The sequence below is a fragment of the Panthera tigris genome, chromosome B1 (genome assembly GCF_018350195.1).
Source record: "Panthera tigris isolate Pti1 chromosome B1, P.tigris_Pti1_mat1.1, whole genome shotgun sequence".
NCBI lineage: Eukaryota > Metazoa > Chordata > Mammalia > Carnivora > Felidae > Panthera > Panthera tigris.
Genome location: NC_056663.1, coordinates 102,698,846 through 102,802,227, shown reverse-complemented (window position 1 = coordinate 102,802,227; position 103,382 = coordinate 102,698,846). Strand labels below are relative to the sequence as shown.

General features: G+C 37.8%; 1 protein-coding gene across 1 annotated transcript; it reads right to left on the bottom strand.

Annotated features, from left to right (window-relative positions):
- Nucleotides 1–57,552: 57,552 nt before the first annotated feature.
- Nucleotides 57,553–98,046, bottom strand: NDNF (neuron derived neurotrophic factor). Its single transcript, XM_007087604.3, has 4 exons — nucleotides 97,631–98,046; nucleotides 72,304–72,492; nucleotides 63,566–63,690; nucleotides 57,553–61,872 (listed from the first exon to the last, which is right to left on the bottom strand). The coding sequence occupies exons 2-4, from the start codon at nucleotides 72,489–72,491 to the stop codon at nucleotides 60,479–60,481; spliced, it is 1,707 nt and encodes a 568-aa protein (XP_007087666.1). The 5' UTR covers nucleotide 72,492; nucleotides 97,631–98,046; the 3' UTR covers nucleotides 57,553–60,478.
- Between the last annotated feature and the right edge of the window lie 5,336 nt (nucleotides 98,047–103,382).

Here is a 103,382-nt window from a genome sequence, read left to right as displayed (position 1 = left end):
AAAAATTATTAGCAAATTAGAACTCAAAAGAAATATCCAGATCTGAAAATAGATATGATTTGAAAAAACGTCCAGAATAGGAAAACAGATATAAACCAGAATTTAAGAGCAAATATCATAACTGAGAAGTGAACATTAGCATAGTCTTTAGGAAGTTCAATGTTGAAGTCGGCCTGCCTGAATTTGAACCTGGCAACACCACTTCCTAGCTGTTGGATTTGTATCTGGCATCAGGGAGGGAAGAAATGGATGTGATCTTCTCCTTACTCTTCTCTTTTCTTTCTCTAGTTGAATAGGCCTCTCTTCTCCCCACCCCTACTATAAATTCTCACACGAGCTTTCTTTCTGTATAGCAAGTAACAGAGAGGAGGAAGCAGAAGTTGGGTCCATGTGTCTGTGCTCTGATTTGTTTGCTTTGAGGTTGATTCCCTTTTCTTTTCTTTTTTCTTTTCTTTTCTTTTCTTTTCTTTTCTTTTCTTTTCTTTTCTTTTCTTTTCTTTTCTTTTCTTTTTTTAGAGAAAGAACAGCAGAATTTAATCTCCTATTAAATTATGCTCACCAAAATGGGGGGAAACAAAGCTTGTGATATCCCAAAGTTCAGAATCCATTCATTTACTGTATTGCTATGCCTTGGTTCTGCAAGAACTGATCATTATATGAACACATTTGATGGAAACTTTGTAAAATAGGAAGAGGTCAAAAAGGAAATTGTATTCCTTGGAGTCCATTTGTTACCTTTTTAATATGTTTTCTTTTTTCTTATGTATTTTTAGATTTTAAAAAATTGGGAAATTACCATCTTAATTTTGTATTTTATTTTTGCTTAAAATTATGCTATGGATGTTTTCTCATGTTATTAAATATGCTTCCAAGTATTTCAATGACTAGAAAATAATTCATTTGTTTACTTTTTAATTTCTCATCATAAGTAATGCTGCAATGAACATCTTTGTGAATAGATATTTAAATATATGAATATTATGAATGTTATGTGTAACACCAAATTGCTTTCCAATGAAGCCATTCTAATTTATAATCTTACCAGCAGGGTATTTAATTTTACCCGTAGATTTAGATGTGTTAATAAATATTTCAGTTGTATCTGTGAAATCTCCATAACGCTCAGAAAAAGTCAAAACAAAATGTGAAAGACCCAAACAATAAGGTAGTTTTGGATATGTGGGAACATGCTTCTTCTTATTTTTATTAAAAAAGAGAAAAAGCATGAGTTTTTACTACGCACCAATACTGATCATTACTTTTGGTACATAATTTCATAAAATTTATTAAAGAAATGTAAATTAATCCCAATTATTTTTATTATTATGTTTGAGCATTAATTTGTAACCATAGGAATGATTTAAGGAAAAAGCTATTAATTTGTACACAAAATCCCTGAAGTCAAAGGCAGCAGTTACCTCAGGAAAAAAATTTAACCCAAATTCTTAACTGATATGGAAAATATAAGATGGTTTTGTGCTTTGTGGAAGTGCTTTTATATTATAGCAGAGCTACAGAAACTAAGTTGTCTGAGTTCTGCTCTTTTCTTGCTTGAAAAAAAATGTTTCTTTTTATATACTTATTTTTTTAAACGATTATTTATTTTTGAGAGACAAAGAACACAAGTGGGGGGAGGTGCAGAGAAACAGTGAGACAGAGGATCTGAAAGTAGGCTCCTGGCTGACAGTACAGAGCTCACTGTGGGGCTCAAAGTCACCAACCACAAGATTATGACCTGAGCGAAAGTCTGGTGCTTAACTGAGCCACCCAGATGCCCCAAAAATGTATGTGTTTATTTATTTTTAATTATTTTTAATTTATTTTTTTTAAATTTACATCCAAATTAGTTAGCATATAGTGCAACAATGATTTCAGGAGTAGATTCCTTAGTGCCCCTTACCCATTTAGCCCATCCCTCTTCTCACAACCCCTCCAGTAACCCTCTGTTTGTTCTCCATATTTATGTCTCTTCTGTTTTGTCCCCCTCCTGTTTTTATATTATTTTTGTTTCCCTTCTCTTATGTCCACCTGTCTTGTCTCTTAAAGTCCTCATATGAGTGAAATCATAGGATATTTGTCTTTCTCTGAGTAATTTCACTTAGCATAATACCCTCCAGTTCCATCCATGTAATCGCAAACGGCAAGATTGCATTCTTTTTGATTGCCGGGTAATACTCCAATATATATATATATTGGATATATATAGATAGATAGATAGATAGATAGCATCTCTTCTTTATTCATTCATTCATCGATGGACATTTGGGCTCTTTCCATACTTTGGCTATTGTTGATAGTGCTGCTATAAACATGGGGGTGCACGTGTCCCTTTGAAACAGCACACCTGTATCCCTTGGATAAATACCTAGTAGTGCAATTGCTGGGTTGTAGGGTAGTTCTATTTTTAGTTTTTTGAGGAACCTCCATACTGTTTTCCAGAGTGGCTGCACCAGCTTGCGTTCCCATTTGAGGTTGATTTTCTTAAGGACTGATTCTTCTTTACCTGAGTTGCCTCTCTGGCAGATGATCCCCTCCCTACTGAGGGACAACTTTACTCCCTGTAGCACTCACATAGGGTTCACCTGGCAATGGAGATGTCCACGTTGGGTGTATGACAGCTTGGCTGAGGGACCAGCTGGGCAGTCCTAAAGCCTGAGTCCTCCCTTTGCCACTTTTCATGTTCTTCCAGGTGAAGCCATAGGGAATCATTGGAGTTCTCTTCCAGATACTCAAAGGCTCACCAGGACCTTTCCAGAATATACCTTTGTATTCACACATACTACACTCTGGTCCCTGCATGACCAGCAAGGATGCGTTACCATAACTATCTCCTTTTCAGAAATCTTCAGACAAGAATCTGGCTCTAGTCTTTTTATGTTTAAGCACATCTTAAATTTCTATAGACCTACATTTCTTTCACTACCTCCAGCCTATAGGGATAAGAACAAAATGGTGTACTTCTAAGCATACAGAACACCTTCCAGCAAATACCCTTTCTTTCCAAATTTCCTCTTCCTCTCATTGATAAAGACTGTCAAAGCAGGTTAGCCTTACTGGCACTTGGGGTTAGACTGAAAATCTTATGCCGAGAACCAGGCTTTCTTTGAAAAAAAAAAATTTTTTTTAATGTTTTTTGTTTGTTTGTTTTTTGAGAGAGAGACAGAGACAGAGTGCGAGCAGGGGAGGGGCAGAGAGAGAGGGAGACACAGAATCTGAAGCAAGCTTCAGGCTCTGAACTGTCAGCACAGAGCCCAATGTGGTGTCCAAACTCGTGAACTGTGAGATCATGACCTGAGCCAAAGTTGGACGCTTAACTGAGTGAGGACCAAGCCCTTTCGGAACTCGACCTTGGAAAAATTAGTAACATTGCTCTCTGTAGAAATCTGTCTCCACTGTTAGTCTTACACTATTTGGAAACCTCAAGAGACAACAAAGATTTCAATCATCTAACATTACTACATATAAAATTGAAAACTTTAAAATTATAAGAGGAAAATATAGAAGAATATCTCCATGACTTTGGAGTGCAGAAAACTTCTTAAAGAATATTTTTAAATGTAAGATATTGATACAACAGAACACATCAAAATTCAAAACTTCTGAACTGTTCAAGAAATCATTATAATATTAAAAGACACACTGTGGACTAAGAAAAATATTTGCAACATGTGTAATGTAGCATACCAGTAGAAAAAGACAGATATCTAAAGAAAAGTAGAGAGTGGAGGAAAATGGAAAAGTCAATGAAAGTAAAAATTTAAACGGCCATTGAAAAGATGGTTAACTTCTGTAGTAACCAGGGAAAGAGAAACTGAAGCAACAGTGAGATCACATTTTTAATTCCATCAAGGAGGCAAAAATCTAAAAGGTGAACAAGGACCTAAAGTTCCTGAAGTGTGGGGAAATGGGTGCTCTCTCATTGTATAAACTGTGAGAGCCACTTTGGGGAGAAACTGAGCAATATGTGTTAAGCCTAAATATGTATATATTCTTTTACTTTGCAGTTCTATTTATAGGTTCCCACTGTTACAGAAACACTAGCACATATGCTCAGGGAGAATTGTAAAAGAATGTTGTCACAATATTCATTGTAATTGCAATTATAAATTCAAATATGATATAGTGGCAGATAGAGTAGTTAAAATGAATCAGCTAGATCTGTGCGTCTCAAGATGGGTAGGTCCCAAATACATAACATTGAGTGATAAAAGCAATTTGTACAATTTTTTGCACAATATTACTTATATAAAAATAACAAAATATACGAAACCACGCTATACATGTTTATGGATACATCTATGTAAGTAAAAGATACTAAAGTTCTGAAAAATATACATTATAAATGCATAAAACGGTTTGTCTCTGCAGAGGAAAGGGGGAGACTGGGATCAGAATTGGTTTTTAAAGGTATTTTAGCTTTAAACAGAGTGTTCTAGTTTTTTACAAAGAGAATGGATTTTTGGCATTACACAATTAGTTCAAAAAATAAAAATGAGGGAAAAATGAGATTAGACTCTGGAGATCAAAAGATTATGCTTTAGCTTTTGGGTCCACATAGAAAAAATCATCAAATGTCTGAAAATCAGTTTCCTCTTTTACTAACAGGGTATACTTATATATACATATACACATACATATGTATGTGTATATGTATATATGTATGTGTATGTATATGTGTGTGTGTGTACAATATATAGATAGATAGATAGATAGATAGATAGATATAGAGAGAGTATTGGATGATTTAATGTTGATAACACACAGAGCACTGTGGGTGCTCAGAAAAAACGCCAGTTTTCTTCCCTTTGCATTCAGTGAAAATGGAGTATACACAATTGTACTTAAAGTCTTTAGTGAGGGTGAACCTAATTTGTGGGTTCACAGTCCATATTCAGTCTATCTGGAAAACACTTGACCATGGGGGTGAGAGAGAACTCAAGCCCTAAATTCAGACTTGATTCATTAATCTGTATAGAGTCTTGACTTCTCTTTAAAACTAATTTGACAGCTTTGAAACACTTTATTTTCCCCCAAAGGAACTAAAACCTTATTACATTAATTACCTTAGAAAATGAGAGAAAAGAACCAAAGGTCTTTGAAAAAACATTTTTTCCCTTCTTTGACAAATATTTCTAGGTACAGTAAAATTAAATATCCCATTGTAAAAAGATAAAGTGCCCCCAATTGGGATATTACTTTCTGAATAATCCTGTGGATATTCCCAGTCTGAGCACCAAACCGTAACTCACTCTTAGAGGTTTGCTAGAATCATAAACTGCCAGAGTACAGTTTTATGAAGGTTCAGAAGGACAGTCTGAACTTGCCCAATTAAACAGATTAAATTTTAGTTGTGAATTCAGGCCAGGGCCATGCATTATTGTTTTTCTACAGAATAAACATAAATTTGCCAATGCAGTGAAGCTTGCAGCTGGTGAAAGTCCTTTTTCCCAATTTTCCCAATGGAAACGTTTATTTATTTAACTCCATTTATAAAGTTAAAAAGCAATCTAATGCCTGTAACATAGAAAAATGAAGAAAGAAAACATCTGTAACTTAGAAATAAACATTTGGGACTAAATTGTTTCTTAGTTATTTGTGAACTATTTTAATGTGAGTTACATGCAAGCATGGGGGTGCACAATTCCACAAACAATAAACTATACCTTTAAAATATAACGTTCCAGTGCCCAAGTAGCGATGGAGTTAATACGTCTAGAAAAATATTTGGCTGGGACCCCAGATGACTCAGTCGATTAAGCGTCCGACTCTTGATTTCAACTTAGGTCATGATCTCACAGATTTTGGGATCAAGCCCCACGTCAGGCTTTCTGCTGACAACGTGGAACCTGCTTGGGATTCTCCTCCCTCTCTCTCCCCTCCCCTCCCCTCCCCAGCTCCTTTTCTCTCTCTGTCTCTCAAAATAGATTAAAAAACATTAAAAAAAAAAGAAAAGAAAATATTTCACCTTAAGAACTATATGTCCAAATTTAATTACTAATGCAGGATAAAATTTTCTTTTGGTTTAGGTTGACCCATATATTTTCATTAAAAAAAAGATAATAGTCTGAAGAGAATGAGAATGTATTGATATTCATAAAATCTTTGACAATTTGGGGTCAGAGGCGGGAGGCAGAGCAGAGGCATTACTTATAAAGATTAAATGTTATTGTTTTACCTTGAGTTTGCTTTCTCCTTGATTAAAAATTGGTCATTTTCCTTATACAACCTAAGATATCATAAAGTCATTAACACTTCACCTGTGACAACCTATATAAATATGAAAAAATAAGGTACCATCTTTCTGCAGAACTGCCACATGATCTAAATAGCTTGTGAGCAGTGTTTGCAATAATAGTACACTAAATATAAAATTTGTACATTGACATTGCAAGATTTCTTAATGCACATGTAATAAAAATGGCTATTAATGAGTATTTGCACAATGTAAAACTTCTTTCAATATTTTTCCCCTCAGAGATGTACAGAGATAAATAGATTTAATACACTTCAAGAAACTCTTCTACTTCTTGGGAATATTGGAAGTTATAAACGTTCTACGTCAAAAAACATATGGCCTTAAGAACTATGGTTCGCTTTCTTGTGGGGATTTTCATGGCATTCTAATGCCCAGAGAAGCATGAGATCATCCTGAACAGACTGACGCTTTTTGAACCAACGTGTAATAACTTGGGGCTTCACTTGGGGGTCCCTCTCTTGTGCATATGCATATAAAGCACACATGCATTTACTCAAATAGCCAGGTTCGAGGAATCAAAAGCAGGAAGAAAATTATAGTCGTTTCCAGATGCTGTTATAATCAGATCTGAATTACCCATCGGCAAGCACCTCCTGGCAGGGAGCAGAGTAATGAATCCTGACAGATGGGACACCTGGGCCTCAAATCAAAGCAAATTCCCTCTTCCAGCAAGGCCCAATGTCGCTATCCATACAGAATGGCCTTCGTTCCCCATGCTGACTATGGCAATGTGGCTTCTGCCATCTTTCCCGTTTTATTTGCTACGAAACCTCCCCAGGAGCCTCATCCAGCAATCATACTGATCCCTCACCTTGTCCAAACACACCCACTGCATTCGTACTACACCCAGGGTGTGCCTACTCTCTTTAACTGAAATTTCTCCCTTCATCACTCTGCCTTCCAATTTTGCTTACCTTCAAACCTAAAAACTGAAACAAAACACAGGCAGAACCACTGACACATACACACACATATACCCCTTACCTCCTCTTTGATGTCCTCCTTGATTTCTCGGAAAAATGATCTTAGTCCAATCTAAACATCAGATGCACTCATCCATATTGTCTAGTTTACTTATAACCTTTTTGGGCTTTGGCTGTGGGTACTTTCTCTCCAAACCTGGCAGGCAATTATGAGAAGATGGAGGGGAATGGGAGTCTTGCCGAAGGGGTCTGTCCTATTCACACACCATGAGCTACAGAGTTCTCTCTATAGCGAAGTTTCTTCAGTTGCAAAACAAAGGAATTGGGCCCATTAATCTCTAAGATACATTTGAATTCTAAAATTTGATAACTCTAGCATGTTACCTGAATCTGTAAGTTTTCATTTCTTTTTTTTCAATGTTTTTTTTTTTTTTTTTTTTTTTTTTATTTATTTTTGGGACAGAGAGAGACAAAGCATGAACGGGGTAGGGGCAGAGAGAGAGGGAGACACAGAATCGGAATCATTTCTTGATTTCATATTCTTTACTCATTGTTTTAGTTTGCCAGGGCTAAAAAGTACCACTGTTTTCTGCTCCTCTTGCCTTCCATCACATAAGTATAATTGACAGTTGGTCATAATCTCCTGTCTCAAAAGAATGTCATGAAAACACTACAATAAGAAAGATTTTAAAGCACACTGGGGACTATTTATCAGGCCCTACCAATAAATAGGAGCTAAACTGTTCACATTTCAAAAACATATTGGCTCTTTCATACCATAATAATGTGGATGCAACATGTACTGGTTGTATGGATCCTGATATTAAGCTTAACCCTAACGATACTTAATAAAAAAATCCCTTTGAAAATCTGATCCTCTATGAAAAACAAGTGTCAAGTTATTGCATTTCTTTTTCCAAGTTGATTGCCCCTTCTTAATCTCTTGGAATTTGGAAAATGCAATATCTTTGTGGAGCTAATCTGGTGATGAAGATTAGAGAATGGATTTAAACCAAATGTGAAGTACATTTCTCATATAATAAATGTAACATTGATGGATTTTTAATAAACTTATTGTCAGAACACCATGGTTTCTGTCTTTCATCTCTTCCCTAAATCATTCAAACCCATCTCTGAGATTGTGGATTTAATAAATCCACATTATTTCTAAACCTAGAGAAACCTAGCCAAGACTCATACCGGTGTTTTCCAGTGTTCCTACAGCCCTCAATTTTTGTAACAACATAGGCAAATTCTGATGTCAAATTCAGGAAGTGGTGGGAAACTCTTACAGAAGCCTGGACAGATTGCCAGTGTTTCCTACATGAATAATAAAAATAATAGTAACAATAAATCTGCATTCTAAATCCAATAGTCCAATTCTGAGAATAAATTTCCCCAGGAATTCTAAGGTACCAGAGAAACCAGATGAAACTGGGAAGAGAGGTTGCTGAGCTCTACAAGTATGGAGTACCATCAGTCCAGACTCCCCTCCCCGCCCCTCATAGGTCTAACCTATGTCTCAAGGGTGCTCTTTCCTTGAATCCTGCCCTTCATCACACATCCCATCCCATCACCCACCCCTACTCTTTACTTTCCCAGAGGAAACAAGTGCTTTCTTGTCCAACTCCACCCAAGTAAAGTTCTGTCCTCTCAGCTTGTTGGCCAAGGTGCCAGTATTCCTTCAGGCTGTCTTTATTATATTATTCACCTTGGATTCAAAGACGTTCATAAAAAATAAAATATATACATTCGTGTGCACAAATATATAACTCAGCATTTCAGTTTTCCCAACCAAATAAATGTGTATTGGTCTTTTGAAATGGTGTAAAAGTCACCCATTACTTGAAGTACTAAAAATGTAAAAAAGCGTAGACTTCTATTCTAATTGCTTAATTTCCAATAAATAGATTTTATTTTAATATTGAATTATATAAATATTGAATTTAATATTGAATTATATATATAATAATATTGAATTGAAATATTTAATATTGAATTATAGATTTATTTTAATATTGAATTATTTAATATTGAATTAATATTGAATTATAGAATGCAGATTTATTGTTACTATTATTTTTATTATTCATGTAGGAAACACTGGCAATCTGTCCAGGCTTCTGGACAGATTGAATTATAGGACCTAGCTGGCTCAGTCGGGAAAGCATAGACTTTGGCTCAGGTCATGATCTCGTCATTCATGAGTTCAAGCCCCATGTCGGGCTCTGTGCTGACAGCTCAGAGCCTGGAGCCTGCTTCGGATTCTGTGTCTCCTTTTCTCTGCCCCTCCCCCCCATCTGTCAAAAATAAAAATTAAAAAATATATTGAATTAAAAAAATCACAGTATGCATGAAAGGTTTCTAAACTAGACTTGTAAAGTTCACTGTCTGCATCTATTTTCAAGTTCTTAATTCATGATATACTTAACTTGCTAAAGACAATTTTAAGGCTGATTTTCTTTACTAATTAAAACCTTGCAAAATACATAATGTGTAACAATTTAAAAATTCACTTCCATTCTGCATCGGGAAAGAGAAGACTTAAAAATGATTGCCAATTCTATTAATTGCATGTAAAGCTGCCCATAATTTTTCTTGCCTTCTCTTCTACTCATCTTCAAACCTTTTGTTGCTATTGTTACTTAAAGTGTTAAAACACAAAATTGTAACCTCCCCTTCTGGAACAACACAAAAGTCAACTATTTCTTACTGTTCAACTCGAGAAATTGCTCATCCCCAGCTGAGGTAGTACACTGTAGAAAGTAATGTTTATGGATATGTGTTGTTCTATATTTACTTCAGTCAAATAAATATCGCTTGGTAATGTGAAAAAGCAGTGACTAAGTTTTTGGTTATGTTTGACTTTACAGTGAGAACATATAAAAGGTCTTTTTTTTTTTTTTTTTTTAGAAGTAAATTATTCATTAGGTTAGGCCATTTAAACCAAATTTACACAGGAGTTTGTCACTTCACAACTAAATTCTTCCTCATGTTACGTTTAGGCAATGAGAAGCAATTTCAGTAAATACACAGCTTAATGAGTGTGTGTCTAAACAATACACCCCAAGGGTTCTCCTTACAGCTCACATCCCAGTGTACCAATCTACGGTATTTCCCCTAGAAAGCACAGGTCTTCTGGGGCTGCATGTTGCTTTCATGCTCAGTGATATTCAACAAACTTCCCAGAACCCGAAGAAAGCACAGCTTCTATATACTCGAGTGTGAGAATTTTGTGGGAAACTAACTGCAAAGGTAAAATCATCTGTTATATCACCCTTTTTATTCAGTAAATGGTAAGTACTCATTCAATCCATTCTTCAATTACACTATCATAAGCAGTAATTATAGATATGAAATATTAATAACTTTAAAGGATATGAACATTAATGTGATAGCAGGCATAGCCCTTGCATAATTGGTTCTAACCAATCCACTTGCCATTTCTTCTCCTGTTTTTCTTAAGGGCATGTAAGTCTTCATTCTTTTCTTCTAGTCCTTGCTCATTTAAATCCACCAATCTGGAACAGTCTGCCCATTTCTTTTTGCTAATGCAAACCTTGAAGTTTTCCTTGATTCATCAGACCACATCCCCTTCTTTATGCACAGGTGGTTCCAATATTAAAACAATTGCTGACATGTGGACATGGTGTGACTACTGTAGTTCTACTATTTTATTTCCGTGAACAAATAACATTTTGATTATAACTGTTTTTATATTTATATAGAAGTTGCACAATCTTTAACAAATAAGGAGAATTATAGAGGTCTCTGAGAAAAAGCTTACTCTAACCTAAAATTTGCAGCTTTAATTATTTTTTGACCCTGCTGTCTACATAGCCAGAGACTGATTTATTACTACAATATGATATTTATGTATGATATCTATTAACATTTAAGAAAATTATTTTAAAAGCCATTGATCCCATTAAATAATGTACTTCTCTAAATTATGGCTATTTTCATGGCTGAATTTTATAGTTACTCTTTCAACCATGAAAGTTCAAATTGAATTTAGTGTCTTAGTATAATAATATACACAATTTTATTACCCCTAAAAAGTTTAAGCAAAAGAAAAATGCTCCTCCAAGAACCAAAATGGATGAATAATTAATTTATCCAAAATCTTTCTTTCATGAGTTATCCATGTGGGGACAATCCTGTGTAGGTGTCACCCAGTGGGTCTGGCCCTTCACCACCAATCTCCACTTAATGCCCATCATGAAGTAGGTCTGTCTCTGCCCACTCCTTCCTCTCCTAGTCCTCCTTATAAGTTCTCCTTGCATCTAACACACCTTTTCCCCCACTTCAGGCTACAAATCCATAAATCAAGATATTTAGGCTCATCATCTTTGTCTAAATCTGTAAGATACCTTTTCTGAACTTTACTCCTTTAGCAACAGAAGAATGGGTGCAAGGGGCCTTGCTCAATGGTCCAAAAGAAGGCAACATCATGGATTATCTGGGAGTTCTACTTGACTCCTAACTCTTGGATGGACAAAGATCTGACCTATGCTACTATCCCACCCATGATAGGTAACAAGTGTGAAAAGCTGTCACTGTCTCTGTCTTTGGTTGTAAATGGTTGGTATTAACATTTTGGGTACTTCCCCCTGACTATTTCCCTTCAAATTGTGTTTATGCAAGATTTTTCTGTATTTAAGAATTGTAAATGCAAAATTTTAGCACTCTTCTGTGCTAAATGCCTCTTAGCTACCTTCTTAGAGGATTAGCTAGCTTATAGCAGGCACTCTATAAATATAGTCAGATGAATTTTTTTAAAGTAAAAATTTTAAAAGAACTGTCAAATTGGCTAAAATTAGACATCTCAATAGCTCTCAGAATGCCCAGGAATGGAATATAATAGTAAGAAATAAACACAAGCATTATTCACAAGTTGCTATTATTATCAAACTTGGTTCTAGCCTAGTCCTATCCTACAAAATTTCCCCTTGTTCATGGCCAGAAACAGGAATCTCTATTTATTTTACTAGCTATTTTATTCTTACTGCTTAGGATAATATTTGGTACACAGAAGGCACTCAATAAGTACTATTGAATAAATGAATGAATGAATAACAAAACAACAGCAACAAGAGAGGCTAACATTTATTAAGGACTTACTAGTAAAACACTGGTTGAATTCTCACATGGACTTTCTCATTTACCTGAACAAACACGAGAAACTTAGATCACTTAGAAAAACTATTCAGATACAGAAAATTGAACCAGAGAAATACCCAAATGATTCAAAATCTCCTAAAGTTGTGCACATACATCTACACAGCAAATAATTCATTTTACCTAGATTTACATAATTCAATAAAGTAAAAAATAAGTGTTTTGCCTAAATTACCATGTTATTGCTTGGAGTTTCCATATTCTTGTTTTACTTCATAGCAAACTCTTATTAACAGGTAGAAATTTAAAATATTTAACCTAAATTTTATTTATGAAGGCTGTGGTAGAAAGCATAGGCAATGATGAGTATGAAGTGTAGAATGAGAGCTTAGTATATACTAAATTTTCACTAAATGCTAGTTATTCATATTATTTCTTAAAATATTGTTACCCAAGGAGCACTTACAACTATGAAGCAAATCAGTGGTCAAGATTTGTATTTCAATCAAGAATATATCGGGGCGCCTGGGTGGCTCAGTCGGTTAAGCGTCCGACTTCAGCTCAGGTCACGATCTCGCGGTCCGTGAGTTCGAGCCCCATGTCGGGCTCTGGGCTGATGGCTCAGAGCCTGGAGCCTGTTTCCGATTCTGTGTCTCCCTCTCTCTCTGCCCCTCCCCCGTTCATGCTCTGTCTCTCTCTGTCTCAAAAATAAATAAAATGTTAAAAAAAAAAAAAAAGAAGAAGAATATATGACTGTGAGAGGCACGTGGGTGGCTCAGTTGGTTAAGTGTCCAAGTCTTGATTTCAGCTTAGGTCATGATTTCACTGCTGTGAGATCATGGCTCAAGGTTGTGAGCCCCATGTCGGGTTTTGCACTGACAGCACAGAGACTGCTTGGGATTCTCTCTCTCTCCCTTTCTCTCTGCCCCTTCCCTGCTCAAGCTCTTTCTTTCTCTATTTCTCTCAAAATAAATAAACATTAAAAAAAAGAATATATGACTGTGATAGTGTCATACTCTTTTCAAAAGTGGTTCATGTTATTTACTTGAGAAAAATCTCAAGGACTTTAAATCACAGTGGCCCATCATTTTACTCCTGGTGTCCACTACAAGTTACCCAGGGAAGGGGAGAGGAACTGGCTGGAACTCAATGAAAATACGGGCAAGCATTAATAACCCACATATGTAAATATGGAACTAAAATGAAAAATGTAAAACAATGTGCAATTTCCCCTTGGACAGCTCAGCTTTACTTAGGTGTGGATAAAAGTGTAATGGGCATATGCTGATCTCTCTTTTGCAGAAGAAAGTTAGAAGAAGCGTATGGCCTCCAAACTTATGATCAACACTTTAACAAGTGTGCTCAGATTCATAAGAAACAATACTTAATGTTTGGCTTTAAAAAATGTTTCTTAAAGCTGAATTAAATGAAAACCCCCAGAAGCTCAACTTTCTTATCTTTTTTAGGATCTATGGCCAATGCACTACGCTTATGTGAATATGTGATAATGACATTAAGGGAGTTAATAACGTGGAGAGAAGAGTCCGAAGATTGCATCTTTGAGCCAGTGAAAGTGAAATAGGGAAACTGAAGGGACTCCATTTTATTTTATTTTATTCTTATTTTTTTTAATGTTTATTTATTTTTGAGAGAGAGAGAGAGAAAATGCAAGCAGGGGAGGGACAGAGAGAGAGGGAGACACAGAATCCAAAGCAGGTTCCAGGCTCTGAGCTGTCAGCACAGAGCCCGATGCAGGGCTCAAACTCATGAACCATGAGATCATGACCTGAGCTGAAGTTGGACGTTTAACTGACTGAGCCACCCAGGCATCCCATAAGGGACTCCACTTTAGAAAGTCTCCATCTCTGCTGTTTTCCTCCTAGGCTTCATTTACTCATGTTTCATATTTTGATTCTGAGTAAGCCAAAGAAGCTATATTCCCACTTCAGGGGGGAAGAAAGAAAGTTAATCATTCTCTGGGTTTTCATTTAGGCCTCAAACACCTGATAACATCTAAGAAGAGTCACATTCTGAACATGTTCCAGGACATTAGCTTCAAACAGACCTCAGCAGATCCTGGCATCAATACCCCTGCCTTTGGTAATTTATGGAATAACACCTATTGTTCACCTGACACTCACCTCCAATTGGACCCTTCTGTCTCTCATGCTATTAAGCAAACTCTATTTTCACTTTCCAGCTCATGTTTGATTTCTAAGTTGCATGAAGCCAAAGACCCTCTTGGCCGGTCCTATGGGACCTTCCCCTGGGTTCTCAGACCTAACCTGCCTGCATCAAAAGCAAGCTTGCTCCTCTTAAACTGAGAGGGCTAATGTTAAAACCAAGAGCTGTTAATGCCCTCTCTTTCTGAATTCTATTCAGGCAGCTGAACCTTTCTACTACTTAACTTCCCAACCAAGCTCTTAGGGAGTCTATTAGTAAATGAAAATTAGTGATTAAAGAAAACTATGAAGAATTTCCAGAGTTCAGTTTAATTTTAAATTGCTATTCAAATTTATTTGTTTATGCAAAACACATAAGAAATACTGCAAAAAAGAGAGTACCAAAATCTCAGATGGGGAAGATCTTTAGTATAAATGCCAAACTGTGAAAGATGTTAGGTTATAAAAATACACATCATACTGTACTCTAAAATTATCTCACAACATTTAATCTTTTACTATTATTAATACTTATATAATAATGACTCTGTTGATTAACTAACCAAAAAATCTATACCCCGGATACAAGGCATTTAGTCGCAAGAACCATAAGAAATTTTGGAATCAAACTTTCACCCCATACTTACGTTTTCCTTTTATTTTAGTGATTGAGACATTACTGGCAGAAAATCAGGCAGGGAATGTTCTTGAAACAGAGATATGTGTGTTTCTTTCACAACACAACCAAAGTCCGTGACTTGTGCAAAACTGTGTTCTTTTCTCACCCACCTAAAAGAATAATGTAAATAGCATCTTCAGCAAATCTTTGAATAATACTTCCTGGCACTGAGTTATGTTTCCACTCACTCTTCTTTAGAATGGCAAAGCAAGTAAAATCAAGAAAATTATAAACCTGTAAGGAGCTCCTGGAAGGTTTTAGTATAACGTTCGAAAGAACAAAATTAGAGCCCGAACTTGCAAGACAAACCCTTGCTAAACTTTTATAATGGGCGGCAAGTTTCCCTGGGTGCTGGTGAGAGCAAGTGAGACTGCGGGGCCAGTTTTTGGCCGCATCTTAGGGTTTGGGCCTGGAAGGTGACACCTTACTTTACAGAAATTGCCTTTGACAGCTTTTGTACTTCCACAGCAAAGCTCAGCACGAGGGGAGTCCCCTTGAGACACTAGGAGGGATGAGGATTAAGGCGAGGATGTGGTATCACCGCAGGGCATGGGCAAGGTCATCTAATGTCTCATGTACTACATTCTGCTTCTGAAAGATCGAGCTTCGGGACTCTCTTTTTTTCCTTCACAGTCTGGCGTTGATAGGACTAGGACAGTCAGAGATATAAGACCTGGAACAAATCGCATTGACAGGAACTCAACGCAAACCACATGTTCACTACTGATTTCCGAACTTGTGTTCCTCAAAAGAAATCAAAGACATAATCTACTTTCTTAAACAATTAAACAGGCCTTTTGTCAGTATTTAAGAAGGCCTTCCCACCCTTAGGGAAAATGCAACCCCACCCCCTCCCCCAATTCCATAATGTTGTTTTCTTTGCATACACTTTTGATGATGTAAAAAAACATGTTTTTTTCTTCTCTAATATATTTTGACTTGCTATGAGCAAATGATTTATGAAGATAAAAATTGGTAACATTTGCTTCCAGAAGTTGTTTCAAAACCGTTCAACTTTAATCAGTATTTCAATCTATTTAATTAATTTCGTAAACCTCAGAGATAACAGAAGTACCATCACCCCTCACTAAGTTAAGTTTAGGTGCAATCAGGTGAGGAGAATTTTATTTTTGATCAGCAAAAACATGCTTATTAAAGTGACATGATGCTCTCAGTTTGCTACTGGGAAGAGGTTTTTCACTAAAATCATTTCTCAATTTGATAATGTTTTTCCTCCATTCTATTCATATTTTAAATAATATTGCCAAGAATGCTGTCTTTCCTCTCATCCCAGATTTCCTGACTACCACTCAGTTTCAAAAGCACATAAATTAATAAAATTTCAAAAAGAACCCAGTCTGTGGGTCCTGCAGAAAGGACACACACCTGACTTTTAGTGTCAAGACTGACTGCATTCATTCACCAAGCCATTTCCCCTCCAACCCAAGCTTTTACTCAATACATTATTAAAAAGTTCTGTTTTCTTTTACCATGGGAACATAGACACTTAAGATAATTAATTACGATCATCATTATTTCTTTAAATAATACCAAAAATTACAAAGCAATTTAATACAGAGACTCCTCTTTAAAACCCTTTACAAACCTAAGCTAATTTGCCATTGTAATTCGCCAAGAATGGCTATTATCCTCTCTTTATAAAGGGTAAACTAAAAGGTTAAGTGAAGAGCTTAAGGCCGCTGAATAAGTTAATACCATTTCTGGGAGTAGATCACAGGAATGCCAGGTTTCTGCCTTTAAGCTCCAATTAGAATACCACCCTTCAGGAGAATGGCCCATTGAAAAGTTTGAATAAAGGCACATTTTATTCAAGACACTTTCTCCTCTTCAAAAATAACTGAATAAAAGCTCTTTGCTTCACTTAATTTTAAGTATGTTTTTCTGAATAAACGTTTATTGGAAAACACTCAGCATATATAGAAATACATAAAGAATAAAATAATAACCATATACAATTCGGGATAGCCATTAGTATAATTGTGTGTAGATGTATGTTTTCTGTACATAAATTTACTACCATTTCACAAAGTTAAGAGCATGCTTGAGTTGAGATTTGTAAATTTTTAACTAAAATACACCATAGATACACAACATTTTCACATCAACTTAATTTTTTCCTAAATTACAGCAAAAACAAAGTGTCAGTAACGAACAGAAAATAGAATAGAACCAAGGATACAACTGGAAGACAATAGCAAACGTTTGCATAAGAGGTAGTCTTATGATCTCTTAGTGCATGATCTCACCCAAAGCTCAGAAGTATAAACCACGAAGGAGAGAAATAACAGTGAACATTGATTGAGAGCTTCCTATGTGTCAGGCACTCCCCAAAGTGCCAGGGCTGCGTCCAGGTTTTGGGGGATGTCATGCTTAGGCTGTGTGTGTGTGTGTGTGTGTGTGTGCGCGCGCGCGCGCGCGCGCGCGTGCACTCGAACGTGTGTTGCGAGGGGGAGGCGGGAGGGTGGTAACTGCAAGGAAAAGAATACAAAATTAGACACAAAATTGAGTATGAAAGTGAGAATTTACTTAGAATGATAAAAGACATAATAGATTATAAATTTTTAATGGCTGAGAAACAGATAAGCACATTATGCAGTATACAAATTATACCCCAAACAAATTTTGAAAGGCTAATGAAACCACAAACATTCCAAAATCCAGAGGAAAAAAAACATATATATATATGTTGGACATGCTTCTGTAATAACCTTTGTTAATAACCTTGTTGCCTTAATTTTGTTTTTTTCTTTTTGATTGCCATTTCCTAAGGTAAAGATGTAGTGATATTGTTTTCCACAGAGAAAGGAGGAAGCTAATTTAAACTTTCCTCTACTTAAAATTTATTTTTATTACTAAGGTTTACAAAAGCACTTTATAGCTTCACAGGTCATTATTTGTAAAGTTATAGAAACATACTTAGGATTTTTTGTCAAGTTCAGTAAAGGCTCCTACTTTTTTTTTTTTTTTAATTTATAAACTGTGAGACTTCAGGGTATTTCAAGTTATGTGTTTGTGTGTGTGTGGCAGGGGGTGGGTGTGGGTGCAGGGAGTGATCACACTTACTAAACTGATGATTAGTTGGTTTTTAATTGGTATCTTTGGTTTTAATGGTGGTTATGACTTGTTTTGTTTTGTTTTGTTTTGTTTTGTTTTGTTTTAAACTATTTCCACACCCAGCGTGGAGCCCAATGCAGGGCTTGAACTTCCAACCCTGAGATCAAGACCTGAACTGGAATCAAGAGTTGGATGCTTACTGACTGAGCCACAGGTGGTTTAAATTATCCTCCCAGTCTTCAAATTTATCACCCATTTAACATTTTTATTTGCTTCAATTGCATGAGGCACACGAGGTATGTGGGAAACATTTTTAATAGGTATGCTAAATATTAGGCTATCAGTGAGATGAACACAACCTTGGGTTCTTTGAGGGCAGGGACTATTTATTTTATCTTGGTATTTTCTGTGTCCAACACAAAACTTGGCACCTCCTTGGTGCCCAGTGAATGGTGAATAAATAAAATGTGCCTGGTCAGTAATAGAGTAGTTTATAATCATAGCTTTGATTTCTTGGTTTGCTATTTCTTGCACTTTATTTAGTATCGAGGACAGCTACCAAAGTTGAAACTGGCATTTAAATGTTCTATATACAGGGTTGCCTGGGTGGCTCAGTCGGTTGAGCTCAGATCATCAGATCATCATCTCACAGTTCGTGAGTTCTAGCCGTGTGTCAGGCTCTGTGCTGACAGCTCAGAGCCTGGAGTCTCCTTTGGATTCTGTGTCTCCCTCTCTCTCTGCCCCTACCCCACTCATGCTCTGTCTCTTTCTCTCAAAAAACAAATCAATATTAAAGAAATAAAAATAAATGTTTTATATACAGAGTACCAGAAAATAATATGAGGTTTGGGGATGAAAAAAGTTTATTAAACCACGTAATGAAACATATTAATAAGACTCTCTCCCCAATTTCTCCTCTATGTAGTACCTATTCGGTTTGGGTGGGCTTACCTCAAAACTCCAGCAGTGAAACCTAATTCATAAATAATGTAGGCTAATTCTATCTCTTTTGCCACAGAGAAGGTAAATCATGCTTAGCTCAGCTGAATGCAAGACCCTTGCCTGGCCATGGAGATGATTTCAAGGATGGTCTCATCCGCACAAAAGTCAGGAAAATTTCTGGGATTCTGACATCTCTCTTCGTTTTGGGATTGTGATTGATGTCATAAAGCAAAAAGCAGAAGATGTCCACTTCATGTTTCCTTTTGTGGCTTCATTTTTCTAAAGCCTGAGCCAACAGACAGTGTCCTGGGAAGTGGAGAGTAGAGAATGTGATCCTTCTAGATGGGGAAAAATGGAGATCTGTGGGGTGCAGGGGAACAGTACTTTCTCCCTGACAGTGCCCTTGAAGGTAATGCCTGTGTAGTACTAAAAAAGGCCAGTTTTGAGCCACTAGAATGTCCATGCCCAAGGGTAGAATAGCAGGATCAGGATGACCAGTCCCATTGAGTCTATTTAGGTTATACCCCTCAGTGTCCTGTCAGTGACCAGTGTGGAAAAATGACCAGTTGTAACCAAAATTCCTCTCTGATGTATCAGAGCATATATAAAACTCCAAGACCCTTGCACACCTTGGCACAGGGAACCTAGTAATGACTGAAGCTAAATTATCTTCCAGCTTGACAGGATGAGGTCTTTAAAGAAAATAACTACAATTTTTTATTTTGCTTACTTGAGTTTATGAACTAAGAATCACTCTCTTCGGTTACCTTCTACATTATGCTTAACACAATGGCTTAAACATAAGGGGTGCCCAACAAATGTATGATGGGTGGATAGATGAATAAACAGATGGATAGTATTTTAGAACTGGATTTGAAAGCGAGTTCTCTAACAGAGGCTATCACAGTTCCCGTGCAATAACTTAGAGGATAATGAGCAACGATTAGAGATTATTCACATTCTTAATACGTCTGTAAGAGTCAAACCTAACTGGGTTGTTCTTTCAGTTGTACTGAGTATTATTAAAGTACGTTAAATTTGGTGTTGCCTTCCATCTGGGTCACCGAGGCCAAACAAAACTGAGTAGAAAAGAAAACAAGAGAACTCCAAATTGCACAGAGCTCTTGATGATTTGAATCAGAGCTGTCTGCTCTGTCATCCAACCACAACATCAGTGCAGGTGCAGGCATGGGGATAAAAGTCACAAAAAGCGCATGTGATCTTGAAAGTCGCAGAATTTATTCACCGTGTAGAGGAGTTAACCAAGTGATTAAGTGGCTCCAGTGTGCTTTAGAAGCCTTGGTTTATTTTCCCCTATGCACGAATTGTCCTTTTGCAAAACTCTATAAATTAGGTTCTGATGTAGGGACCACTTTGGTCTATCAATTAACTCTCTACTTTTGGCAGTACAACTGCACAATAAATTAATTATGAACTCTTGTAAGAGCTTTAACGGTCTTAAGTGTTTTTGTAATACTGTTGAACAGGACATGGAAGTTTAAATTCCATGTTGGGAATTTCCCAGAGAGGTAGATTGATTTTACACCTGAAGCATTTCTAATTGGTAAATGCCAATTGACTGATGTTCAATGTGAAGTGGTAAGTATTTCAATCAACCCGACACTTATTAAATTATATTTGAAAATTGATGAATAGCTATACAGGGTAGATATTCTCTTAAGATACTCTTAAGAGACCATATTCAACAACTGCCAGAGAGGTAATATTCTTACTGGCATAAGAATGAACATATTCTGAGTGTTTTCATGACTAACAGTACATTGGGAAAAAATATTTCAAGGATGTACTTCATATAAAAAAAATTACCTCAAAATTTTGCATTCTCTTGTATACATGATGAAGAGTATCATGCAAAATTGACCCCAAGACAGATTTCTCTAGATGATAGATGAAGTGTAGAGTCACTGCATACTGACAAAAAGAAATTCTTTGAAAATATTGTATATAACTCCATAACAACCTTGGAGTGGTTGTTAAACCTAAAAGGAATTGAAATTGAAAAGCAAGCTTATCGGTTGCAGTGTTAAGGACAGCTTTTCATATCTCTGGAGCCATAGAGAATATGTCTTCAGGTGGGATGGTGTGCTTTAAAATTCTTATCTATTTTATTCTGCAGTTTTGCAGTTTATTCTGAAAGTTTATTCACAGTTTTCCCCTAACCCATCTTTTGCAGGTCTTATTCATTATTTATAAAGTTCAAAAGATAGAGGTAACAAAACAAAAATACAGTGATGGGAAAAATTGCATTATACCAGCAAAACTAATTGTAATGAATCTTTTGGCTGGGATGTCCAGTCCATGTGCTTGGAGCGTGGACTTCAAAATTGTCAGTTAATGAGAGGAAGAGTGAGGAGAAAGGAGAGACTGAAGAAATAGATACATTTCGCTCTAGCTTTTGCTTCCAAATTTGATCAAGGATCGGCAAGACTAAAAGTTACATTGTCTCTATTTTCCTCGGTATCATTCTTCTCCCTTTTTCCAGGGCAAAGGGGAAAAGTTTTAACTCACCAAGAATGCTACAAATATCTCAAAATGATGTAAAATCATCGTGGTGGGATGGCAATGATTCTCATCTCTCACAGGTTCCTTTTGCTGTAACCTAAGAGGTCATTGACCTTGACTGAACATGTAGGGGTCTTGTAGTCACCTCCCTCCATCTTGCCTTCTACTCTTCTTTACTAGAGTCATCTTTCCAAAAGCACTTTAGGGGCTGTCACATCCCTATAATTATTACCTGATTTGTCTCTGAAAGCAGTTAAGTTCACATGTGACAATAAGTCAACATAGCAAGGGATCCTCCTAAAGTCACTGACAGTGTACTAGTAGCAAGAAGGTGAAAGGCTATAAGGCCATCTCTAAGAGCCTCAGTTTGTTATATGCCTGAGTTTGTCCCAAGTCTTAGGAAAAATTGGTTAGACAATACTATTCTACTGAATTCTCCTAATGTGTCTCCATTTTTTTTTTAACCTACCTTCTCTTACCTTCCAATTGGCCAATGCTTGGCAGTTGTCTTTGATAATTTTCTAAACTAAATTTGGTCTAATACTTCTTAATTTGCACATAAGAGCCTTCAAGATATTTCAGTGAAGTTCTGGAATACAAGAAGTCAAAGGAACATGTCAAATCCCTTTGGTGTGTCACTTTTATTCAAAGGTTTGAAGAAAAATGTTTTGATGTTAGAGACGCCCAAGAAATTTTGCTCCAAGTATATCTACATTTTTCCTTTCCTGAGCTATGTGGAGTGGACATGAAGACTTTCTTTTGTGAGCATGTAAATGAAGACAATGAACCTTAAAATTGTATATGCACAGCCTTTGTCTTACAAACTCTACTTCTCTTCCACTCATCTAAATTGAGGGCAATAAAAGGTGAATGTCAGAATGACCAAAGTTGTTTTATGTCCAGGATGACTCTATTTGCAGACCCTGAGAGAGGAACTAACCAGACTCACATAGTAGATGACCCAAAGGACTGTACTTGGAAGAATACAATGAACTGTGGCCTCACATCCTTTGCTGTTAGTCTTGGGCTACTCTCTATGATTAAGCTGTGGAAGGAGGTACTTATCAAAAGTTTTTGAGCTGATGGGGAAATATTCAGAAGAAAAGATAGAGGACAAAAATGTTGGATATGGTGAATTAATTCATTGCCATCTTAGCGATAATGGTTAGCTTATTAAGTTGACTTAACATCATTTAAAAAAAATCTCTGATGGCATTTTACTTAATGAAGGAAGACTGCGGTAATGAAAGTGAGGCTCGAATGTCAAGTAAACAATATTGATTCTATGGAATATATATAAATTTTCTGTTTATATTTGTATATATAAGTTTTCTATTGTTAACTTTTAAAATGTATTACTTTAATAGTAAAATAAAGGCATATATGTTATGGAATAGAATGTAAAATTAACCTATATGATTGCGATGAAACAGGAAAAATTTTTAAAAATTTGTAAAATGGTGAGCCACTTTGGAGTATGTCTACAGATGCCCCCGAAATAGGTTCTTTGAAAACTTGTGCTTACATAAGTGTCCCTTTATGTGACGAGACCTCATAGAAAGATGATGGCTAAGGGTAAATGAGGTAATGCTAAGTACTTAGCGTGGTGCTTGGGGCATACATACCAAAGACTTGGTTAAGCTTAGTCACTGCTGTTGTTACTACTATTGCTTTTATCATCATCATCGTCATCATCGTCATCATTGCTATCACTATCATTATCAAAGTAGAAAAAAGTAATTCCAAGGCAGATTTTAGCATGTTAGTTAGGTTTGGCCATCCCCAATATCCACTGAAGGAAGTTTCCATTCTCTTTGAGATTACCCATTCAACTTCTTATAATAGCTTATAACTGACTAAGATGAAAATAATGGGAATAAATAAGATTTTACTATATCACAATTGGTGGTGTAGCTTCATGCTAAACTTGGAAGGATCCAAGTATGTATTCTCTTAATTCTTCAGGAAAGAAAGAGGATTTTCCCTGGTAAATATATGAAGAATAAAATCAAGTTAACATGTGTGACTGTTGCCTGAAAGGATGCGTACCTTAATGCTGAAATATTTACGTATGTGTATTAGATTCTTTCTAGTTATGGATACTGTTGAACAAAGTGAAGCTGCTTTTTGAGATTTTCTCCTCAGATATGAAATTGACTTCCAAAAGTGTCTTTACTCTTTGACAAAAATCCATGACATTTTAAAACAAATTGTTTTGAAGTCTTCTTATTTATTTAATCAATACTTTCTATGTTTTAATGAAGAATTTAATGTATTTTTAGATAGTGGAAAATGCTTTTCATTGAAAGCTCCGATTTTTACCTTTGTGATAGGTATAAAGCAACATGAATGCTTCCTCACCAGTAGAGGATTGCTCCAAATTTCCTCGTCTCTCAAGCGCTGGTGAGAAGGCACCATTTTGTTTTTCTGAATGGCCAGTGGAAAATGAGTCTTAGGGCTATAAGTGAATGAATTAACTTGGGAAGGCAACTGATATGCATGCCACAAGCCAAAGAAATCATTTGACCATTTGGATTATTTCTAGAATTGTCTGAATTCATAAGACATAGTTAATTTTCTTCTGCCTTTTGCATTAGTTTTACCAAAAATAGAAAGAGAATTGGGCCTTTGAGCTTACTTAGTACTAAATGACAGACAAATCCTAGCCCTGGGAGCAATTCTATTTTCATTTCCCAAGTCTAATACTACAAGTGATATGGCCTCCTTCCCACCCTATTGCATGAAAGCACCTTTGGGAGTTACCTTATCCAAGTTCACAATAGAACACCTCATTAGTCATGAACAACACCTATTAAAAAGCCGGAGATTCTTAGAATTCCTCTATAAAATTACTCGTCTCAGAATTTTTATTTTTGACATTCAAAATACATATCTAGGTCAATACAGAATCCTCATGATTCGATTCCTTCAACTTCCCAGGAAGATACATTCTTAGTTTCTCCAAATTGTTTAATGGGACATCACAGGCACGATGTTTCCTTCTCATGGCTCAGACTTCTCACTGGCAAGTGAGATAGATAACGATACAAGTTACTGCCCACAAAGATTTACTTCAAGAAAATGTATAGGTTTAAGGTAAATATGGAGTATTAAAACACTTAATTATATGTGCTTCATAATTAGTCCTATGACAGAAAATCATTTCATAATCATGACTATTAGGTGAGAAGAACATGAAGCTTACACACAAGAACAGCTGGTTCTAGAAACCACAATCCTGATAATCTACTCTTCAGAAAATTCTGGTCAGCTTTTTGGTTGATAGTAGGCCATATTCAAATGATGAAGCTGCCAACTAGGTAAGCCAAAGTCATGAAACAAGTAAGGAAAATATCTTTAAATCTTTTTTTGGCTGCAGTAAGTTATCATTAATTTTGTTCTGTTTTAAGAAGACATTTTTTTTTCCTTACTACAAATTGAAATGTATGTATTTAAAGTCAGACTCTTACCTTAAGATTTTAGTGAATATCCCAGAAATGGAAAACTTTCACTTAAAATCAGAAAGAAGTCTTCTAACCATCATTCTACATAAAACTCATTTCCCCCCTGCTATGGTTCTTATGGCCAAGACTTCTTCTGTTTATCTCTCCCTTATTTGGATCTGAATATGAGAGAAATCATAGCAGAAATAGAATTATTGCAATTCTAAATTATGTTGAAATGAGCAATGCCATTTGTTTCACTACAGACAACTTAATGGACCTACCAGAAAAATTATATAAAACTTGAAAAGAGATTATTGAGTGTTCTTTATTGTCATATTGGGCTTAATATGTTTGATTGTCTGGGACATATTACAATTTCATAGAAGCGAAGGTTAATTTACAGAGTTTTGTTCATCAGAGTTTATAAATAGTTTTTGTCTAGTGGAACAGATAACCACAAAAGTTAATAACTATAAAATAACAACCAGTTTAGTATCTAATCTATTAATTTTATTCTAGCATTTCAAATTTATTTGTTTAGTTAGTTATTAGTTCATTTATTTTGAGAGAGAGAGAGCGCACACAAGCAAGAGAGGAGCAGAGAGAGAGAGAGAGAGAGAGAGAGAGAGAATCCCCTGTGTTGTCAGTGTAGAGCCTGATGCAGGGCTCAAACTCCCAAACTGTGAGATCATGGCCTGAGCCAAAAGCAAGAGTAAGATGCTCAACCTACTGAGCCACTTAGGTGCTCTCTAAAATTTCTGTTTTAAATTTCAAATAGATATTTCTAAAATGTCCTTTGCCCCAATTATAACTCTGTATTGGTCCTTCATTTATTAATGAGTTAAATAATATATTTGAAATATGTTCATTTTATGTTTGCCTGATAGCATAATTTTAAACTGTTTGATAATTATATTTAAAATGCCCTAAATTTTCAGTTTAAAATGATAATAATAACCAGAAATAAAATAGCTATCAGTGTGTAAACTTAACATTATAAAAGTAAGACAACCGGAACTAAAGACCTCAAGGATCACCTATTCCATTTTTTCTAATTTCAGTTGATACTCTTGAGGCAAGATAACTGAAAAGAAAAAAAAACATTTTTTATATCTCCTACCCCCATCCTCACATCAACTAAATCCCTAAATTCTGGGTATCTTACCCTGTAAATACTTCTTTCCTTCCCTCTTCATATTTTTTAATTTTTTAAAGTTTGTTTGTTTATTTAAGTAATCTCTACACCCAACGTTGGGCTTGCCCTCATGACCCCGAGATCAAAAGTCCCATGCTGCTCCAACTGAGGTAGCCAGGCGCCCCTCCCTCCCTTTGAATATTGAAATATGGTCTATGTACAAGGTTAACATTAGTTTCAGGTGTACAATGCCAAGTGAATGGACAAGTCTATACATTATACAATGATCACCATGATAAGACTGGTTATGATTTGTCATCATGCAACATTATTACAATATTATTAACTGCATTCCCTATGCTGTATATTTCATCTCCATGACATTTATTTTATAACCGAAAGTTTGTACCTCTTAATCCCATTTACCTATTTCACCCATCATCCCATCCTCCTCCTATCTGGCATCTGCCAATTTGTTCTCTGTATTTATGAGTTGCCTTAGTATTTCTTAGACTACATTTCACTACCCCAGCCCAAAGTACCATAGTCTCTTTGCATTATTATGATGGCCTCCTAGCTAGTCTCATTTCCATTTCTATCTCTGTCTACCTATCCTGAACATAGAAGTCAGTGTGCCCTTTTGAAAATATTTACCTGGTTATGGCACTCTGTTTAAACCACTTCAGTGGCTTTCCATGGTCCATAACATAAAATCAAAATAGGTTAACTCAAGCCTGCATGATTCAGGTTTTATTCACCAGCCATGTCCCTGGCTACTGCCTCCCCACTCTCTATGTCAACAGCCAGTACACTTTTTCTCTAAAGGGCCAGATAATAAATAATTTAAACTTTTCAAGCTATATAGTCTCTTTTGCAATTGCTTACTCTGTAGTCATAGCACAAACTTTGTATTTTTGTTCTAGTGGTTTCTTGAACTCCTGCATTTTCTAAATCACCTACAGTCTCTAAGTCCACTTCAAATTCTCAAATTGTGGTTGCCCAATACCTTCATCCACCACCTTCTCCCTTAGTTATTGTACTTTTGTTATGTATAGTCTTTTATCAATTTTCACAATTTCTGTAGGACAGTTGGATCACAATGTTTGTCTTTTTCATGGCAATATTTTTTGAAGAATTTTCATTATATATGGGAAAAAATGAGCTTCTTCGTTTCAGTTTCCCTTATAGTATAATTCATAATATTCTGTGCTTCTATTTTTTTTAATATTTGAATTTATTTGATTTTCCTGGACCATTAGCAGGAAGTTCCAGTGGAGGAAGAGGTGAGCCAAGGTATCATTCTAAAACTCACAACTCAAGGGCTCCCTTTTCTGTTATTAAAGTTTCTCAACCTTGGAACTATTTTTTTTTTTTTTTTAGGTTTATTTATTTATTTTGAGAGAGACAGAGACAGCATAAGCAGGGTAGGGGCAGAGAGAGGGAGGAGCGAGAGAGAATCCCAAGTAGGTTCTGTGCTGCCAGCACAGAGCCTGGTGGGGGGCTCAAACCATGAAGCCATGAGATCATGACCTGAGCTGAAACCAAAAGTCAGACCCTTAACCAATAGAGCCACCCAGATGCCCCCACCTTTTTAAAAAAGTTTATTAATTTTTTCTGAGAGAGAAAGATACAGCATGAGTTGGGGAGGGGCAGAGAGAGAGAGACAGAAAGAGAGAGAGAGAGAGAGAGAGAGAGAGAGAATCCTAAGACAGGCTCGGGACTGTCAATGTGGAGCCCTGACGCGGTGCTCAAACTCACGAACGCTGAGTTTATGACCTGAGCTGAAACCAAGAGATGGATGCCTAACTGACTGAATCCTCCAAGCACCCCAACCTTGGAACTATTGACATTTGGGGCTGTCCTGTGCATGGCAGGATGTTCTCCAGTGTGACAACCAGAAAGGCTCCTGATATTGTCCAAGTTACCCTGGGTTGAAAATCACTGTGCTAGATTGAAAGACTTTCTTTTTCATCTGTGTAATCACACTTCCTCTGACAGCCAGCGTCCCATCTGGTTTAGGAGGGCTTTTGCCACCAGTCCACGGTTTTCTCAATCTCCCTTCTCCCCATCCAGAGGCCTCCTTTTGACTGTCATTAAGAGGTAGCACTGCCTTCTGAGAATGCGCACACTCTCAATCTGTATTTTGCTAGATCTTTGAAAGGTCTGCCACCTATAGGCTCCCTTGGCTAGAGTCCTTACCTTTTTATTTTCTCTGCCTCTCGCCCCATTCTTAGGCTGAAGGTGAGCCTAATTCATCCTTGAGCCCTGTTTAATCTCTACACTGATCTGTGCAGCTCCCTCTCATGACAATGTTGTGGATATTTTCTAGAGATTTCTGGAATCTACCACTACTAGCTTCCTAGTGCTCCGTTCTTTAGCCTTGCAGTTTTCCTGTGTCTCCTGTGGCACACTTCTTACACATAATCTGTGGTTTGGGGGGTTTCCACATTTTGTATTTTTATAGAAAATGCATTATGTGGGAATGTTTTGGTTTCTTTTCCCCTATTTTTCTCCGTTATTTCTCTGTATAGGTTTTGGGGAAAGTGGGAAGTCTCAGAACTAAATTTCCCGTGTTATTAGTAGAACCAGAAGTCCTGAAAATGTATTTTAACTATTTTTTTTTATAGAACATTTTTTTTTTTGTGGTGGATATAGTGGATTGGCACTTAGCCACCCATTTGACCTTCTACTGTACAAGAGTAATTAGGAGTCTGGCTTGAGGTGCTGGCTATCAGAAATAGTAATGCAGGGCTTTGAAGGCCATACATACAGAGGCCATGTGCCTGCTGCTTTTCTGCTAAGCAAAGGTCCTTGAGACCTTGGGAGTTTTCTTCATCAGGGATCAGTATCCAGTCACATCCTTGGCTAGTGGCAAGATGCAGTTATGGCAGTAACAGTGTCAAACCTCATCCCTGGGTCTTAGCTAAGGCAATCTGCTTTCTAAAATATTTTTATTTTTAATTGTTATAATATATACGTAACAAAATTTACCATCTTAACAATTTCTAGGCATACACTTCAGTAGTAATAAACATATTGAAATTGTCATATAACCAATCTCTAGAACTTTTTCGTCTTGCAAATCTGAAACTCTACACTCATTAAATAACAATGCTATACTTCTCCTGCCCCAGAGCCCCTACCGACCACCCATTCCATTTTCTGTTTCTATGACTTGAATTATTCTGGATAGCTCTCACAGATTTATACAGTATTTGTCTTTTCCTGACGGGTTTATTTCACTTAGAGTGATGTCCTCAGGATTCATCTGGGTAGCATTGTCAGAATTCCCTTCCTTTTTAATGCTGACTAATATTCCATTGTATGTATATGCCACATTTTCTTTAACCATTCATCTGTTGATGGGCATTTGGGTTGCTTCTATCTCTTGCCTATTGTGAATAGTGCTGCCCTGAACCTGGAGCAGGCGGTGTGCTTTTGATGGTGTGCTTTTGATGTCAACAGTTCTGCTAACAGCCCCTGATTCCAGTCTAGCCGATGATGAGAGGAGAGGTGGAAGGCCAAATCAACAGGATTGCTCTCAAGAGTGTTTATTTATCAGGCCCTTCCTAAGTTTCATTTTAGATTTTTAAACAACTAAAGCCCTTTCTCTTTGTGAGTGCTAGAGTAGTTTTAATTTCCTGCAATTGGACCTCGTCTTTTTCAGTTGTTAGTTTCAAAATAGTTGCAGGCCACTCCACCTCAAATATGGGAAACTAAGTGTGGTTATCTGACATATTTGGGTTTGGTTACACACAATCCAGTTATCAATGGAAAATGGGAAGTGGCGATTGAAAAATAGTTATTTAAATTATCCCCTGGAATAAAGGCTCTTCAAGATAAGGCTGGGGTGAGCTGGGGGCTGCTATGATGGCCCATTACATAGAGAGTAGAAGGACTTGAAGGCAACGTGGTTTCTTCTGATTTCTACAGAGATTTATCGAAAGAAGTGAAAAGCTCAGGGTTTTAAATGCTTGTTAATTGGAGGGCAGAAAACCAGGGAACTTCTACGAGTGATTTTAAAAATGCATCATCTCTTGGCATTTCAGAGCTGGTGTAACTGTAAATCAGATACAAAGTCCAACCTTACAAGGTAGTCAAATTCATAGGCTTTCTTGGTCTATTATATGAAATTTGAAATATTGATTGAGGGGAGGTGAAAATTGGGGGGATTTAGATTAATCATAACACCGAGAGCCCAAGCTTCACTGCACCGTGCTTGTCAAAAGAAGAGGTGACTCCCCTTTTTTCCCCTAAGGATGAAAATATTACTATTGAAATGGGCTTATGGCTGAATGGCAACTCTAGTCATTACAGCAAAGACAGATTTGGTCATCATAGTAGGCAGGAAGTTAGGAGTGGTAATCAGAAAGTTCTGATTTTTTTCCTCTAGAGACCCTTGGTGATAGCTCCTAGATAAATGGAAATCCTTAAACTGGAAAAGAAAGGCAACTGAGTAAGTGTTCTAGAATACCCTATATTTAGTAAACACAACAGCCTGACCTGAGTTAATCACAGTAGATTATAGATACAGTAGACACAGTAGAGAGATACAGCTTCTCATGCAGTTTCCAGAGGTCCCATTACTGAAGAATGCATTTAAGGAAGGGCACTGTGATAAGGCCTAAAGCTTGGTTTGTAGTTTGGTCCCTAAAGGGATCAGTGACCATTTACTGAAGTTACTGTGTACCTAGACTTTTTCAGGGATTACTGGGCTCTGCTCTGATGCTAAGGTTTGTCACTTAAATAGCACTGTGTTCTACCAATGACAGTTGATTGCAAATCAGTGTATGAAGCTTGGGTGATAAAAGGAATGTTGGCTTGAGGCTGTCTCATAGTGGGCATAATAGTTCCACAAACATACCTTGGTTATTTCCTTCATTTATTAATGTAGATTTTAAATAGGAATACTTGGCATTTGGCAGAATATACACATCGGCTCACCAACTTATGAAGTAAAGGCTGTTCTGATGAACATGCCCAGAGGAAGCATTCGTAACCATCCTTCCATATCAAATTGTTAGCCAAAAGCAGTATCACTTTTCTGGAAGAATTACAGATGTTAGTGTCATCTTTAAACATTTGAAATAAGTAGAGGTGGTGTTTTCTAACAAATGCCCTTTTAACTTGGTTTTTGGTTTTGGAGAATAAAAAGGGATTTTTCTGAAATTAATAAGGTGGTGACTCAAATTATAATTGCTGTTCCAGATGTGCTCTATTTACAGCACCACTCCTAGCATATGGTATGCAGCCATTGATTTTGAGAATGCTTACACTGAACCAGCTGGAAAGACTTCTCATGCCCAGGGCCAATTAAAGCTGGCAGCTTTATGACTTATCTGGTAGAGGGAAACATGTATATTTTTATGTATATATATACATATATATATATTGAAAGGGCGGGCCTACACCGGCCGACTCCATCTTGTTCTGTGTCCTTCACCCTGACCAGCCTCCTCCCTTTGAGTAACCTCCCGCTCACCTGCCTAACAGGACTCGGACCCTTCCCCAGCCAATCAGCTGAGGCCACAGCCATTACCTCACCAACTGCCCCTGGGCCCCAATAAAACCTTTGTCCTTTTGAAACTCGCTCTCTCTCCCCAGTATCTCACCGCTGCGTCGGTGCAGGTAGGGGATTGAGCTCGAGCTAGCTCGAATAAAGGCTCCTTTGCTTTCACATCAGACTCAGCTCCCTGGCGGTCTTTGGGGATCACGAATTCTGGGCATAACATATATGTATATATATATATACACACACACAGAGTCATCACAAATGTGATATATGCTCCTTTCAAAATCATATTCTTTCTAAAGGCCCTTCAAGCCTTATGCCTCTTCTTATTGGTGGCAGTGGAGATGCAGTAAGGTGCACCAATTTATATTTCATACTTTCATTTTGGAGATCAGGTTCTGATATGTCTCAGACTCCAAAAAAAGATCACTAAGGTAGAAAGACTTTGCACTTTCCCAGATTATATATCTTTCTGGCACATAGCTATTTCACTAAGATGTTTCAAATGTTTGCAACATCATGCCTATCATAATAATATCATCCATCTAGTTGACCGGAAGGATGTCCTGGGAAGTTGGTGATTGTACGAAAACATGATTACTTTTTTAATGTGGGACACAGACTTTTATCTGTTTTATTTTGTTTGTTTTATTTTTAACTTTTTACAGAGATTAAAAAAATTACATTAAATTTACCATTTTGATCTTTTTGGGGTACCTTCAGTAGTATTAAGTATATTCATATTGTTTTGCAACAGATCTCTAGACTGTCTTCATCTTGCAAAACGGAATCTTTATATCCACTAAGCATTAAGTCCCCCCAGCAGTTCTTGGCAACCATTTTTCTACTTTTTGTTAATATGAACGATTGCTTTAAATGTTTCATATGCGTGGAAGCATATAGTGTTTGCCCTTTTGTGACTAGCTTTTATTTGCTTAGCATAATTTCCTAAAAATTTGTCCATGAATTAACATGTGATAGGATTTCCTTCTTTTTCAAGGTTACATAATATTCCATAGTGTGTACATTACCACATTTTCTTCATCTATTTTTCTATGGACCTTTGGGTTGCTTCGACACCTTGGCTATTGTGATTAATACTGCAATAAACGTGTGTATAAATATCTCTTCAAAACTCTGTTTTCAGTTCTTTTGGATATACACTCAGGAGTAAAATTGCTAGATTATAAGGTAATTCTATTTTTAAATATTAGGAAACAACCTCTATACCGTTTTCCACAACGGCTGCACCATTTTACATTCCCACCAACTGTTCACAAAAGTTCTGATTTCTCTTATCCTCACCAATACTTGTTATTCTCTGTTCTTCTGATAGTGATGATCCTGATGTATGTGAGGTGATATCTGACTGTGGTCTTGATTGCATTTCCTTATGATTCCTGAACATCTTTTCATATGCTTATTGGTCATTTGTATATCTGCTCAGGAGGATTATCTATTCAAGTCCTTTGTTTATTTTTTTAAAGTTTATTAATCTATTTTGAGAGAGACAGAGGCAGCACACATGGGGGAGGGGCAAAAAGAGGGAGACAGAAAATCCCAAGTGGACTCTGTGCTACCAGTGCAGATCCCCACATGGGGCTCGAACCCATGAAACCATGAGATCATGACTTGAGCCAAAACCAAGAGTCAGTCACTTGACTGTCTGAGTCACCCAGGCATCCCCTTTTGTTTATTTTTTAATCAGGTTTTTTTCATGGTTGTTGCTGAATTGTAGAAGATTCTTATATATTTTGAATATTAACCCCTTATCAGATATGATTTGCAAATATTTTCTCACATTCTGTATATTGTCTTTTCATTTTGATGATTGTTTCCTTTGATACACATAAGTAATTAATTATGTTTTTAAAGTAATCCCTTTTTGCTTTAGTTAGTTGTACTTGCGATGTCACAGCCATGAAATTGTTGCCAAATCCAAGGTCCTGAAGCTCATCTCCCATGTTTTCTTCTAGGAGTTTTATACTTTTAGGTCTTACATTTAGGCCTTTATTCGATTTTGAGATAATTTTGTATACACTGTAGGTAAAGAGTCCAAATTCATTCCTTTGCATAAGGATATCCAGTTTTCCCAGCACCATTTGTTAAAGAGACTAACCTTTCCTCATTATGTAATGTTGGCAGCCATGTCCATAATCATTTGGTCATATACACAAGTCCTTATGTCTGAGTTCTGTTCTGTTCCATTGGTCTATATATACCAGTACCATACCATTGTTTTTCTTTATTTTTTTTTAATGTTTATTTATTTTTGAGAGAGAGAGAGACAGAGAATGATCAAGGGAGGAGCAGAGAGAAAGGGAGACACAGAATCTGAAGCAGTCTCCAGGCTTTGAGCTGTCAGCACAGCACAGAGCCTGACGCAGGGCTTGAACTCAAAACCATGAGATGGTGGCCTGAGCCCAAGTCAGATGCTTACCCAACTGAGCCACCCAGGTGCCCCCACACCATCTAAATCTGTTCCTTTATAGTATGTTTTGAAATCAGGAAATGTGAGGCCTCCAACATTGTTCTTTTTTAAGATTGTTTTAGCTGTTTGGCCCTTGAGATTCTATATGAATTTTAGGATTTTTTTTTCTATTTCTTTTTTTTTAATTGTTTAAATGTTTATTTATTTTTGAGAGAGAGAGACAGGGTGCAAGTTGGGGGTGGGGAGGGAGAGAGGGAGACACAGAATCCGAAGCAAGTTCCAGGCTCTGAGCTGTCAGCACAGAGCCCAAAACAGGGCTCAAACTCACAAACTGTGAGAACATGACCTGGGCCGAAGTTGGATACTTAACTGACTGAGCCACCCAGGCGCCCCTGGTTTTTCTATTTCTACAAAAAATGCCATTGGAATTTTGATGAGGATTGCACTGATGCTATCGATTGCTCTGGGTAGGATGAACATTTCAACAATAGTAAATTTTCCAATCCACAGCATGTACTATCTTTCCATTTATTTGTATTTTGTAATTTTTTAAGCAATATTTTGTAGTTTTCAGTGCATAAGTCTTTTACCTCCATGGTTAAGTTTATTCCTAGGTATTTTATCCTTTTGGATGTTATAGTAAGTGCAATTGTTTCTTTAAATTCCTTTTTGTATTAGTCATCATTAGTGTATAGAAATGCAACTGATTTTTGTGAGTTGATTGTGTGTGCTGCACTTTTGCTGAAATTATTTATTAATTGTAACAGGGGTTTTAGGGTTTTCTTTTTTAAAAAAAAAAATTTTTTTAACGTTTATTTATTTTTGAGACAGAGAGAGACAGAGCGTGAACAGGGGAGGGGCAGAGAGAGAGGGAGACACAGAATCTGAAACAGGCTCCAGGCTCTGAGCTGTCAGCACAGAGCCTGACGCGGGGCTCGAACTCACAGACCGTGAGATCATGACCTGAGCCGAAGTCGGATGCTTAACCGACTGAGCCACCCAGGCGCCCCTAGGGTTTTCTATATATAAGATCATGTAATATACAGAGGTCATTTTCTAATTTGGATGACTTTTATTTATTTTTCCTATCTGATTCCAGAATATGTTGAATACTAGTAGTGAAATTAGGCATTCTTGCCTTGTTCCTCATCTTGGAAAAGCTTTCAGTCTTTCAGCATTGAGTATGATGTTGGCTATGGGCTTTTCATATATGGCTTTATGATTTTGAGGTAGTTTCTTCTGTTCCTAGTTTTTTAAATGTTATTATCATGAAATTAATCTGTTTTACTTTTGATGAATATCCCAAGTGCTTAGAACTGTGCTGGCACATAACAGGCACTTGATAAATATGTGTGGGAACAAAATAGAAGAAGAAAATTAATTGTGAAAGGACCAAAGTCTCTATATACTAAATCATTACAAATATCCAGAGAGTAGACTTAGCCCTTGAGATAAGATAGTGGAGGTACACTGTCGTCACTTTTGGGAAAGCGAAGTTCTTCTAGTGTTCTTTACTTATTTGGACAGAGAAAAAGCATGCTCTACATCAATACTCTGAAGTAGACTATAGTAGCATTATTTTGCCTTAAGAGCTGGCTCAAGAAAAATGGTGGGAAAGAGAGATGCTCACAGTGATAAGAGAAAAAAGAGATGGGAGAGTGATCTAGTCTCCAAAGTTGCGAATCATTACTTTTACTTTATTCTGTTAATGAGAAGTAAATCAACTACAATTACAGCCCAAACTCAAAAGGAGATGGTTAAGGTCCATCTCTTGAAGGAAGGAGTATTGAAGAATTTGGAAATATATTTTAAAGATACCATTAAGAATATGGATATGCAAGGTACATGCTGAGAGAAAATACTCAAAATACTTATATTTGTCCAATGATATATCTATATCTATATCTTTATACTATTTATATAAAATGTCTTTTTATAATAAAATATAAATAAAAATATGATCTTACAATTCTTTCTTAGGTCTTTATTGAGGAAGAATAAAGATATATGCCTACAAAACATCTTAAATGTGAATATTCATAGTGGCTTTATTCATAATAACCATAAACTGGAAACAACCCACATTTCTATCAACAGGTGAATGGAACTGTGATATATTCATACACTCGATTACTATTCAGCAATAACAAAGGGACAATGTACTGATTTATACAATAACATGGATGGATCTCAAAAATATGATCCTGAGCAAAAAGAGCAAAAGGCACAACAGAGTACATCATATATGGTTTCGTTTATATGTACCCCTAGGAATAAAAAATCTAATCTAAGGGCACCTGGGTGGCTCAGTCAGTTAAGCATCCAACTCTTGATTTCGGCTCAGGTCATGGTCTCATGGTTCCTGAGATTGAGCCCTGCTTCGGGGTCTAAACTGACAGTATGGAGCCTGCTTAGGATTCTCTCTCCCTTCCTCTCTCTCTCTCTCTCACTCACTCTCTGCTCCTTGCCCACGCACGCATGCACACTCTCTCTCCCTCAAAATAAATAATCTTAAAAAAAAAAAAAAAAGGAACCTAATCTATATTGAAAAAAGCAACCAGTGGTTGCCTGAGCCTGGGGAACAAGAAAAAGGGAAGTTCCTAGAATGATGGAAATATTCTACATTTTGATTGCGGTGATAGTTACACAGGGGTATATAGCTTTGCTGACACTTGCAGAACTGAATGTTTTAAATGGGTGCATTTTATAATATATTAATCATTCCTTAATAAAGTTGATCCAAAAAGGGGAAAATAGTATTTTGCAGCTGGATAAAAGACCTAATATAAAAGGAAAAATTTTAAAGATTTTCAAAGTAAGAGATTATCATTGTAATCTCAGGGTAAGAAAAGGATTTCTCAAATCATATACCATAAAGAGAAAACAACACCACCTATACACACTTTTCAATCTCACTCAGAGTTTGTCATTTATGTTCTCATCTGTGTTCTTTGCATCTGTTGAAGTTATTATTAATGTATCTTCATATATAAGGAAACTTTTCTGAGTTTTCTTGACAAACACACTGAAAGGTCCACATTTTCAAATATACTTTATTTTCCCTCCTTTCATTATTATAGATAGGCTTTGCATTTTTAAATTCCCTGATATCAAAGAGGCTTACCTGTCTGGGGACCCTCTAAACCATTGTGGTGTAGTGGAAATCTCACAATATCAAACTAATTTTTCACTACTACTTCCTTTCATGTGACAAAAAGCCTCAATACATTCTAAGAAGAAGGAAATAATGACCGGAAGATACTTATTGTGCATTTGTGGGGGTGATGAGGGCTGGAGGTATACAAGGGAGCTGTAGGCATTGATTCCTGTCCATGTCCCATCTTTAGTCTTGCCAGGATTATGTTTTTGGTAAGACAGACATATAATGGAAACCTCCTTGGCAATATTCTTTTAAAAATGACATATTTTTATAACCTGAAACAGGTCATTTTGTATGACTGACCCAACAACAGTTTTGTGAACACCACAATTATCCTTAAACAATGTGTATTCTGATTTTTGCCAATGTTTTTTGCCTGAACCAGCAGCTTACTTTGGCGATGGATGACTTCTTTGAATATTTTTTGAATTTCTTTTTGAAGGGTATGGTTGCAATAATTTTCGTTATTTCTGAAGAGTTCTGGAAGCCTCTTTGATTCTGAAGCATTACCTACATCACGGCCCATCCTACAAGTTTACCTACTATTGGTATAAATATTTGCTTTTTAACTTATATGACTTGTGTATCTCAGAGGAGGGTGATCAATTCAGCCATCTGGTGGACTTAACTTTTGGTGCAAACTCATACTCTAATGGTGAAGTTTGATCTGTGAGAATACAACCTGTGTAACATTTTCCATTTTTCATTTTTAGGTACAAACAAAATTAAATCAGGATTATCTAAGGGTGTTTCCAAAAAATTATCCTACGAAAGTCAAAAGGTTATGTGATTTTCCTTCTTAGGTAGAGAAAGGAGTGTTGCTATGTTTCAGGGACTATAGGAATGGCTAGAGATATTTAAAAGGGAAATAAACAATATTTCCCTGAATATTAGTAAGGTATCTAGCTGAGAAGGGCTGATGTCTGCACGTAATGGGGAGTCATCATGTTTGAGGGGACACTAGAACTAGATCAGCGGAAGCTTTCACAAGCTCTGCTACTAGACCTTCTATGGGAGATGCACACGCGTTGGCCAATGGACTGAAATAAGCAATGGGTTCCTGGTTGTTTTCCTTGCAGCTGAGTCAATGCCCCAATTCCTGCCCAGGGCATGCATGGTACAAAAGAGTACAGAGTTTGTAATAATTGCATATATACAGATATAAGATTGGGGATTGTTGGAGAGCCTCCTTTAGTTTAAAACATGTGTGATCGTGTTTGTTTTCCCAAAGAAAATGTTGAGCGATCTCAGCAGAATTTAGCATTCTGTGCTTACAATGTCCACCTAGCCTTAAAGGTCCCACACGGCTTTTGGTATCTGATATAGAAAGTTGCTAAATTATATAGTTGACTTTTTTCTTCTTGGTAATGGTCACATCAGTCCATTTGTATGAATATTTCACTTTATTTATTTATTTATTTATGTATTTATTTATTTATTTTACTAGTCTCTTGTTGGTAGACGTTTGGCCTGTTTCTGGTCTTTTGCTATTAAGGTAATGAAGCAATAAATAGCCTTGAATACTTTACGCATGTACCAGCCTATTTAGATGTGGCAACGTCTTCAGAAATAGCTACATCTGGGGAAAGCTAATGTTGGCAGAGCCAACTTCTCATCCATCTCTGGCGTTCCTTCTTGGGTTTACTCAGTCAGGCCTCTCCCACGTTGTCTGGAGTGGGCTCTGTGGTCACACTACCCAAGTAAAAATCCTGGCTCTCACATTTACCAGTTGTGTGATTTGTGGAAGTTGCTATGTTTCTCTACTTCAATTTTCTCATTTTAAAACTGGAAGCAGAAACAATTAGTATTTTACAGGATTATTTGGAGGATTAAATGAGATCATACATGCAAATTATTAATACATGTCTTATTAGGGTTCCTGGTACATAGTAAACACCGAATAATCATTAGCTATTGTTAATGTTATTATTCTAAATGATTATTGAACCAAGCACCACGACTAAAGTTAAATGCCCTGAAGGAAAAAAAAAAAATTCAACCCATCTGAGCTATATGGATTAAGAACAGTGAAATTTCTCAAAAGAGGTGCTGGAAAGAATAAAACAGTTATATATATATGCATATATGCATACATATATATGCCTAATACATACTAACAAAGTACAACATAAAAGTAAAATCCGAATAAAGGTGCGTAGAGAATGAAATAAATTTGTCAGAAAGGTAAGAGTGATTGTGTTTGAATAGTTGAATATTGGTATTTTTTTTAACTCCTATGTTTTCAAAAATGGCCATGACAAATATGTACTGGCTTTATAATAATAAAATCACCAATCACCCATTCAACAAAATCTGGTGTAGTTCCTATCAGTGAGGCTCTCATCTGTTAAGAATAGGAGAGTGGGCAAGAGAAGAAACTGCTTGCCTGGGACAGCTCACTTTCTAAAGACAATAGCACTCTATTACTAATTAAAGGAAAAGGAAGCCTGGATTTGATGACAGAATTGTTGGCACAGTCTTAGCTCGCTACTTCCAGCTGTGTGAGCCTCAGGAAGTCACTTAACATCTCTGAGCCTAAGTATCTTCAACTAAAAGGGGTAAAAGACCTACCTAACCAGATTACTTCCAGGACTAAGAGTAATGGGCATGTGAGTGCTCTAAGATGTACAAATATATAAGGTGTTATTATTTGGGATCTTCTAAGTTAAAAATAACATTGTCAAGTTATTTTTATGACACACTGTGTCTATAGAAGCACTAAATGATGCAATATTTAGATCCTTTTTATTGGACTTGTTTAGGTGTGAAAAGCTATCTGAACATAAAGTTGCGTCTTTGGTTGTACTAGATGTAGAACCTGGATTTTAAACTATCCAAGATCTCTTTTATTACTTAAGACTGGAAACATGAAAGAATCTCTAGATAGAACTCCCACTCCAAGTTTTTATTATCTAGGAAAGTTGTCAGCTTTGTACCTCTCCTGAAATGCATTTCCTAATTCTGCCTAATTTGCTAAAGGTTTGAATGAATTGAAGCTATAATGAAATCTTCTTCATTGAAATATTGCTGCATACATAAAATGTCGTTTTGTTCTGCCATTTCATTTTCTGCAAATATTATTTTCAGTTATTTCATGCAAGTAAAGCGTGCATAGAATTATTTATATTGTGAATCAGAATTTTGTTATTAAAAAGAACATTAGGGATTCTCTAATTTAATCCCTCACTTTACAGTTGAAAAAGCGGAGCTCCTGAAAAGCTGAATGGCTTCTGCCCACAGCCGGTGAGGCTGCCATCTGGACAGGGCCCCTGGGATCTGACTCTCAGTACAGCTTAACCAGGTTAGGGCTCCTTCAGGCCAACCAGCGGGCCCAACAGCCTCTGCCCTCTTGGTTAAGTTTCCATTGGGTCCCTGGGCTAAAGCACCCAGGGCTATAAGATATGAAACCTCAATAGTTACACTGTTAGAGGACATCACCCTTCTTTCTCCATAAAAATAGTTAACTATCAGGGCACCTGGGTGGCTCAGTCAGTTAGGCTTCTGACTTCAGCTCAGGTCATGATCTCATGGTTTCTGCATTTGAGCCCTGCCTCCAGCTCTGTGCCCTCAGGGCGGAGCCTGCTTCTGATCCTCTGCCCTCCCCCCGCCCCCCACTCTCTGTCCTCCTCCACTCGCTCTCTCTTTCAAAAATAAACATTAAAAAAAAATTTTAAGGACATAGTTACTATTGCTATGGATGAATTTCCTTAAAGTTTGCTTAATTGATTTTGTCTTTTCTTTCTCTTGGTCCCAGATGTGTTGTCACCCAAACGCTTCCCTTCTAATATTTAAGCTCTGGAATTCAAGAGCAGAGCAATAAAACATTTCCCTCTCAATTTGTCCTTTCAGGTTAGATTTATATCTTCATTTCAAAGGAAACAAGAGGATATCTTCTGTAGTGTAAACCCTTACACTTAACTTTTAAAGCAGCCCCTGCCATTAGCTTATTGCTAAGATTCTGATTTTGCCCACTATTCTTTTTAAAAAAAAATTTTAATGTTTATTTATTTTTGAGAGACAGAGAGTGTGTTGAGTGCGGAGGTGAGCAGCGAGAGAGGGAGACACAGAATCCCAAGCAGGCTCCAGGCTCTGAGCTGTGAGTACAGAGCTGGTGGGGGTGGGGGTGGGGGTGGGGGTGGGGGGGTGCCGGAACTGACAAATCACAAGATCATGACCTGAGCCCAAGTCAGAGGCTTAACCAACTGAGCCACCCAGGCGCTCCCCACACACGATTCTTACTTGACCCCCTAAATCTTTATCTTAGAGACAGAAAAAACAAAGCAAACAAGAGCTTCCAGCGGTGCTCCTGACGGTTTACAACGGTGTAGGAAACAAGTTCGGCTCTGCTGACACTACTGTAGCAGGAGAGACTCCGAAGGGCCCAGAGAACCCCGTGCTCCCACTCTTTAAGGGCTGGCCTCTCCCGAAGTCCCCTTCATTATTCCACATGCGAGGAAACCCAGCAGCAGCATCCTCTCCTCCCCACTGAGGTCACCCTTTTCCTTTGGTGTTGTTTATGGCTCCTTCTTGCTTTAAAGGACGGAGGATGTAGATTTCTGTTTCTGTACCAGCTCTGGCATTTATTGGACCTCATTGCCTTTGGCTCTGGCTGGCAGTGGTTTTAATTCTACCCAGAGGCCTGCAAACCACTGATGACTTCGTAAGGTTCACACAGTTGTTCTTCATGGTTACTGCTTCTCAGCACCTCAGGAAGGAGTGGGTCAGGACTAGTTTCCTGAAAGAGAACAGACTTTTTGATTAGGCACGGAATGCAGCTGAAGTGTGGCTAAAAGGAGAGCTGACTTACAGGCCAGTCTCTCATTGTAATATTTTTATTGCAAATTGGTAAATGCTATTTCTAAAGGAAAGCTCCAATGTAAGTATTTTTAATGATCAATGTTATTACAGGTTGGAAACAGGTAGAGGAGTAGATGTATGTATTCCTGACCATCACTTTTACCACTTAACTCTGAAGTTTATATTTGCATGGAGTTTTGATCACTAACAATACTTCTGAAAAATAATTTTGACTATCAGGTTAACGTTCTGCTAACTAATTTTGAAATTGTGCCACTGAATGAAGGAGCCCAACAAAGGAAATATTGTAGGAAAAAAAAAAAAAAACCACTTTTGAATAGGAAGCCTCTGTAACTTGCTGTGTGACCCTGGGCAACCTGCTAATCCCTCAGAGACAATTTCTTTGACTTTAAACTGGGGATGTTGTACTGGATTAGCTGAGAGAGCTCTTCTAGGATCAATTACCTATGTATTCTCTATCTCTGTGGTTTTTTGACTTGCTACAAATTACCTTGTGTGGATGGGTGAGGTTGTGTCCATTCTGTTTCCGAGTTGTTGACAAGGTATATTGTTCATTTCTCGTCGTTTTAGCCTGTTTCATAACACTGCAGATTTATAGCCCTTGTTTCGGGGCACTTACATTATCTGTATTGCAAATGTGGAGGGTCACAGAATGTTTTTAATAAGTTAGGACTGAAACAGCAAGACCATTACATAAGCTTCTCAGAACAGGGATGTGTTAAAGAAACTAATCACAGAAGCTCAAGTCATAACATTAAGCAGTCCCAGAAGAGGGGCATTTATCCTCTATTGCAAACAGTCAATTTTAGGTGGCCCTTGGTAAAGTGTAATTTTAGATAGTACATTTAAATGGTAGGGTTTGCCAGTTCCCCATGCACATGTTATTATTAAGACACACTTTTTTTATCGAAGTAATACATTTTCCATAGTTGTGTTGTGATGTAAGCAATAGGAAGTCATTGGATTTTACCACTTTCAAAATGCAAGTGTTTTCCAAGACTCCATTAGCTGAGTTTTCCAGGGACTCCATTCTAGTTTTTAAGTGGGCAAAGGAAGTGTGAGAGGAAACTTTGGTAACACTAATGTCAACACAAAGAAAAAATTTGAAGGCTAAGGTTTTCTTATCTAAAATCAGGTTTAGTTTCAATGCAGTTTTCTCTTTTGATCTTGATGTCTGCAATGGTGTCAGCAACCTTGAGTTTATTTATGGCTCCTTGGTATAATCTAGCTATGTGTGAAAGCCTGGTACCAGGCTTCCCTAAATACCTTGGTGATAAAGGTCAGTCCAGAGCAGAAGTATGAGGAGAAGCAACTATCTTCACTCTGTTCTAGCAATAACATATCTGACCAAAGTTAGAAGTGGGCTTCTACAATAGATGAAAATTTAGAGGTGGATATGTAGATGTTTCTCTTATAGATATGTAAGATATATCTGCCTAAATAGGCATTCAAATAGGCCCTGGTAAGTTGAATTTGGGAAGAGATGGCTGAGGTCAAGACTAATAAAATTTAAAAGAAATGCAATGCTCCAAAGCAGCAATTTTTAATTATATCTTTGGGTCTGCACTCAAGGCTAATGTTCATAACCAAGAGAAGAAAGTCAACAACAGAGGGAGTTTCCACATTCATGAGTTTCTGGCATGTAGATTCTATACCTTTCTGAAAACTCAACTGACTCCCTTAACATTTTGACTTAACATTTGTAAAATTTCCTGAAACAATACAGTCTCTACCTAAACTTGAAGATCAAGTATTAAATACAGCTGAAATAACAGCCCTAAAGGTTGTTTTGTTTAGTAGCATCTTTCTTTTATCAATTGAAAATGATGAAGAGATATTTGTTTGGGTTTCTAAATTCCATTTGCTCTGTTAAAACAACACTTCAGCCAAAAGACCCTAATGAAAGTTTCCCTGTGACAAGCCTAAACAGTGATCCAAGAGGAGTGAAAAACCAAACTAATGAGAAAATGATGTAAAAGGCCAGCTCTCTGCTCTCCCCACGAGGATTTTAATTACAGAGAAATCAACAGCTGTGCCAGGGGTAACACAGGAGTGCTGGCCATGCAAAATAACACCTTGGAGTGGAATGAATTTGAAGTAAATGGGCTGGAAATATTGGCTTTCCAAGCAATCAACAACAACACATGAGGGGAAACATGGAGCCTTTAATTGGGTTAAGTGTGCTGATCCCAGACTTCTCTGTAGCATCTGATTCTGGTGAGTGTGCAGGTACTCGTGATTCCTGATTAAATGGCAAAATAATCTTTCACTTAAACTGTCCATCATAGATCTGGGAGAGTAAGATGATATTCAGGATGTTATAAGCTGTTGTATACTTTCTCCACCTATGAATGTTCTCCACAAGTGAATGTTCCCTTGACTTTATGACTTACTGTGGACATTTATTCTTTATTGTCATTGACTTTGTGTGCAGCTCAACTTATGCTGAATATTTTAAATAAACATTTTTTCTCAGTCTAGAGGGGCTTATATCCTGGTTCCTGGGTGGCTCAGTCAGTTGAGCGTCTGACTCTTGATTTTGGCTGGGATCATGGTCCCGAGGTCTTGGGATTAAGCCCCATGTCGGGCTGTGCTTGGAGCCCACTGGAGATTCTCTCTCTGTCCCTCTGCCCCTCTCCCCTGCTCTCTCTCTCTCTCTCTCTCTGTCTCAAATAAGAAGAAAAAAACATATATTTTTTTAAACTTCTTGTTCCTATCTATGTGAATGTTACAGTGAACTTAGATAAATTACCTAAAACATGTTCTTATTAATCAGCCCACTAATGAGAAGTCCAGATATGCCAATGAGTACCTGAAATACTGTTGTGTCAACCAAAAATGTCACGGGATTTCTCAAATGGGTTCAACATAGTAAAATCATGCAACATCCAAAAGAAAAGAGAAACTGTTTTCAGCTTTTTTGACTAGAGAGTAACCCAGAGCCTTTATTATTACTTTAATTTTTTACATGAGTATTGTAATACCCCTCATTTCCTTGAAGGTTCTGTTACACATTGCAAAAGGAGAATCACTCCTGTTGAGGAATTAAATCCGCACTTTAGTTCACCGATAAGGAGTGTGGCAAGGTATGGTCCTATTCCCTCACTCAGACCTTCTCACTCTGGCCCGGGATAACAGTACAGAGGCAGAGAACTTCTACATTTTAACGTATATGCACATATCAGAGTCAGGGTCACAGTCTCTCAATCCCTGAAAAACAGGGCTACAATCTTTCAGTTCCTTTTACTTCCTTTTCTTATTTTATTTAAATTACATCTTAATGATTGAAACTGCTTCTAAAGAATTGGATGCTTTCTTTTCCCTTTCCTCCCCAAGCTAAAATATTTAGGATTCAGAAAATATTTGGGCTAGACTTTGGCTCTCTTGGCTGTACATTGCTACTGTTGGAGCCAGAAGTAACCTCAGTAGGTATCTGCCTCAGCTAGGTTGTCAGGAAGAATAGCTGAGTGTTGGCTAGACTACCCTTTCTGGAAAGGCAGCGATGGTATCTGGTTTTATTATTATTATATACCAAATATAATATATGTCAAATATTATATACCAAATACCTAGCATAGTGTCTGGTCCATAGACAACACTTAGTAAGTATCTGATGAGTGAATGAATAAAAACAAAAACAGAGGTGCCTGGATGGCTCAGTCAGTTGGGCATCTGACTTCAGCTCAGGTCATGATCTCACGGCTGTGAGTTTGAGCCCCTCACTGGGCTCTGTGCTGGCAACTCAGACCTTGGAGCCTGTTTCAGATTCTGTGTCTCCCTCTCTCTCTGCCCCTCCCCTGCTCAGGCTCTCTCTCTCTCCTTCAAAAACAAATAAACATTAAAAAAAATTTTTTTTACATAAAAAGCAAAAGCAAAACAAAACAAATACAGTGACTTTAGTTTTATAATGGTTTGTATATTCATTTATTCATTCAGCAAATATTCAGTAACCTCATACAGTGGATATATCAATTAAGGTACTTAGGGATATATGTAAACCTAGACCATTCTGGTGGATTCACTAGGAAACTATATTTTTATAGTTCAATACTAGGCCATGCTGGAATCATTTTTAAGCTTTTTCTAAGGTCATGAGGCAACATCTGCTTCTTTTAGTATATTCTATTTTTTACAACAATTTCCGATTTACTGAAAAGTTGTGAAGATAGTACAGAGGTTCCTATATACCCTATACCCAATTCTCTTATTATTAGACTCATATATTACTGTGGTACATTTGTTACAATTAATGAAACAATATTTGTGCATTATTATTAACCAAAGCCCATACTTTACTGATATTCTCTTAGTTTTTACTTAATGTCCTTTTTCTTTTCCAGAATCCCATCCAGGATACCACATTATATTTAGTCATCACTCCTAAGGCTCCCCTTAGCTATGACACTTTCTCAGGTTTTTCTTGTTTTTGATGATCTTGACAGTTTTGAGGAGTACTGGTCAGGCATTTTGTAGAATGTCCCTCAGTTGGAATTTCTCTGATGATTTTCTCATGATTAGGTTGGGGCTATGGGTTTGGGGGACCTGGGAAGGCAATGGAAGATCATGTCAGAGTACTTGCTATCAAGATCACTTATCACTGTTGATGTCGACCTTAATAACTTGAACCCAAAATTCATATATTGAAAACCTAATACTTAAGGTGATGGTATTAGGAGGTAGGGTCTTTGGGAGGTGATTAGCTTGTGAGGGCAGAGCCCACATGAATGGAATTAGTGTCCTTATAAAAGAGACCCGGAAGGCTATCTCATCACTTCTGCCACATAAGGACACACTGAGAAATTGGCAGTCTGCAACCCTTCATGGGGCTTTCACCAGAATCTGACCAGAATGGTGCCCTGATCTTGTGCTTTCAGCCTTCAAAACTGTGAGAATTAAATTTCTGTTGTTTATAAGCTGCTTAGTATGATATTTTGTTATAGTAGTCCACATAGACTAAGACAGAAACCAACATCTGGGTGTTAGCTGTGCTCATTGCTCCTGGGGTAGCATTGCTTCTGGACCCTCATAGCTGAAAGAGCATGGAAACATAAGCGTATATGTCAATCCATGTTATTAATTTACTTTATATAATATATATTATATATGTTAATGTTAATATTAATTAATATAATATTAATAATTATTAATATAATGTTAATTATTAATATTATATAATTATATATAATTCAGTATATTTTTTCAGTATATATATACTGACTATATACTATATAAAATATTAATATTAATGTTAATATTAATATAATATCAATAATTATATTAATATTATTAATATAATATTAATTATTAATTAATATTATATAATTATATATAATTCAGTATATATTTTTCAGTATATATACTGAATGTATAATATATAAACTATTATATATTAATATTAAATAATATTAATAATTATATTAACATTATTAATATAATATTATTACTTATTAATCAATATTATATAATTATATATAATTCAGTATATATAAAATATATATAATTCAGTATATATTATATTAATATTATATTATAATATATAATAATATTAATTATTAATTAATTATTATAATTAATTATTAATATTAATTATAATAGCATCTCCAACTCTGTTCCATTACCACATGAATCACTCTAGCCTCCTCTTCTCCTGGCTTATTTGTAAACTCCCATTCTGACAGCAAGAAACCCATCTTTTTCCATCTGCAATACATTTAATCTAATTGTACAATTCCAGTATACATGCTTAACAGTATCAGAATTAACACTTACTCCACTGAGAAATAACTTTATCAACTGGACCACAGTGCTCATGTAGTGTCTTTTGCTTTTAGTCTTACACGTATTTTCAAAGGTACTTAGGTCAGAAACTTCCCCACCCCCCATCCCCTACAGTGGGATTGTTGCATACATTTGTAATACAATTAGATTCTCTGGTCAAAATTTGTATTCCATTCTGGGATTCTCTGGCCTCTTAAATGATTTCTGAAAATTTGCATATGTTAAGGTATACTGTTAGAATATAACAAAATAAAAATAAATAAAGTGTTCGACTCATGTGATTTAAAAAACAGGATTAAAGCAAAGAAAGCAGAAGGAAAAAAGAAATAGAGTTAACATTAGAAATTCACATAACGTAAAAGCCAGAGGAGGTGGTTCAAGATGATGGCATAGGAAGATACTGAACTCACCTCCTCCTACAGGCACACCGAATCAATAGCTACATATGAAAAAATTCCCTGAAAAAGACCTGAAAACTAGTTGAACAGCTCCTTCACAACAAATGGTAAAACACCCACATCAAGAGGTTAAGAGAGGCAGAGAAGCTGTCTTGCAAAAAACTCCACCCCAGTGCTGTGACCTGGAGTTTCTTCCTGAGGAGCAAGGGGTTCGTGCCTTACCTCAGGCACCCAATCCTTGGGTCTTGCAATGGAGCGATGAGCCCCAAAATGTCTGACTCTGAAAACCAATGGGAATTAAAGCCAATAGACCCAAAGAGAAACAGGGCTGTTGGGAGCTGAGATCCTTCTCAGAGCCAGGGGGAGGGGTGTGGGAAGGTGTAGGCAAAATTGGTGAAGGGGGTCAAGAGGTACAAACTTCCAGTTATACAATACATAAGTCATGGGGATGTAATATACCAAAAGGAATAATAAGAAAGAAAGAAAAAAATTAGAAGATTAATGACAACAGAAGATGCTTTCTTTGAGAAACATAAACAATAGATAAGTTCTTGGGAAGTTTTTAAGAAAATAACAAGATACAAATAATTTGAGAAATAATAAAGAAAATAAAACTATATAGAGAGAGAATAAAGACTATAACATAACACTATGAATAACTTTGGAGCAATGCATTTGAAAATGTAATGGCAAGTTATAAAGGAAAACATGAGTTAAATTTTGATTGAAGAGGAAATAGGAAAACTGAGTAGAATATGATCAGTAAATAAATAGAATAAGTAGTCATAAGGCTCCAAAGGATAATAGAACCAGATGGTTCCCAGGTGTGTTTTATCAAATATTTAAGAAACTAATAACCCTTAATATTATACAAATTGTTGCAGAGCTTAAAGAGAAAAGGAAAGCTCCCCAATTAATTTTGTGAGGCAAAGATAACTTTTGTAAGAAAAGCAGACAAAGGCAGTAGGAGAAAGAAAAATTAGAATGCATTCTCATTCTGAAACATGAGAGCATAAATCTAAGACAAACATTTTATGGTTATTATATTCTATACATGCTTTTTGTAAATAACTTTATATCCTCTGTGTATTTACATAAAATACATATAATTTTTTTGTAAATACATATAAATCAGAACTTGTACAACAAACCAGATGTTGGCATAAACTGAGTATTTTATCTTACCCAAAATGCAGATGCAGTAATAATTTTTATTATATACTCTTTAAAAATACTTTTCAATTCTTAGTTTAGTCCACTATAGGTCCCTTGAGAGTAGTTTCATTTTACTTTTTTATGGTCGCTTTGTTTAATCAGAATTTGGAATGAGCATGAAATGGTAATATTAAAGCTATCTGCTCAAGCTCTTTTTTGAGAAATGTGTGGTATCCTAAGTGAAGAGGTAACGGAGGCAAGCTGGAAGGACCAAAAATTGAGCTTATTTGAGAATAGCAGAGGAATTGCAATTTGGGAAATGCAAAATGAAGCAAACTACAGGGAAGCCGTTGATGATCTGGCGTTGGGTGGGGGGTTGTCTTATGGGCAAGGAGTGCAAGAGCAGGAAGTCCAGTCAAGGTCCAGTCAGTAAGTTCATTGGCTTGAGGATGGGGAGAGATTCTTGTCAGATATTCACTGGCCCAGGAGATAAGCTTTGGTTTTCTAGAAGTCAGGCATTTATGGGAAATTGGTCTCCCACTTCTTATTTTCCTGAGGGCACATGTGAGAGGTTCTCCATTTCATATCCTCTGGTTCCATTTTAGATTGAGATCCTTTCACAGGTGTCTATCTCTACATTTACCTCCCAGGTGATGGAGATACTAAGCCCTGAACCTGGGTCTTGGCTGTCTTTTGTCAGCCCCCTCCCTGAATGCTCCAAAGGCAGCACACACTGGAGAAAGCCTTAAGGGGACTTGACTGTGTCCGTCATTTCCCCCCCCAGGACAGAATTGTTTGGGAGTAATGGTAAAAATATAAGAGACTTTCCTTCCTCACTATTCTTTCCCCAAACAGGAAACTGATTACAGCTCAAGACACATGCAGAATGGAGAGTCCTTTGAAAGGACTCCATTTCTTGCTCTTATTGGATTAAGTGAGTGTCTGTGTGTGTGTTGGGGGGGTGGGTGTGGTAGGGGTTTGTGAGATTGATAGTAAAAGAGAAACTGGGGGGTAACCTGCTTTCAGCCCAACCTCTATGTCACATGGGCTCATGGACAATTTCTATGTAGATGGTCAGCTTCACTTGCCAAATGTCAACTTGATTAGTGTGGAACAGAAACACGGATCATCCCAAATGTTGTTTAATAGAAATGTTAACATAAAAGTCTCTTAAACTGGGCTTTCGAATGTTTCCTTTGAACTTACATTTGACTATATTTGTTTGTTTCTTAGAATTCTGTGTGCATTAACCCCTAAGCAATGTTCCATATTGTGGGGGGGAATACTCCCACAAAGATACTGATGAAGTAGAAGATGAAGACAAGGTCTGACCGTGTGTTGCTTGTGTTGAAGAGAAAATTATTCTGACATTTGTTAAAAGGGTAAGTCAGACTTTATTCAAGACTGATATTATAGGTCCAGAGACCACTGCAATGGGGTTTGCAATAGGGGAGAGAGATCATTTCGGATCCAGATGTAACAAAGAGAAGTAGGGATATACAGTCAAGTAGCAGGGTGGGGAAGGGGTCTGTTGATGGAAAATGACTATGGGAGTATGGTCATTCTGGTTAAACTGCCCTAACAGGATTCTGGCTGAAGGCAAGCCAGGATGAAAAGATATTATCTTTGGGGTGGTGAGGGATGAGAAGTTTGGTCAGATATTAAAACTTACCAGATATTCAGGGTGGGGGATTCTGTCTAAACTGAGCAGAATTCTTGCAAAAATTGGCCTACGCAGGAGACACCTGGGTGGCTCAGTCGGTTAAGCATCTGACTTCAGCTCAGGTTATGAACCTGCAGTTTGTGGGCTCAACCCCGCATTGGGCTCTGTGCTGACAGCTCAGAGCCTGGAGCTGCTTCAGATTCTATGTCTCCCTCTCTCTCTGCCCCTCCCCTTCTCATGCTCTGTCTCTCTCAAAAATAAACATAAAAAAAAAAATTGGCCTATGCAGGACCTACCAGGACACTGGTTGTTTGGGCTTTTTTTTTTGTCTTTGTTTTATTGTTTTGTTGTTGTTGTTGTTGTTGTTGTTGTTGTTTGGGGTTTTTTTTGACACTGAAAGTCCAGGTTTTAACAGCTTAAATGACAAGCCTCTTGAGAGAGGTCCAAGAGAATCTTTGTCACTGACTGGGAGAGAAAGTTCACGTGCAACCACGAATGCAAGAGAGGTAGGTGCTGGTTCAGCACTGACTTTGAGGATGGAGGTCACCACCATGTGTTTATGCTGATACACACTTCGCACATCTGAGGAGAATGTCTGGGAAGAAGCGATGTTTTTTAAAAAAGAATGAGATCAAGCTGACATGGAAGGTGGGCCAAAATATCAAGTTCGGTAATACAAGCCAGTTATGAAACTAGTGTATTGAGTATAATTCCATATTTGATAAAAATGAGTGATTATAATAAATATTAGTTTATGTACAGGGAAGTAAAAAGCATTGAAATGGGAACAGAATTGCTAAAAATAGTTTTCTTTGGAGACTGAAATTATAGTGAAGATTCAAGTTTCATGTTATGTGTTTTTTAATACCAAATGTTGCCTTAGCAATTAGGAGAAAATATTTTCAAAGTGGTGGGGAAGGAGGCCGAGGGGCAGAAGGGCCCTCATCCCTCCTTAGCATTGTCTAAGAAAGAGCATTACTAAGGAAGCCACATCAACTAACTTACTAGCCCCAAAGGCAACACCTGAATCTCCCTCCTTTTCCATGCAGGGCACAAAGTTTACCCCACCTGGGATTCAGGCAATAGCTATGGGGGCTTTGTAAGTGCCAAATACATAGGAAGAATTTGTATGGGAACAAAGATATAAGAAGGTGAATCCGAAAAATATTAATAGCGGGGCACCTGGATGGCTCGGTTGGTTCAGTGTCCGACTTCGGCTCAGGTCATGATCTCATGGTTCATGGGTTCAAGCCCTGCACTGGGCTCTGTGCTGACAGGTCAGAGTCTGGAGCTGCTTCGGATTCTGTGTCTCCCTCTCTCTCTGTCCTTCCTCTGCTTGCACTCTGTCTCTCTCTCTCAGAATAAATAAACATTAAAAATTTTAAACAAAAGAATGTTAATAGCAAGTACCTAATGTGAAACAAAGCAAGTCCTTTTTAAAAAAATTTTTTAACGTTTATTTATTTTTGAGACAGAGAGAGACAGAGCATGAACGGGGGAGGGTCAGAGAGAGGGAGACACAGAATCCAAAACAGGCTTCAGGCTCTGAGCTGTCAGCACAGAGCCCGATGCGGGGCTCGAACTCACGGACCGCGAGATCATAACCTGAGCCGAAGCCGGACGTCCAACCAACTGAGCGACCCAGGCGCCCCAGTCCTTTTTAGAATGAACACTAGTCACCATCCTTTAAAAGTAAGCTTGTTCCGATGGACTTCATGGAAACCAACAAGCAAGGGATAAGAGTCATCCCTTCCAGCATTGGCTTATCTATAACCTTGGATTTGACACTGTGCTGTATCTTTTATTAGCCGTATGACGCTGGGGAAGCAACCTAATTAACCTCTCTGATCTTTGGTTTGTTTCTTCATCAGTAAAGTGTGGAAAATAGTACCTCATAAGACTGTTGTGTGAATTAATGCCATAATGCCTCAGCTCAGGGCTTTACATATAATGAAGGCCTAGTAAATATCTGCCATTAAAAAAAAAAAAAAAACTATAACAAGTATAAGGACAAAACTGAAACAAAACTAAAAACAACCACAGACAACTCTTTATATGCTAAAACACAAAGGCATTAAATAAAGGTTTATTGGCATCATATTACAGACACATATTATATCATATGTGAGCATTACAGCAAATTCTATATAATAAGATATATGTATAAGGAAACCGCCAAGCAAGGTTGTTGTGGTGTAGTATAGGACACCATTAAAATGGAAACATTCCGCCCAGTAAGAGGAATTTAGCAATACTTTGTGAATTATTTCTCGTCTGTCTCTAGCTCTCCGTATTTATCTGTGTCAAAGATAATTTGTTTACAAATGTCCAGGCCAAGCTTTAAGTGTATTTTAACTTTTCCCCATTTTTATCCATCTACTCTTACTGTATTTTATTCTGATGAAATTCTGGTTCACTAACTAATAAGCAGCAGAGCTCACTACCACACAAGTGGAAGGAGAAAGATGCATGAATTTGGAGCCAGATGTATCCACTTTGTATTCACTTTGTGACCTTGAGCACATTATGTAATTCCTTTGTTCTTTGGGTTACTTGTCTGTTCAGTGAGACTACAATACTGTCTTCATCTCAGAGTTGTTAGGATTACATAACTGTATTTCATATGCCTGGCACTCGGCATGTGCTTAAAGGTTGTTAGTTTCCCTGCTTTTCCAAAAGGAATGTTAGAGATCATCACTTCTCATTTTACAAATGAGAAAGTTCGAGTCCACAGAAGTTAAAAAAAAAAAAAAAACTGCACACCCGAAGTCCCATTTCTAATGCACTCTTTCCACTGCGGTCCTTTCCCCTAGAGCTTTGTTTAACTTCAACAGAGAAGAGAAAACTCGGTGGAATCAAAAAGTATTCTTTTCCTCTTTTTAATATAGGTAAGTCACCAAGAGATTTTAAAAGTGGGAGTGAGTTTTATGAAAGGTAATAAGTAGTCTAAGAACTGTCTTAAATCCTCAGAAACATTAAAAACAGAAGTTCTGTTCGTCCAAGATTTCCATAGCAGAGCATAAGTATTCTGTATGCTTTGGCTCCAAAAACTCCAGAACTGAGTATTTATCTGCACATTTCAACTCAGGCCTCCCGGAATGCTTGCCCGTGCAATTGGCAAAGGAGCTGGCTTTCAGAATGTGGAGCAGTCAAGTTTGCTCAGCACACAGCTGTATTTGAAGCACAGTGCTCTGCCATCAGTCCACGGAACTTGCACAAAACACAAGCAATTTAAATGTAAATGCTGTGCTCTTACCCTGCTTTTGATATCTTTGTCATCTATTCCCATACCTGAAGATCACCATGGATAACTCAGGGGAGGCCGTTATCATGTACATGATGAAAACAGGCAAAAATTCAGCAACCTGTAATTTAGATCTTGGACTCTTTGAGAAAGAATGGCAAGCTTTATTCAGCAGGAGGGAGATATTCAACACTGCCATTTAAAAATAGCCAGCCAGAGTCTGTTGTTTCTTTAAAAGCTGTTCTTAAGATGGCATTTTACCATAATAAAACTAATTGAATTTTACTTGGTTATTTATAAACAAATATATGTATACTTGTGCCTCTCACTTGTCTCCCTTGCCTCTTGTCTCAGGTAAAGTTCTTACTCCATCCAGAAAGAGCAGGACACAGTAAATGTGTCTAAGGCTAGTTGTGGCTGCTGTGATACACGGACACTCGGTCTTTGGAAATGGGCCGTATTTGTGACGACACCAGCTGCTCTTAGAAATTGCTCATGTAGCAAACTCTATCTGTTGTTGTTACTATTACATGGTTAAGCCAAAATCTAGTTACTTTGCCATACGGATCTGCAGATGAGCATGAAATGGGTCAGACAAACACAGAAGCCTATGCAATATTTCTGTGGCTCTTGAGGGTAAAGCTGCTTCTAAAAACTGCTGTTGTTCTGGTGGTGTGGAAAATTTTCCAGCCTGAATGGGAAAAGCAGCTATCACATTAATCTTACTTAATACCTCTCCGTTCATTTTATAGGAAGAGATGAGACTGAACAGCCTAACCTCTAATGCTGCTGTGTATTAATGTACTTTATTCTATTTATCATAAACAATTTTTCTCAGAAGGAAAACCCTTTCAGGGTTATGATTTAGGATGGACATTTGGGGTTTTGTCAAACATATCATAAAACAACTGCTTTTATTATTCTGTGCTGCCTTACTTACACAAGTTAGAAGGATTATACCAAGAGCAAACTACAGACAAGAAATACATTTGCTTATTTCCAAATTATGGCAACATTAATATTGCCAAGTATTTATACAAGAAGAGAGAGACCCAAAACATTGTGAAATTGCTGCTTAAAACTCAGTTTCTGATGATAGTATCGGACTCAAAAACAAAGCAACACACTCATCACATCTCTTGCTGTAGGATGGCTCTTTTTTCCCAGACTGTTCTGTCTGGATCTCATCACCCACAATGAAAATTGGTCTGCTCTGACTTCTCTTTATTACACCTTTGTCTCAACTCAAATATTGTTTCAAATTCTGAAGTCTTAGGACACATCCACATCCTGGGAGGGTGCTTGATGTGTCCTTGGCTCAAAGTCTTTAAATCTACCTTTCTGACAAGTTTCAGGAAAACCTGACGCTTTGCTGAAAGTTCTCTGTAGCATAATGGGATGGTGAATTACATTCCTCCTTATTTCTGTTTCTTAATGAGTCTTTTACTAGGACTCAGTGTCCCTCCTTGTACTACTTTCCTCCCCCTCTAACACTTGTGGGGTACCTGATGTCACCATATCTTTATTAGTATCTGAATAATGACAAAATGCCAATGTAACTATGCCTAAGGCCATGCACCCCTCAATCTCAGAGCCAATTATTTTTCTGTGATGGCAATCAATAGACTTCAATTTATTTTACACTTTGAAAAAATATTTTAAAAAATCTTTGAGGGGCACTTGGGTGGCTCAGTCCGTTAAGCATCCGACTCTTGGTTTCGGCTCAGGTCATGATCTCACGGTTCATGGGTTTGAGCTCCAACTCAGACTCTGCACTGACGGCATGGAGCCTGCTTGGGATTCTTTCTCCCTCTCTCTGCCCCTACCCTGCTTGCTCTTCCTCACTCTGCTCCTCTCTCTCTTAAAAATAAACAAATAAACTTTTAAAAAGTATCTTCGAAAGAGGTGTGAGGGTAGATATGAAAAGCCATTCTAAGCAACGTTATCTCTGAACTCTGATTACTAAATTTCTCAAAGGCTGAGAAGGAGGAATGTGAATAAACAGAAGCGAAAATCTTATCCAAATAACATGATCGACCATTCCTAGGAAGTGAGAATATCAATCAGTGGATAAAATGTTAATAGAGTGGATGGTGATCTAGATCAAATTTTCCAATACAATATTTCACATCAAACAGAATCCAAAACCTTAATAAGGTTAAGCTATAGTAGATATCTCACTGCCCTTATTCTCTCAGGCCTCTTAAGAAAGAAATTAGCTAAAACTATACTTTTCTCCACACTCCATTTTATCTCCCTGCCCTCCTCTCTCTCACTTTCCACCTTTCAAGCAACAGACAAGGCTCAAATCCCAAACCACTGCATATTTATCTGGCCAAAATTCTCTGGGGGAAAACACAACAATGAGTGTGCCCTGATGCCTCCCAGGTCCTGTGGACAACCAAGAGCAGAGGACAGCTGAAGTCTGGCAGTGGTCACTTCTCTTGGTGCTGGTGACAACCCAAAGTCATGTTCCCAGACGATTTTGTCTCCATCACACCATATCAAAGTGGGGAAGGAAGTGGTTGGAGATGCTCCAAATGACCTTGTTTTTCAAGTTAGATGCTAGTTCTTGTTTTGTTTTGCTTTGAAACCAGCCAAGGAAGAGAGACAAAGAAATATACTCTGGATGAGCCGCTGCATGCTTTCTGGAGTAAAGAAATGCTTACAATGAAATCCTAGAGTGAACATTTACTGGGAGGGCAGGAATCTGGGTTCTCATCTTAGTTGGGCTTCAATTTCCTCATCTATAAAATGAGTTAGTAGAAATAGATGATCTCTAAAAGGGGTTGGTAAAGTATTGGAAGAGATCCTGATTGGTTTGGGGTCCATCAAATCCACTGAGTTGTATATAAAACTGAGGGTGTATGTGTGTGTGTGTGTGTGTGTGTGTATGTTTTCATTGAATACATCTAGACCTCTAATCTATTAAGAATCATTAAACTGATTTCAAACTGGAGAGTTCACCTAAGTGATTTTTTTTAATTGAATTCATTTCATTTGGCTTTTCAAGACACCAAAATCATGATCTTTTCAAATGTACTCTGAGTAATGAAAATAAGGAATGAATATATCCTTTCCAGCACATACCTTTTAATGCTTCACACTTAAAGATTTAAGCTAGACATTGATTACAAAATAATTTAACCAAGAAAATCATCTGCTATAATTTTTTTATAGATTCTGAATAGTTTTCGATTCAAAAAATACAGGGCTTATCATTACAATAGTTGATTAATGATCTTATAGCCTCAAGTTTGTATGTGCATGAAAACCTAAAATACTTCATGTCTCTGAAAATAACTAATTTTTTTTCTTACAAGTTTGAAGTCAGTCATAGGTTACACACATTCTTAAGAAAATCTGAAATGGCCTTTAAGAATAAGTTCCTTTGAAGTAATAAATAAGACAAAAAAATTATTTACTTTTGGAAAATGATCCACAAGTCACATTTCCCCCTCAAGAATTAGTGATTTACATTCCGGTAAATATTTTGGAATCTGGGCAATTCCACTCTCTGTTTCGACCATGAGAATTTTATTTTTATTTCTCTGGTCTTTAATTTCTTCTGCACCTGAAAAATAAAGAGAGTGACCTTGAACTAAGTGTCCTCAAAGATTCTTCCCTTCTCATTGATACTATGGCTATCCTTGGGATTCTAAAAGCCCTGTTCTCAAAACAGCTATCCTGGAGTTTAAAGAAGATAAGGTGGTGCTTTTGTATTAGCTACTTTCTAGTTCTTTGTTATTTAGAACAATTTTTTTTCTTGTCTCCGGCTCACCTGAGTGCTGCTAAAATTCTAACACATTCGTAAATGAGATCTTTATTTTTAATAGGTTTTACCCTTTCTTTGTGACTGATAAAAGTTTCACAATGTGTATTTAATTTCCCTACAAGTTCTAAAAGGCAAATTTCACTGGGGCCATGAAAGAATTCTCAAATTTATCCAAACTATGTAGTAACCAGCATCACAGCTGGCTGAAAAGCAAAACCTTGGTTAAATTGAGTTGGCCCTGTTCCCAGGGGTTCCCAGGCATTAAGCAATATCTGAGAGTTAAGTCCATTGCCTTCAGAAGCTGCAATAACTCTTTGATCCACTGTGGCTCCATTTAGCACTTTGGTCTGTAATAACATATTAGTGAGTAATACGAGAAAGTTGGTTCTCCCTCCAAATGCACCACGTTTATAGCTTAGGATGTTAACATCTCTGGGATATTGTCAATTTTAAAGTTCTCCTTCCAGTCTGATAGGCTACCTGGCTTCGGTACGTGTTCTTTTTTTCTTTTTAAAAATTCTTTCAGGTGTCATTACTGTTTTATCTAGATGTGATCAATTTCCTTTTAATATCATAACCTAGAGGAGTGGGAGGATAGATTTTTAGTGGAAATATTTTATCCTAAGGTGATCAGAGCACCTTTCCTATTGGCCACCACTTATCTTAGCCAAAGCAATTCTGTGCTCCATAGGAATGCTACGGATGCATGCCCGCTGTATGAAAGGTGGTGCCTGCATGTAGGGGACAGTGTAGAAGTTAAGAGATTATATCTGTCCCCACTTGTATTTACAGGAGCACCTTGTAATTTAAGACTCACAGAATTCTACAAAAGACAATGTCTTGTAAAGAAGGTATCTTATAATGTCTCCTTATCTGAATCTGTCACCACCTACTTTATAAATGGAAAAGGGGGGCAACGGGAGTTACTAGATTTTCTTAAGGTTATGTGGCTTTGGTGATGACAGACTTTACACTCGCTGAATCCTGAGCTAATGTTCTCATGACATCTCATGTATAGAACTGTGGAGAATGAAACCATCTAAAGCGGCTCTTTGTGCAGTCTTTGCTAAACGGTTTCTGTTATTATTTGCCTATATTTTATCTTACACCTAAATTACTTTGTAAAAATTCATGACAAATCAAAGTATCAGACTGTTAATGTTACAAAACAGTAGCTTCTGTCGTTTCCTCATTTCTAGCTCGAGTCCTAAACTGGTGGTTGCTAGATTGCTTCGGGTCGAAATTAAAATAATTATTTTGCTAATATTCAAGAAGATGGAAAATACTTGCAATGTCCCAATTTTGTATTTAAAACAGATGCTTATTTTTAAAATAAATGAAATACATTTTAGGTCATTAAGAACGATGTGTTGAACACTTACCAAGCTACAGTGTTTGGCTTATCCTATTCTTTTAAAACAAATCTATTAGAGCTCCCTCAACCCTGCTGATACCTGGCTCTGGCTCCAATTCAGTGTCAAAATACAAATTGTAGCAACTCTCTCTAATGCCACAGAAACTTTAGAGAGATGCAACATGCTTTCTTAACTGTTAAAAAAGGGTCAAATCTGGTGCCAAATTCTATAAAGACGCAGTTTTGTGAGAATAGAAATTGAATACACCGTGGTAGCTGCTTGGGAAAATGAACAGTATATAATCTAATATCTTTAATTTTATGTACATGAATATAATGTATGTCAACTTTGTACATGAGATACATATAGTATTTAAACATTTTACTCAACAGATAAGAATTTACAATAGCAATATAACTGACTAGAGGGCTGTCCACTTAATATACTTAGATTAGATCTGTACTTTAACAGGAAAAGAATTTAATAGTTTACAATCATAGAAACACTGACATTTAAAATGACTTTATAAAATAATTTATATATATCCTAGCATCTATAGAGAGGAATGATTTGCATTTTGTGGATGTGTGCAATGAATGGCATTATCTTAGATTTTTAGGTAATAAAATAATTTAGAAGCAGTTCATGCAGTGGTCAAAGCAAGAGATGGCAGTTCCTTCAAGATGTCCTCTATCTTTGACATCCACGGGCAGCAGACACACACTAGGTGCCATCGGGGCACACTAGAACAAGGCTCCTCAACAGTTACTCATAGAAACATCCATGTACACAAGTTGATATCCTTCCTTCCCCAGTACCAGCACCAGTCACAACTTCTCTCAGCTGTGGGAGTAGTCAGTTTATACTGAAAGTGATTTCGTGTCTCTCCTGCAGTTCTACGTAATAGTATCTCTCTCTGTGAGGTAACTAACAGAACTTCCTGGTTTTCACGACTTTACTCTGATACTTCACCGAGTGCCCCCCATGTCCTATGACATAAACATCCAGCAGGTAAGATTTTCCAGGCAGAAGTCCTTTAATTGTTTCTGTGGTCACTGCTTTCTGTAGGTTTTGACTGTGGAAATATTTACAGAGGACCTTTTCCGATTTCTTCCTTGTATCTGGTCCAAGGCATTGGTTTTGCTCTCTTTTCTTCTGGTCTTCATTGTAGTTATCATCCACTTCCTTTTTGTAGATGCAGAACTTGTTCCTCTCCTGAGTGCCCAGCCAAGCCACCGTGGCCGAAGAACAGGTGCGGAGCTTGTCGAAGGCTTTGATTCTTGTGTCTTCTGGAAGAGAGGGAAATGGCTGCTTACTCGGCCTTGTGGTCGCTAGTATTTTCAACATAGATGCTCCTTTCTTGTGTCCTTTCAGGCGAATGAGATACTTGGCTTTAGGTTTTCCTCTGAGCTGAAACTGCCGAATGCCTTCCACATTCTGCGACAGAAGAAGCTTCCCATCCCTTCTCACTTGGATCTGGATAGCGTCCAGACAAGAGTGAATGAAGAAAGTGACTTTTTGGTGTGAAGAGACCGGGGCAAACCGCAAAAACTTGGCTCCCTTCCGTTTGACAAATACGTCTGTCACTTTTCCATCTTTGAGCTCGACCGTCTTCTGTTTTGCCTCTTCCTTGGTCCTGGCGAAGGTGCCCACGTAAGCCGTACTCATGTTGCTGTTGCTGTTGGCCACGAAGACGTCAAAGTAATACTGCGTGTCGGGTTTCAGGTCTGAGATGGTGAAGATGTTCTTATTTCCTATGCAGATTTTCTGAATGTCAACCTTGGGCCTCGAGTAGACATGCCGCCCCAGTTTGGGGGAAGGCTTGGTTAGGAAGCTGCGTTCTTTACCCAAATTATCTGAAGGAAATCCAAAGTGGGCAAAGTCAAAGGGGCTGAAGTCCAGCCCGGGTTTTGGAGCCATCATAAAAGCATCATCTGCACTCAGTTTTGCTTCAACAGCACAGAGACTTTTGAAATTGTGCTCTTTGTTGATGACCACACAGTACTGAATGGGTTGTTTCAGCTGAGACGCTGTAGGGCTCGGTTTCCAGGCCAAGGTGACTGTGGTGCGTCCCAGGGACGTGACATCTACTCTTGGGTCGTAAGGTAATTCGGGGTAGGGCTGATCAGACTCTGGGGTTGTGGTGGCATAGACTTTGAAATGTGTGTCTTTCTCTGTTGAAAGAAGCTCCAACTGATACAAACCAGACGGAGAACTAGAAGATATAAAATACTCCACATCATTGCCTTTGTAGGAGAATAATTCTGTGCCTTCCTCATTAATGATCTGCTGCCTCTGTTCCTCCAGAGGCTCTGGGTCACCTAGAAGACATGAGAGAAATACAAGCTACATGTCAGGGTGTGTACTGTGGCTTGCTGACCTTAAATTGTGTTTTTAGACTCTTCTTTTTTCTCTGTTATAAAACTAATAATGTTCCCAGTAGATAATTGGGAAATAGAGGAAAAGAATAAGATAAAAAAATCATTAACTTTTGATCCTGAGACAGTCCTTTATTAATATTTTTTGATCCTGAGACAGTCTTTTACTAATATTTTCATTCATTTCCATCTATGCAATTGATTTATTTCATCTTTCTCTATAACCTAATAACATTTATTCTCATACATATATGTTCCCAGGCAAACCTTCATTTTTGAATCCAGTCTTTCTCAATGTTATTATTATATTAATATTATATCATAAAAATAATGTTGTTGGTCAATTTTTGATCATTTAAAATAGTGCTCTTATATATATGTTAAGCTTTTCTGAATTTAAATTTAGGCTTGAGGATAGACTCCAATTGGTGGAATTTTTAGGTCAAAGACTGTAAACATTTTAGAGACTAATCCCTACTATCAATCTCCTTATCAAAAGGATTCAACCTGATTGCATTTTGATGGCCAGCCATTTCACAGATTTTGCTCTTGTATCTAGGACTGGACAATCTCTCATTAAAATATAGAATATAAAGGTCCAGTAGGAGTACCTAATTTTCAGTGTAGAGAACACATGCACAGAAATAATAGGAGGAAAATATTGAAACTAAACTAATTTTTTCTTTTTATTGTTAACCTCAGATATCACACGAATGCCAGATAAGCTGACAGGAATTGATGAAGGACTGGGTTGCCAGGGTGGGAATGAACCTTGTTCAGCTTATTACTGCAGCTTGAGTGAGGTGTGTAGACTTTCATATTCCCAAACCATGAGATTAACACAATCTCGTGTGGCTCTTTATTCTCTATCTCCTCTGCTGTACTTCCCATATTTTCCTAGTTACAACGTCCTCTTATCACTGTGAGTGGAGCAGCCTGCTGGCATCCTTCGCCTGGCACCAGTCACCAAGGCTTCATCTTTCATAAAGCTATGGTGCCTTCACCCCTTAAAAGAAGATCACACCAGATTCGTATATGGACTCTTCTCATTTCCCTGTGTCTCGGTATTTGCTTTCCACCAGCTGCATTTTCTTTAAATGCCTCACGCACACCTCACGCACACCATGACTGTCTTGTCATCCTGGACTTGCACTGGTGCTAAATGCCTTCTTGCTCCTCTTTTTGGTGCCATTCTTTATTCCCCAGAGATCTTGGCTGCATATTGGAATCACAGAGGGGGGAAATTTAAACAGTCCCAATATCCAGTCCACACTCCAGGACAATTAAATCAGGACCTTTAAGGGTGGGATCCAGGCATCAATAGTTTTTAAAGCCCCCGGTACTGATTCCAATGTTTGGTAAGATTGCAAACCACAGCTAGAGGGCCTAGTCCAAACCTCTCCATTTTTCCTCACGCGTTCAGTCTCCACATCTGTCTCCCTTAGCCATTTAACTAAGATCACCATCATTTGATGCCACCTTCCATTTCCCTCATCTCCACTGCAAAGTCTCCAGCTTCTTCACATATGCATTCATGCTGTTTTTTCTTTCTTCTTACTAACAGAAGGATGTATATTTCATAAGCCTTTTAGCTATCCATTCAGAGGTCTGGGGCCAGATTCATTCTGCTGCTTACCTGAGCCTTCCCCGCTTGCCTCTTCTGGCAGCTCTTGGAGACTCAGCTTCCACTCTAAAGGTGCATCGCAGGGAGTCACTGTGACTGATAGTGGAGTATTGTCTTCTTCAACCACAAAGAAATACCTATGGGGAAGTGGACCAGTTCAGACTGAGATCATTCATTCTAAGACTTACAATCAAGAGTCACTGGAAAAATCACTGGCTGCTTTAGTTTTCATTCGTTTAACAGATCTACCCTGACCCCTTATGTAAAATATCACCTTCCTTCCCGAGAAGCTTTCTTTCACACTTCTTCATTTGCCTTCAAAGCAGCTATCACTACCTGACATATTATATTTCTTTGTTTACATCTTTATTTTTCTATCTCTCCCAACTAGAATGAAAGCTACAAGAGGGCAAGGTTCATTGATGAAGACTGAGAGACTAAAATAATTGTTAATCAGTATTTGTTGAATGAATTGATGAATAAGCTTAGACTTTAGGCTTTTGGGGAAAAGTCCTTAATTGTTTGCAGAGTCTAAAACTTCCTCAGTGGGGGTGGGGGGGGGGTCTGCCTGCCTCATTGGCTTCTCGTTTTCTATGCTCAAACCACGTGGGATCCCCTAGTTTTCCAGGATCCACCCTATCTTAGAACTTCTGGGATGTTTCTCGTATGCCTGAAATACACCCCTTTGCCCTTACACATAAGTGTCACAATATGCCTTTTCTGACTCAAAATTCTGGATCAGGTTCTCTTATATACTCTCAGAGTGTCCTCCTGTACTTTTCAGTTGGGGCACTTATTGAAATTTGTGACTGTATATTTGTATTATTTGATTGTCAATTTCCCCACACAGGCCCATTTAAGGTTCATTTGCCATGCCATTGTATTCCCAGAATTTAGCACTGATGGCTGCACGTAGTAGGTACCTGTTAAATATTTTTGAATGAATGAATTACTAAATTGATGAACAGAACCCAAGAAACCTAGCACTAACCCTATTGTTCCAGACCCAGGATACTTACACCTAGAGTCTATTCTGTCGAAAGATACAGAATCTGAATGGCATTAGAAGTACTTCGTCCCCCCTCAAATATGAATTAAAAGAAGGAAGGTGGGGGTAGGGCAGTGGGAGGACAAATAAAGTGAAGACTCTATAAAAGCAAAAACAACCTATTCACGAAATAGTAAAGCCAGATGTCATCCTGAAAAAACAACCAGATGACTGAAGTATTTACTGTGTGGAAAGTTATATGTACCATAAGCATCCTTCAAGACATATGTCAGGTGGCTGAGTTTTCAATTCAGTCTACTTTTTGGAGAGTAGAATTTTCTTCCTTTGGCCAGGTTGCATGGCATGTGTTAACACTATACACACAACTGAACTCATCTATATTACAAAGAAATAGATAAAACAAAACAATTTGGCATCACGTAAGTGAAAAAATGTTCAAAACGACTACATTTTGATTTTTGTGAGGGTAGCAGCACTAGCTGTGGAAGCAGAAATCAATGTCAGTTCATCCACTACCTTCTGTTCTCACTTCAAACAAGAAAGTAGCTTATTTCCCAAAGAAACTGTCTTAGTAACTTAAATACGGGCCATAGGCAACCAATGACAAAACAATTCTTGCATTCCACAAGGTACTCATTATACATATAAAACAGCAGGGAGTCCCTCTAACTCAACATTTTCATATGGAAGTACTTATGATTTGGGATAAAAGATAATCTGAATAAACTTTAACAATTTGAGAAACATTTGTTGGCTACCATGCGCAGAGCACTTGTGGAAGAGAACAGCAATCAGGGAAAACAGGGCATGATCTATGTGCTCCAACTATTTACTGGCTGGTGAGGGAGACAGAAATGTAATGAATAACTAAGAAAACATGGTCCCAAATTATAATGCCAAAACTGAGGGATAAACACTCCATGAACCATTTAGCCTTTGGAATTTATGTGTAAACCTAAGAATAATTAATGAAAAAAGCTATCCACTGCTGCTAAATTATATCTGGAATTTCATCTTTAGTTGTAATATCAACAATGTCTATGAATGCCTCCCATTGCATATTTGACACCTAGAAATGATGTTTCTATTGTTTCTGCACCTCTCCACTTAGTGTAAGATAACATTTCATCCAAATATCAAAGCCCCCAATCTTTATTTGTGGGGGGTGGAAGGGGAAAGACAAGAAATAATAAACAAATATATATTGGAGAGTAGAATTTTCTTCCTCTGGCCAGGCTGCATGGCATGTGTTAACAATATACACTCTATATATATATATATATATATATATATATATATATATATATATATATATATATGTAGTCATTTTTAAAGTTAAAATATTTATAACTATTGTATGAACCCAATCTGTTGATGGAGTAAAGGTAAATGAACAGTGATAGTTTTTACTATAGTTTGGTTTAATATTTTAAGAATGTAATCATATTGTTCAAAGAAATATTATCCTTATAATAATATCCTTATATTTATTGAGATATAATTAAAATTCAATATATTAATTTTGGATGTACATAATAATGATTTGATACATGTATGTATTGTGAAATGACCATCACAGTAAGTCTACTTTATCCCTTTAACCATGTGAAGTTACATAACATGCAATACAATATTATTGACTGTAGTCACTATGCTGTACATTACAACCCTTTGGGTTTTTTGGCTACATACCTAGAAGTAGAATTGCTGGATGATATGATAGTTCTATTTACAGATTTTTGAGGAACCTATATACTATTTTCCATAGTGGCTGCACCAATTTATAGTCCCACCAAAAGTGCACAAGGATTCCCTTTTCTCCACATCCATGCCAGTATTTGTTATTTCTTGTCTTTTTGACAATAGTCATTCTGAGAGGTGTAAGGAGATATCTCATTATGGTTTTGACTTGCATTTCCCTGATGATGAATGATGTTGAGCATCTTTCCCTGTACCTGTTGGCCATATGTATGCCTTCTTTGGAAAATGTCTATTCATATCCTTTGCCCATACTTTAATTAGGTTGGTTGTGTTTTTGTTGTTAAGTTGTATACACTCTTTATATATTTTGGATTTTAACCCCTTATTAGATACATGATTTGCAAATATCTTCTCCCATTCAGTAGGTTGCCTTTTTATTTTGTTAATGATTTCCTTCACTGTGCAGAAGCTTTTTAGTGTGATGTAGTCTCACTTGCTTATTTTTGCTTTTGTTGCCCTAGCAGATCCAGGGGGAGGGGAGGAAACATTGCTACGACTAATATCAAGGAGCTTACTCTTACTACCTATGTTTTCTTTCAGGAGTTTAGTAATCCAGTTTCACTCTTTAGCATGTGGCTGTCCAGTTTTCCCAACAACATTTACTAAACAACTGTCCTTTTTCCATTGTATATTCTTGGAAAATTGTATATTATTGGTAAATTAATTGGCCATAAGTTCATGCTTTATTTCTGGGCCATCTATTCTGTTCTATCGATCTATGTATCAGTTTTTATGCCAATACCATACCGTCTTGATTACTATACCTTGGAGTATAGTAATATAGTTTGAAATCAGGAAACATAATACCTCCAGCTTTGTTCTTCTTTCTCAAGATTGGTTTGGTTTTCAGGATCTTTTTAGTTCCATACAAATTTTAGAATTATTTGTTCTACTTTTGTTAAAAATGCCATTGGAGTTTTGATAGGGATTGCATTGAATCTATAAATTGCCTTGGGTAGCATGGACATTTTGACAATATTAATTCTTCGAATTCATGAAAACAGAATATCTTCCTATTTATGTCTTCTTCAATTTCTTTCATCAATGTCAGTTTTCAGTGTACAGGTCTTTTACTTTCTTGGTTAAATTTTTTCCTAGGCATTTTAACCTTTTTGATGCAATTGTAAATGGGATTATTTTATTATTTTCTCTTTCTGGTAGTTCATTTTCAGTGTATAAAAACAGAACAGATTTTTGTATATTGATTTTGTATCCTGAAACCTTAATGAATTTATTTATTAGTTTCAACAGTTTTTTTGGTGGAATCTTCAGGGTTTTCTATATATAAAAAATCGTACCTGCAAACAGTGACAGTTTTATTTCTTCCTTTCCAATTTGGACACCTTTTATATTGTTTTCTTCTTAATTGCTTGGGCTAGGACTCCCAATACTGTGTTACACATAAGTGGCAAAAGTTGGCATCCTTGTCTTGTCTTTGATCTTAGAGGACAAACTTTCATCTTTTTACCATTGAGTATGATGTTAGCTATGGGCTTGTTATATGTGGCTTTTATTATGTTGAGGTACATTCCCTCTATACCTGTTTTGTGGAGAGTTTTTATCATAAATAGATGTTGAATTTTATCAAATGCTTTTTCTGCATCTATTGAGATGATTTTTATCCTTCATTTGGTTAATGTGGTATCACACTGATTGATTCATAGATGTTGAATCATCCTTGCATCCCTGGAATAAATCCCACTTGATCATGGTGTATGATATGTTTAATGTATTGTTAAATTTCGTTTCTTAATATTTTGTTGAGGGTTTTTGCATCTGTTTATTAGGGATATTGGCCTATAATTTTCTTTTATGTGTGTGTTGTCTTTATCTGGTTTCAGTATCATAGTAGTGTTGGACTCATAAAATGAATTTGGAACTGTTCCATCCTCTTCAATTTTTGAAATATTTTGAAAAGGATAAGTATTAGATCTTCTTTGAATGTTTGGTAGAATTCACCAATGAAGCTCTCTGGTCCTGGACTTCTATTTGTTGAGATGCTTTTGACTACTGATTCAATCTCCTTGTTAGTAATTCATCTATTCAGATTTTCTATTTCCTTATGATTCGGTCTTAAAGATTGTATGTTTTGGGGGATTTATCCAATTTTCCTAGATTGTCCAAATTATTGGCATATAATTGTTCACAGTAGTCTCATAGTAGGTCCTTTGTATTTCTTTGTTATCAAGTGTAACTTACTCTTTTTCATTTCTGATTTTATTTATTTGAGTCCACTCATTTTATCTTAGTGAGTGAAACTAAATAAAGGTTTATCAATTTTGTTTATCTTTTCAAAGAATAACTCTTAGTTTCCTTGGTCTTTTCTATTGTCTCTTTAGTCTCTATTTCATTTGTTTCCACTCTGGTGTTTATTATTTTCTTCCTTCTTCTAACTTTGGGCTTCATTTGTTCCTATTTTTCTAGTTCCTTTAGGTGTAAAATTAGACTATTTGAGATTTTTCTGATTTCTTGAGGTAGGCTGTATTGCTATGAACTTCCCTCTTATAACTGCTTTTGCTGCATCCCGTAAATTTTGGTATGTTACACTTCCATTTTCATTTGTCACAAGGTATTTTTTGTTTTTTTTTCTGTTGACCTATTGGTTGTTCAGTCACATGTTTCGAAATCTCCACGTATTTGTGATTTTTTCCAGTTTTCTTTTTGTGGATTGATTTCTGGTTTCATACAATTATAGTGTAAAAATATGTTTGATATAATTTCAATCTTCTTAAATTTACTGAGACTTTTTTTGTGGCCTAACATATAATGTATCCTGTGTACTTGAGAAGAATGTGTATTCTGCTGCTTATAGATGGAATGTTTTATATATACCCAGTATATCTATCTGGTCTATTGTGTCATTTATGGCCAATGTTTCCATATTGATTTTCTGTCTGGATGATGCATCCATTGATTAATATAGGGTACTAACTTTCCCTACTATAATTGTATTGTTGTCAGTTTCTCCCTTTGGTCTGTTATTTGTTTATATGTTTAGGTACTCCTATCTCTATTGATGGTGTAAATATTTACAAATGCTAAATCTTTATGCTGGATTGAACCCTGTATGTAATGCCCATCTTTGTCTTTCATTACAGTTTTTTTGTTTTAAAGTTTATTTTGTCTGATATAAGCAATATCTACCCCAGCTTTCTTTTGGTTTATATTTGTATGGAATTTCTTTTTCCATGCCTTTATTTTCACTCTGTGTGTGTCCTCATATCTAAAATGAATCTCCTGTAAGGAGCATACAATATTTTAAAAAATCCATTCAGGCACTCTATTGTCTTTTGATTAGAGAACTTAGTCCATTTATGTTTAAATTTAGTCCTTGTATGTTTAAAGTAATTATAAGTAGGTGTGTATTTACTGCCACTTTGTTAATTGTTTTCTGGCTGTTTTGCTCCTTTTGTCCTTTCTTCCTCCCTTGCTGTCTTCTCTTGTGGTTTGATGACTTGCTTTAGTGTTTAGATTCAATTTTCGTTATCTTTTTTGTAATCTTGTTTTTTCTTTTGTGGTCATCATAAGATTTACAAATACCTATGTATATATATACACCAGTCTATTTTAAGTTGATAACAAGTTAAGTATGAATACATTCTGAGACTACATTTTTTACTCCCCAGTCCCCCAATTTATGCTTTTAATGTCACATTTTACATCATTTTATTGTGTGTGTACCTTAAGTAATTGCTGTAGTTTTAGCTATTTTTTACTTCTTTTGTCTTTTAGTCTTCATGTGAGGTTTCTAAGTGATTACTTCACTATATTTACCTTCACTAGGGAGACTTTTACTTTCATATGTTTTCTTAATACTAGTTAGTGCCTTTTCTTTCCATCTTAAAGAAGTCCCTTGAACATTTCTTATAAGGCTGGTTGAGTGGTAGTGAACTCCTTTAGTTTTTGCTTGTCTGGAAAACTCTTTATCTCTCTTCTTTTCTGAATGATAATCTTCCTGGTCTTGGAAGTTTTTGGCTTTCAGCACTTTGAATATATCATGCGCTCCCTTCTGGCCTGCAATGTTTCTACTAAAAAAATCTGCCATTATCTTATGGGTATTCCCCTATTTGCAACAAGTTTTTCTCTTGATTTTAACATTGTCTATTTGTCTTTGACTTTTGACATTTTAAGGTAACATATCTTGGTGTGGATCTCTTCAGGTCCATCTTATTTTGAACTCTCTGGATTTTCTGGACATGGATGTGTGTTTTTCTTCTAGGTTAGGGTAGTTTATAGCCATTATTTTTTCAAATAAGTTTTATGTTCCTTTCTCTCTTCTCTTTCTGGGACCTCTATTATGCAAATGTTGTTCTACTTAATGTCCTACAGGTTCCTTAAACTGTCTTTACTTTTTAAAATTCTTTTTTCTTTTTACTGCTCTTTTGGGTGAGTTCCACTGCCCTATCTTCTGGGTTACTGATTCTTTCTTCTGCTTTATGTAGTCTGTTACTGACCCCTCTAGTGTGTTTTTCAGTTAGGTTATTGAGTTTTTAAGATCTAGGACTTGTGTTTGGTACTTTCTTATATTTTCTATCTCTTTGTTGAAATTTTCTGTGTTCACTTATTCTATTCCCAAGATTGGTGAGTGTCTTTATGACCACTACTTTGAACCCTTTTTCAGGTAAATAACTTATCTCTGTTTCATTAAGATTCCCCCCACCCCTGCAGTTTCATCTTGTTCTTTCATTTGCAACATATTCCTCTGTTCCCCCCCCCCCCCATTTGCTCGACTGTGTTGGTTTCTATGCATTAGGTGAAAGAGCTGTCTCTCTCAGTTTTGAAGGATTGGTCACAGGGAGACTGGGGGTGTGTCAGTCTTAGTCTATGCAGTGCCCTGGTGGTGGTAACCTGCTAATGACAGTCTCTCTGATTGTTTCAGTCCCATGGCGCTCAGAAATGTAACCATCCTGGTCAGGAATTCAAGGGGCCATCCCCTTTGTGGCCCGTGCACACCTGCTGGCTTTAGTCAGGGTGTGGTGCAGTGCCAGGCTGGGGCATGCCTGCCTGCCAGGTTTAGCAGGATGGAGCCATGGGAGGGCACAAATGTGGGCTAAGTGGTACTAGCAAGGTAGAAGGAGAGTGCAAAAATAGTACCTGCAGCACCTCCATGCCTGGAAAGAGTTCTAAGAGACCCCTTTCCCTCTAGAAGACTTTGAGATTAGCTAATGAATCTCCTTTGCACGTGGTCCAGGAACTTTTCAACTTACTGTGCTTTCACTGTGTCTTAGGGTGAGTAAATGTGTGCATATGCCCTTTAAGAGTGGAGTCTTAGTTTCTTATAGCCTTTTGGGTCTCCTAGAAATAAGCCCTCTTGGTTTTCAAAGCCAGGTGTTTTGGCTTGTCTCTCTGGTGCATGCAGATCCCAAGGTTGGGGTGCCTGATATGGGGCTCAAACCCCTTGCTCCTCAGGAATATGCTATATATTTGTCAGAGCCTTCCTCTTTGTGAGTTACCACATAGGGGTGGGGTTTTTGGCAAGACCATTTCTCTGCTTCTCTTACCCATCTCTAAGCGGCCTTTTTATCCTTTGTGTGAAGGAACTCTTCAGCTAGTTTTCAGGTCTTCTTCAGAGAGAACTGTTCTACATGCAGCTATAGATTTGTTGTGTCAAAGGGAGAAAGTGAATTCAGGGTCTTCCTATGCCCCTTTTCTGAACCTTATTTTAGATTAATTTCATCATAATCCTACAGAGTCCTTCTTAAAATTTTCCTGCTATCCTAAAGATAAGAAAATAATCATTCCAAAATGTAAGAACTACAAAGATTTTCCTCTCTATCCCCAGAGAGATCACAATCAGTAAGGATCAAACAGACTCTACTTAATGATTAGAAGTTGCACTGTCATTTTCTTTTCTTAGAGAAAATAGGCAATGTTATTCAGAGGTTGATTGCAAGTTATCTAATCTAAGTCTAAAAAGTTACTTTCTTTTTTAGTATCATTTATGAGCTTATTGATAAAGAGAGTACTTCAGGGAGAATACCTTTTAGGTGTGTCTCTAAAGAGATAACTGCTAATTTCAGCTCCATCTGGAATTACTGATGAATCATGAAAAAATGCTTTGTCCCGGATCTGCATCTGAAAAAGTTCCTCATCTCGAGTGGGTAACTTCTGAGTCCTTGAGCTGAGTGGTAGTAGCAACCACAGCAGACACCAATGGAGAGGCACCATCCTGGGGCAAAAGAAATGATTGCTTACATTAGTTCTGTGGATAGACACTTGGGCACATTGCAAATGTTCTAAAGGGTTAAGAATATTTTAGTTTTGACAGACAGAGCTATATTATGCATTTCGGATATAACTTTCCTGTTGTTGTTTTTTTCCCCCATACTATTTAATAGAGTTGATAACAAATTCACTAGGATTTATAAAAGATTTTGAAATAAAAGGACTCTTGATGCATTAACTTCCCTGGGTATTCAGAGAGAAAATCCCCACTTCAATATGGGCAGAAAAGCCAATGTGGTTATTGCAGAAATGTGTATACAAATGTCTCAATGACTGAACTATAACATAAATCATAGAGACTCACTGAGAGCCAGAAAATTACCATTGCACAATTATTTTTATTCTTTCTTGAAATTTGACTAAGATTATACATGTATAGTATTATTCTGATTCCCAAGATCAGATTTTCATAAATCAGAGATTTTTAGAGATGATAAAGTTTAATTTTCTCATAGGTTAAGCAATTTGTCCAAAATAAAGGTTGTTATTTGCTGATGTCTAACTATCATTCATTACTAGACTCTTCAACAAAACATTAAAAAAAAACAAAACAAACAAACAAAAAAAACTTTTACTGTAATAGAAATGGGCGTGGATTACCACTCTCAGGTTAAATGAGACCACTGAAAAGTTGTATCGTTGGTCATTTGTCTTAACCTCCCATAGAGTTATGTATTTACTACTCCAACAGAATATTTTCATGGAGTTACATTTTGGCATTCAAACTGTCTTTTATCAAAGATCCTCTAGGTAATTATGGATCACTCTCTACTGCACATTGCTATAGGAACATTGTCAAGGACACTATCTTCTACACGTCTCAGTGTCCCTAACAGGAAGTCTAAGGTAGGCAAGTTCTTTTCATGTCAAGTGCTGGTGAAAGCTTTGCTTCTGCTGAGGATTTGGTGCCTTTCTCTCTCACAGAAAGAACTCTGTAAGGAGTTGTTCTCCTTTATCTCTTTGACAACATACATCAGGGAATTCAAGCATTAGGGAAAGACAGTGTTTTTACACATAAGTGCTTCAAATAGTGAGAAAGTCGAATGGAAATATTTGCAATAATTTGAAATGAAATGAACACCAGTTTTATTATAAAGAGTCATTCCTATAGCTACGAGATCACCTCTACTTAAACCATCCTTTGACTTTAACTTTATCTTCCTTGGAGTGCTATCAAAAATAGATTCATACAACCAAAAATTTTTTTTTGAAGGGAATAAACTTTTCTTTTCTATGAGAATGTGAGAAGAAACTTTTTCACAGTGAGCTTACCCAAAAAGCAAATTTAATAACTTCCTTTTTCTTTTTTTTTTTTTTTTTTAATATTTATTTATTTTTGAGACAGGGAGAGACAGAGCATGAACAGGGGAGGGTCAGAGAGAGGGAGACAGAATCTGAAGCAGGCTCCAGGCTCTGAGCTGTCAGCACAGAGCCCGATGTGGGACTAGAACTCACGGACCGCGAGATCATGACCTGAGCTGAAGTCGGCTGCTTAACCGACTGAGCCACCCAGGCGCTCCTTAACTTCCTTTTTCAAAAACATTTTTTTTTTTGCCATTTGTTCTGCAGTTTTCCATATAAGACAGCTGCAGTAATTGAGAATTACTATGTGAAAAAAAGGCGCCAAATTCGCTAACTGCATTATTGCATTTAGCCCTCGCAATAATCTGTGAAGTAGGTACTATTCTTATATAAAAATAAATCTCCTTTTACATAATCAGAGAAGGGATAGAAATCCAGGTGGAGATGACTGTAGAGCCCAAAGGTTTCTCCTCTGTAATATTTTCAACAAAGGCGTAACAGTTTCTTACAAGGGCTCTTATTTTTCATCCTTATTTCTCGATTGTTTTGTAATTGAATGAAAACTTGACTGAGAGCTAAGAAATTTGACTTTTTGGTTTCAGCACTAATTAGATGTGTAATCTAAGGCAATTCACTTAAGCACTCCAGATGGACCTCAATTTTCTGAAGGGTTTGGATGATGATCTCTAAACTTTGAAAACGAATGGTGATTCTGAGACTGAATACTCAACTCCTCTTCCCAGCTAGATAGCAGTTTAGAAGTAAGGCCAGGCCTTCTTAAGTTTTATTAAGTAATCTGAACCTCAGATATCCGAATGATTGTCAGGATGAGATCCAAGGGCAGTTGGGGATGTGAAGCAGGAGCTCACATTAGTTACTAGTAGCAGATGAAGCTTATAACTACAAAAGATGGCTAGATATATCAAAATCAAAACTCAGTGAACCTATTTGAAACAAGCATGGACATAGTTGGCTAACCTAAATGGGACCTCTACTCACAACCTTTAATTCCTCCCCTCTGATGCCCTTCCTCCTGTGGCTAAAAGAAATGCAAAATCTGATATGCTAGAATTTGCTTTGCTGCCCCTGTTAAGAAATAATTATTACTTCAGCACAATATGTCCTGTTTACTCTGTAGCAGTGTCCCTGAAACTTTGCCCCCTGAGAGCAGAAGCAGCTAGATAATAAGATTTGTCTCTTTAGAAATGGTTAGAATTTGGCTTTCTATACTTATTAGGAACTTAGAGCCAACATGCCATGGCAGCACTTGAACATGAGATACTCAGGTGTGTTTGCTCTAGACCCACTCTAATGCACAGCTTTACCTCATTAGGCTCTATGTTTGCCCATGAAGTTGTCAATTGCACAGTACCACCATAACCGAGCAGAAGAGGCTGCCCAGTGCCCCAGGATATTTGGGATATTTAAGTCAGCTCCAGAGTCAGACAAGTCACTAATTATCACCGGTGGGAATTTTTCCAGTATCCTCAGCCATCCATTGGCAGAACTTTCTCTTTATTGAATCAGCTAATGATAAGAAATGAATTTTGAGTTAAAAAATAACAATATTAACAAAGTTTGTTTTGAACATGCTGTACTCTTCCAAATGCTATATATATATATATATATATATATATATAATCTCATGTAATGCTACATCAACCCTATGACACAGGCACTATTATTTCTCTCATTTCAAAAATGATCTAACTGAAGCTTGGACAGGTAAGATCACATAGTGATACAATATGATGTAAAAAATACAAACTATTGACCATATGTAAGTTTAAAAATATGAAAAGTAGGATTATTGTATATTCTCCACATCAGCTACTTTTTAATTTATAAATAAACAAATAACAGTGAACAACTTAAGATGACAGGATTCTACAAAGTAAGTGGTGAGAGATGATTCTCCATGGGTCTCTGTGATTGGTTTTGCATGTCTTGGAAGCAGAAGAATTGACTGCTTTTGTGCCAGATTATCTTTTCAAGGATGTTTGTGTAATGAAAAGCCTTGGAAGATAAAGCTTCTGGAGCAGGCATGATCACTATATCAGGGAAGATCTGAGTTCCCCAAGCTCAGGGCTTCTCTCTTGTAAAAAAAAAAAACCCTATTTGGGGGCTAGTGCTATCTGGCCCTCTTTTCATCCTGTGGAAATTGGAAGTCAGTGAGCCAGAGGGAGAAAATGATAATACTGTGGATTCTGCTATTGCTCTGAGTTGCTCTGAGTATTGCTTTTGTCTCCAACCCAGTAGTCTGATGCCATCTAGTATCAATGAAACTATGTATAACAGGTTAACTTGTTAACTTACAAGTAGAGTAAAATCTTAGATTCTTCATTCATATTTTTGACACTACATTTTTCTTACTGAATTATTTTAGTGGATCACTACTAGCTCAGGTAGATGTTTTTATTTGGATTACCACCAACAGAGAGTAGACTCAACTCTCTCTCTCTCTCTCTCTCTCTCTATATATATATATAAAATTATTTCCCCAGCTAAAATTCTATGAGGCCAATGTTTTGTTTCTGAAACAACTCTAACCATATTAATTGCTATATGTTATAGACAAGACAGACAATTTTTGGAAAGGTGTTTAAAATTTTTATGATCCCTGTTTTCTTTTCTTCTTTTTTTTTTCATTGTATACATATAAGAAGATAGATGCTAGCTAAGCCTATGGTGGTAATCATTTTATAATATATATAGATCAAACTATTATGCCATGCATCTTATATTTTTATAGTGATGTGTGACAACTATTTGTCAATAAAACTGGAAAAAAATAGTGTGATCCAAAAGCACAGATCTTTATATTTTACAGGATTATCTTTTTCAAATGTTATCTAATAACACTCATCTACTGTTGGGAAAAAGCTTACTCTGTTATTAGGGAAAGTTAATCATTTGACCAATTTCATCAGGTTACAGGCAGAATTACTTTAAATAAACGCCACTTAAAGGAAGCATTGACTATAGCTGGTCAAAAAACTATTGCGCAGACATGTTGTGTATATTTTTACAATTTCTATTCACCAATTCAACTTTAAAGCTTTACTTAGATATTGTTTAAAGGATTGTTTTAATATTATATAGATTTTTTCCCCTACCAATAAAATGTTCTCTCTCAGACACTCAGCTTAAGAATTAGTCACTTTAAATAAACAACTAAAAAAATACATTCCTCTCATGAGTAAGACTTGGGTAAGCTAGTCTATAAGAACTGACTTTTCTTCTAAGATTACAAAAGTGCCCTCTAATGGCATAACTTTTCCTCTCATTTATTTTTGTTACTTCTAGGTATCCAGAGCTTATCTAGATTTAGAGTTTAAGTTAAATAACATTCCTTAGAATTTCTCTTTCAGCATTATTTCTTTTGTCATGGGCATCTGGTAGTAATCTAGGCAACCTATCTGTATAGCAAGAAACCATGCTATCTTTTTATAATCAAGGGTCTAGTTCCAATAGAAGTAGGAAGTTGCTAGGATGATTCCAAATATTTTTATTTTTCTAGGCACAGCAGTCAACTCGGTTCCACAATTATTCACAGCCTAGGAAAACTAGATGGTGTTATCCTATTGAGAAGAGTGACTTTGTTTCAATTAAAATTCTGATGAATTACATATATAAATGCTATACTTGATTTTAGATGCGAATTTAAAACTCTGACGCTGTTCATGTCATCAGAAGCATCTGCATATCTGGCACACACTTTCAGATCCTGCCAAGACTGAAGTGAGAAAAGAAAAATGACCTAATGGTTTGATATACCTTTAGTCTAGATTATGGATAATCTAGATTATTGGATAGTTTTATTCTTTGGAAAACCCGTGTGTCCTAGATTAAAAGAAATTGTTTTTGAAATATAATTGTCCAAAGATTAACCATGCATTCTATCCTTACAAAGATTGAGAGAGGTGTGGGTACTGTAAAGTAAATAATTTTAAATATAATTCATTTTTATGGCACGTGCGCACACACACACACTTAAGGTCAAACTATTTGGAAACATTATATGAGTCCAGTTAGTTCATATTAGAATAAAGGCAAACGAGCAGTGGTTCTAAAAGAAGAATCTTTTACATATAAAAATTTACTTTTATATTTGCTGCCCCCTCTCTGGAGAGTGGGTAAAAGCTACAGATCAGGAAGAGCGGAGAGCGGTTTTCTTGGGGATGTTTTAGGAATGACGACCAGGGTCACTTCTCCCATTCCTCTCCGCCATCTTCTCTGCCGGGCTCTCTGTTCTCCCATCCCATAGAGGGAAAGGGGACACTAGGAAGCATAGGGGATGAAATGGAGATCAGTTTTAAAGAAAATGCCAATGAAGAGATACGAAGCATTTGTGTTGTTTCCTAAAGGGTAGAGAGTAGAGCATATGATGGATAACTGCAAACATACAACTCATTCGAAGATTTTATTTTCGGTATTAACTTAAACATTTTATTCTGTAGAGCCTTTAGTGTAGTTAAAATAAATAGTCAAACTGACCTGGCATACGCTTTTACCACAAACCTGCAGAAATGTTTGAGGATTGTAAAACAGTCTAATGGCAAGCAAGGAAAAAGAGAAGTTTAAATAATTTACCAATGTATCAACTAAACACCCAGGCCAACCTCTATTACCACAAAAGCAGAGTATAGTAAAAGCAATAAAACTTGCCCTATGGTGTCTGTTACAACTTCACTAGTGTCATTTCGCAAAATTTATCTTTAATTACATATGACCGGCTAGTCAATTTATCATCTTGGTTAATCCACTGGCTCACTTAGTGAAAATAAAAATTTATTTTTGGAAATTGTGTAAACAATGATTATAAGTAAATAAATTTGGTTACTTTCTTACTTCTTTTAAAAAATATATTAGATGTACTTGACCACAATCCCAATTGATAATCTTGTCTTAAGAGTAGGGAAATATTCCAAGCCACTAAAAAGCTTGCCTTTAGATTTATAGACTATGGTTTAGCTATATTATCCCATTAATGTAAGGGATTTGCAAATCTGGTAAATAAAACGCTGTTTCAGGTTTTCATGAACTAAGACTCTGAAATAGAAGCTGTCCTGTATATTAAAGACATTGTGACCTTTATCAGTGCTGTAGTTTCCTCAGAAACAGCAGCCAACAGTTCAGTCTACCTGTGAGTGAGATGATCAAATCAAATTTCTCCATTCCTCCACAACCAGCCACCAAGGGCTTGCAAGTTCCTTACAAAAACATGTGAATGTATTTGCAAAATATATCATTCAGCTCTTACAGATATTACATGTTGTAAACTCAGTAAGATCAGATTCATCTGTATCAATAGGCCACACCAAGCAAATAATGGAAAAAAAAAATGTCATTAAGATTCACTTAAAAACTCTTCAATGAACCCAATCACATGTAGGCTAAAACCATGAAATAAATTTACAATCCCCAAAAAGAAGGACGGGCATTCTGAATTTACTTGAGGCAAATGCATCTGGAATAAATGAAATCTAATGTTTAATTACAGAGAGTGGAAAGTGCATGATTATAATTTAGTGAGGATAATTTCAAGGAACGGTCTGCCGCAGAGATTTCTGTTATTTTCTTTTCCTTTTTAAGTGCAAATATTTAGTCTCTCCACTTCTATTTTTAAACTCAAGGGCATTTGTTATGTTTGAATCATCCATGCCACATCTGATAATAAATCTGAAGCATTTAACCTAGCTGTAAAGAAAAAAAAAATGTAGCCTTTGTTGGGGGAACGGCCCCCGCGTCTGCCACAGCCTGCTCTGTGAGCAAAGGGGGTCTGTCTGCACACTTTAATAGCAGAATGCCCAGCGTGGGCATGCACATTCCCTCAAGGCTGAAATTTAGTGATAAAAAAAGCTGGATTCCCCAAAATCGTTCTGTTCTGTTGTCTTTTGCAAACAACGAAAATGTTAACTGAAATTAGTTGGTCGTTCTCATACATACAGAAGTATCCTCTGCTATGGCTGAAAATTTGAGGAATACAGAGCATATTGTGGTTTGGTGTGTTTCCATATTTGCAAAGGGTGAAATGAAGCAGGTGGAAGTGGAAGGCCCCGGGTTGGCCCTAAGGAGCGGTCTGTGGCACGTGCCACGTGAGCTCTCGTTCCGCAGTATCTATACAGCACAGCTGCAGTAAGCCTCCCTCAACAAGGCAGAACCAGAGTCAGGCACAGAACCCACAGGTGAAAGCTCTCCAAATGCGGGCTGTCATTACAGAGGGGAAAGATTATTAACAGTTTTAGAGTTCATTATGTCAATGATCTATGGATTAGGGACCTTCACATGCATTTCAGCTGCAGTGATTCCAACCTCCTCTACCGCTTCTCTACATGATTGCCAACTTTCATTCTGCAAGGAAATTAAATTAGCATGGAAAAGCAATGTGAAATTAAAACATGCCAAGGATCTGAATACAGTTTCCATTCTGTCATCTCCTCCCCTCTGATCCTCATGGTGTGTAGTTCATAGTGGGGCCAAGACTAGGGCACTCTAATTTTAAAAGATGGTCATGCCTACAGAATAAGCTTGAAAGAGGATCAGATTTTAAAGTAAGTTACCCTGTATTCCCACCATCACTACTGCCAATAATAAGAATACTGAACCATAGAAATGGCCAACAGTGTGTACTACAGATAAGAGTAGTCTTTGATTCAGGAAGCCAGGCCCATTTTACTAAAGGAAGGAGTGGATCTCCTAAAATGCATCTGATAGGTGATTAGAAGATATGATAAATTCAAAAGCAATACAGAAGACAATGCAAAGTAAAACTGGAACAAAAGAGTGAACATCTTCCTCCTATCAAAATTTCCTCTGCATGTGCAACTGAGATAGCTGGGATAATTTCCACGATCTTAGGCGCAGCTAATGATTCCTAGAATAATGAAAGCCCCTAAGGGAGAAATAATATGCTTGGTTGCTTTTCTTACTTTAGTTTGGCAACTAAGCCTTGTTTCCTGTTGGTCTGCAACAAAATGAAAATGACTTCCTGTGCAATGTTCCCCAAAGCAGTTAACAAACTGTATACCCCATCCTCTACTGAAATTTAGCTAAGATGTAATATGGCAACATGCCAGGAGCATCTAGCAACAGCACATATCAGCCTAGAAGATAAGACATGAATTGTCATGGTCAACAAATACTGAGTCCCTGTTGTGTGTAACACACCAAAAGTACACTGAAAGTACAAAGATGTTTAATGTAGATTCAGACTGTTCTGCTGCTTACAATCGAGTTGAGTGGCAATTAATTATGGGTAAAAGTAACCTGCAATGTAAGATAGCACAATGCTAAGAGGAAACGGGGGGCTCATATGATAAATGCCTTCAGAGTTGGAGCGAAAACTCACCAAGAGTTGGTGAAGACAGAACAAGACTCAGAGAGAAAGTAGGATAAGGGGAGAAGAGCCAGATGCCGGGAAGGGAGATAGAGGTGTGAAGTGCAGGGCTGAGGCACAGACGTAGAACTGCAGCAGTAAAAGTTCACAAACAAATGTTAACTGAGCTCTTCCTTTGTGCCAAACACTGAACAAGGTGCCAGGTACATAAGACATCCTTTCTTCTTGAGTTATTTATGGTCTGGAAAGAAGTGAGGAAGAAAATATTTTTATACAGAGAGATCAGTAAGGAAGTAATTGTGAAGGTTCATAAAAGCAAAATATCCCATTATAGAGAAAACTTAGGAAAGCTAAAAGATAAGTATCTCATGGTTTACAACCTATGCTTCTTATCAACTGCTGGAATTCCTGGGAAGAATTCTGAAGAGGGCCCTACAGCCCCACATCGTGTCCTAGGACCACAGGGAAAGACTACGGAGGCAAGAACAAGTACTTCCTCAGGACAGGCTACTTTTTCAAAGAGCCCTATTTGCAAAACTTCTCTTTTCCACACAGAGTTTCCCTCTCCTACACCCCCAAGGTTAGGAGGCACGGTTCAGTGGAAAAATCACAGTTTGAGTCAGGACACTTCCACCACAGGCAGGAGAACTATCCACGTTGAAGGTCTGTTGGCCCAGATGGTCTCCTCCGTGCCCTACACTTGTGAACCCCTTCCAGTCCAGGTGAGTGCATCAGACCTCACAGGAAAGATGGCAACATAAGAAAGAAACTGAGTTTTACAAAGTTTACAAAGATGCAAACTACTACTGAGATTCCGCTCAGGTCATGATCTCACAGTTCATGTGTTTGAGCCCTGCATTGGGCTTTGTGCTGACAGCATGGAGCCTGCTTGGGATTCCCTCTCTCCTCCCCTCCTTTCTCTCTCTCAAAATAAACAAACTTAAAAAAAAAAAAAAGTTCTGATAATGGGTTGTTCATGCTCAGTGAGCAGGAAACTAAGAGAGACAGAAGTTATGAAGGGAGTGCCTGGGTGGCTCAGTTGGTTGGGTGTCCGGCTTGGGTCATGAAATTGCTGTTTGTTGGTTTGAGCCTCGCATAGGGCTCTGTGCTGACAGCTCAGAGCCTGGAGCCTGTTTCAGATTCTGGGTCTCCCCCTCTCTCTGCCCTTCCCCTGCTCATCTCTGTCTCTCAAAAATAAATAAACATCAAAACATTAAAAAAAGAAAAAGAAGTTATGAAGAAAACTTGACAAGAAAACCCTGCAGTCTGGCATGTGACCAGACTTCTTCATAAGCTGTGTCTAAATGGATAGGCTAAAATACAACTTACAAACCTTCCTATAAGCCCACATCTGCCAAATATCATCTAACTGATGCTCCTGGGCACTTTTCTGCAGAGTGCCACCATTCGCGGAGGAATCCTAAGGCAGCAGGCTTGATATGAGAATGAAGGCAAGGGCACAGGCATGTGCAAGGATGAGGCAGGTAGTAAGCTCAGTGACAGGCAGGGAAAAGCAGGCTAGAGAGAGCAAAGAGATCGCTGGCAGGGTCATTAGAGCAGACACCAAAGAGTGTAGAATACTCTAAAGGAGAAAGATCAGCAATCTTGTCAGGTATTTTGTCATATATATAGCAAGGATTTACTAAATACCGATTGACTGGTGGACCAAACTGAGTAATCGCCATGTCTTCTGAATGGAGATCATTACTAATTTTGTTTGTTAGTGATAGCAAGGATAAAATAAAATACTGTAGAAGGAACGAAAGATTCTAAAAATAATCAGTCTCTTCACCCACCCATCAGCAACAACCTTACCTTCTTTACATATTTTCCATCTATCTCAGGTAATATATACTACCTTCTCAAAGGAACTTCAAAATTTTAAAGGCCTTTTTAGTTCGACTTACCATACTAAAAAAACCAGGTACTTAAATTATTCTGGTTCAAAGATATTCCCGTTCTTATAACAAACCTGGTTTCAAAAATTGCTTTGGTAATTCTGCCAGCTATGTCTGCTGAACACATGGGCTGAATCTTCCATAAAGTTTTGATCAAAGAAATCTTTATAACCCAGATTCTAGTGATGTAATAAAAAGCGATACTCATCAACAAGGCAGTGACAACAGGAACTTTTTCTAAAAGAGCAAGCGTGATGGGATTGCAGAGTTCATTGGCTGATTCAACAAATGTTTACTGGGCACTTACTCTGTGTCGGGCCCTGGGAACACAGCAGTGAACAAGATGTGTGATGTTCTTGTGTTTGCAGGGCTTGTACTTCGGTAGGTAAAGGAGATGATGACCAAGTCAACAACTACACATAACCGTTCCAGACAGCGTATCATTGTGAAGAAAGTGAAACAGGCAAAGAGGTTGGAGGGGAGAAGAGGGAGTAGGTTGGGGGGAAGGAGCCCTCCTAGGCTGAGTGGTCATGGATGGCCTCTCTGAGGAAGTGACATTTTAGCAGGGGATTGAATGGAGAGGAGTAGTAAGCCATGGAGACTGAGGGGAAGGACCTATTTGGTCTACTGGATTTTATGTCCAGGAATCTGCCTCATCTGTGCCTTAACTGTCACCCTCAGCCACTAAGAGGGACGTGATCACAATCCACAGGGACCAGAAGACAGCACTGACTCAGTGAGGCGGCCACAGTCACATGAGGCGAGGAAGGACTGGCAGTGTTAAATCCAGGCATGCTGGGATGGGCGGTGACACCAGATGTTTTAAGGTCTGTTATCAGATGAAAGAGGGATTAGAAGCACTCTGGCTGGCCCAGCTAGTACCAGCTGCCCACATGGCACTATAGGGACGGAGATTGGGGCTCAATAAAATAAAGACTTATCTGACAAAGCTGTTAAACTGAACAGAGCGGTTTAAAGAGTAGGTGTTCTGACAGAGGAAGGATGCTTCCTGATTTTCTGGACTGAGACACTGAAAACAAAACAAAACAAAACAAAAAAAGCAAAAGAAAAAAAGAAAAAAAAAGGGCTATAAAACCTGCAGGAAGATTCTTAATAGGATTGTAGGGGCATAGTGTTTACTTAGATGGTTTGTTATCGGAGCTCTCCCTGTAAACTGTCAGTGAGTGAACTAGTGTTTATTAAGTGCCTGTTGCAAGATCCCTGGAGACATAAGAGGAGGATAAGGCAGAATTAAGGTCTTCCAGTGAAGCCAGAGACTTTGATTCTTATGGCACTTTCTTATCTTACTTGAATTATAGCTATTTTAATATTTTTTTCCTGTCCTTAAAAAAAAAAAAAAAAAAAAGCTCTCCATGAAGCAACATGAGTTTACTCAAGTACGTGTCCCCTGGAAACTATTACTTTTTACTCATCCTTGTATCTCCTATATAGACTTTTTCAGTTCTTATACAAAGTAGGCACTAAATAAGTATTTGCTTAATTATACTGATTTCAAGGAGTTTATTGCAAAGAGGAGGGTAATCTGAAATCTCTCCCATCAGATTCTGGACTACGCAAGGAAGTTGGGGGTGGTTGTTTGCCAAGGCCTCGAGGCTGATTCTTAGCTCCAGGCTGTTTTCCTTCTGATGCCCAGGATCTAACATTCAAAGGTGTGAAGTGGCTCAGCACTGGCCTCACCAAGCCAGACTCAGGCTGGTGACGAGTTTGAATTTGGGCTCTATTCCTTCTTCTGCCAAGCACTTCTGTACCACTGAGTCCATGGGCAGATTAAGTCCCCACAACTTCTTGATTCACCCTGGTTTCCGTGTTGACTCAAATGGAATAGTGTTCCTGACCAGGCTGCTCAAGAGTTACCTGAGATGCTGCATGAAAACAAGTACACGCTGGTGTTAATTAGCTCAGCAGCACAGTCCTGCCACGTACCAAATGAAGAACCTCAACATTATCCACTTTTTTGGATCTCCATCCACTGTTCACCAACAAGTCCTGCCAATCTACCTGCTGCATATTCTCTCAAATTTGTTCTCTCTTCTCTATCCAAACTGCCAATGCCTCAGATTATCCACTTATTGCTTCTCACACCCATATCCCACAGCTTTCCTTGACCATTTTGCACAGTACTGACACCATTATCTTTATGAACAAGAATTGTTTCATTCTTCTGCTAACCAAAATAAGTCAGATGTTTCCCCCAAACTGGAGGATGAAGTCTGTGCACATGAGGTCCTTTACCTCACTGCTCACTCTGCCAGACTTATTCCCGACTACTGTCCGTACTTGGCTTGTCATTCCCGTGTGTTCTTCAGGACTCAGTGGCCTCCTTCACCTAGGACACCTTTGCTGCTTCTCTCGGTGGCCAACTCCTACTCATTCTTCACAACTCAAACATTTATGACCACAGGGAATTTAGTTGTGTGCTTTTCTATGTGCATACTGCTACTGCACACCGTTTTAATTTGTTTGTGCATATTCTTGACATGCCCAGGGTCTGTAGAAAGGAAATGCTATGTTTATGACAGTTATAATGGTGGTCATAGAACAACACCAAGCACATCTACATGACATTTTGTGTGTAACAAATAAATGAAATTGAAAGTAATAAAATTAACTATTATTGCTGATTTATGGGATTTGTTTCATAAGAGATATAATAAGCTAAATAGGAAACAAGTTATGGATGCTTTTGACAATTTTATGGGTATAAAATAGGTTGTTTTGTAAAACTTAAAGACTTGGGAAGTATTTCTTTAATCTTTTGAGGTGGGCCTCATGGAAACTTGTTGGCTGGCTGCCATAGAGGGGTGGTATGTGCTGGATGGTCCAGAGGCCTGGTATAGGGAAGCATTTTTTTTCTGTTGTTACCAGGACATGTAAGAATAACACAGTGCATTACTCAAGAGAACCTTTTTCCTTGAAAATAGGTGAAATATGGCTTGGTTGGGATACTTTCTGATCAGAGAATAGGAATGCTATAGACCAGTGCTTCTCAAATCTTAATGTGGATTCACATCACTCAACTTTCCTGTGAAGATGCAGATTCTAATTCAAAAAGTCTGCCTGTCACTCATCCTTTCTAACAAGCTCCCCAGAGATACGATGCTGATGGTTCATGGGCTGCACTTCGAGTAGATCTGTGTCTTTCAATTCCATGACCGATTATCTGGTTATGGTGGCACGATGATTTTCTTCTCCAGTATTTTCATTGCTTGAAATTTTTTTTTAATATTTTAAGTAATCTCTACACCCAATGTTGGGTTTGAACTTACAACCCCGAGATCAAGAGTCGCACATTCTACCAACTGACCAAGCCATGTGCCCCTCATTGTGCCCCCCTCACTTTCTGATTTCTAATTTTCACTCATTCCAAATGTTAATGTTTTAAACATATATTTACATGGACGACATGGAGATTATACATATCCTTTCTTCCTTTTACTTTGAGAACTATTATTACATCCACACAATTTCACAGCTTTCTCTTTTCTTTACCTTCTTTAGATTAAAAAACAAGAAGACATGCAGGCTTATTCTCTCTGGGGAATACATCTGTGTTTAACTTAAAGCCCAGTAACTAGTGGAATTTTTTAGGAGATTGTGACAAGATCCTAATTTATTCATATACCTAATGAAGTTGGCAAATATACTACTAAGAAATAAGATGCTATCAAGAAGAAATAATTATTACCATAGAATAGTAAATACCATAGCTAAGAATTGGCATTTGATTCCATGGACCTAATCCCATATTCTCCCAAATACCTGATGGTCCTGAAGCTTTGTTTCTTTCCTCCCCACTGGCAGTTATTTTGATATGACAGCATTAAAGCCTGTCTGCTATCAAAGAGTTTTGGAAGTAGCCTCAAGTGCCAAAGCAAGGACAAAATCAAAGTAGTCATTAAACATACTGTAATCAAGATAATATACTTCAAATATAGAAGAGTGAGACAGATGTACCAGGAACCTTAAATAGTTCAAATGATTAAACCCTAAGTTATTATTTCCAGATTAAAAAAAAAAAAAAGGAAAAAAAAAGCAAGGGGCACACAAGTATGTAGTTGTTGTGTTCTTGTAAAAAGAAATAAGTTCAAGTAACAGTTTTAAAATATGGATTTCTTCGGCGATCCCTCTTATAAAATCCAAGGCCAAAAACAAATGTAGAGCCCTGTCTTTGGAGAGATGAGATAATATTCTCCAAGGACACTGGTTCGTGACAATCTCACAGTTGAGAGAACCTCAAAGAGAGGATAGTTAATGCATCACCTCTCTTTTCTTTCTGTATCTCACTCTCTGGTCTCATGTCTCCAAGCCTGGGGACGGTTAAAAGGCTGCCAAAGTAAAATAGAAAATGATCGCTAGACTTTGAGTAAGAAGATCTGAGTTGAAGGAGTTCTGACCAAACCATTATTGGCTTTTGTACTTTTAGCAAATCTCTTAATACTCTTTGAGTTTCCTCATCCATAAATGGAAAACATTTATTCTCAGGGTTGTTAATGAGGTTTAAAATGGTGGGTGTGAATGCTTTTTTACAATGAAAAAAGGTCCTATTTATCTATAAATAGTATAAAACAACTTCTCAAACTAGTTGCAAAATTTTATTCAACAACAAAAGATACATCTTTTGACTTGCTCTTCAAACAGGTATTAGAAAGAGTTTCATCATCAGGTTATTCTATTTGAATTTACCTAATCTATCAGGTAACAGATTAGGTTCCTATTTAAAGACTGACTAGAAACACAGAGGAAAGGCCAAGATGTTGGGTTTTAAAAAATAATCACATAAACAGGAGGAAATTCTTAATATTCTTTTTGTTAGCCTTGATAGACCATATCTGAGGGCATCAATATTGTTTAATAAACAAAGATGGATTAAGCGGATTCAAAGGTGAGTGTTCTCAGGCTTTTTAGGCACTAGATCTAGCAAGGGATTTCAGATGCACGTGTCGAGATTAGAGAGCTGAGGATCAGGCTCAGTTCCTGGGATGTTCTGCATTATTATTTCTGGATTAAGAGATGATTAAAGAACAGGGCACTCAAAAGGCAGATAGTGCGGGCAGACCCCAAGGTCACTTTTAATGAAGAGTTTATAGTAAATTATGATGAAATAACATAAGCTCGTAAGTCTACAACAGAGAGATGACAAACCAAAAGACACTGACCACAATTATTTCATCCCTCCCCTCCTCCAAAAGTAAGATCTACCGTTAGGTGTGGTTTTCCTTTAAAAAAAAAATTTTTTTTAAGCATTGGGGAAAGGCTGCTGCTGGTGAGTGTCAAGGGTCAACAATGTTCATTGGTCGTTACACAAGATAGAGCCTGCCAAGAGAAAAAAAATGTTTCAAAACTGCCTCTTTGTTGTCATTGCTTTGTAAATGTGAATAAAACTTTAAATATAGAGATTGTTTTCAATTACAGATTGACCTTGCTGGCTGAAATGTTAATATGAGTGTGTGTATAAATATCTTCACTGTTTGAACTTACTTATTCCTCATTATGTTTTAAAGGGCTTTAAATGTTTAGAATATTTGGAATATCCTATCATATGTGTCTACAATAACTTTCATTCCACTGAAATGTGTAATTTCATCCAACTTGGGAGGGGGAGGAATCATTTATTTAAATAATTTTAAAAGAGACGTAACTTCAAATCTTATCTCTCAAAAGTGCCATATTATTAGTGGAATAATGGAATGACTCTAGAGGTGAATTATTATTATGAAATACCACTATTTTAAAAAGGGATTCTGCAGATTATTAATTTTTCAGTGTTGTACCTTAACACATACTGATTAAAAGTCGAAAATTGTAATCATTTTTCTGTAAAAACTTCTCTAGTAAGTTAGTTACCAAAACCAGCAAACAAACATCTCGCACATAAACTGTCTGCGATTAAGGTCTTATCAATTTAGACTCAATTAATGATCTTTTTAAATCATTAAATTGTAAAAGAAAAATTTTCCAAGCAAATGCATCCTTGCAAATTAATTTGGCAATTAATCTCAATTAAAATTTTTTAGACATTTCCACTGATTCTGCTTATGAAACCAAGAGTCCCTACTTTATTTTAGAAGTGTGTGAATGAGTGTAGGGAAGTCTCTTAACTGAGTCTCAGATTTCTCAGAGGAGGAGGGTTACTATCTTCCTCACTGGGTTCCTGTGAAGATTAAGGTAAATGATGAATGTGGAAGTACCTTGTAAACAATCAATGGGTTTTACAAAGTTATAATATTGTTAATAAGTAGAATAATTTCCATTCACTGTTGTGAAATTCAAAACACAGAAGCAACTTTAACATAAGTTAGTAACTAGCAACTTTACAATAAACAATAAAATTTCAAATAAAAATTTCCAAATGTAGCACTTTACATATTTTTACTAGAGCAGATTAGACAACTCTTTTTTTTAACTGTTAGAACACTGAAAATTTTCAGAACATAATGGAATGTATTATCTATTTACTTGTAACAGAGGAATTATCAAATGCATATACATATAACTAAGAATACTTTTGAAGACAGTGGTGACTAATTTATTTGAGGGCTCTTTCAGCTTTCTGTTCAAGACCTCTGGCTCTCTAATGTGTTGTTCCCAAATCTTTTGGAATTGTAATTAAAAAATATATACCTGTATTTCATATATATAAAATAACAAGGCATTCTATGCCACAGTGAGTATCCTAGTTGATTATATTGGATGTAATCCTATACTTCATATCATTTTTTCAGGTAGGGCTGACTTCTTGTCAGAGAATTGGAGATTGGAATGCCACTATTTTCACCTGACATTATTTTTACTTCATAGAAGATGTGACCTCTGCCATTATTTCTTTTTCATTGACCATCTGATACACTGAATAAGAGTGCTTTTGACATTAGATCTATTACATAATGTTAACAGAACTTCTTTTCCCTCTTTATACATAAAAGTCAGTATAGATAGGGTTTCTGATATTTTCTCATTTCATCATAATGAGGCATCTTGTGAGGGAAAGAGGACACCCTTTTCTAGAGACCTTTGCTTTACAAGATCAACACTAGATATCTGTTCAGTGCCTCAATTATTTAAAAGAGTATCCTGTTTCCTTCATTTTACTGAAAAGATATGTTTTTAAATACAAATACTCAGTAGACCTAACCTTGCAAAGATAATCTCAAGTGTCCTCACCGATTCCTCAACATCAAGATTCCATATCTTAAATTTACATCAAGGAAGAAAGAAGGTGAATTCCATATTTTGTGGGCCCAGTGTAAAATGGAAAGTGCAAGACCTCTTGTTCAAAAAGTAAGAATTTCAAGATGGTGACAGAAGAGCATTCGACTAAGCACAAGAGACCTTTCAAGTGTGGCCCCTGAGGCTGGCCCCGGGGATAAGTTACACTAGAGTATAAGAAACTGAGAGTCAATTACCGGTGGGAAGGGAAGGGAAGAGGAAAGGAAAAAAGCAGATACACACTAAGGGTAGGCTGTCCAAAGGAGAGGCTAAGAGATCCAAAGATAAGTGTCTCCCTTCTCTAAAATTCTTTCCAATCTGGCTTTATCTAACTATTAACATCTCTGTAAGATGTTAGCAATGACCTTCCCCTGTTTTCCTTCCCAGGGGTATTTTCATATTTATAGGGGACACTGACAAATAAAATTACTTTAAAAAGGAAAAAAAAATCATCTTTCGAAGGTAGCATTTTAGTACCATGAGAGGCCTTGGTAACATTTGGGGGCAGGACGGCTTCCCCAGTACCTCAGGGGACCTGCCCTTTTGTCCATCTACTAATATGGTTGTATTTGCTACTGTGACCGTTGGAGTATCAAACCCTTGTCTTCTATTTGAGAGGCAGTTTCATTTTCCATAAAAAAAAAGTCCTATGTGTTCATAGCACACTTTAGCAAACTTCGACAGATCACCCCTCGAACTGAAATATTTGAGACTTGGGAAGGCCAAAAGATAAATGATTGCTGTCTTTTCTCAGTTTGCCAGGTGTTTTAGCTACCAGTGCTGTTTCTGATTTCTGTCACCACTGTTGGCAACAAATATCTCTTCAGCTATAGGATCCAGTTACTTCTGAAACAATCCCAACTTGAAGCTTTGGATGGTATCAGTGAATTTTAGTGAATGCTGTGACTTAATATGAATTACAACATTTATTGAGTGCTATCAACATATGAATAATATTTAGATTTAAATCATGACATATATACTAGTGTATTCTTACGGGTAACATGTATTTATTACCTGTCTTTAAATGTATTTTAAACAAGATAACTAAAAAGGATCAAGTATGTGTATTTTTATGTGAGATTATTTTGGTATGACTCTGATAATTTAATCAGAGACATATTTTATTACAGAAATAAAATGCATAATGTGACATTTGGCAATGCCCATGAGCTTAGAGTACACATGGCCTGAACAAAAGGGAGTAATCAAAGCCATTTCTTAGGTTCACATGGATTGCTGAGGTTTAACTTTTCACTACCATGTGCTATAAATTGTAACCACCTATACTCCACGATGCACCTAAGTTGGAGAAACTAACCCTAAATAAATCAAGCCCTTTACACAAGCTTTTCTCTTGTAAACATAATATTTTCAAGTATCACAATGTCACCCCTCATTCTGTTTGTCAACTATCCAGATATGGTATTCTCTATCTTTGCAAATAAACACTTGCTCATAGTTTCTGTATTAAACAACAGTCATGGTGATTTCAAAAACAAGATATCGCCCTTCACAAATCTTTCTAATGATCAGTTCAGGTTTTACTCTTTCTTTTAGAAAATGATAAATTTCAGGGGTTCCTGGGGTGGCTCAGTCGGTTAAGCATCTGACTTCAGCTCAGGTCATGATCTCATGGTTCCTAGGTTTGAGCCCCGCCTCTGGCTCTGAGCCTGGAGCCTGCTTCAGATTCTGTGTCTCCCTCTGGCTCCCTGCCCCTTCCCCACTTGTGTGCTTGTGCACTCTCTCTCTCTAGAAAATAATAAATAAATCAACATTTTTTAAAAATGATAAATTTCAGTCTCATTTTGTCTAGATCTGTGTACACAAGGACAATTGCCTCAGAGAACAAGATGTAGTTATGATGACTTTTAGTTATGGATAAAATGCCCATATGAATAGAGTCCATATTTTTCGGCTATGTCTTTAGATTGTGGAGTACACGTCCTCTGAGCACACAGCTGGAATACGAGAGTGTTTGCCTTGCTTTCATGTTAGGGAGAAGACAGAAACTTGTACGGTCACTGTAGACTACAGTCAGGACCACTATTTGTGATACTGGCTGTAAGCATTCCAATTAGAAAACAGACATGAGTGCATGTTGCTAACTCGATTTTTGTTATTTGGTTATTAAATGTAAAATGTCCACACTGTGTCCAAGAGTTTCCTTCATTTGAGCTGATTTCTCTTCATGTGTAATCACGTTTTTATTGAGTTCTTTCCAAACTTTATATAACCTGTTGTTTCTTTTTTATTTTTTTTTAATGTTTATTTACTTCTGAGAGAGAGAGAAAGACAGAGTGTGAACAGGGGCCAGGAGGGGTAGAGAGAGAGAGGGAGACACAGAACTTGCAGCAGGCTCCAGGCTCTGTGCACAAGCCTGACACGGGCCTTGAATTCACCAACTGTGAGATCAAGACCTGAGCAGAAGTCGGAGGCTTAACAGACTGAGCCACCCAGGTGCCCCTATTTCCTGTTGTTTCTAAAAAAGTTTTTTTTTTTTTCTTTTCTAATAACTATATAGAAGGCAGCAAATTCTTTCAAAAGAACAATTAAAAGAGCCATTGGAAAAGTTAACTATATACATTCTGTCATATTTTTCTTTTTTAAAGATCCAGAGTTTTCACAAGTGAAACTAAAAATAAATATTTCAGAGAAATATATAAGATATTAAATATATGTCCTTTTCAAATTTGATACAGGAAAAATTAACAAATCAAAACCCCAAACTATCCACCAACTTACTAAAATATATCAGTTTCCAAGGGATATGGATAATTGCAGAAGGAATAATGAGATATAATCTTGGATGTTTCTATATTTAAAGACTTGAGGTCTGTGGACTTTAAAGTTTAAGTCGATTTTAGCTTAGTGAGTGCTTAAAAAAAATTGACATTGTAACAGGACCCAATATCCAGCTGTTCTGTGGTCAAGTCTGTCTCTTCATCCCAAAGGGAAGATCTGCAGAAACAGATCGCTAGTTCACTTTTGTTCCATTACTGATCAACTACCTTACCCTTAATTTTTAAAATGCAAAACTAACGATACCTTTTTATTTGAGGTGAATTAATATTATATAGTTTATAATTTCCAAATATTTCAGAATACTAAAATACACAGATTAGGTGACTTGCAGTTGTAGTAAGATACCAAAAGAAAGGGGGAAGGTGTGAATATAGCATCTTCGGGTTCAGGGAATGTGTTTCGGAAGTAAGCAGCTGAGAACACACCTGCTTTTGTCACTGGTTTGGGCACCGGTGGGCTACAGAAATCAAATGTCAGGTGTCATCTAAAGAGTGGCAAGAGATCTCCATGCACAGGTCCAAACACAGACTAATCATAACATGCTTTGTTTTTTCCCAGAAATACAACTGAATTTAGGATCAGCATACCACTATACAATGCGATAAAGTATTAGTTTTGTTTTTCTATGTCATACTATGTGATTCTTTTTTTTCTCCTTTTTAACAACAGTGGCACAGTATTTACTTTTCTTCCTAGGTGAAAAATAACATGCAGAAGCATGATTATGTGTGTCGTAGCTGTCAATGTGCACTGTAATATAACGGGAAACAAGGCAAAATTTATCCTAACTTTGGGGTTTAAGAGGGCAGGCATTTTTACATGGAATATTTAAATGTTTGAGGACTTTAATTTTGAAATCAGTTTGAAAGCAAAGATTTGGTGCTATTTACTATTTACTACTCAACTACATAACTTGTTTAATTGGTGCTTCTATGAATGACTGAGCCAACTAGAAAAGAAAAAAAATTATATTCTTCAGAATAATTGTTCCAAAATAAACATTTACAGGTTCTAGACATTCTTTCAAGGTCAAGTGAATAATCTGAATTAGTTTTGTAGATTACACTTGCCTTTGACCCAGTATAGATGACTATGGGATATGCTTTCTTCCTGGTGCCTAAGCTGATGGGAACTGACCCTGGCAAGCTCCCCAAAGCAAGACCTGACAAGAAAAGAGGGAGCAAAACAGGGTGAGAACACTGCTTGGTCACTAGACTCAACTACTTTATCACTGGAATAACTAAGGAAAAAAAGACTAAAATAATTTTAATCCATGCACATTATGTGGAATTCTCACTATTTCTTGCTATTTGTTAACTCAGGCATAGTCGTCACAATTCCAATATCTACTCATTCATCGCTGCAAAATGAAAAATAAGTTCTGTCCTAACAATGACAACAAAAACACAATCAGTTTTAAAATAAAAGTTCTGACCTCTTCATAGACTGACTAGAAATACTACAGAAATGAACATGGGAAGATAACAATGGACAGATACATTTTATTTCTACCTTTCCCTCCCTCCTTCCAAATAATTATAGTTTAACAACACAAAATTTCCCGTATTATACACGGAGAGTATGGTCAATAAATCCAAGTGAGAAAACTAAAATCTGAATCACCAGGTTCATGAAGCTGATTGAAACATTCGCTACATTAAGTTATCCAAAGACTGATCCACTGTGGCTACATTGAATGTAAGCATTCCCTCAGCATGGTGTTGCCAAGGTTATGACATCACTCTTTGCTTTTTTACCATTCATATGTTGCCACATGAATGCTCAATAGACCCAGGACAAATAAACGGAGGGTGAGGGCTTCCCTCATTCTTAGAAGGGTATTTTTCAATTATATATTTTGTTACATCTTAGGAGATAAAAGCTGTGTCTGCAAGTGATTAAAAGATGTTTTATATTCATGGTTTCATTTCTGCTGAAATAAATGCGTAATTTAAACCACACATAATTCCTAGCAATTTAGGCCCATTACAGAGTTCTAGCTTCTTTTTTATGATAGTTACTAATTAAAACGGAGTGTTACTGCCACGTGGAGCCTGTGACTTCCACATACAGGTTTAATGAATCAAACGCCCTGACATAAAAATGAAAACAATACAGACAAAGCTGCAAGCTGTTATGTTTCTAGTGTGTGGTAAGGATTAAGGATATTCACTGAAGTTAAGAATTATGCAGAGAAAACACTTGTAATTTCTTTCTTTAAAGGGAGAATTAAAGGGTTTTTTAGTGAAATCTGAAATAGTCACCAATTTTTCTAACTTCTGGACCCCTCATTCCCAGCGGACTCCCCCTCCTGAAGAATTCAAACTCATCAGAGTCACTTTTAAAGGATACATGATGGGATATTTTAATGTAATCCTGCATATAGGTTTAGATTGAAAATGGGAATTGGGACTATAATTAATTATGTTGCCATGTTTTTTGAACTTTAAGGAGACAGACTGAGGCAAGGAGGGCATTTCATAAGACTGCAACCTTCTAAAAGTTCATAGGTCAAGACTTTGGTAAAATGACAGTATCTTTTTGACATTTAATTAATTCCACATGCAGAATGAGTGTGAGAAATTAATACCCCTTTGGTGTACTCACTTTCTGAAACCACTGTAATAAGAGACTGACACAAAATCAAAACCAAATATAAACACGGTCTTCAGCTAGGGTATGGCCTTACGATCACTGTTACTAAACAATAATTAATAATAATAACTACTGATCGCTCTCGGTACGCGTATTTGCTCTCGCGTCCATCCATCACATCTTTCAGGATAATAAAACAGTTCGATCCCATCAAATCCTCCAAAGCGCTCCCTCTGGAGGGATGTTTTATCTCTACTTCTGTGAGCCCAGGGAGGATTCTACTTGTTTGAAGGGGGCGGAGAATGGAGCTGGGTCCTATTTATTTCCATTGACGACTCCCCGGGTTCTCACAGGCGCTCAGAGCCCGGGTGGGAGGAAAAGGGGAGGAGGTGCGGAGATTCCCTCCTTCAGAAAAGAAAAAGGGTTCAGGAAGCGAGGCGAAAGAAGGGGTGGGTGAGGGAGTGGGGGAAAGAGGGTAGTGTGGTTGGAGAGGTCAGGGACTAAATGAAGAAATAAATTCTTCTTTGATATAGTAGGATCGAATGATGCGAAGTGGACGAATTTACCAGTCCAACTAAGTTGCTAAAAGGAACTATGTGAAAAAAAAAAAAAGAAAAGAAAAAGAAAAAAGAAAACAACAACAACAACAACAACAACAACAACCCAAAAAACAAACCCAGAGACATTTTCTCAGGTTCATTTCTCGCTCAAGGTCTTGGTTTCACTGAGCTACTTGTACCCTGAGCAGGAGATGGACAGCGCCCCGAAGGGGGCCGGGAGCACAACCGCGACCTGCCCGAAGGTCAGCTCAGCGCCCTTTGCAGAGGTGCCCGCGGCAAACTCCGAGGGCCTCCGCGACCCACGCGGACCCGGTGCGGAGGGCTAAGGGGAATTCTCCAGCTTCGGGCGGGGGCACGGGGGGGGGGGAGGGGGCAGGAAGGGGGCAAAATGAAACGAAAACCACACCCTAAATTTTGCAGTTTGCTAAGTGTCCCAGGGGAACAGCGGGGACCTGGAACCACTCGTTCATTCCTGAGTGTCGGGGCCGCCCCAAGTCTCACCTCAGTACTGAAGGTAGGGCGGACTAGAGCGAGCACCCACTGGTGCACACACAGGGCTAGGGCACTACGTACGCCCTATCGCTCGGTCTGGGGCGAGAAGGAGCGTCCCCTCGGTGGCTGCTCTGGTACCCCGGCAAAAGCAAGATCAGGTCCCAGGCCTCCCTGCTCAGCTCGAGGAAGTTTCTCTAACGATGCTCGCCTCCGAGGCAGAGCGCGAACGAGGTGCCAAAGCGGAGAGGTTCGGCTGGCCGAAGCGGACCGAGATCCCCGAGCCCCTGGCTGCGGCTGGGGGCCGCCCACCAGGACCCCGCGCCTGCTCTGCCCGAGCGCGAGCCGGGTGCGCAGTCCGGACTCCTCGCGTTTCGTCCCACACTCACGCGCCGGCAAGACCCCAGTCTCACAGACTTTCTGTAGCCAAGGCTACAGGAGGTGAACCGGAGGGGGAGGCAGCAACCCTCCCGGCAGGCGGGCAAAGTAAGTGTCCAGGCCAAGTCGGGGATAAAGGCTCTGCGGCTCCCGGGACTCCGCCGCACCCTGGGCACCTGGAACCCCGTGTCCCCGGCCCGTGCACGGTCTCTCTACCTCCTAACACCGCTGGGGCCGCCCAGCCACGAAGCCAGTGTGGAAAACCGAGGGAGATCTGCTCCACGCCCCTTAAGCCCTCAGCTCCTCGGGATCTGGCGCCCTCGTCCAGCGGCGACGGACAACCTCGCTGGGCCCCTCTGAGTTAGGGGACGCGCGCCTCCACCCCCAACCCCAGAGGAGCCCTCGGGTGTGAACACTCCTTGTACCAGGTCTTGGGGTGGCGGTCTAAGGCGTCGGGACGTCACGAGTTGCTTTCCTCTCGTTACTTACCTTAAAAAAAATCGGTTTGCTTTTCCTGGGAGGGGGAGAGGAAAAATCCCTCCACGAGGTGTGGTGTGCGAAACAGTCCACGTCCCCGGCACCGGCCAAGATGCTAAGCACCAGTACTCAGGAACCAAAGGGGCTGGGAGGCGGAGGAGGAGGCCGATAAAAGAGAAAAATTAAATCGGCCGAAGTGTCCCAACTTTGCGGTGGGCGCTGCAAACTTCAAAGGCGGGCGAGGGCTGGCGGCGCGCGGCAGCCGAAGTTGCTTCGAAGTGGAGCGGGGAGCAGCGCGGGGCTGGGGGATCCCTGGGCAGAGTGGGGAAGTGGCGGGAGGTCCTTTTAAAAGGCCGGGAACGTGCGGGGGCTGGGCGCCGCGAGGATGCTGCCAGCCCCGCGGGGGCTGTCGCGGGCTCCGCGGGCGGCCGCTCGGGGCACCGGCGCCTGGCTGGAGTGCGGCGCAAGGAGAGCGGGGCGCGCGGGGCGACGGCGGCGGCGGGTGCGCGGCTCGGTTCGCTCCGCTCTCTCGCGGCTCCGAGCCGGGAGTGTGTGTTCGCTCCCGAGTGTCACTGCTGAAGCCCAGAGCCGCTCCCCCTCCCGCCCCACCGCTGCCCGCCCGCCCCCTCCCTCCTCTGCCCGCTGCCTCCCCCCTCAGTTCCTCCCTCCCTCCCGCTGCGCGCCACCGCGCGCGCGCGCGCGCACTTACACACACACACACACACACACACACACACACACACACACACACGGAGACCCAGCGCTCCCCAAACGGGGACCTTCGCGGGCGGCATCTCAGGGGACGCACCGCCGTCCTTACCTCCCCGCCAGTCGTGGGGAAGAAGAGAGAGGCCCACCGAGACCCCCTCAAAGCCACAAAACCTAGGGAGAAGCGTACGCTGGGCCATCGCACCGTCAGGGAGCCCCGGGTGCACAATAAGGGGGAACTCTGGGGTTGATTGGGGGCCGGGGGTGGAGAGACGAGCTAAATCCAGAAGGTTGGAGGCGGAAAGCAGAGTGTGCAAACTGTGCATTCATGTCCCACTTTTCACCCCACCGCCTGCCTACCACCGCCTTCACTCAGGGAGCGCTTCCCCCTCGGCGCACACCGAGCCTCCTCCGGTTTGAAACTCAGCAGCTGTTTTAACAATTGAAAAGCGGCCCTACAGGACCAGTGAGAGACGGAGCAGAGTGTGTGAAGCCATTAAGGCTGACTAGGTAATTATGATAAGAAGTTACCTAATTAGCAACCTGGCCAGGGCACAGAAAAAAAGGCGGGGGGCGAGGGGAGTAGTGAGTGATTTAGTGATCTCATTTTCCCAAATGCGAACCTAGTTTCCAGCAAACCTGGTTTTTAGACTCTCAAATTTTATGTTCTCAGAAAATAGTTTATTAAGATACAGTGTCAGTATTGAAAGCATGAAGGATACTTGCCCTCTTCTTGCCACAGAGAAATGAAGATAAGATGAAAATCAGCCTTACCGAGCTCATATGAACAACTATGGTCTTTTTGTTAAATACCTGGTCACAGAGGGCAGTCCAGTGAGGCTCCCAAAGTTTTGTGGCTCTTAGGTGAGAATACTGCCATAGATGGATTTATGGAACAGTTTATACTCCACAAAGTAGTTTTGCAAAAGCCATAGAATGTTTAAACGGCTAAAAGGGTTGTTGACATCACTGTGCAAGAGTTTTTTTTTGTTTGTTTGGTTTTTTTTTTTGCATATGGGACAATAAGGTGGGAAAAAGAGATCTCTTGGTGTCTGTTCAGAAGATCTGGAGAAGTGACTCCAGCACTTAACAGATATGACCCAGAACAGGTCATTGGGCATTCATTAACAAACATTTATTAAGTGCCTACTGTATACTATGTAGATATTGGTGCTGTGATTTCAAGGTAAGTCATAGTGCTTGCTGATTTTGAGGAGCTCACAGCCTGGTGGGGAGACTGAGGCATAAATGGAAATGGGATTATCACTATAATAAATATGCGTACCTGTTCCTGTAGGAGCACTGGAAAGGAAACAGCTAATTCTTCTTTAGAAGGTACTCTTGATAGAGATTTTAGTGTAGAGTTCTGAAGGATGAGGAAGAGAACGCCAGGCAAATAAGGATAGAGAAGGAAGGGTATTCCACAAACCGAGAAAAGCAAGTGCAGAGGTTAGGAAATTGTCAAATTACACGGTGTGTCCTGGGAGCTGGGAGAAGTTAGGTGTGGCTGGATTGCAGGTGGAAGTAAGCATGGCCAGGCCATACCAGGATCTGTGGGCCCAAGGAGCCAAAACTCTCCTGAAGGGGGTGCATAGTTGAGAAACTAGTAAGGGCTTTAAGCAAGGACAGATTTTATGGTTTCTAACTGTCATCAGATAAAAGTTTTAAAAAGTTTTGTCTGCTGTTGTTGTGGAAGACAAATAGGAGAGAGATGGCAGTGAGGAGGTTATTTCCAGAGAAATTTAGGTCAGAACTAAGGCAATGGCAGTGCCCATTGAGAGGTTGGGACAGCTCTAGAGATATTTAGGAAAGAGAACAGACAGGACCTAGTGGTTGATTGAATTTGGAGGGTAATGGAGAATAGGAGTAGTTTAGACTGAGTTGGAGATTTCTGGGTGGGGCAAGAAGGCAAATGATGGTGCTGTTTGCCAAGAGGAACAATATATAGAGAGGGGCAGTTTGGGGAAGAATGTAATGCATTCTATTTTGTTCTATTTTAAACTTGTTGAGTTGGGGGAGATTGTGGAATATCTGAGTGCAGCACTATGTAGTCCACTGGAAGGAGTGTGTCTTCTCTCTGTTCCTAAAAGAGAAGACCCAAGCTGGAGGATCATCAGGAATCATCAGCATTCGGGTGTTTCTTGAAGCCAGGGAGAAGAAGACAACCAAGAAGAGACTTAGGATGGAACATGGAAGAACACCAATGTTCTGTTCCTGCAGGGGTTGATGGGAGAAGAGGAGCTTGCCAAAAAAAGAGATGCAGACCAGAGAGGGAGGAGAAAACTAGGCACAACTGGGTTGATGAAGCCAAGGGAGGAAGGGACCGTTGCCCAATGCAGAATGTGGCAGAATCACGACAGCCAGCCTGAGAAGCAACTGCTACTCTTTACCAATGTCTCTGTGATCTTCACCTAAGCAATTGTAGTTTATGGTCTACAGATGTGAAGGATCCAGATAAGAGCGGGTAGAGAAGGTGGGATCATGGGGAAGAAGCTCATTTACTTAGCAGTTTGGACTTGAGGGAAAGGACAGAGAGTTATAAGAAAAGCATTTGTGTGGAGGTTGTATGTTTGTTTGCTTTTCTTATGTGAGATACTTGGTCTTAATTGCATGAAGTTGAGGGGAAAGCAGGTGGAAAGGGAAAGGCTGAGAAGTTCCATGAAGTTCTCTGAGCATCGGTTCCCTCCTCAACATGGACAGGGCACCCTAACTAGTCTAAGAATCTCACAGGGTTGGTGGGGAGTTTGAATAAACCAGAGGTGGAAATAGTGCTTTAAAATTGCCACTGAGAAGAAACCGAGTCTAAAAGATGTTAAAGTGACTTATCATTAATGCAGATGATTCGTGACAGGCCAAATCCATGTGTCAAGTTCTATAAGAACTCTATGAAGAATATTTTTATGAAAGTTCCTAAAGATATTTTTGTTTTGAACAGAACATCATGATTTGCATGTATCAATATGTCTATCTTCTCAAAATGTATGTGGGGTGTGTGTGTGTGTGTGTGTGTGTGTATAGATATCTTCAGACTTGGGTGATATGACATATTAGATAGAACATGCATTAGTCAGACAGACTTACATTTAATTCTAGACTCCGATAATTATTTGCTATGGAGTAAATAGGTTAGCCTCACTGAGCTTCAATGTTTTCATTTTTTCAAGTATAAAAAAGGAACGAATTATAGTTGACTTACAGATGTTTTGTGAGGATTAAGTAGTATACCCTATTCAAGTGTTTGGCAGAGATTTGATTATTTATATCTGAAATTACTTTTAAACTATGATTTTATGATTATTCAATTAGGGGGGGAAAGCTCAAAATGATTATAAAATTAAGAATATCATTCAAGGCTATTTAAGAGAACTCCTAGTTCAAGCCTACATCCCTTAGGGGTTCATGAGACCCTTTCAGGGAGGTCTGCAAGGCCAAAGCTATTGTTACATTAATTCTAAGATTGTATTATTGTATTATTACATCAATTGCTTGTTTTACTGTGTTGATCTTTGCACTCACAGCACAGAAGCAATGGCGGGTAAAACTGCTAGCAACTGAGGATGGCCCAGGGCAGTGCAGCCAAACCATGCTAGGAGTTGTAGTGCCCACTGCCACAAATGTCACTTTCACTCAAGAATGTCTTTGATGAAGCAGAAGGATTTTTTATTTTATTAAATTTAAACTCTTGACTCTGTCCTCTTAGTATTCTGTGTGGTAAAATGGAAAGTACACAGAAAATTCTTCTGCGGCATACCAAAGCACAGTGTTGGTCTTGAATTGAAACACTTGTGTAATTAGGTTGTGAGCTAAACTAGCTGTTTTTTATTTCTTTTTAATTTTTTTAATGTTTATTTATTTTTGAGAGAAAGAGCATGAGCGGGAGAGGGGCAGAGAGAGAGGGAGACACAGAATCCGAAATAGGCTGCAGGCTCTGAGCTGTCAGCACAGAGTCCCGTGCAGGGCTGGAAACCAGGAACAAGGAGGTCATGACCTGAGCTGAAGTCGAACGTTTAACTGACTGAGCCACCCAGGCGCCCCTAAACTAGTTGCTTTTTAAAATTTTACTTATTTATTTTTTAGAGATGGAAAGAGAGAGAGAGAGAGAGGGAGAAAAAGAGAGAGAGGGACAGAGGGAGATAGAGAGCGAGGATGTTAAGCAGGCTCTACATTCAGTGGGAAGCCCAGAGTGGGGTTCAATTCCAGGACTCTGGGATCATGACCTGAGCTGGCTGAACCACCCAGGTGCCCCAAGCTGTTTTTTTTTTTACTTGAAAGAACAACTGACAAACTATAGGTATTCACACTTGGATATTTTGCAAACATTTTTTTTCAAAACAAGTTAAGTGAGCCTTGTCACTTCAAGGTAAACAACTGGCAGTATTTATTTTCAATGAAAAATATGAGCTTTCAAGTAAAAAATAGAGAATTTAGAAAATTTGTTTCTGCCATTATGAGCTTGGTGGCTTTCCCATATTTAAAATCTTTTGTAATTAGATTGTGATCATTTTAATTAATGTGTTTTTTGATATTGTGTAATGAAATATGTTGACATTTTGAAGATCTGCATAACTCATTGAACCAGTATTTTCCAAACGGCCAATTACAAATGATGTTATAAAATCATTCACGAGTTAAATGTCCAAAGTACAAGATAGATCAAAAAATGTTAATATAATGGAGTATGAAATATTAACCAATTTGGTTTCATACTCCACACTGCAATTACAAAGTTTAAGAAACTTTGTAGCATCAAAGAAGAATATCCAGAATTATTAAGAATCTTATTAAAATGCTGCTGTTTTCCAACCACATATCTGTGTGAATGGGATATTCTTCATCTATTTCAAACAAAACAACATATTGCAATACAGAGTAAATACAGAAGTGATATGAGAATTCAGCTGTCTTCTACTTCTACTAAGCCAGACATTAAAGAGACTTGCAAAAATGTAAACAATGACACTTTTCTTACTAAATTATTTTCTTTGGATAATATAGTCATTTTCAGAAAAAAATGTTATGTTAACATGTAGCAGATAGACCACAGTTGTTTTGAAAT

Coding starts and splice junctions, on each gene's coding strand:
- NDNF (XM_007087604.3), bottom strand. CDS start 72,491: ATGGTGCCTCTCCATTGGTGTCTGCTGTGGTTGCTACTACCACTCAGC. Junction 63,691..72,303: donor TTTAGAGACACACCTAAAAG/GTATTCTCCCTG, acceptor ACTTCCCCATAG/GTATTTCTTTGTGGTTGAAG. Junction 61,873..63,565: donor GGCAAGCGGGGAAGGCTCAG/GTAAGCAGCAGA, acceptor CATGTCTTCTAG/GTGACCCAGAGCCTCTGGAG.